This window comes from Salvelinus fontinalis, chromosome 3, assembly GCF_029448725.1.
Source record: "Salvelinus fontinalis isolate EN_2023a chromosome 3, ASM2944872v1, whole genome shotgun sequence".
NCBI classification, from domain to species: domain Eukaryota; kingdom Metazoa; phylum Chordata; class Actinopteri; order Salmoniformes; family Salmonidae; genus Salvelinus; species Salvelinus fontinalis.
In genome coordinates, this window is record NC_074667.1 from 41,516,971 (window position 1) to 41,635,221 (window position 118,251).

At 43.7% G+C, this 118,251-nt stretch overlaps 1 protein-coding gene across 2 annotated transcripts; it reads right to left on the bottom strand.

Moving 5' to 3' along the window:
• Positions 1–17,675: 17,675 nt before the first annotated feature.
• Positions 17,676–89,821, bottom strand: LOC129848777 (S-adenosylhomocysteine hydrolase-like protein 1). Of its 2 annotated transcripts, none has more exons than XM_055915876.1 (17): positions 89,302–89,821; positions 47,394–47,505; positions 47,165–47,308; positions 43,004–43,104; positions 40,445–40,547; positions 35,338–35,432; positions 35,090–35,196; positions 34,869–34,985; positions 32,220–32,283; positions 31,345–31,433; positions 30,908–30,978; positions 30,586–30,680; positions 30,319–30,417; positions 30,171–30,239; positions 19,934–20,012; positions 19,431–19,551; positions 17,676–19,244 (listed from the first exon to the last, which is right to left on the bottom strand). In XM_055915876.1, the coding sequence occupies exons 1-17, from the start codon at positions 89,488–89,490 to the stop codon at positions 19,238–19,240; spliced, it is 1,662 nt and encodes a 553-aa protein (XP_055771851.1). In that variant the 5' UTR covers positions 89,491–89,821; the 3' UTR covers positions 17,676–19,237. The 2 variants fall into 2 exon arrangements, with proteins under 2 accessions (XP_055771851.1, XP_055771859.1); XM_055915884.1 differs by lacking the exon at positions 89,302–89,821 and adding an exon at positions 73,284–73,443.
• Between the last annotated feature and the right edge of the window lie 28,430 nt (positions 89,822–118,251).

The following is a 118,251-nucleotide window of genomic DNA, read 5'->3' on the forward strand; positions in this document are numbered from 1 at the left end:
GTCGTTATTGAGGTTCGCTAGCCAGCTATTTTCGTCCGAACTTAACGCAACGTAGCCAACACTGCTAGCTAGCCAGCTTGCCACCGAATAGCATTGTAGAAACGAGTGCATTACAACGGAACGACTTGATTAGTGTAGTGTTAGCTGGCTACACAGTTGTCTTTGCTATCTTTGATTTGTTTGATCTTAGCTAGCTACTTAGCTGGCTACATAGCCGTCTTTGTATCAAAGATAATTGTGTAGTTATCGAGGTTCGCTGAGGTTCGCTAGCCAGGTATTCTCGTCCTAACGTAACGTAAGGTAGTCAACCCTGCTAGCTAGCCAGCTAGCCACCGATTAGCAGCACTGTAGAAACGATTACATTACAACGGAACGACTTGTTTTGTGTAGTGTTAGCTAGCTACATAGTTTTCTTTGCTAGCTTTGTATCTAAGATAATTGTGTAACTTTGAGTAATTATCGGTTAGCTAGCCAGCTATTTTCGCCTGCCGCGCTGCCGTCCTCCTACCTAGCCAACACTGCTAGCTAACACTGCTAGCTAGCCAACTTCTACCAAATAGCAGCACTGTAGAAACTTACATTACAACGGAACGACTTGATTAGCGTAGTGTTAGCTAGTTGTCTTTGCTGTCCTTGTATCCATGATAATTGTGTAGTTTAGAGAAATTTAGAGAAACTGTCGAGGTCACCTAGCCAGCTTCACTTTCAACAACGCAGCTACTGCTAGCCAGGCTACTTCACCAGCCAGTAGTACTATATCATTTTAGTCAATAAGATTTTTAATTTTATTGATTTTTTGCAACGTAAGCTTAACTTTCTGAACATTCGAGACGTGTAGCCCACTTGTCATTCTAATCTCCTTTGCTTTAGCGTAGCCTCTTCTGTAGCCTGTCAACTATGTGTCTGTCTATCCCTGTTCTCTCCTCTCTGCACAGACCATACAAACGCTTCACACCGCGTGGCCGCGCCCACCCTAACCTGGTGGTCCCAGCCCGCACGACCCACGTGGAGTTCCAGGTCTCCGGTAGCCTCTGGAACTGCCGATCCGCGGCCAACAAGGCAGAGCTCATCTCAGCCTATGCGTCCCTCCAGTCCCTCGACTTCTTGGCACTGACGGAAACATGGCTCACCACAGATAACACTGCTACTCCTACTGCTCTCTCTTCGTCTGCCCACGTGTTCTCGCACACCCCGAGAGCTTCTGGTCAGCGGGGTGGTGGCACCGGGATCCTCATCTCTCCCAAGTGGTCATTCTCTCTTTCTCCCCTTACCCATCTGTCTATCGCCTCCTTTGAATTCCATGCTGTCACAGTTACCAGCCCTTTCAAGCTTAACATCCTTATCATTTATCGCCCTCCAGGTTCCCTTGGAGAGTTCATCAATGAGCTTGATGCCTTGATAAGCTCCTTTCCTGAGGACGGCTCACCTCTCACAGTTCTGGGTGACTTTAACCTCCCCATGTCTACCTTTGACTCATTCCTCTCTGCCTCCTTCTTTCCACTCCTCTCCTCTTTTGACCTCACCCTCTCACCTTCCCCCCCTACTCACAAGGCAGGCAATACGCTTGACCTCATCTTTACTAGATGCTGTTCTTCCACTAACCTCATTGCAACTCCCCTCCAAGTCTCCGACCACTACCTTGTATCCTTTTCCCTCTCGCTCTCATCCAACACTTCCCACACTGCCCCTACTCGGATGGTATCTCGCCGTCCCAACCTTCGCTCTCTCTCCCCCGCTACTCTCTCCTCTTCCATCCTATCATCTCTTCCCTCTGCCCAAACCTTCTCCAACCTATCTCCTGATTCTGCCTCCTCAACCCTCCTCTCCTCCCTTTCTGCATCCTTTGACTCTCTATGTCCCCTATCCTCCAGGCCGGCTCGGTCCTCCCCTCCCGCTCCGTGGCTCGACGACTCATTGCGAGCTCACAGAACAGGGCTCCGGGCAGCCGAGCGGAAATGGAGGAAAACTCGCCTCCCTGCGGACCTGGCATCCTTTCACTCCCTCTTCTCTACATTTTCCTCTTCTGTCTCTGCTGCTAAAGCCACTTTCTACCACTCTAAATTCCAAGCATCTGCCTCTAACCCTAGGAAGCTCTTTGCCACCTTCTCCTCCCTCCTGAATCCTCCTCCCCCTCCCCCCCCCTCCTCCCTCTCTGCAGATGACTTCGTCAACCATTTTGAAAAGAAGGTCGACGACATCCGATCCTCGTTTGCTAAGTCAAACGACACCGCTGGTTCTGCTCACACTGCCCTACCCTGTGCTTTGACCTCTTTCTCTCCTCTCTCTCCAGATGAAATCTCGCGTCTTGTGACGGCCGGCCGCCCAACAACCTGCCCGCTTGACCCTATCCCCTCCTCTCTTCTCCAGACCATTTCCGGAGACCTTCTCCCTTACCTCACCTCGCTCATCAACTCATCCCTGACCGCTGGCTACGTCCCTTCCGTCTTCAAGAGAGCGAGAGTTGCACCCCTTCTGAAAAAACCTACACTCGATCCCTCCGATGTCAACAACTACAGACCAGTATCCCTTCTTTCTTTTCTCTCCAAAACTCTTGAACGTGCCGTCCTTGGCCAGCTCTCCTGCTATCTCTCTCAGAATGACCTTCTTGATCCAAATCAGTCAGGTTTCAAGACTAGTCACTCAACTGAGACTGCTCTTCTCTGTATCACGGAGGCGCTCCGCACTGCTAAAGCTAACTCTCTTTCCTCTGCTCTCATCCTTCTAGACCTATCGGCTGCCTTCGATACTGTGAACCATCAGATCCTCCTCTCCACCCTCTCCGAGTTGGGCATCTCCGGCGCGGCCCACGCTTGGATTGCGTCCTACCTGACAGGTCGCTCCTACCAGGTGGCGTGGCGAGAATCTGTCTCCTCACCACGCGCTCTCACCACTGGTGTCCCCCAGGGCTCTGTTCTAGGCCCTCTCCTATTCTCGCTATACACCAAGTCACTTGGCTCTGTCATAACCTCACATGGTCTCTCCTATCATTGCTATGCAGACGACACACAATTAATCTTCTCCTTTCCCCCTTCTGATGACCAGGTGGCGAATCGCATCTCTGCATGTCTGGCAGACATATCAGTGTGGATGACGGATCACCACCTCAAGCTGAACCTCGGCAAGACGGAGCTGCTCTTCCTCCCGGGGAAGGACTGCCCGTTCCATGATCTCGCCATCACGGTTGACAACTCCATTGTGTCCTCCTCCCAGAGCGCTAAGAACCTTGGCGTGATCCTGGACAACACCCTGTCGTTCTCAACTAACATCAAGGCGGTGGCCCGTTCCTGTAGGTTCATGCTCTACAACATCCGCAGAGTACGACCCTGCCTCACACAGGAAGCGGCGCAGGTCCTAATCCAGGCACTTGTCATCTCCCGTCTGGATTACTGCAACTCGCTGTTGGCTGGGCTCCCTGCCTGTGCCATCAAACCCCTACAACTCATCCAGAACGCCGCAGCCCGTCTGGTGTTCAACCTTCCCAAGTTCTCTCACGTCACCCCGCTCCTCCGCTCTCTCCACTGGCTTCCAGTTGAAGCTCGCATCCGCTACAAGACCATGGTGCTTGCCTACGGAGCTGTGAGGGGAACGGCACCTCAGTACCTTCAGGCTCTGATCAGGCCCTACACCCAAACAAGGGCACTGCGTTCATCCACCTCTGGCCTGCTCGCCTCCCTACCACTGAGGAAGTACAGTTCCCGCTCAGCCCAGTCAAAACTGTTCGCTGCTCTGGCACCCCAATGGTGGAACAAACTCCCTCACGACGCCAGGACAGCGGAGTCAATCACCACCTTCCGGAGACACCTGAAACCCCACCTCTTCAAGGAATACCTAGGATAGGATAAAGCAATCCTTCTGCCCCCCCCCCCCCCTTAAAAGATTTAGATGCACTATTGTAAAGTGGCTGTTCCACTGGATGTCATTAGGTGAATGCACCAATTTGTAAGTCGCTCTGGATAAGAGCGTCTGCTAAATGACTTAAATGTAAATGTAAAATGTAAATAGTCCATGGCCGTGAGCACCCAGCGGTTTCCACTGTCTGTGGTGGGGAACGGCCCAACTACATCCACTCCCACCCTCTCCATGGGAGCCCCCACTGGGAACTGTTGGAGCTGAGCATGAGAGCGGCCCGGGGGGCCCTTTCTCGCTGTGCAGTTGTCACAGCGGCGACAAAAGTCCTCCACATCCCTCTTGTGCTGCCCCCAGTAGAAGCCCTGACGGAGACGGCGCAGTGTTTTGGTGACCCCAAAGTGTCCAGTCCCCACCCCGCCATGAGTACTCTGGAGCACAGCCTCCCGCAATGCTTTTGGGACCACCACCTGCCACCTCTCCTCTCCCGTAGCTGACTCCTTCCATGCCCGCTGTAGCACGCCATCAGCCAGCCGCAGTCTCTCAAACTTTGACCACAACCCTTTGGTCGCGAGTGAGAGCGCTGTCACCTCTTCCCATGGTGGCCTCACCTGCGCCTCTACCCACTGTAGCACTGGCTGTAGGTCTGTGTCCCGTCCCTGCTGCTGCCGCCATTCAGCCACGTCGACAGTCTGCAGCTCACAGCAGACAGGCCCGCTCGCCCGACATACTGTGGCACAGACCCCCTCTGCACACAGCTCTCTCTCCCGTCCCTCTCTCCGTTCGCAGTGGCGGCAGCCGTCTGCAGTACAGGGCCGACGGGACATGGCGTCGGCGTTGGAGTGGCGTGCCCCTGCCCTGTGCACCACTGTGAAGTCATACGGCTGAAGCTCCTCCAACCAGCGTGCCACCTGCCCCTCTGGCTCTCTGAAAGACATGAGCCACTGGAGAGCAGAGTGGTCAGTCCTTACAGTAAAGGGCAGACCACCCAGGTAGTACTTGAAGTGTTTGACGGAAGCCACAACAGCCAAGAGCTCCCGCCGGGTGACACAGTAGCGGCGCTCATGTTTGTCAAATGTTTTGCTGAAGTACGCCACCACTCTCTCCCCCGCTGGCCCCACCTGGGCCAGCACCCCACCCATGCCCACATTGCTCGCGTCTGTGTCCAGGATAAAGGGCAAGGTGAGGTCAGGGGGGGCGAGCACGGGGGCCTCGATCAGTGCACGTTTGAGGGTGTTGAACGCCTCCTCACACTCCACTGTCCAAGTGAAAGCTTTGTCCTTCGGCAGCAGGCGGTTCAGTGGAGCAGCAACGCTTGAGAAGCCCCGTACAAACCTCCTGTAGTACGAGGCCAGGCCAAGGAAGCTCTTCAGCTGACGCTGGTCGGTGGGGGTGGGCCAGTCTCTGACAGCCCCTACCTTGTCCTCCATGGTGCTGATCCCCTCCTTCCCCACTCGGTGGCCCAAGAAGGACACCTCTCTCCTCATGAAGTGGCACTTCTCGGGGTGGAGCTTCAGACCTGCGGCAGCCACCCTCTCCAGCACACGCCGTAGCGCCCCCAGGGCTGACTGGAAGGAGCTGCCATGGGCCAGGATGTCATCGAGGTATACCAGACACTGCTGTCTGGGGATGCCATCCAGCACCCTGTCCATCAAACGCTCAAAAGTAGCTGGAGCGTTGCACAGGCCAAAGCACAGGACCTTGAACTGCCAGTGTCCTCTGTTAGTGGAGAATGCAGTTTTGGCTCTGGCCTCTGGGGAGAGGGGCACCTGCCAGTAGCCACTGCGGAGGTCTAGTGAGGAGAACCAGGAGGACCCCCTAACCAGGTCCAGCGACTCATCGATACGTGGTATGGGGTATGAGTCCTTCCTGGTTACCTCATTCAGCCGCCTGTAGTCCGCACAGAACCTCAGCTTGCCCCCCTTCTTCGGAACCATGACGACTGGCGCCGCCCAGGGGCTGTCTGAGGGCTCAATGAAGTCTGCCCGCTGCATCTCCAACACAGCCTTGTCTGCCGCCTCCTGGCGTGCCAGCGGGATACGGCGGGGACGCATCTTGATGGGTCGAGCATCACCTGTGTCGATCTCATGCTGCACCAGATGAGTCTGACCAACCTCTTCCTCACTCAGCGCAAAGCTGTCTCTGAATTCAAACAGCAACTGCCACAACCGTTCCTGCTGCTCGGGGTCAAGACCAACACAGTTCCTCCCCCATATCTCCCTCACTGCAGACAGTGTCCTCTCCTCTTCCATCTGGGGTAGCTGGGCTGGGGGGGCGCGGCCTGGGCTCACAGAGGGCTGTGTCATGGAGGTAGCTGGGGGAATGTAACACACCGCAGTAGGTGACAGGGGGGCTGGGGAAAAGTCACACACAGCTGTGGGGGAGGGGGGGCAGCCATGAGTCTCTGCTGCTTTAACTGTTGGAGTAAAGGGTTTGTTGGGTTGAGTGAATGTGACATTAGGGGGGGCCATGGTGACTTCCGGCCCTCCCTGGAAGCTCAGTGTGCCCCTATTTAGGTCTAACTGGCAGCCTGTGCTCCTAAGAAAGTCCAACCCCAGGATACAAGGGTCCTGCACAGCCGCCACCCACACAGGATGACGCACAGTCCTGCCCCCTACTGTCAGAGTCATTATTCCCTTCCCTTTCATGGGTGCCAGCTCACCTGTGACTGTGCGGAGCTGCACAGTTGTAGGCTCACACTGAGTCCAACCTGGCACAATATCTGGCCTCACCAGGGTTACTGTGGACCCAGTGTCCACCAGGGCGGAGCAGGGCACACCCTCCACAGTGACAGGGACATGACAAAAGTCCCCAACACAGGTCCGGCCCACCACAACAACAGGCTCCATTCGCTTGCTCTCGTCTGCTCCACGGGGAAGTGGAGCCTTGCTTCCCCGTTTGTGCCGGTGGGCTCCCCCTGAAGATGATGGTGGTTGGGATAGAAAGCCAGGGGTCCGCACTACCCGGTCTATGCGGACCCCGAGCCGTTTCCCTGAGCTCTGGGGGACATGGGGCAATTTCGGCGCAGATGGCCTGGCTGGCCACAACCCCAGCAGACCCTGGGACCAGGGTGTGTGTTTTGTGCCGCCTGTAGCGACACAGCACGAATGAGTTCTGTCATTTCAGCCACCCATGCAGGCTTTTCCGGCTCCGGGCTGCTCTGCCCCCCAGCTCGCACAGGGGTGTGTCTCCCTGCACCCCCACCAAAGCCCCAGCTGAAGTCCCAGCCCACACCAGCTCCCTCTCCAAAGCCATCTCCAAGGCTATCTGCAATGACTCAGGATGAGCCAGCTGGGTCTGTATGCGCAGCTCCGTAGGAGAGAGCGCCTGTATGAACTGGTCCCGTGCTAGCTCGCTCTGCACGGAGGGGGGCATGTAAGCATATGCCCGCCGAGAGAGGCTCTCAATGTCATTAGCTAACACCCGTAGAGGCTCTCCTGGCTGCCTGCGTCTATTACTCAGTTCGGAGCGCAGTAGCCCGGGCTGTACACACTGTCCATAGCGCCTCCTCAGTGCTCCCACTAAAGCGCCATAATCATGTCTGTCCTCGGGGCTAATCAATATCAAACAGGACAGAGCTTCATCCGTGAGGCATAAAGCCAACTGCAGTGCCCTTTCTTCATCCGACCACCCCCTAAAATGAGCTAACAGTTCAAACTGAGCATGAAAAGCTTCCCAATCCGCCTTACCGGAATACTTCGGGGTCTTAACAGATACGGACGCAGCCGGGAACTGGGCGCCGCCATGTTTGTTTACATCCTGAGCCCCAGATTCCTCGTCCCGCCGCGTCGACGTCACCACTTCGGCCCGCCCACCAGAATCCGCGCGAAACACAGTCGACGAGGCGCTCATGCCCGCTTCAGCCGCCATCACTCTAGCGTCCTCCCTCAAGCGGCCTCTGCGCTCCGACGCCCTGGCGATCTCCTCAGCCAGAACCTCCGACGTCCATTCACACGTATCTCCTTGGCCATAATCTTCCCCTACCTCCACCTTCACTTTCGGATTCCCTCGAAGCATTTTCAACCCCCGTTCTCACCTACGGTAGCTAGCCACAGAAGTCAGCTAGCTAGCTGGCTAACTTTTATCAACGTTTTTACTTCTGACACCAATGTAATGACCTGACTAGATCATAAAAGAACAACTGTCCAGACAGAGGATTGAATTTACGAATGGACGGTTTATTAAACCAACTTTACACAGGCTACTGTTTGGCCGTAGCCCACGCCAAATAAGTGAAAGATAACACACAAGCCAATCGTGACCTTCTCTTGTGGAGCCCAGACGTAAGAGAAAGAACAAAGGCAAAACCTGGTCTTAACTTCCAATGCTCCATCCCCCTGCCCAACCCCCCTCCACGCCACTCCGCCAACCACCAGGATGCCCGGCATCAGAACATTCCAGGCATTCCCGTGATTGGCAGATAGCAGGTTGACTGACATGTCGGACCCCGCGAACACAACCACCTACTAGCCTAACACATAACACACAGCTGTCTGTGCGGGTCGCTACAGTACAAACAAAAAAACAAATTTTCTTACCCTACAAAAATAAATTGAACTCTATTTTAAGATAATTAAAAACTCTACAAACAAAAAAGCTGTTAGAATTATAAGTGTATGTAAGTCCCTTAAGGTCCTTGTGGAATGTGATATTGTACCCCCTAGCTCAATTGTCCATTGTATATAATCTATATATATTTGTGTTCCCTAATGTACTTTCTGTAGTGATTTGTTGTTAATAATAAAAAATGATATTAATAATAAGTTTAGCTAGCCAACGTCGCCATGACATCGCCTACAACTTCTACAAGTGTGATTGGCGATTGCTATTGGAAGGGCAGTTTTACTGTATCTTCATACTGTCGTTGACAAAGTTCTTCTTCTTCGTATGGCTTTCCGGCAGACTAGAGGCCTTCTTTAGTGTTTCTGCCTTTCACAGGTCGGAGTGTGAATTGTACATTTGTCACCAATAAAGGGAAAAGGAGAAGAAGAAATCGCACCACCGTCGAACCGAGTGGTTCCCGCATCTTGTGACCGTAGCGTACGTGTAGGTATGTATGGCAGGAACAAATTGGAAAGATAGGTAGGAGCAAGACAATGTAATGCTTTGTAGGTTAGCAGTAAAACCTTGAAATCAGCCCTAGCCTTAACAGGAAGCCAGTATAGAGAGGCTAGAACTGGAGTAATATGATCAAATATTTGGGTTCTAGTCAAGATTCTAGCAGCCGTGTTTAGCACTAACTGAAGATTATTTTGTGCTTTATCCGGGTAGCCGGAAAGTAGAGCATTGCAGTAGTCTAATCTAGAAGTGACAAAAGCATGGATACATTTTTCTGCATTATTTTTGGACAAAACGTTTCTGATTTTTGTAATGTTATGTAGATGGAAAAAAGCTGTCCTTGAAACAGTCTTGATATGTTTGTCAAAAAAGAGATCAGGGTCCAGAGTAACGCCGAGGTCCTTCACAGTTTTTTTTGAGACGACTGTACAACCATCAAAATTAATTGTCAGATTCAACAGAAGATATCTTTGTTTCTTGGGACCTAGAACTGGCATCTCTGTTTTGTCCGAGTTTAAAAGTAGAACATTTGCCGCCATCCACTTCCTTATGTCTGAAACACAGGCTTCCAGGGAGGGCAATTTTGGGGCTTCACCATGTTTCATTGAAATGTACAGCTGTGTGTCGTCCGCATAGCAGTGAAAGTTAACATTAAGTTTCCGAATGACATCACCAAGAGGTAAAATATATCTTAAAAATAATAGTGGTCCTAAAACGGAGCCTTGAGGAACACCGAAATGTACAGTTGATTTGTCAGAGGACAAACCATCTACAGAGACAAACTGATATCTTTCTGACAGATAAGATCTAAACCAGGCCAGAACTTGTCAGTGTAGACCAATTTGTGTTTCCAATCTCTCCAAAAGAATATGGTGATCGATAGTATCAAAAGCAGCATTAAGGTCTCGGAGCACGAGGACAGATGCAGAGCCTCGGTCTGACGCCATTAGAAGGTAATTTACCACCTTCTCAAGTGCAGTCTCAGTGCTATGATGGGGTCTAAAACGAGACCGAAGCGTTTCGTATACATTGTTTGTCTTCAGGAAGGCAGTGAGTTGCTGTGCAACAGCATTTCAATTTTTTTTGAGAGGAATGGGAGATTTGATATAGGCCGATAGTTTTTAAAATATATTCTGGGTCAATGTTTGGCTTTTTCAAGAGAGGCTTTATTACTGCCACTTTTAGTGAGTTTGGTAAACATCCGGTGGATAAGGAGCCGTTTATTATGTTCAACATAGGAGACACAGGACAACTGAGCTTTGGAGAAATACGCAGATTTAAAGAGGAGTCCGTAATTTCTAATGATCATGATCTTTTCGTCAAAGAAGTTCATGAATTTATCACTGCTGAAGTGAAAGCCATCCTCTCTTGGGGAATGCTGCTTTTTAGTTAGCTTTGCAACAGTATTAAAAATATATTTTGGATTGTTCTTATTTTCCTCAAATAAGTTGGAAAAATAGGATGACCGAGCAGCAGTGAGGGCTCTTCGATACTGCATGGTACTGTCTTTCCAAGCTAGTCGGAAGACATCCAGTTTGGTGTAGCACCATTTCCGTTCCAATTTTCTGGAAGCTTGCTTCAGGGCTCGGGTATTTTCTGTATACCAGGGAGCTAGTTTCTTATTTTTACCTTTATTTAACTAGGCAAGTCAGTTAAGAACAAATTCTTATTTTCAATGACGGCCTAGGAACAGTGGGTTAACTGCCTTGTTCAGGGGCAGAATGACAGATTTTTACCTTCCTCAGTTCCTCAGTTAGGTGGTTAAATTATTTTTGTACTCTGACACCATGGGTAGGTGGAGGGAGTCTGGAAGGGCATCTAGGAATCTTTGGATTGTTCGAGAATTTATAGCAGGCTTTTGAGGATCCTTGGTTGTGGTCTAAGCAGACAATTTGTTGCGATTGCAAACGTAATGAAATGGTGGTCCTATAGTCTAGGATTATGAGGAAAAACCTTAAGATTCACAACATTTATTCCATGGGACAAAACTAGGTCCAGAGTATGACTGTCAGTGAGTAGGTCCGGAGACCTGTTGGACAAAACCCACTGAGTCGATGATGGCTCCAAAAGACTTTTGGAGTGGGTCTGTGGACTTTTCCATGTGAATATTAAAGTCACCAAAAATGTGAATATTATCTGCCATGACTACAAGATCCGATAGGAATTCAGGGAACTCAGTGAGGAACGCTGTATATGGCCCAGGAGGCCTGTAAACAGTAGCTATAAAAAGTGATTGAGTAGGCTGCATAGATTTCATAACTAGAAGCTCAAAAGATGAAAACGCAGTCGTTATTTTTTGTGTACATTTAAATTTGCTATCATCCGCCCTTTGCGGGATGCGCAGGGGATATGGTCACTAGTGTAACCAGGAGGAGAGGCCTCATTTAACACAGTAAATTCATCAGGCTTAAGCCATGTTTCAGTCAGGCCAATCACATCAAGATTATGATCAGTGATTAGTTAATTGACTATAACTGCCTTGGAAGTGAGGGTTCTAACATTAAGTAGCCCTATTTTGAGATGTGAAATATCACAATCTCTTTCAATAATGACAGGAATGGAGGAGGTCTTTATTCCAGTGAGATTGCTAAAGTGAACACCGCCATGTTTAGATCAAGGCACAGACACGGTCTCAATGGGAATAGCTGAGCTGACTACACTGACTGTGCTAATGGCAGACTCCACTAAGCTGGCAGGCTGGCTAACAGCCTGCTGCCTGGCCTGCACACTATCTCATTGTGGAGCTAGTTGATAACCTTAGCAGTAAATGCAAGAAATCCTACCTTACTAAAAATCATCCTCTCTCAATCTCTCTTTAGGCCTACTCACTGGGGGGCTCCCAGTCGAATGGCTTTGGAGGTTCACTGTGTTTCTCCCTTTCCAGTCCTAACCTGTGAGAGTCTATCACTCCCCTTGATACAGGTGTTTATTAGCTATCAATTCCATTATTTCCTGTAGTGTTCATGGTCTCTCAACTTGTGGCCTTTATTTTCTGTCTTCCTGTAGCATAAACGCTGCAATTGAAGTGTAGACCGTGGCTCAAAGGGACCCACCCGGTTTGCGTCCAGAAGCTTATGCCGCGTTCAAGTGCTAGTCGGAACAAGGTAACTCTGACATTTCCAACTTGCTAACTGGTTGTTGTTATACACGTGCCGCGTTCAACAAATCAGCAAGTTGTACATTTCAGAGTTTCCTAGTTCCGACTAGCATGTGAACGCGGCATTACTCCAAAAGGTAATTGAGGACATCACATCAGCAGTGACTTGACCTGCCTCCCAGCTTCCTGTCTACAGAGTGCATCTTGGTTGGTGGTGGTAATTGTCACCAGTCTGATTCCCAGCGTTAGAGCCAACCCTACAGACAGATACTCCCCTGAGGGAGAGGGATCTGCCAGCATGGCACTTGTCGACCTGATGATTTGGGTGGTGATATCTTTGCTTTAGGAACTTGCTGGTACTCTGCACTTCACAGATGCTTTCAATCATACGAAGCAGCTACATATCTTCTTCTTCTACTTGATGACATGATGAGTGTGGCTGGTGGCCCCACTGTCCTGAGAAAATCCTGAGTGCTGGAGATAGACTTTACAGGAACTATCATGACAGCTGTCAGTCTAACATGCTGACCACACCGCTCGCTTTACGTGTGCGAACGTTGCAAAATAAATGTATACGTACATATTATTCAATCATTGCATACACACTGCTCGCGCGTGTCTGCATAGCCAGGCGCTAAAATAGAACTTGGTTCTATTTGTGACGCTTGACGTGCTGCAAGTCCCGCCTCTCCCATCTCCTCATTGGTTTTTAGGAGCAGATACCCACATGGGTGATTGAACGATGAACTGAGGTCCATACTCCAGTCCAGTTGGTGGTGGTAATGCACCTTAAAGTTGGTTGCCGACATATAAAGTCCAAAGAAAGAAGACTGAAGGAGGAGAGATTACTAGAAACTAACTCGATTTACCCTTTTATTTGTGGATTAATTGTCAGAGTAGAGGACTGTGCATTTCAGGTAAAATAACAACCCAATGTTTATTTTTTTATTTAACCTTTATTTAACCAGGCAAGTCAGTTAAGAACAAATGCTTCTTTACCATGACAGCCTACCCCGGACGACGCTGGGCCAATTGTGCGCCGCCATATGGGACTCCCAATCACGGCCGGATGTGATGCAGGCTGAATTCGAACCAGGGACTGCAGTGACGCCTCTTGCACTGAGATGCAGTGCCTTAGACCGCTGTGCCACTCGGGAGCCCAGGACAAATTAGCTAGCGACAGCAAGTTCCTAGCTATCTAGCTAAATTGCCATGAATGTTTAATGCTTTTCAACCTGTCCCCAAATTAATGTAGTTGGTTCAGTGTTCACGCTCGCCCGGTCCAGTCAGTCAGCTGTTCACTTGACTGCAAGACTGGACCCTGCTCCTGCATAAACTTCTGCTTTATCTAGAACTCTGAGTCACATCTTGGCAGTAAGTTCCCTCTTGTCCATGGAGAACGTCTTGTGATTGGTTTTCCAACCATGCACACCATTGTGATCAAACTTCTGGACCAAATCTACTGTGGTGCAGCAAAGGAGGATTCCATACACGTTCTGAGGGACTGGCCCTTTCTGGATGACCTTGGTCAACAAGAGGTCAACTTATAACCAGCAGAGGTGAAAGAGATTGTAGCCTCTGTGTATAATCAACTGGCCCAGCACTCAGAATCCAAGATGATCATCCAGTACAATGTCTCCTCTAAGAGCCAAATGGTGTCCAGAGACATCACCTGTCTGATTGTGAAAGCCATGAAGGTCTTTCCCAGTGGCTACTCTGGAAGATACACTGTGAGACCTGGTGACTGGGGAGCACAGAAGAGTGGATGAGCACAAAACGGTGAACTACTGGACCATAATGTAACTTGGAACTGTTCCCAATGTCCACCTTTCTACACATTATTGACACATGTGTTTATGGCATCTTTGCAATTGACCCTACAATGCCAGTGAATGGTGAAGATGTGAAGAAGCATTTCTGCTTGGCACAGCAGCTTTGGGTTGTTCACCAAAGCGCCAAAGAGCAAAGCTCTCCTATGAGCCTTGAAGAAATGACCTGTTTGTGAAGAGAACCTGGACAGGTTGACTCTGACCTGGGAGACATGCCCTACTCTGGATACGGTGCAGCATTCTCTGCAAACCAACTGAATATTGATGCCTTCATGGAGGACAAGGAGCTGTGCTTTAATGTCTCCCAAATGGTCTGCTGAAAAGTTGCTGTATTTCTAGATCCCGTCTGCCATCAACAACAGCCCTGCAGTCGTTGTAGGATCAGAAGACAGAGAAAATAGTAAGCGCTCTATGAATACAGTTTGTTAGTCAGACATGCTATTTAGTGAGTTACAACTGTGGTGCTATTTGTCGGTTTACAGTTGAGGAAACTTTGCAGCCTCGTATGCACTTGGCAGATTGATGCTGGAGGAGAAACCATGTGAGCCAACAGAATATAATGGATTTGGAGGTGAATATTTAAAATACTTATTTCAGGTGATTGTGAAATCGCCCATGAAAGGAAGTTTCCTCCGCTGTTTGGAGGGCGGTGTAGTCTGTGTCACCTATGGCAGCTATAGACGTCCTAGCGCTAGAAAGTTGCTTAAGTGAAAAATCCTCATACAGTTAGTTCCAGAATTGGGCCTTGATCACATTAGGTAAATAATCACTTGTTAAACAATGGTGCACTAGCAGTTTTTAATTCAAACACTGCAAAGTTTATTAAAGGGATCGGTACACATCAACCAACAGAAAGCAGAAGAATAATTAGCAGCATCTGTCACGTTCTGACCTTAGTTCCTTTTTTATGTCTTTGTGTCAGGTTGGTCAGGGCGTGAGTTGGGGTGGGTAGTCTATGTTCTTTTTTCTATGTTATTGTATTTCTGTGTTTGGCCTGGTATGGTTCTCAATCAGAGGCAGCTGTCGATCATTCTGATTGAGAATCATACTTAGGTAGCCTGTTTTCCCCATTTCGGTTGTGGGTGTTTATTTTCTGTTTTAGTGTCTGTTCACCTTGCAGAACTGTTTCGTTTTCTCCTCGTTGTTATTTTTGTGCAGTGTTCAGTTTCAATTAAATTATGACGAACACTTTACCACGCTGCATTTTGGTCCTCTTCTCCTTCACCAGACGAGAATCGTTACAGCATCAGATTAAAGTAAAACAACTTGAGTTGTGACTCAGCCAGACTATACATCAACCACTCAGATAATACACAGAAAAATAATACATAGTACTGTATAATTTAACATTATAATTGAATTTGCAAAGATCAAATAAAAAAGGTAGTTTTGTCACAACCAGAGGTACATGATGCGAGAATCGCTTATGTATACCACAGTGCTCCTTGCTTTACATCAGGGATGTGCACTGGCGCCCCGCGGCCCCCCTTTTGTTAGCATGCGGATCAATTTCACCCAAAAAATAAATAAATACATTTTAGGAACTCAACTTATTTTTGATAGTTGGAATAGTAGAATACACAAGGTGCAATTTTGAAATTTGGTTGTGTGCATCAGCAGTTTCTGTTATGTCAGTCACCGACAGTCACTCAATTAGCCCAAATTGCAAAACACTATTGCATACAACATCCAAATGACCCTGGACTTGTGAGCTGGTCAGATAACACTTAACTGCTAGACAGGGTTTCATAAACTGACTATATTTGTCAGTTATTATGACATCCTGCTAGTCGTTATGGTTCTGACAGTATAAACTAATCTAAAGTATGGGAGATTCAATTAACTAAAACAGAAATTGAATTCAGAGGCCTTGTAATCAACACAGTGCATGTAAAGGCATTCTGGTTTTACTTCATGGCATGCGTTTGGTAGTGCTATACACACAATATCCAAGAGAAGAAATAAAGATTTACTTTAACTTCAAAAACAATGGTAAGTCCAAAACAGGTCAATTCAAACTACTATGTTCTCTTACAATGGAAATAGGGGGCGCTGTTTTCACTTTGGGGAAAAATCGTGCCCAAATTAAACGGCCTCGTACTCTGTTCTAGATCATACAATATGCATATTATTATTACTATTGGATAGAAAACACTCTGAAGTTTCTAAAACTGTTTGAATTATATCTGTGAGTAAAACAGAACTCATTTGGCAGCAAACTTCCAAATAGGAAGTGAAAATTCTGAAAATGGGGCTCTGTGTCAGGGCTTGCCTATTCAATTGCCTTTTATTTATGGATCTGTATGCACTTCATACACCTTCCACTAGATGTCAACAGGCAGTAGAATGTTGAATGGGGTGTCTAGTTTGATGTGAGACCGAATGAGAGCTTTTGGAGTGACAGGTCCGCTCTATTGGCAGTATTCAACTGCGCACCAGGGAACCCCACATTGTCTTCTGAAATGCGTTAGGTGTACACGACAAAATCCTCCGTCTCGGATTTTATTGGATACATATGATAAAAACATCATAAAGTTGGATTTTCAACCGAGTTTGACCAGTTTATTCGACGTTTATTGTGAATTTTGGAATTTTTCGTTCCATGCGCCAAGAGTTCTTGGACATGTGCGCTCCACATGGCTAGCCACAGTTGCTAATTCGACAGAAGAAATGGACATTCTAAAACAAAACAACGATTTACTCTGGAACTAGGACTCCTTGCACTACATTCTGATGGAAGATCATCAAAGGTAAGAGAATATTTATGATGTTATTTCGTATTTTTGTGGTTTATGTTGGCTCCAACAAGGCGGAGAATTGCTGGGCGCTGTCTCACAATATTGCATGCTGAACGTTGTACTAAAGTTATTTTTAAAAAATCTAACACAGCGGTTGCATTAAGAACCAGTGTATCTTTCATTTGCTGTACAACATGTATTTTTTAGTAAAGTTTATGATGAGTTTTTTGGTTAGATTACGTGACTGTCCAAAATTTCTCCCGGACAATTTGGTGCATTATGGCTACGTATTCACAATATAAAACCACGATTTGTAGCTCTAAATATGCACATTTTCGAACAAAACATAAATGTATTGTATAACATGATGTTATAAGACTGTCATCTGATGAAGTTGTTCAAAGGTTAGTGATGAATTTTATATCTATTTGTGGGTTTTGTGAAAGCTATGTTGGCGGTGAATAAATGGCGTTGTGTGTTTGGCTATTATGGTGAGCTAATATAAATATATATTGTGTTTTCGCTGTAAAACATTTTAAAAATCGGAAATGATGGCTGGATTCACAAGATGTTTATCTTTCATTTGCTGTATTGGACTTGTGATTTCATGAAATTATATTATATGATATCCCTGTCGCGCTAGGCTAGGCTATGCTAGTCAGCTTTTTTGATGAGGATGATCCCGGATCCGGGAGGGGGGGTTCGGAAGCAGTTTGGGTACCCCCAATAAGTACAAATCTTTATATGAGACCACTACAGTGATGCACATCTTGGTGCATAGTGATTATATTGCAGAATCAGAACACTGTTGGACAGCTTTCAAAGAAGAATAGAGTGGATAGACATAATCCTACAAGTGATGAATACGTGCAGTAGCAGATGGGTTACAAGGCACTGTCACTTGACCAGTAACCAAAGTTACAACGCCAATACCCCGCCAACAATGTCCTTCTCACGCATATGTCCTTGGTTGTAATGCTCAACAGCTTTAAGTAGTGCAAAGAAGAAAGCGCTTTATCTCACAGTTGCATCAGCTAATATATACACAAATAAAACAGTATCTGTTGTTTCACACAGCTAAAATGGAAGGACAGAAAACACTGAAAATTGTACACACAGATGTGGTCTGTATTCAAACGACTCAGTGTCCCATGTTACCAAACCAGAGTGACAGTGCATGTCATTTTAAATGCACCGGTAATACATACAGATTATTTACCCTCTGTAATATTCATCGGCAGGTGGAACTAGAAAACAACATTACTCAACTGAATAACAACTCTCCTTATGGAGTAGACCTTCAATGTGATGGTGACATGAAACAGGCAAGTATGGATGCAGAGAACAGACAGAAGGACAACATGGTGATCAGGAACGTTAAGTGAAAAACAGATTCACGTCACACAAACAGGGATACTAGTTACTACTAGTAATAACAATACTAAAATCAGCCAACTACTGTATTTAAAAAAAATCACTTCAATAAACTTAATTCCACATTGTTTAGACCAGGAATGGAGAAATAGCAATGCACTATTGTCCTTTTAAATCTGATAAGACTCCTACAATGCAAAACATTCCAGTGTTATTACCATATTACCATGTGAGACTCAATCAAAACCAGTGCCAGATTGGATCGTCACTCTTCTGGTTACACATACCTTTCTGTATCTTACACTTCTAAATGTTGTTAGTGAAGATAATTGCATTTCTGTACTGTACATGCACACATATACAGTATATGATTTTCTTTGTATAGTTCGTCTGCCCTTTAGTCTATTTAAAAAATCTATTTAAGCCAGTTAAGAACAAATTCTTATTTACAATGACGGCCTAGGAACAGTGGGTTAACTGCCTTGTTCAGGGGCAGAACGACAGATTTTTACCTTGTCCGCTCGGGGATTTGATCTATCAACCGTTCGGTTACTGGCCCAACGCTCTAACCACTAGGCTACCTGCTGCCCCAATACAGTACAGTCAGTACAGGTACTCATATTTTCAATCAAACCTCAGTTCTGTTTCAGAGGAAGAGAGATAGAGATCAGTAAAATGACAAGCTGGTAGGTAACATCTATATGGGTATACACATGGTCCAGCAGGAAACGTGACAATGTCTTTAAATGGAACATTGAGGTTGAGTCTTTCTAGTGTGGAGGCCATTTCTCCCTGTTCCCTTGGCTGGAATGTAATTATTTGAGAAGAGCGACATCAATGCAGACAGAAAATATAAATCTCAATTACAACAATCCCCTTCCCTACACAATCAATTGGCACAATAATAAAGATCTATAAAACTACAAATAAAACATCAGAAAAATGTCTATTCTACTGGAGAGTGGGAATGAAATCAGATGTGTATATATATCTCAAGCACACAGCAGAGTTTAGGTGTTGTACTTTCAATTGGTCATTGATGACCAGTGGGGTCCTGTATGTTGGTTTCTTAGAGTGTGTATTTACAGAACTAATGGTGAAACTAAACACACAAAACAGCAAGTGAAACAGGGTAACACCTACTGTAGAAAATGAAGGAATAGGAGCTTAATTTGAAACTTTTTATTTTTTAAGTGAAGTGTCTCTAAAAAAACGAAATATATATTTCATTATCTTCTGGTCATCCAGGCCTTGTCCAAGTCAAGGAGTGCAGAGTTGTGGTCCGTTCATGCAAGCTAATACCTATGAATACCAAAAATGAAATTTAACATATTAGTCAAATGTATGTACTGAAGTTATTAAAACCTTCACTTAACTTGATTGGACCAATAAGAGCATTTGTTGTGGCTGTGGGGATGAAATGCAGAAATGAAGATAAATCTGATATTTTGTTGACATTTAAAGGGATGTTAGCAGGGACATTTGTACCTGTAGTAGTTGGGTTTGAATGGGCCATTCTTGTTGAGGCCCAGGTACTTGGCCTGCTCATCTGAGAGCTCCGTTAGGTGGGCATCAAAGGTGGGCAGGTGCAGGCTTGCAACATACTCATCTGAGACAATCACAACACACATACAATTATAGAAGTAATAAGCAATGTTTTTATAATTGTATTCAACAAATATTTGTGTCTGTATGCTTGAATACCAAATAAAAGTTACAGAATTGATTTGTAATGTCTCATTCACATCACCAGATGGCATAAGTAGGGCCTCAGAGATGGGTGAAAGTGGTTTGCACAGCTTGTCCAAAACAAGCATTTGTGAAACAGTATAATGTCCACAGAGACAGGGATAAAACAGCTAAAGCAGGAATTGTGTTGTGTAGCTAGCTAGACCATAACATAATTATAACTACCACTACAGACATTATTTATCTGTATTTTCTTGTAACGCGCCAAACATGGCAGGGTATAAGGGCTGTCCATTACTCACCCATCTTCTTGGGAAGCAAGTAGACATCCTGTTTGTAGCGGCCCTCTGGAGCATTGTACAGCTCAATAAGAGCCAGAGCCTGTTGGAGAAATGAAGCACAATACACAATCATTAGTATACACACAATCTCAAGAATAGATGGGTCGTTACAACAATTAGGTGCCTTTTGATTAGTGTAACTACTTTTGATCTCACGTTATTTTAACCGTGTCATAAAGAAACAGGTTCAACATCATAAAAAAACACGTTATTTTATTTTATTCGTTTCTCTATAATACTACTAGTCACCTAGCAATTTTATGAAGTTGGCTTTAGCCTGAAATGGCTTCTTGGTAGCTAGTTATCAATCAAGTTAGAGTAACTAGCTTGTCTAACTATCTTAGCTGGCATGCCTGCTGGCAAGGTTGGTAGACTTTAGAAAAGTAAGCAATTACTACATGTACTGAAGACTCACATTCCTTTCAATCTTTTACCCCTCGTTTACCATAGATGCAGAGATGCAGATAAGCATATAAGATTTATTTAAACAAATTACCATCAGACAGGAGGATACAGACAGCTCAAGAGGTATGCTTAGATATACAGAAAATATATATTTTTTTACGTATGATTATGGCTTTAGATTGCAGGAAAAAGCTATAACTTCCAGACGGGGAGCCGAGCCCCTCACCTGACCACACACCCAGACATCCTAACGTACCTTGTGCCCCTTCCGATTTTTGGGGTGCATGTGTAACACAGGTCAACTAATGTTGAACACTTATCGTTACTAGTGAGATTCCAGTAACCAATCATATTATACTATATTGCTATTGATGTTTAAGTTGACAGCTATTACAAATCAGCTGTCAGAAGCTGCGTGACAGGCAGTTTATTTTGAGCCAATCAAAACTCAATATTCTCTTTGTCCCTCTCCTAACCTCACGTTATACACCAGTCAGCGTCAACATACTGAAAAAAAAGAGCTAGAACGGAACATGAAGAGCTACTGCCATTCTATGGAAGAAAAACTAAGTTAAAAATCATTGAGAAGTTGTATGAAACTGAACTAAAAAGAGAGAACTGGATATTAACACTCACTTATCTATACAAACGTGCTGTGAAGGGATTGAGGGAAAGATTGACGACAGGATTTGGTCAGGTTTTTTGAGTATGGATTCAGTTCCACCAAAGATGGCGAGCCGCCGAGCCCAGGACATCGATAAGAAGATTTGCATGCAGAAATTTGCACTGCCATACTACGGTGTGATAGGATTTTTCTTGCAAGACATCATTGTATCATACAGTGCAGTGGGATTGTTATAAGCACATGCTACACTTAAACACCTTACAGTGTTTATTGATAGGCACAGTCACTCGCATTGATTCCATCTTAGTGATTTATAAGTCAGTATTGGGAATTGGTTTGTGTTCTGTGGATTCATGTTTATTGTATTGCTATTGAACATTGACATCAGATATCCTCAGATTAAGATAGAGTTGGGTGTACCCTAGTAAACTATAGGCAGGATATATGTCCGATATCTAAGTCTATTGTACTATTGATGTATTTCATTCATATTGAGCTCTGTCACGACTTCCGCCGAAGTCGGGTCCTCTCCTTGTTCGGGCGGCGCTCGACGTCGCCGGTCTTCTAGCCATCATCGATCCACTTTTCATTTGTTTTGTCTTGTTTTCCTCACACCTGGTTTCAATCCCCTCATTTACTTGTTGTGTATTTAACCCTCTGTTCCCCCCCAAGTCTTTGTGTGGGATTGTTTATTGTAGTGCTTGTGCACGTTCCCCGTGAGCGCACAACGGGTTATTTTGTGCCCATTTATCTTGTTGTTCTGGTTGCCGTTGGTTTTGCTTAATAAATCTCCGGTTATTACCCAGTTCTGCTCTCCTGCGCCTGACTTCTCTGCCGCCAATTACGCACCCCGTTACAGAATCCCACACCACATATGGAGTCAGCAGGAGCAGGTGCCCCTGGAATAGGGGTGGAGGAGAGCGTCCGGGAGCACGCGGCGATGATCCACCATCTCGGCGCCGCCATGGACCGCATTGTCCAAACCATGGACCGCTGGGAGAGACAGGGAGTTCCTCCAGCGCCTCCACCAGCACAACCGGGGCCTCCACTACTCGCCCCCTCTTCAGTGGGATTCGTCTCGCCCTTCCCTGGGAGTACGATGGGATGGCTGCACGCTGCCAGGGTTTCCTGTTGCAGCTCGACCTCTACCTGGCAACCGTCCACCCGGCTCCTTCAGGCCGTGAGAAGGTGTCCGCCCTCGTCTCGTGCCTCTCTGGGAAAGCCTTGGAGTGGGCCAACGCCGTATGGGGAGAAGGAGAAGCGGCGCTGGACCATTTCGAGGATTTCACCCGCCGCTTCCGGGCATTCTTCGACCACCCACCCGAGGGTAGAGCGGCGGGTGAACGTCTCTTCCGTCTGAGGCAAGGGACGAGGAGCGCCCAGGAGTTCGCCATGGCTTTTCAGACCCTGGCCGCCGGAGCGGGATGGAACGATAGGGCCCTGATCGACCACTACCGCAGCAGTTTGCGAGAGGACGTCCGTCGGGAGTTGGCATGCAGGGACACCACCCTCACCTTACGACCAGCTGGTGGACCTGTCCATTCGGCTGGATAACCTGCTGGCTACCCGCGGACGTCCAGATCGGGTTCTGTCGGTTCCATCCCCCAGCACCGCCGCTCCGGTGTCCATGGAGCTGGGAGGTGCGTAGGGAGACTGGAGGAGGTTCCGTCTCGTGCACCATCTGTGGCCGCAGAGGTCACACTGCCAGTCTGTGCCGGGTTGGTGCCTCTGTGGAAAGAGGCAGCAGGCAGGGCACTCTGGCGTCATCCCAGGTGACCCGGCACCATTCTCACCCAGAGCCCTCTGTTGCACACGTTTTTGTATGTTAATTTTCTTGAGTTTTCCCCGCATAAGGCGCTTGTCGATTCAGGCGCAGCTGGGAATTTTATAGACAGATCGTTCGCCCTTAGTTTAGGGATCCCCATTGTTCCCGTGGCTGTGCCCTTCCCCGTTCATGCCTTAGTCGACCATTAGGGTCAGGGTTGATTAGGGAGGCTACCGCTCCTCTGTGTATGGTGACGCAGGGGGGTCACAAGGAGAGAATCAGTCTCTTCCTCAGTGACTGTCCTGCGTTTCCCGTGGTGCTAGGCCTACCCTGGTTAGCGTGTCATGACCCCACTGTTTCTTGGCAAAGGAGCGCACTCACGGGGTGGTCGCGAGAGTGCCCGGGGTGGTGTTTAGGGGTTTCCGTTGGTGCTACTACGGTGGAAAGTCCAGACCAGGTCTTCACCGTGCGCATTCCCCCTTAATATGCCGATTTGGCTCTTGCCATCTCCAAAATTACCACCCCATCGACGGGGCGATTGTGCGAAAAATCCCCTGGTAGACGCTTCACTTCCCAGGAGTCACGTGTATCCCCTGTCACAGGCGGGGACGGCGGCTATAGAAACATATGTCTCCGAATCCCTGCGTCAGGTGTACATTCGGGCCTTCACTTCACCCACCTCCTCAAGTTTCTTTTTTGTGAAGGAGGGAGGTCTGCGCCCGTGTATTGACTATCGAGGTCTACCGCTCATCGCCACAGCGATTGAGTCAATGCACAGGGCGTGCTTCTTCACCAAATTAGATCTCAGGAGCGCTTACAACCTGCTGCGTATCCGGGAGGGAGACGAGTGGAAGATGGCGTTCAGTCCCACCTCAGGGCATTATGAGTACCTCGTCATGCCGTACGGGTTGATGAATGCTCCATCAGTCTTCCAAGCCTTTCTAGATGAGATTTTCAGGGACCTGCACGGGCAGTGTATAGTGGTGTATATTGATGACATTCTGATATACTCCAAATTAGCCGAGCATGTGTCCCTGCAGCGCAGGGTGCTTGGTCGACTGTTGGAGCATGACCTGTACGTCAAGGCTGAGAAATGCCTGTTCTTCTAGGAGTCCGTCTCCTTCCTAGGGTACCGCATTTCCACCTCGGGGGTGGAGATGGAGAGTGACCGCATTTCAGCCGTGCGTAATTGGCCGACTCCCACCACGGTAAAGGAAGTGCAGCGGTTCCTAGGGTTAGCCAATTACTACCGGAGGTTTATCCGGGGTTTTGGTCAGGTAGCGGCTCCCATTACCTCACTGCTGAAGGGGGGCCCGGTACGTTTGCAGTGGTCGGCTGAGGCGGACAGGGCTTTTGGTCATCTGAGGGCTCTGTTTACCTCGGCTCCCGTGCTGGCCCATCCGGATCCCTCTTTGGCTTTCATAGTGGAGGTAGACGCGTCCGAGGCTGGAATAGGAGCCGTGCTCTCTCAGCGCTCGGGTACGCCACCGAAGCTCCGCCTCTGTGCCTTTTTTCTCGAAGAAGCTCAGCCCGGCGGAGCGAAACTATGACGTGGGGGACCGGGAGCTGTTGGCTGTCGTCAAGGCTCTGAATGCGTGGAGACATTGGCTTGAGGGGGCTAAACACCCTTTTCTCATCTGGACTGCTTGGACCAGTTGTGTGGTTTTCATTTCACCCTGGTCCAATAGAGTTTAAGCTTGAACATACAGTAGCCCATAGCGTTAAGCAATTGTTACACATAATGCCCCTGGATGGGGGTAACTTGTTGTTGCACAAGGTGCTTAAGTTCAGAATGGCTGTCAGTCAAAACCCATACAGAGTTTTGAAGCAGAGACCCTGAACTCTGACATCATGTATAGCATGTTACTGTACAGCCACTGCATTCCAATTTAGGTGCTTATCAGTGTCCAAATCTGCCATTTTCAAACTGTATACGGGTATGAGTGTACAGGGCTACATGAAAAAATTACTACAGTAAGTGTCAAATAAAGTAACAGGGTTGATCTTAAATCAGAGCTTAATCTTAAATCAGCCATGAATCCCCTTGTGACAGGGGGAATGGAAGCTTGTTGTGTGCAAAAGGGAGGGGCAATTGAATGTAAGCTTCACAATTTTTGTTTTTATTGCTAAAACATTTCTAGCCTCTATCTGTGGCAAAGGGAAAGGGGGATACCTGGGGTAACAGGGTTGACGTGTTATGCTCTAACAATAAACATCAGAAAATGGCCATAAAGAGTAGAACCAGCTCACTTGCTTTTATACTATGATCTATTATTACATGTTCAATGTTTCTTTTGAAAAAGTTTTTTAAAGGAACAGTTTCACCATATTAAAATGAGAATTCTGTGCATGTAACAGGGTTTAGCTTAAAATTAGGGACAGGGTTGTTTTTTTTAATCTTAAAATGAATCACTAATCACATTTTTTTTTAAAGTTATCTTCAGAAATGACCTTGTCAGAGCAACAAAAATAATTAGGGCTTTACAATGATGGTGAATAATGTTGGGATTAAGTGGGTTAAAAACTTCACGTAGAAATTCACGTAGAAAAGTGAGTTATAGATCTGTCATTCTCATTGAAAGCAAGTCTAAGAAGGGTTTCTATGTGCGTTATTTATATGCTTCCCGTTCTTAATTAAGTATTTTACTTTCGGGTTTGTACACCAGCTTCAAACAGCTGAAAATAAAAAAATATTATTTTAGGTTATGGAAAATATATTTCACAGCGGTTTAGATGGTACAGGCATGGCCATGCACACCTCCAACTCAATCATCAAGTTTGCAGACGATACTACAGTGGTAGGCTTGATTACCAACATGACGAGATGGCCTACAGGGAGGAAGTGAGGGCCCTCGGAGTGTGGTGTCAGGAAAATAACCTCACACTCAACGTCAACAAAACAAAGGAGATGATCGTGGACTTCAGGAAACAGCAGAGGGAGCACCCCCCTATCCACATCGACAGGACAGGAGTGGAGGTGGTGGAAAGTTTTAAGTTCCTCGGCGTACACATCACGTACAAACTGAAATGGTCCACCCACACAGACAGCGTGGTGAAGAAGGCGCAACAGCGCCTCTTCAACCTCAGGAGGCTCAAGAAATGTGTCACCAAAAACACTCACAAACTTTTACAGATGCACAATCGAGAGCATCCTGTCGGGCTGTATCACCGCCTGGTACGGCAACTGCTCCGCCCACAACCGTAAGGCTCTCCAGAGGGTAGTGAGGTCTGCACAACGCATCACCGGGAGCAAACTACCTGCCCTCCAGGACACCTACACCACCCAATGTTACAGGAAGGCCAAAAAGATCATCAAGGACAACAACCACCCGAGCCACTGCCTGTTCACCCCGTTATCATCCAGAAGGCGAGGTCAGTACAGGTGGATCAAAGTGTTAAGTTCATGTTTTAAGTATCCCTATATTTCTGTTATTACGGGGCTATCACTCAGTCAAGAGTGCGCATGCGCAGGAAGTCGGGTGGTGGTTGGACCTAGCCTCGAGTGTGATGGCTACTTGTATTGTGTTCATATAGTATAGTAAACTTTGTTAAACTGGAACTTTGTCGTTGTGTCATTTCGAGTTAACATTGGTAGCAGAAGATGGCTTCTAACTACAACGTGCCACCTCGCTTCGACGAGAAGAGGTCGTACGAAAGTTGGAAAAATGAACTGGGAATCTGGACACGCGTTACTAATCTGGACGCGAAAAAGCAAGCACTTGCGGTGGTATTATCGCTGGAGGGAAGAGCGAGAGATACAGCACTGGAAATATCCCTGGAGGATTTGAACAAGGATGACGGTATGGGAACTTTGATCACAGCACTGGATTCTGTATTTCTCAAAGAAGAGAAAGACCGTGCCTACGAGGCATATTCAAACTTTGACAGTGTTACGAGAGATTTTTCGGTTGCAATGGCGGACTACATCATTGATTTCGAACAGAGGTACAATAGAATGCGCAAGTATGACATGGTTCTCCCAGATGCAGTGTTAGCGTTCAAGTTACTAGATACTGCTTGTCTAGATGGTAGGGAGAAACAGTTGGCTTTGACTCCTTGTACTGTGCTGACTTTTGCATCTATGAAGTCGGCACTAAAAAGAATATTTGGTGAGAAGACGTCTGTCGCGCCAATAACAGATGGAATGCAAGCGAGTGACGCAGCATATTACATCGAGCAGCACAGAAAAGGCGCCAACAAGTCACGTTCTCAAGACAACCAGAAGAGGGCGCCATTTCCAGGCACAAATCCACTGGACAAAAATGGAAGGAGATCAAAATGTGCTATTTGTCAAAGCACTTACCATTGGGTTAAAGACTGTCCTCATAAAAATGAACAAGTTAAACTAACAGAGGAAAATGTAAACACAGAGATAGAGCAGTGTAACATTACACTGTTTTCAAATGAATCTGCTTTTGATACTGAGATTTTTATAGTTGAATCCTTAGGATCTGCTGTGATTGATACTGCATGTACACGGACAGTGTGTGGTGCAAAATGGCTTGATAGCTATGTCAGTGAACTAAATATGAAAGAAGTACAAAATATGATTGACACACCAAGCAACAGAGCTTTCAAATTTGGAGATGGGAGAATTGTCCATTCTACCAAGAGAGTTAAGATACCAGCAAAAATTGGTCAGACTAAGTGTCACATTGAAACAGAGGTGGTCCCTACAGATATCCCCTTACTATTAAGCAAAGCTTCCCTCAAGAAGGCAGGGGCTGTACTAGACATAAAAAATGACCAGGCAGTGATGTTTAAACAACCAGTGACTCTTGAACTTACTACCTCAGGCCACTATTGTGTAAACATTTTAGACAAAGACATCACACAGACTCCATGCAAAAATGAGATTCTGACTGACACAGAGAACATAACCACTAAAGAAAAACACAAAGTATTGTTAAAGCTTTACAAACAGTTTGGACCTGATACAGTTGACAGACTTCAGAAGTTACTCAGCAGTTCAGGGAATAATGATGATGAGAAGTACAAAACTGGAAACAAAGTGTACTACAAACGAGTTGACTGTCAAGAGTGGAAAGGACCGGAAGTAGTCATTGGTCAAGATGGTGTGGTGATATTTGTGAGGCACGGAGGCATGACTGTCAGGGTGCATCACTCAAGATTGCGGAAAGTAAATGATCAACAAGATAGAGGGGCTGTTGCTGAGAATCAGTCTCCTAATGAAAATGACAAAAAGGCCACAGTAACAGACACAAACCTACCAGATGTCGCATCCAATGATATGGACACTGAAACTGACACAGGAAATGGAGCAGAGACCTTCAACCATGCCACAGGTAATACTGTTGAGCGTTCAAATGAGGAAAACATTCAACAGCCACATGTGTTAAGAGAACATGGTTGTTCCAATCTGAAAACTGGACAAACTGTTAAATACACGGACAGAGAAAGTGGTATTCCACATACAGGAACCGTAATTGGACGAGCAGGAAATGCAAGACACAAGAGCTGGTACAACTTGCAGTACTCTGAACCAGCTACACTTTCTGGTACAACAGGGTCAGCTGACCTGCCACTTGTAGATAATATCAGAATTGAACCAATGGGAAATCGAGAAGAACAGCATGACATTCAAAATGATGATGTACTTGAAACAAAGGATGTGTCATTTGACTCAGCTAAGCTAGATGAGCTCAGTAATTGGAGGAAAAATGGAGTGTTTGAGGAAGTCAAAGACATTGGCCAAAAGTGTGTCTCAACAAGGTGGGTGTGTACCCTTAAAGAATCCTTAACTGGAATAGTGCCCAAAGCACGTCTAGTGGCTAGAGGTTTTGAGGAGCTGGCTGCTAAAGAACTCCCAAAAGACTCACCAACATGCACCTCAGAGTCACTCAGATTGCTGATGTCAGTGATCTGCCAGAAAAAATGGAAACTTAATTCCATAGACATCAAATCTGGATGTTTGCAGGGAACAGAGCTGTCAAGGGACATTCACATCCGACCTCCGCCTGAAGCTAAAAGCGAAGGAACACTGTGGAAACTAAAGAAGTGTGTGTATGGACTGGCAGATGGATCACTCTACTGGTACAACAAAGTCAAGGCAACAATGCTGAATACAGGTGGAAAAATGTCACAAGTGGATCCTGCAGTCTTCTATTGGCTTGATCAAGACTGCAATGTGACTGGAGTACTTGCCTGTCATGTTGATGACTTTATCTGGGGTGGCTCACAGACCTTTGCTTCAACTGTGATTCCACACCTCAAAGCTGTTTTCTAGGTTGGCTGTGAGGAGCATGATCATTTTTGTTATGTTGGCATAGAGTTTATTACAGTTGATGGAAAAATACTGATGCAACAGGAAAGCTATATCAAGAATCTTCAACCTATCCACATGGATTCTTCAAGAGCCGTACAAAGGAATTCCCCTCTGTGGAATTGAAGCTGGTCAATTGAGGTCAAAGATAGGACAAATTTTATGGGCTGCGAGACAGAGTAGACCTGGTTTGATGGTTGCAACTTGGCATCTAACACAAAACACGCCACTGTACAAACCATTCATGAGGCAAACAAAGTTGTTCGTAAACTGAAATCACAAAAAGTGACTTTAAAGTTTCAGCATGTTGGAAAAGATGACTCTTTGAAACTAGTTGTCTTCAGTGATGCTTCGCTAGGTTAACACTGGTGGGACAAAACGGCACTTTCTACCTGTAGTTTGTGTCACTGTCAACTACTCATTAGTTGATGCTGTGAAGTCAACCAAGTCTGTCAGAGAAAAGACTTTGAGATTAGCAGCATCAAGGAACTTATTCAAGCACAGAGAATCCAGCGGATTCTGTGGTCAACCACAAAGGAAAAGCTTGCTGACTGTCTGACTAAAAAAGGAGCATCCGGTCTTGTGCTCCTACAGGCTCTCGCTCCTACAGCTCTCAGTAATGGAAAGTGGCAGCTTGAGTAATACAAATAAAAACTGTCACACAACCCATTTGTAATGGGGATCTTGAATAATACTTGGACATTTAATTATGTTGTTGATGTTTTATTTGTCTTTAAAGAAAAGGGGGAGATTGTTAAGTTCATGTTTTAAGTATCCCTATATTTCTGTTATTACGGGGCTATCACTCAGTCAAGAGTGCGCATGCGCAGGAAGTCGGGTGGTGGTTGGACCTAGCCTCGAGTGTGATGGCTACTTGTATTGTGTTCATATAGTATAGTAAACTTTGTTAAACTGGAACTTTGTCGTTGTGTCATTTCGAGTTAACACAAAGCTGGGACCGAGAGACTGAAAAACAGCTTCTAAATTCAGGCTGTAACAACAAAATGTGGATAAAGTCTAGGGGTATGAATACTTTCTGAAGGCAGTGTAAACCCACAGACTGCTATCTGCAGCACTACTCTAGCTGCTTGTTAGCTACTGTGGGGAGTGTCTGTATTACCTGGGTCGTGGCTGTGATTGACAGGACGAAGGTAGGAACTGTGGAGCAGCTGAGGTTCAGAAGACGACCCTGTGGGAGAGAAACTTCTTATTTGCTATGTGGGAGTATATGTGCGTATATGTGTGTGTGTGTGTGTGTAACTTCCCACCTCGGCCAGCAGGATGACTCTCTTGCCATCAGGCCAGATGACATGGTCCACCTGAGAGCGCACTCTCTCCCAGGTCAACTCTGGGGTCCGCAGGCTCGCCTGAGGAGCAGGTCACACAGATCAGCAGACCAACACACTATGCACTCTCAACCACACTACTAAAAGTCTTAATATGCAGTACATTTTAAACAATCATGAACTTCATATTCCCTGGAAAGGCTCCGTTGATTTTTACGTTCTACTGTAGTAACGAATTGTGTTCCTCACCACGTCAATCTCAGTGTTGGAGTGTCCCATGTTGCACACGATGGAGCCGTTCTTCATACGGTCCAGCTGGTCCCTGGTCACCACGTTCTTATTCCCTAGGAGACCACAGGAAAAACACCAGTCTAAAACCTCCATCTACATAGAGCTTAGCAGCACAAACTCTCTCGATTAGATGATGCAAAGGGCCATGTATGCATGTCAATGCATTTATTGATTGTGACAGGCATGTACTGGAAGCCCATAGATGAATGTATTTCCATATAAAAGCAGTCCCCTGTACAGAAAGTTGATTACATAAGTAAGGTAGTTTGATGTTGTTTACCAGTGCATGTGATGATGATGTCCACCTGACGGATGACCTCATTAAGCTTGACCACCCTGAAGCCATCCATGCTGTTCAAACATGGGGAGAGACGGGTTAGTAAGAACAGATGCTTGTAGACAGGTGCTCTGCCTACAGTAGAGTTGGTTAGTACTGGTCTACGAGTGCCATTCAAAAACTCTTTTGTTTTATTTTAAAGGTTTAATACGCTGCCATCTAGTTTCTATCGTGTTATCCTAATGATGAAAGCCAGTTCAGGTTTTCGGGTTTATATTTTGATGGAGAATTTCTGTTTCAAAGGTTTATCTTAGAGCAGGACAGGGAGACTCCTCTGTCCAGAGGGTTTTGTGGTCTAATTCATGGTGTCATTTCTGTGGGTCAGCAGTGCCCTACATTTGGCACTTTCTGCTTCCTACTTCCAGTTTCCTGTTACTCACCAGGCCTGCAGGGAGCAAATGGGATCAATCTCTGTGACGTAGACAATGGATCCCATGGCTTTCAGTGCGGCAGTGCAACCTTTCCCAACCTGCAGGGAGAGCATATCGCATTAGAATAACATAATATGATCACATCACATTGACCTCAATCAACAGAACAGGCCACAATGGACCCTCAAAAGAACATGCATGTCAGTAAACCTTGATGTCCACATTATAACTCTATAGAGGCTGATTACTTAAGACTAAATATACAATAACTTAGAATGACATGTCATTGAACTCTTCAGTGTATAAATGTACAAGTATGTACTGTATAGGTGATTATCATTATACAGAGTGCACATATTTTTTATAGCAGGTTTAGCGTAGCCAGCACAAACGCAGTCTATTCAAACATGACTACATATACAATATGAAAACCCTGTGATGGAAATAAAAAATGTGTGCTTTTCTAATAACCAATTTCTGTGTTCATTCAAGTGACTGAACGAATCCTCACTAACAGTATCTGCAATTTGGCAGTATGCCCAAAACCTTGTTTAGAGAAAGGGATATCTCAGTTTCAAGGTCTCAGCTCAGAGAGAAGAAGCATTATGAGGTATTGGTATGTCACATGCATGACCCAGTATTGGTTGATAACATGAATGAAGCAAACGTTAATGATTAATTAATTCTGAATAAGCTAAATCATGCTAATATAACTTGTCTGTATATAAGAGAACTAACGGAACTGCCCCGGGGGGGAGCAACTGAACGACATGTGTACTTTGCATTGAGTTAGTTGGAACCTCTCCAGCGCACTGATAAAGAATAATGCATTTCAGATTGACTTCCGAATGTCCCTGTGTAGAATTTCCGCGACACCCCCTTACCTCTCCATAACCACAGACAACCACCTGCTTTCCTCCAAACATCACGTCTGTGGTCCTCTTCAGGCTGCAGACAGAAACATGGAGATAGAGACAGGGGAAACATTAAGATACAGGAAGTTGGCCTTCCTATGTTATGTTGAAACTCCAGGAAGAGTGAAGTGGGCAGTAGCAGTCTATAAAAGCAATTTCCCAGGCCACTGGATCACACAGGCCATGTTGTTAGTCTGATGTATTGGCCTATTGTGTGTGTGTGTGTGTGTATTTGTATGTATATACATGTATGTATGTATATATATGTATATATAACTCACACACACACACACACACACACACACGCACATATATAATATATATATATATATATATATATATATATATATATATATATATATACAGTACCAGTCAAAGTTGACACACCTACTCAATCCAGGGTTATTCTTAATTTATACTATTTTCTACATTGCAAAATAATAGTGAAGACATCAAAGCTATTAAATAACACTTATGGAATCATGTAGTAACCAAAAAAAAGTGTTAATTAAATCAAAATATATTTTATATTTGAGATTCTTAAAAGTAGCCACCCTTTGCCTTGATATGGTTTGGGATGAGTTGGACCGCAGAGTGAAGGAAAAGCAGCCAACAAGTGCTCAGAATATGTGGGAACTCCTTCAAGATGGTTAGAAAAGCATTCCAGGTGAAGCTGGTTGAGAGAATGCCAAGAGTGCAAAGTTGTCATCAAGGCAAAGGGTGGCTACTTTGAAGAATCTAAAATAGAAAACTTATTTTGATTTGTTTAACACTTTCTTGGTTACTACATGATTCCATATGTGTTATTTCAGATTTTGGATGTCTTCACTATTATTCTACAATGTAGAAAATAGTAAAATAAAAAGCCTTGAATGAGAGCGTTCAAACTTTTGACAGGTACTATATTTGAGATATATATTTACAGTTTGATCCACAAAAAAAATCAGACACATAGTTAAATATTATATATACAGTTGAAGTCGGAAGTTTACATACACTTAGGTTAGGGTCATTAAAACTCGTTTTTCAACCACTCCACAAATGTCTTGTTAACAAACTATAGTTTTGGTAAGTCGGTTAGGACCTCTACTTTGTGCATGACACAAGTCATTTTTCCAACAATTGTTTACAGACAGATGATTTCACTTATAATTCACTGTATCACAATTCCAGTGGGTCAGAAGTTTACATACAGTAAGTTGACTGTGCCTTTAAACAGCTTTTAAAATTCCAGAAAATGGCTTTAGAATCTTCTGATAGGCTAATTGACATCATTTGAGTCAATTGGAGGTGTACCTGTGGATGTATTTCAAGGCCTACCTTCAAACTCAGTGCCTCTTTGCTTGACATCATGGGAAAATCCAAAGAAATCAGCCAAGACCTCAGAAAATAAATTGTAGACCTCCACAAGTCTGGTTCATCCTTGGGAGCAATTTCCAAACGCCTGAAGGTACCACGTTCATCTGCACAAGTATAGTATAAACACCATGGGACCACGCAGCCGTCATACCGCTCAGGAAGGAGATGCGTGCTGTCTCCTAGAGATGAACGTACTTTGGTGCGAATAGTGCAAATCAATCCCAGAACAACAGCAAAGGACCTTGTGAAGATGTAAAACAAGTCTTATATTGACATAACCTGAAAGGCTGCTCAGCAAGAAAGAAGCCACTGCTCCAAAACCACCATAAAAAAAGCCAGACTACGGTTTGCAACTGCACATGGGGACATAGATCGTACTTTTTGGAGAAATGTCCTCTGGTCTGATAAAACTAAAATATAACTGTTTGGCCATAATGACCATCGTTATGTTTGGAGGAAAAAGGGGGAGGCTTGCAAGCTGAAGAACACCATCCCATCCGTGAAGCACGGGGTTGGCAGCATGTTGTGAGGGTGCTTTGCTGAAGGAGGGACTGGTGCACTTCACAAAAATAGATCGCATCATTAGGCAGGAAAATTATGTAGATATATTGAAGCAACATCTCAAGACATCAGTCAGGAAGTTAAAGCTTGGTCGCAAATGGTTCTTCCAAATGGACAATGACCCTAAGCATACTTCCAAAGTTGTGGCAAAATGGCTTAAGGACAGCAAAGTCAAGGTATTGGAGTGACCATCACTAAGTCCTGACCTCAATCCTATAGAAAATGTGTGGGCAGAACTAAAAAAGTGTGTGCGAGCAAGGAGGCCTACAAACCTGACTCAGTTACACCAGCTCTGTCAGGAATGGGCCAAAATTCAACTTATTGTGGGAAGCTTGTGGAAGGCTACCCGAAACGTTTGACCCAAGTTAAACAATTTAAAGGCAATGCTACCAAATACTAATTGAGTGTATGTAAACGTCTGACCCACTAAGAATGTGATGAAATAAATAAAAGTTGAAATAAATTACTCTCTCTACTATTATTATTTCACATTCTTAAAATAAAGTGGTGATCCCAACTGACCTAAGACAGGGAATTTTTACTAGGATTAAATGTCAGGAATCGTGAAAAATGTAGTTTAAATGTATTTGGCTAAGGTGTATGTAAACTTCCGACTTCAACTGTATGTACAAAGAGCACTGAGGTGTCGTAGCGAGGGAACATTCACTTGTATGCTTGAAAGGAACATTTAACACCTACCCATCCAAGATAGACTCTCTGCAGCAGTAGAGGTTGTCAAACTTCTGCTTTGTCACAGAGTCATTTACATTCATGGCTGGCACACACAGCTTGCCTGCTTTGGACAGCTGGTACAACCTTTAAGGCAAAGAGAAAGTAACTAAGTAACTAAGCTCAGAGTTACCTGTTGGTCTTATGAACATGTATGATTGAGAATGTATTATAATCAGAAATAAAATCACCTGTGGACCCCAGTCACACTCTCCTCCACAATGCCCCTGATCTTCTTGAAGCTGTTGGGGTATTTCTTATACACCCAGTGAGTCAAGTCCCCTCCGTCATCAAGGATCTACCACAGACACAGCAAGAAGAGATAACATTCTCAACAAACAGTGACAACACGCAAACACATATCAGTAACACAAAATGGTCAACAAAGACGTTTGTCTTGCTGTTAAAGGAGGGTAATAGACAAGAGTTCTATGGGTACCATGTTAGGCTGCCACCCCTCCATGTTGATGCACTTGTTGATACACCACCAGAAGTCATCCTCCGATTCCCCCTTCCAGGCGAAAACAGCCACACCTGCAGAAATGACAAGGTAGTTGGGAGAATAAAATGGGTTTCGAAATTACTATATTTCTCCAGATCAGACGTATGTCGCAACAAATATAGAAGCTAAGGCCCTTTTTAAACAGCAGCACAGGGTCCTGAGCCATTAACAAGTTAAGACCCTTCATTCTAGAGAGAACAGAACCAATGACGTTTGAACACACGATGCTTGATGTCCGTATAATCTGTTGTAAAGTCATTAATATAACGACCTGCAGCTTAACTCTAGACATCTGGACCTGCACAACGGTCCAACCACAACACCACAGAGCCTAGAACAGCCCCTGCCTCTGTAGGCTCCACCAGGTAGACTTACATAACCCTGCTCACTAAACACCAGGGCCGGGACGATACTCGTTGGTATCGTGGCAAGGAAACAAAACACAAAGTGGATTCAACTTCTTTAGGAAAACAGCCCTAATGTTGGAAACAAACATTATGTTGTCATCCAGAGTCACATGTATTTATTTTCCAAGCTATAGCACACAATATGTTACATAGCAGGTTTTTAACGATCAAAGAGTTATGTCTGCTTCGTGTTTTCATTTTTGCCATGGAAAGAATATTGCAATACTGGTATTGTCCCGGCCCTACTAAACACTTCAGCTCTCTACCATTAAAGCCCACTTCACACCCTCATAAATCACTCAGGAAACGTGTGTCAATAGCAGCCAGAACTACCAGTATTGACATCAGTATTGAACAGTCATGGAGGATTTAAGCTACACTAGTTTATCAGGGATAGCTTCACTGTAGGCCTATTCACCTATACTGGTATGTGTGTCACTATACTTCTATTTGTGTCATGACCAATTGCTGTGAACTGACCTAACCTTTGAATACTTAACATTGTGTTATAAAGCCTGCATTTTGATGTTATAAGCATGGCAGAAACAGAGGACCTGAGTAAAGCCCTCCATATGTTTATTTATTTATGTGGATTAGCTTCAGCAGAAACAGTAGCTACTTTTCCTGGGGTCCACAAAAAAAATAACAATTAACAAAACACTGATAGATCCGGACAGTCACAAATTTAAAATATAAAGATATACAAACAATACAACAAAATGTGTGTTTGTCTCCCCTTATAGTCCCCGCCGTTCAATAAGATGTTGTTTAATACGTTTTTTTAAAGGTCATTTTGTTGTTTGCTTGAGTAAATGGAGATGGAAGTGCTGATAGCTACTTTATTGAGGAAAAATGTACTTACTATGACAGTAAAATGTGGTTGTCACGCCGTGCCATCTTAAGATGAATGCACTAACTGTCAGTCTCTCTGGATAAGAGCGTCTGCTAAATGACTAAAATGCTGACATCTTTTTATAACAGACATGAATAATGGGGAGATGAAGAGTGTAAATAATTAAGATACCTTGATATTTAATCTAACGGGGACCAACTGTTTTAAAAATATCGGTAACTTTCATACCGTTTGTTGATCACACATTCCCTACGGAAGCTCTAATATGGGCAGCAAGTACGACAGTGCAGAGAATCGAGGGAAATGTTAGAGGTATTTTGACCTGCATAGGCGAGAGACATGCTTTGATAATGCAACCTATGAAATACAGAATAAAGTTAGGAATTTTAATGTGAGACAGGAGTCAGGATTTGGGGTTTCAGTGGAATTGGGACTAGATAGTCTAACTCTAGGACAGGAGAACATAGCATTTTCCCTCAAGCCTCTCTGAATTGTTAACAGACTTAATGTCTGACAGAGATGTCTATGTAGTGAATTGTGCATAAGCCTATCAAATATGTGACTGTCTGAAGAGTCACGATGACAGCTCAAAGAGGCTCACGTTATTTTATAGTCTATACCGTAAGGGTTTGCTGTAGGGTTTATCAAGTACATTTGGGTCAGCAGTGTCAATTATGCGTCTGCTTTGAATCTATGGTGACTTTGTGTGAAGTAAATACGCTGGACTAAAGGCTTCCATGTGAAAACCTGTTTGGATAATGTGCCATTTTATTTTTTGCTAATCTTTTGCTGTGCATGTTGTGTATTTTGTGGCAATGCATTAGTGCCGTCATTGGGGAAAATGTCAGTAATTTCCAGGTCGTCATTACATTTGTCTGGAAATGTGAATTGATCCCGGTTACCCATGTTAATCCCTACTTGGTGGCCAACAGCAGCACCCCAAAATAAGAGGTTTTAGATGAGGCAAGTGACTTTGCAACTAAAACAGTTCAACAACATTTGACATGAGATCCTCTCTAAGCTTTACGGGAATATGGCTCTGAATATATACAACACCCCCATAGGCATTCCTGTCATTTCTGTAGATATACAAGGATATGTCTGTTCTTTAAACCAAGAGGGGATAATAAGCTAGGTCTCTTGTCTCTAAAGCTGTTATCCTGTGATTTTTAGGAGAGGATCAGACATCAGGTGATAACTGCAGCAGGACAGAAGGCCTTCTGGTAATTTCCACCCCAGAGAGAGCAGAGCAGGCAGGCCAAAACAGAAGCTGCCAGAGAACAGGTCCATAAAGACCAACTGTTTATTAGAAATAGATACTGTGACAGATGTCGCTTTACCCAATGATGTGGGAAAGGGAGGGCTTACGTTAAAAAATAAAAATACAAAAAATAAAGTGGTACACAAAAAAAAAACTATCCTAAGCCCTGCTATTGAATTGGATGAGTGGGGAGATTTTGAAAGCTCTATGATTCTTCTGCCATGCTACTCGTCCCATATGACCATACAGCTAGAAACACGCTATACAGTACCTGGGCTTAGGACCTCTATTCTACTGACAGTTTTTTCTTAGTTAACCTCCTATCTAGTCCTCGAATCCCTGCATCTTTCTCTGTGTCTGTAAGTACAGTGCATTTGAAAAGTATTCAGACCCCTTGACTTTTTCCACTTTGTTACATTACAGCCTTATTGTAAAACGTCTACACACAGTACCCCATAATGACAAAGCGAACACAGGTTTAGAATATTTTCAAACAGAAATACCTTATTTACTTAACTATTCAGACCCTTTGCTATGAGACTCGAAATTGAGCTTAGCTGCATCCTGTTTCCATTGATCGTCCTTGATGTTTCTACAACTTGTTTGGAGTCCACCTGTGGTAAATTCAATTGATTGGACATGATTTGGAAAGGCACACACCTGTCTATATAAAGGTCCTACAGTTGACAGTGCATGTCAGAGCAAAACCAAGACATGAGGTCAAAGGAATTGTCCGTAGAGCTTCGAGACAGGATTGATGGGAGAACCTTCCAGAAGGACAACCATCTCTGCAGCATTCCACCAATCAGGCCTTTATGGTAGAGTGGCCAGACGGAAGCCACTCCTCAGTAAAATGCACATGACAGCCCACTTGGAGTTTGCCAAAAGGCACCTAAAGGACTCTCAGACCATGAGAAACAAGATGTTCTGGTCTGATGAAACCAAGATTGAACCCTTTGGCCTGAATGCCAAGTGTCACATCTGGAGGAAACCTGGCACCATCCCTACAGTGAAGCATGGTGGTGGCAGCATCATGCTGTGGGGATGTTTTTCAGCGGCAGGGACTGGGAGACTAGTCAGGATCGAGGGAAAGATGAATAGATCAAAGTAGAGAAGTCATTGGTGAAAACCTGCTCCAGAGCGCTCAGGTCCTCAGACTGGGGCGAAGGTTCACCTTCAAACAGGACAACGACACAGCAAAGACAACGCAGGAGTGGCTTCGGGACAAGTCTCTGAATGTCCTTGAGTGGCCCCGCCAGCGCCCAGACTTGAACCCAATCGAACATCTCTGGAGAGACCTGAAAATAGCTGTGTAGTGATGCTCCCCATCCAACCTGACAGAGCATGACAAGATCTGCAGAGAAGAAATGGGAGAAACTCCCCAAATACAGGTGCTAAGCTTGTAGCGTCATACCCAAGAAGACTCGAGGCTGTAATCACTCCCAAAGGTGCTTCAACAAAGTACTGAGTAAAGGGTCTGAATACCTTTATTTATTTATTTTTTATTTAACTAGGCAAGTCAGTTAAGAACAAATTCTTATTTACAATGACGGCCTACAACGGCCAAACCCAGACAACTGTGCGCCGCCCTGTTGGACTCCCAATTACGGCTTGTTGTGATACAGCCTGGTTGTGATACAACTTATGTAAATGTAATACTTCAGTTTTTTATTTCACTTTGTTATTATGTGGTATTGTGTGTAGATCGATGAGGGGAAAAAACTATTTCATCCATTTTAGAATAAGTCTGTAACGCAACAAAATGTGGGAAAAAGTCAAGGGGTCTGAATACTTTACAAATGCACTGTATATACCTACGTACAACTATCTATCTACTTCCTTCATCTGGTCAAGTCAGTAGGTTTCTGGCAGGCTTGCAGTATGTACGGTATGAAGATTGCTGGCATAACTCACCGTAAAAAATGTCAACACTGCTGAGAGTAGGTTGTAAATGGTCAGCGGATACTGTGTTTGTAGGACAAGTTAATCAGCCCACAGCCTCTGCCCCAGTTCTTCTCCCAACTTGAGCTGTGTGACTGGTGATATTTACTGTAATGCAGTCTGAATCTGTTGTGAACTGCTCAGGCTAACAGGCTACGAAAAGCAAAAAGACCCCGCTACGGAAACACATATACTTAACAAACACCCAGCAACCTAAGAGATATGCGTGTCTTGGTGCTGTAGTTCATTGACTAGAGGGCAAGTCTGATGTTCTGTGTTTTCCAGGACTTTATTGAGAACATCTCCAAAAGGTTTCTTTAGTTTCAAACGGCACAGGGAAGCAAATCACCCCCAACATTTAGCACGCTTACAAGAAACACCCATTTAACACTCATGTAATTAATTACATATTAATATGAGTTAATGTATAGTATGCAGAAATAGTACCAATTAATATGAATGTGATGAACCACAACTTTCAAAAACCTCTTATGAAGTACAGTCAGTCTCTCATTCTGTTCCACATAGAAGCCATTACTGTAACAAAGCTGTAAAGTAGTCATGTTGAAAGCTTCTACTTACCGATCTCTGAGAGGGCAGCTGCCACCTCATTCTGTGTGGAGTAGATGTTACAGGCTGTCCAGCGACACTGGGCCCCCAGTGCCACCAGAGTCTCAATCAACACCTGAGTGCAGAGCGAGGAGGTTGAATGAGAGGAACAAGAACAATACAGAGATGTACATGTAATATTCTGTATCATAAATAGCTGATGGGCTATACAGAACACAAAAGAGAGCAGACCATTCAATATATTCAGCCTACTGTATATACAGTACCAGTCAAAAGTTTGGACACCTACTCATTCAAGGGTATTTATTTTTACTATTTTCTAGATTGTAGAATAATAGTGAAGACATCAAAACTATGAAATAACACATATGGAATTATGTACCTGTACCCCCTGTATATAGCCTTGTTATTGTTATGTAAATATATTGTGTTATTTTTTGATTGATTAGATTTTTTCCCCTTTCGTTTATTGCTTGAACTGCACTGTTCATTAAGGGCTTGTAAATAAATATTTCAAGGTAAGGTCTACACCTGTTTTAGACCTTACCGAGCTGGTCACGGGTGCACCTCAGCCACGCTCAAGGTCCTAAGGTCCTAAACGATATCATAACCAACATCAATAAAAAAACAGTACTGTGTAGCCGTCTTCATCGACCTGGCCAAGGCTTTCGACTCTGTCAATCACCGTATTCTTATCGGCAAACTCAACAGCCTTGGTTTCTCTAATTCTCTGGTTCACTAACTACTTCTCAGATAGAGTTCAGTGTGTCAAATCGGAGGGACTGTTGTCCGGACCTCTGGCAGTCTCTATGGGGGTGCCACAGGGTTCAATTCTCGGGACAACTATTTTCTCTGTATATATATCAATGATGTTGCTCTTGCTGCGGGTAATTCTTTGATCCACCTCTACGCAGACGACACCATTCTGTATACATCTGGCCCTTCTTTGGACACTGTGTTAACAAACCTCCAAACGAGCTTCAATGCCATACAACACTCCTTCCATGGCCTCCAACTGCTCTTAATTGCTAGTAAAACTAAATGCATGCTCTTCAACCGATCACTGCCCGCACCCGCCCGCCCGCCTAGCATCACTACTCTGGACGGTTCTGACTTAGAATATGTGGACAACTATAAATACCTAGGTGTCTGGCTAGACTGTAAACTCTCCTTCCAGACTCATATTAAGCATCTCCAATCCAAAATTAAATCTAGAATCGGCTTCCTATTTCGCAACAAAGCCTCCTTCCCTTACGCTGCCAAACATGCCCTCGTAAAAAACTGACTATCCCGCCGATCCTTGACTCCGGCGATGTCATTTAAAAAATAGCCTCCAACACTCTACTCAGCAAATTGGATGCAGTCTATCACAGTGCCATCCGTTTTGTCACCAAAGCCCCATATACTACCCCACCACTGCGACCTGTATGCTCTCGTTGGCTGGTCCTTGCTACATATTCGTCGCCAAACCCATTGACTCCAGGTCATCTACAAGTCTTTGATCGGTAAAGCCCCGCCTTATCTCAGCTCACTGGTCACCATAGCAACACCCACCCGTAGCATTGGCTCCAGCAGGTATATTTCACTGGTCATCCCCAAAGCCAACACCTCCTTTGGCCGCCTTTCCTTCCAGTTCTCTGCTGCCAATGACTGGAACGAATTGCAAAAATCACTGAAGTTGGAGACATATCTCCCTCACTAACTTAAAGCATCGTCTGTCAGAGCAGCTTACCGATCGCTGCAGCTGTACACAGCCCATCTGTAAATAGCCCATCCAACCAACTTTTTTTCTGCTCTTTTGCACACCAGTATTTCTACTTGCACATCCTCATCTGCACATCTATCACTCCAGTGCTAATGCTAAATTGTCATTACTTCGCCACTGTGGCCTATTTATTGCCTTACCTCCTTACTTCATTTGCACACACCAAATACAGATGTTTTATTGTGTTATTGACTCTGTTTGTTTATTCCATGTGTAACTGTGTTGTTGTTTTTGACGCACTGCTTTGCTTTATCTTTGCCAGGTCGCAGTTGTAAATGAGAACGTTTTCTCAACTGGCCAATCTGGTTAACTAAAGGGGAAATATTTATTTATTTTTTAATTCGGTGCACGTGACATTTGATATGATGTAGTGTTAAACAAATCGAAATAAACTCGGCAAAAAAAGAAACGTCCAAATAAATAAGTCACTTCAAACCGCCAATGTGAACACGGCTTTAGAGACACTGTGCATTATCTATGGACTGTCATGAGATGAGCCAGCTACCATTTTTAGTCACAGAGCAAAATGTAGCAGAGCAGTGGTGGTTAGGTACAGTAGAGATACTGTTGGAAGAAATATCATACTGCAGTCATGGCACTGATATTTGGGTATGTAGCCTAAGTAAGGGAGAGATATTTCACTGCAGCAAAGCTTGGGTAATGGAGACAGTGTAAGTTAGTGTAAACAACAGAGCCAACTTGGTTACTGAAGAAGCCTCTGTGACCTTCAAATCCTACTTCATTAGGAGAAAGATCCCCGTGTAGCCTTGGCACTATGATAGGTAAGACAGGGATAGTTATCTTACTGCAGTCTGGGCGGTGATGTGAGTGCAGCCAACGATTTTAGCCCCAGCAAGTGGCTTCTCTCCCTGGGCTCTCTTCCTGAGCGAGATTAATGCTGACATATCTGTGAGGAGAGAGCGAGCAAGTGACCAAGAGAGAGAGAAGGGAGTGAGAAAGTGGGGTGATAAAGAGAGCAAAGGAGATGGAGCGAGAGAGAGGGAGAGAAAGAGATCCCAAAACTTGAGAGCAACATTCAGAGTAGACACCAGAAAAGTGCTCTAACTATAAAGACCTTCCCACAAATATCTCTCCTAATTGAGGGTCTCTAAGAATTTCCTGCATCAGAACCTTCTTGGCTCCATAAATGCAAATGCCCTAAAATCAGCTATGCCATTTGCAACCTGCCAATTCATTAGAGGATGAACACTCCATATCAAGCTCTGGGGTTGTGCTGACAGTGTTATGGGTGTAGATTAAGCTGCAACGCGACACCAATAAAATACACTTACTCATCCTTACACTGTAACAATTAATCCCAGTGCTCAATTTATTATGTCCTGTTTCCAGCAAAGGATGGCTGTACATTGTGTCTGTATCAACAGCCACGTCAGACCTGCAATGCTGCATATCACAAAACATTTAGGTCAAGGACAACACATCGAATCTACATTATTTGGGGAGTAATGTCTGAAATTAAACACAAGAATGATAGAATGAGAACTTCACCAAAGGTGTCTGAAACTGTAAACAATATTAGATCTTTCTGCATAATACATTGAGCTCCAAATGTGTTGGGACAGTGACACATGTTTTATTGTTTTGGCTCTGTACACAACCACTCTGGATTTTAAATTATACAATGACTATGAGGTTAACCTGTCTAGGACTGGGGTGCCGCCCCCCCCCACATTCCACTGAAAAGGCAGAGCCGCGAAATTCAAAAAAAATATTTTTTTTAAATATTTAACTTTCACACATTAAAGTCCAATACAGCTAATGAAAGACACAGATCGTGTGAATCCAGCCAACATGTCCGATTTTTAAAATGTTTTACAGGGAAGACACAATATGTAAAGATATAAATCTATTAGCTAAACTCATTAGCATAAGACACCATCTTTTATTTGTCCACCAACACCAGTAGCTATCACCAATTCGGCTAAACTAAGATATTGATAGCCACTAACCAAGAAAAAAACTCATCAGATGACAGTCTGATAACATATTTATGGTATAGGATAGGTTTTGTTAGAAAAATGTGCATATTTCAGGTAGATGTCATAGTTTACAATTGCACCCACCGTCACAAATGGACTAGAATAAATATATAGAGCAACGTGTTTACCCAATTACTAATCATCAAACATTTCGTAAAAATACACAGCATACACTAATCGAAAGACACAGATCCTGTGAATACAGACAATATTTCAGATTTTCTAAGTGTCTTACAGCGAAAACACAATAAATCGTTATATTAGCATACCACATATGCAAACGTTACCAGAGCATTGATTCTAGCCAAAGAGAGCGATAACGTAAACATCGCCAAAATATATTAACTTTTTCACTAACCTTCTCAGAATTCTTCAGATGACACTCCTGTAACATCACATTACAACATACATATACAGTTTGTTCGAAAATGTGCATATTTAGCCACCAAAATCATGGTTAGACAATGACAAAAGTTGCCCAGCTGGTCAGACAATGTCGTGCGCCATATTAGACAGTGATCTAGTCGTATACATAAATACTCATAAACGTGACTAAAAAATATAGGGTGGACAGCGATTGATAGACAATTTAATTCTTAATACAATCGCTGATTTACATTTTTTAAATTATCCTTACTTTTCAATACAGTTTGCGCCAAGCGAAGCTACGTCAAACAAGATGGCGTCCTAAGCGATTAACATTTCTCGACAGAAACACGATTTATCATAATAAATTGTTCCTACTTTGAGCTGTTCTTCCATCAGAATCTTGGGCAAAGAATCCTTTCTTGGGTCTAATCGTCTTTTGGTCGAAAGGTGTCCTCTTGCCATGTAGAAATGCCCATTGCGTTCGGCATGAACTGGAACCGTGCCCAGAGATTCACAGTGTCTCAGAAATAAATGTCCCAAAATCGCACTAAACGGAAATAAATTGCTATAAAACGGTTTAAATTAACTACCGTATGATGTTTTTAACTCCTATAACGAGTAGAAACATGACCGGAGAAATATAACTGGCTTCACTAGTGCTTGGAAAAAGTGCAGGTCGGTGTCCTCCGCGCGCCTGACGCAGCTGGAAAAGAGTTCCTACCTACACGTGTTTTTGTTTTATAGTGGCTGTGATTGGGCAATCGATACCATTCAAATCGTCATCACGTAAAGGCATCCAGGGGAAGACGTAAGCAGTGTCTGTATACTCATAGCAATAACAGTGGCCTTTTAACTGACTCCAGATCAGGGGCCAAAATGTGTGAAATCTGACTCCATGTCAGGGAAATTGCTGTAGAATGAGTTCTGTTCCACTCAGAGACAAAATTTCAACGGCTATAGAAACTAGAGACTGTTTTCTATCCAATAATAATAATAATATGCATATTGTACGATCAAGAATTTAGTAGGAAGCCGTTTCAAAAATTACACGATTTACATAAATAGTGACAACAGCACCCCCTAGCCTCAACAGGTTAAAGTGCAGACTGTCAGCTTTCATTTTAGGGTATTTTCATCCATACCGGGTGAACCATTTAGAAATTACAGCACTTTTTGTACATAGTCTCTGGCCCCCCCATTTTACAGGTTCAAAAGTAAATTCACTTATATGTGTATTAAAGTAGTAAATAGGTAGGTATTTGGTCCCATTCTCATGGTCATTGCATGCTACATCAAGTTTGTGGCTTTACTCTGCTATTTGTTTTGGTTGTGTTTCAGATTATTACGTGCCCAATAGAAATGAATGGTAAAGAATAATCATTCTGGAGTCAATTTTATAAACACTTCTAAATTAATGTGGGATGCTACCATGATTACTGATAATCCTGAATGAATTGTGAATAATGATGAGGGAGAAAGTTCGAGGCTTAAATATCCTACTCCCCCCCCCCCCCCCCCCCCCCAAAAAAAATGCTAACCTCTCCTGTTATTGTAATGGTGAGGGGTTAGCCTGTCTTGGGGTTATGATATGTGTGCGTCTAACTTTCTCACTCATCATGCATCCAACAAGTTTCTAGAGTCACAAGCTTGATGTAATCATTACGTGCTGGGAATATGGGACCAAGTACTAAAAATGTTACTGCTTTAATACACATGAATTTGTCCCAATACTTTTGGTTCCCTAAAATGGGGCCAATGACAAAAAATGCTGTAATTTCTAAATAGTTGAAAATACCCAACTTAAACCTGACAGTCTGCACTTTAACCTTATAGTTGTTGTATAATTTCAAATCCAAAGACTGGAGCACAGAACCAAAACAACTAAAAATGTGTCACTGTCCCAATGCTTTTGGAGCTCAATATGTTTCTCTCTCTCTGATGTGATGTAGTTGCACTTTGAATGACTGATCAGCAAAACCAGAGAAAAGCCTAATAATACGACACAGGAGTCATTTCTGAATCCCTTAAGAGCAGAAGCCATATCTACAGACAGATTGACCTCAACCAATCTAAATCTAAATAACAAGCTTAATACAGATAACAAGCTAGACTCTAGCTGCTAGAGTATTTCAGTTATGCACAGAACTGAGCGATGCTGTTCCTTCTTATGACAGACTCTCCCCTCCAATCAGTGTCTCTGTCAACCTGACTTGGCCAATCCTTGCCTTGGAGGGTGAGACTCTAGTACATTTCCACGTAACAGACCCAAAGTCCTGGCAAGAGCAATATTTAGATGTAGATATACTTTACTGTCCCTTGTTCACAGAAATGGCTTTGTTGCTCATTGCAACCTGATTGACGCCAGTAGTGGTTTAATTGACATTTCCCGATAATACCTAGGATCTAAGACCCTTACCCATTGAGTCGCCTAAGAGATTCATGCCATAAGACAGCAAATTTCAAGATGCTTTAAATAACCAACAACCAGTACTTATACCTGGGAGCACCCTTGGGATGTTAGGTGTATCACTGGTCACTGATTGTCTTGTATTGTTCTTTGTGTGAGAGGTGACAGGTCACAGAACCATGTTATCCTACCTTGTTCTGCAATCTCAATCTCGCGGCGACCAAATTCGGCCTGTTTGATGTTCTTCACACAGAAGTCGTTGGTGCCCTTGGAATTGAGCTGTGTTTTGTCCCGTGGTGAAGTTTCATCGTCAGAGCTGTCCGTGTAGGATGCAGCTGGGAAATCAGACCGATGGGAAAAGTCAGCAAGAAAGGGGTCAAGCAATCCATACATAGCTGTGTGTTTGTGTGTGTATAGTACCTGAACTGTAGCTGTCGGTGGATGACTGAGAGATCGATCGAGACAGGGAGCGTCGTCCTGCCTTGGTAGGAAACCTGCTGAACTCTTGCTTGTCTTCCACAAACTGGATTTGCTGAAGGAGCAAAAGAGAGTACAATTTATACATCCCTAACTTCAATTCACTTGAAATCTGGATTAAAAGATTAGAAGATCTGGTCACAAGAAATCACCCTACACCTATAAGAATAACAATACTTTCCATGTAACAGTAGCCTAATGGTATTCCATTGCTAATAGATATGTACACCATGGGTGTAGTATATATGCATGTCAGCCTTGAGATAGAAATAAACCGATTCCTTATTCTGAGAGAGCACATGAATTTTGAATGCTTTCACAGATAAACCACTGTGGTGTGCTTTTCGAGCTGAATTGGGTATGTGCTTGTGGCCTAGTTTGTTTACATGCAGCCTTGTCTTAAAGTGGAGTGGAGAGAGTGAAGTGTGATAGTTACTAGGATTACCTTGATGTGTGTCAGTGTACTATCTTGAAAAGGTGAGCTTCTATATTTATTGCACGGAATCCAAAATAAACGTGTTATGTGACCAAAAATATTGCTGTTAATTGAAAAGTGAAGTCACTTTGAAACTATAAAACTGGCCAACTGGACAAACCATGGAAATTGTACTTGGAATAATAGCCTTGCCAGATCAGAGGAACTTCAAAAGTTCAAAAGCCATCTTTAGTGGTGTGTGACGTCTTGCACCTTAGAAGAGGCTTAGCATAGAAATAAGAAATAAGAGTTCCATTGAACTGGCAAGGCTATTATTCCAAGTACAATTTCCATGGTGTGTCCAGTTGGCCAGTTTTATAGTTTGAGGAACACGAAATAGGCCTATAAAGCAGGACTCTCCAACCTTTTTCCTGGAGAGCTACCATCGCGTAGGTTTTTGCGCCAATCCTAATCTTGGGCACCTGATTAAAATAATCAGATGGTTGATAAACCGAATCAAGTTAGTTACAACTGGTGTTGAAACAAAAACTTACAGGAGGGTAGCTCTCCAGAAACAGGGTTGACGAGCCCTGCTATACACTAGAAATAAAAATGGGTCGTAAAGAGATTCTCTGTTGCTTTTGTATACTTTTTAGCCAGTAGTTATGAAAGTAGCACTCACGAGCCAAAAGTGGTCCCCGATAATGGTGTACTACATCATATGTGCACCACATCATTGCGCTCTCTCGCTCTGCTGTGTGTGCACCTTACTAGCAGTCACTCAAATGGCAAGGGGTTGAAGCTCATTAGCAAGAACTCGAATTGCTAGGGGGCTGGCCCATGTGGTGGAAAATGTCGTGGCACAGCTTCCAGTAAAGTTCTTCAAAACTAGGAATTTCGTGGCTCACTGAGGTAAGACAGTAATTCTTCAAGGTTATTGTAGTTAACAAAAACTGAAAAAAAAAAAAAACTAAAATTGGAAAAATGTTAGTAAACTGAAATAGAAATAAAAAACAAACTATGCCGAAACGATTATCATACAACCATCAAATTGTTTCGTGTTTTCCCTTTTAAACGTAAAAAAAAATCTAAAAATGGGGTTTAAGCTTTATTTCGAATGTGGTTTTCGAGCTTCTGAATCTGACGGGTAAATACTGCCAGTAGATGCCGAGGTTTCAAATAGGTCTAGCTTGTGCATCACTATCACTAGATAAAAGGGAAGAAATCTGAGGGCAAGCACGGAGCGTGTCTGAGCCAAGCTAGAGCAGCTTCTGAAGTTGTTGGAGCCGATCGAAATCCACAACGACCAACTTCAAACTGACAGTCAGTTGCTGTCTTATGTGGTGCTGTGCATTTTTAAACTTGAGGAACACTTGCAGTGAACTAGTGTTGCAAAACAGCTGGCACAGGTCTTCCTGAAGTCACTGCGTAAGCGCTGCGCATGCATACTGACAGTGGTGGAAAAAGTACCCAACTATCATACTTGAGGAAAAGTAAAGATACCTTAATAGAAAATGACTCATGTAAAAGTCACCCAGCAAAAATCTACTTGAGTAAAAGTCGAAACACTCGAATATTCAGACATATTTACACACGAAGCATGTGTGTTTAGTGAGTCCGCCAGATCAGAGGCAGTAGGGATGACCAGGGATGTTCTGTTGATAAGTGCGTGAATTTGACTATTTTACTGTCCTGCTAAGCATTCAAAATGTAAAGAGTACTTTTGGTATTCAAGGAAAATGTATGGAGTAAAAATTACAATATTTTCTTAAGGAATGTACAGTCGTGGCCAAAAGTTGAGAATTACACAAATATTAATTTTCACAAAGTCTACTGCCTCAGTTTGCATATACTCCAGAATTGTATGAAGAGTGATCAGATGAATTGCAATTAATTGCAAAGTCCCTATTTGCCATGCAAATTAACTGAATCTCCCCAAAACATTTCCACTGCATTTCAGCCCTGCCACAAAAGGACCAGCTGACATCATGTCAGTGATTCTCTCGTTAACACAGGTGTGAGTGTTATTGTTCTTCCTCTGTCAATCATGGTTACCTACAAGGAAACACATGCCGTCATCATTGCTTTGCACAAAAAGGGCATCACAGCAAGGATATTGCTGCCAGTAAGATTGCACCTAAATCAACCATTTATCGGATCATCAAGAACTTCAAGGATAGCGGTTCAATTGTTGTAAAGAAGGATTCAGGGCACCCAAGAAAGTCCAGCAAGCGCCAGGACCGCCTCCTAAAGTTGATTCAGCTGCGGGATCGGGGCACCACCAGTACAGAGCTTGCTCAGGAATGGCAGCAGGCAGGTGTGAGTGCATCTGCACGCACAGTGAGGTGAAGACTTTTGGAGGATGGCCTGGTGTCAAGAAGGGCAGCAAAGAAGCCACTTCTCTCCAGGAAAAACATCAGGGACAGACTGATATTCTGAAAAGGGTACAGGGACTGGACTGCTGAGGACTGGGGTAAAGTAATTTTTCTGATGAATCCCGCTTCTCAGCCAAGGGAGTGGGCTCACTCACAATTTTGCCTAATAACACAGCCATGAATAAAGAATGGTACCAACACATCCTCTGAGAGCAACTTCTCCCAACCATCCAGGGACAGTTTGGTGACGAACAGTGGCTTTTCCAGCATGATGGAGCACCTTGCCATAAGGCAAAAGTGATAACTAAGTGGCTCGGGGAACAAAACATCAATATTTTGGGTCCATGGCCAGAAAACTCCCCAGATCTTAATCCCATTGAGGACTTTTGGTCAATTCTGAAGAGGCGGGTGGACAAACAAAAACCCACAAATTCTGACAAACTCCAAGCATTGATTATGCAAGAATGGGCTGCCAACAGTCAGGATGTGGCCCAGAAGTTAACTGACAGCATGCCAGGGCGGATTGCAGAAGTCTTGAAAAAGAAAGGTCAACACTGCAAATATTGACTATTTGCATCAACTTCATGTAATTGTCAATAAAAGCCTTTGACACATATGAAATGCTTGTAATGCTTTAAATGCTTGTAATACTTTAAAGTACTACTTAAGTACTTTACACCACTGCATACTGAATCCTCTTGCAGCCATCTTCGAACCAACCCTGCAGCAGCTTTCCTAATGAACCCAAGTGTTTCTCTGGCACTTCGCTCAACAGAAATGGAGCCACTGATGAGGGAAGCGGAGTCTTTTGTACTTCAGCAAATTCAGAGAGTACAGCCGTGGAGCAGCAGGACCCCAGGAAGCCAGCACGATAAATTCAGCAAGCATCTTGACAACGTTGATTCAGAAAAATAGCTTCCTCGCATCAAAGATTGTGTCTGGTCACTGTCCAGCCGGAGGGTCAACCTGGCAGGACATTAAGTGTCCCGTGTGATCTGTGGAAATACCTGGAAGAGGTAAATGGGGGCATGTTCACGGCGTCACCTCTCCAGTTCTGGCAGGCAAGGATGGCGGTTTATCCGCACTGTGGGACTGGTTTCTGCCCCTGCATCCCAAGCGTTCCCAAACTGTCATCAGGCTTGAGAAACCGAACGACCACCTCTCTGAACTGATAGATATGTGAAGAAACTTTGTATTGCCTATGTTTTTATTAACCCTATTTGAAAGGGATAGTGAGATATACATGTTTAATATTACATAAACATAACATGTTAAATGTGCCATGACATAATTTGTTGTTTTTTCCTCTCTTTGTCAAATAAAAAGTACTTGATTCATCTTACATCTACTAACAAAAAAACTATGGATTGGTGTAAACATGAGAAAGAGAGTGTCTTTCCACCATATCTATTGCACCAGCTTATCCTCCTAGTCACATTAGGGTTGATTTAGAATTGAAACAACCAAATGTACAGTACCAGTCAAAAGTTGACACACTTACTCATGCAAGCGTTTTTCTTTATTTTCTACATTGTAGAATAATAATTTAGATATCAAAACTATGAAATAACACATATGGAATCATGTAGTAACCAGAAAAGTGTTAGATTCTTCAAAGTAGCCACCCTTTGCCTTGGTGACAGATTTGCACATTCCTGGCATTCTCTCAACCAGCTTCAACTGGAATGCTTTTCCAACCGTCTTAAAGGAGTTCCCACATATGCTGAGCATTTATTGGCTGCTTTTCCTTCACCTCTGTGGTCCAACTCATTCCAAACCATCTCAATTGGGTTACACAGCCTGGAGGTCATTGTCCTGTTGAAAAACAAATGATCGTCCGAGTAAGCACAAACCAGATGGGACGGCGTATCGCTGCAGAATGCTGTGGTAGCCATGCTGGTTAAGTGTGCCTTGAATTCTAAATACATCACAGACAGTGTCACCAGCAAAGCACTATCACACCTTCTCCTCCATGCTTCACACTGGGCACCACACATGCAGTGATCATCCGAACACCTACTCTGCGTCTCACAAAGACATGGCGATTGGAACCAAAAATCTCAATTTTGGACTCATCCGACCAAAGCACAGATTTCCACCGGTCTAATGTCCATTACTTGTGTTTCTTGGACCAAGCAAATCTCTTCTGCTTATTGGTCCTTTAGTAGTGGTTTCTTTGCAGCAATTCAGCCATGAAGGCCTGATTGACGCAGTCTCCTCTGAACATTTGATTTTGAGATGTTTCGGTTACTTGAACTCTGAAGAATTTATTTTGGCTGCAATTTCTGAGGCTGGTAATTCTAATGAACTTATCCTCTACAGCAGAGGTAACTCTGGGTCTTCCTTTCCTGTGACGGTCCTCATGAGAGCCAGTCAACATAGTGCTTGATGGTTTTTGCAACTGCACTTGAAGAAACTTTCAAAGTTCTTGAAATGTTCCCTATTGACTGACCTTCATGTCTTAAAGTAATGATGGAATGTTTCTCTTTGCTTGTTTGAGCTGTTTTTGCCATAATATGGACTTGGTCTTCTATCAAATAGGGCCCTCTTCTGTATACCACCCCTAACTTGTCACAACACATGTGATTGGCTCAAATGCATTATAAAGAAATTCTACAAATTAACAAGGCACACCTGTTAATTGAAATGCATTCAAGGTGACTACCTCATGAAGCTGGTTGAGAGAATGCCAAGAGTGTGCAAAGCTGTCATTAAGGCAAAAGGGTGGCTACTTTAAAGAATCTAAAATATCTTTTGATTTATTAAACACTTATTTGGTAACTACATGATTCCATGTGCGTTATTTCATAGTTTGATGCCTTCACTATTATTCTACAATGTAGAAAATAGTAAAAATAAAGAAAAACCCTTGAATGAGTAGGTGTGTCCAAACTTTTGACTGGTGCTGTATGTCCTGGCCATGAAGATATATGGAGTCCTCTAGCAGGGTTTCAACAACCCTCTCCTCAGGCCCCCCGCGACATTCCACATTATTGTTTTCACCCTAAACTTGCACACCTTATTCAATTAGTCAAAGGCTTGAGGACTAATTGAGTCAGGTGTGCCAGTTTAAGGTAAAAAAAAAAAGTGAAACGTCTGGGGGGTGCCTAGGAGAGGGTTAGGAAACCTTTAGTGTCCAAAAGCCTGTGCTAGCATGGTCAGCACCATTGAGAACTGTTACCATTTTGATTTAGTCAACTGGGCGGGACTTCCAACTTCATTGGCTAATCCCTCCTGACCCGGTTGGCATGAACTGATGACCCGGTTTAATTTATGACAGCAGGGTCATCAGGATGGATCAGCCAATGAGTTTTACTTGTGAAGAAGGAAATTGACTATTTCAAGATGGAAATGGCCTCAATGGAGCAGCCCATGCTCTGACAGACGCTATCAAAACACAGATACAGATGTTATGTCTATCCAAGTCTATGGTCCATCACCTTATGTATTACTGCCCCCCAGTGGCACGAAGTGACCCCCCCCCCCAAAACAAAACATAGGCCTACAAATGGCTCTTAGCCTCCCACGCATTGGCTACTTTCTGTCCCCAACACTAAAACTAAATATAAAAATTTTATTAAATGTTTTTAAATCAAAGTATACTAAACAAAAATATATAAGCAACATGTAAAGTGTTGGTCCCCTGTTTCATGAGCTGAAATAAAATATCCCAGAAATGTTCCATATGCACAAAAAGCTTATTTCGCTCACATTTTGTGCACAAATGTGTTTACATCCCTGTTAGTGAGCATTTTGCCAATATAATCCTTCCACCTGACAGCTGCAGCATAACAAGAAGCTGATTAAACAGCATGATCATTACACAGGTGCACCTTGTGCTGGGGACAGTAGAAGGCCACTCTAAAATGTGCAGTTTTGTCACACAACAGAATTCCACAGATGTCTCAAGCTGAGGAAGAGTGCAATTGACATGCCGACTGCAGGAATGTCCACCAGAGCTGTTGCCAGGTAATTGAATGTTAATTTCTCTACCATAAGCCGCCTACAATGTCATTTTAGAGAATTTGGCAGCCCAGGACCTCCACATCCGGCTTCTTTACTTAAGGGATCGTCTGAGACCGGCCACCCGGACAGCTGATGAAACTGAGGAGTATTTCCATCTGTAATAAAGCCCTTGTGGGGAAAAACTTGTTCTGATTGGCCGGGCCCTTGAGCCCCAGTGGGTGGGCCTGGATCCCAAGTGGGTGGGCCTATGCCTTCCCATACACACCCATTGCTGTGCCCCTGCCCAGTCATGTTAAATACATAGATTAGGGCCTAATGTATTTATTTAAATTGACCAATTTCCTTATATGAATGGTAACTCAGTAAAATCATTTAAATTGTTGCATGTTGCATTTATATTGTTGTTCAGTATAAATAAAAACTAGTAAATCAAGTCTGAAAACTAATTGAAACTAAAGTTAAAAAAACAAATGGGAAAAAAACAAATAGAAATAAAAAAACAAATATTTAAATAACAAAACCCAGATTCACATGAGAAACACCTGGTTCGTCACAGGGATTGTGCATGTGTGCTGGTTGTGTCACATTTCCAGGTAATGTGTTATGAATCATGACAAAATAAGACGTCACCCAAGTCACACAACACAACAATGCTAAGATACAAACCTCTTTCTGCTCAGGATGTACACAAGTAGCCTATGCTTAGCAAAAAGGTCCTATGGCTTATTGGGTCTTTGATAGCTCCCAGTGTTATGAAAACTACAACCTTAATATTGTAATATGTTAATTATTTAACCTTTATTTAACTAGGAAAGTCACAACCTTAATATTGTAATATGTTAATTATTTAACCTTTATTTAACTAGGAAAGTCAGTTAAGAACAAGTTCTAATTTACAATGACGGCCTACCTACCAAAAGGCCTCAATATGAAAAGATGAGTGACCCAGGGATGTGTGTGCTTTGGGGACCTTTAACAGAATGTGACTGGCAGAACAGGTGTTGTTTGTAGAGGATGAGGGCTGCAGTAGATATCTCAGATAGTGGGAAAGTGAGGCCTAAGAGGGTTTTATGAATAATCATCAACCAGTGGGTCTTGTGACGGGTATACAGAGATTACCAGTTTACAGAAGAATATAGAGCGCAGTGATGTGACCTATAAGATCTCTCATTGGCAGTGACCCCTCTCATAGCCAAGACATGCTTGGCTGACCCACTCTTCATTCTACATGCAGTTACTGAGGAGGTCTAAACAGAGCCAGAGGTTAATATGGGATAATCTCCCCAGTATTTGAAGAATCCAGTGAGAACATTAGCATGTTAAACTGCGGCTGGAGGCCAGAGAGGGACGCTGGATATGTACTGAATGTTAGCATGCCTGAGGGTCTTTACGTGGTTTGAGGGCAGTGGGACCATTAATGAACTTCAGACCAAGGTCTTGTTTGATTTTCACTCATCGATGGCAAATTGCTATAACCATTTTGCACAAGAACATTCCCCAAACAATTGTGTCGGTATAGAGGATAAAGTACCAATAGGTAGGGCCTATAAAATAAAATTCCCCAAATTCCATTTTCTTCATTTAGTTTCCATTTTCAGTTTTTAGGATTTCACTCTCAAAAAATCTAACTTTTTAAATAGAAAAACAACCAAATTGGACATTCTAAGTCCACAACAATGCCTTAACCACACCAGGAGACCACTTGAGGTCTGGGGAAAAATGACCCTTTAATGCAAGTGTGCACCAGCCAGAGTCTGTTGTTTGGTTAGCGGTGTCTCTGTAGCACTCATGTGATTGCAGAGTTTGCTAACCAAATGGCCAATTGCTTGACGCAAATAATCATGCTATAATTCTGCCAGGTAGGAATAGGCTACTTTGTAGTTAACATTTATTTGAGAAGGTTTTTGGGAAAGCCTTACTTACCATCTACAGCGCATTTGGAATGTATTCAGACCCATTCACTTTTTCCACATTTAGTTTTCGTTACAGCCTTATTCTAAACTAGATTAAATAGTTTCCCGCATCAATCTACACACAATACCCCATAATGACAAAGCAAGAACAGGTTTAGACATTTTTGCAAATGTAATAAAAATATCACATTTACATAAGTATTCAGACCCTTTACTCACTACTTTGTTGAAGCACTTTTGGCAGCGATTACAGCCTTAAGTCTTCTTGGGTATGACGCCACAAGCGTGGCACACCTGTATTTGGGGAGTTTCTCACATTCTTCTCTGCAGATCCTCTCAAGCCATGTCAGGTTGGATGGGGAGCGTCGCTGCACAGCTATTTTCAGGTCTCTCCAGAGATGTTACATCGGGTTCAAGTCCGGGGTCTGGCTGGGCCACTCATGGACATTCAGAGACTTGTCCCTAAGTCACTCCTGTGTTGTCTTGACTGTGTGCTTAGGGTCGTTATCCTGTTGGAAGGTGAACCTTCGCACCCAGTCTGAGATCCTGTGCGCTCTGGAGCAGGTTTATCAAGGATCTCTGTACTTTGCTCCTTTCATGTTTCCCCTTGATCCTGACTAGTCTCCCAGGCTCTGAAAAGCATCCCCACAGCATGATGCTGCCACCACCATGCTTCACCGTAGGGATGGTATTGACTGGGTGATGAGCGGTGCCTGGTTTCTTCCAGACATGACAATTGTTATTATTCCTGAAGGTTGAGTCTGGGTCACACAGTTCTGGTAGAATGCGCATACCTCCACATGTCATGCAGGTGAGGACCTGGGTGGATAGTGACAGGTTACAGAGAATCACCAATGGAAATGTTTGCTTTGATTGTATCTACCACTGTCACCTGTGCCTGCAGGACACTGATTCCAAAACCAGAAGCTTCTCTTTTTTTTAACCAAGAACCCGGGAGCTTGCATGCTCAGTAACTGAGATTTGAGATTAATTCCTTTAAAACAGCAGAAGCTATAACTCTATGCTCCTCCAATGTGTCCTTAGGCAGGGAGGGATGGATTGGGAGGTTTCTGCATTTACTTTGGAATGCTGTGCACAAGCTCAAACCTTTCTTAAATTAAGCCACAACTGAAACAGAACACAGTCTCAGCATTGAAAAGAACCAGGGCTCAAAGTCCAGAGGCACTCTGCCAGAGCACTGTGTACAAAGAGATTGATTGTTTTCTTGGTCCGTGCGTTGTTGTAAAGGTCTACAGTGTGTGTAAGCGTGTGATGCTGAGGTGACTGTGTCCGTTTTACTACTTGGCATACACAAGACATGCTACCTCCGTCCCCTAGATTTGCTTTAATTTCAAGTCAAGTTAACAAATTTTTTAGTACAGTAAAATGCCTTTCTTGCAATCTCAAAACCCAACAATGGAGTAATCAATATCGTACAAAAACCAAAAACACACAAATAAAAATAAGAAAAACAAGAGAAAGTAAGAAGCTATAATATTTACAATGTGCAGGGATACTGGAGTGATAGAGGTAGATATGTATAGGAGTACGGTGACTAGGCATCGGGATATCTGATAGAGTAGTAGTAGCATAATGTATATGATGATTGTATTTCAGAGTGTGTGTGGAGTCACCAGTACCCCTTCCCCAAACAGTTTATGGCTTTAGTATAACAATTTTCCAGGGCTTTCTTTCACACTGCCTGAAAGAGGTCATGGATGTCAGGGAGCTCGGGCCCCAGTGATGTTCCTGGCTGTCCACACCACCCTCTGTATCACCATGTGATCGAGGGCAGTGCTGTTACCAAACACCGAGCAGTGATGCAGCAAGTCAAGATTCTCTCAATGGTGCAGCTGTAGAACCCGCGCCTTCGTCACTACTTTGCGCATGTATGTGAACATGCGGATGTGGATGGGGGTGTTCCTGTAGTCCACGATCAGCTCCTTTGCCTTAGTGATGTTGATGGAGAGGTTGTTGTTGGAGTCGTGCGTGGTCACGCAGTCGTGGGTGAACAGGGAGTATAGGAGGGAACTAAGCACACATCCCTGTTGGGCCCCCGTGTTGAGGGTCAACGTGGCAGAGGTGATGTTGCTTACCCTCACCATTTGGGGACGGTCCAACAGTTCATGATCCAGTTGCAGAGGGAGGTGTTCAGTCCCAGGTCCTAAGCTTGGTGACAACCTTGGAGGGGATAATGGTATTGAACGCTGAGCTGTAGTCAACGAACAGCATACTCACATAGCTATTCCTCTTATCTAGTTGGGTGAGGGCAATGTGGAGTGCAATTGAGATTGTCTATCGATCTGTTGGGTGGGTATGCAAATTGTGGGTCTAGGGTGTCTGGGATGATGGAGTTGATGTGTGCCTGATTACAGATGTGAGCCCTACAGGGCGGTAGTCATTGTGGCATGAAGCCTTACAAGTTCTTTGGAACAGGAATTATGGTGGTCAGTTTAAAACATGTGGGGATTACAGACTGGGACAAGGAGAGGATGAAAATGACCAGTAATATGCCTGCCAGCTGTTCTGTGCATGCTGAGAACATGCTCCGGAATACAGTCTGGCCCTGTGGCCTTGCGACTGTTGACCTGATTAAAGCCCTTACTTAAGTCAGCCTTGGACAGCGAGATCACCCGGTCCTCTGGGTCGGTGAGGCCTTCACACACAACACAGTGTTTATTGTCGATGCATGTATAAAATGCATTGAGTTCGTCTGGTAGAAGGCATCATTGGGCAGATCATGCCTGGTTCTTCCTTTGTAATCCGTAATGGACTGGAGCCCCTGCCACATGCGGCGGAGCCTGTGTAATATCATTCCACCTTATTCCTATACCAGTGGCGGTAAGTGCCGTTTAAGATGAGGGAGGGCAATCATTTTTTCTTCATGAGCATGGCCAGTTTATTGGATGGCTCATTCATTTTCAATTCAATCAGTTCAATGTAACAGCAATAGGTTTAGGCTACTACATGATACTCAAATTTTCCCTATACCCATCATGAGGTTGCTACAACCTAGCCTATGAATGAAAGTTAAAAACGTTGGTGCAAACAGGTCGAGAGAAAAATATGAGGTGACAGTGACACATGGACAAACAGTGAAACATTCAATACCGGATTGCACACTCTTGCCTGCATCTAGCTGATACAGGGTGCAATCATTAGTCCAACAGTTGCAAAATAGTTTTTATTGGACAAATTCAGGTATGTTCATCCCTGTTTTGTTCAGTTTGCTTCCTTTTAAGAATGTTTTTTTCAACAGAATCGGCGGAATGAATACACCCCTGATCACGAATAAACACAGTTCAATTTCATAGCAGCCACGTTGTATTCCTTCTCACATCTAACGTTATGTGCTCTCCTCCACTCACCTTGTCCCGTCGCTTGTGGACTTCAATGCACAACACATTAGCTGTAAGTGACCAGACAAAAAAAACTTTCCAAGCCAAACCATGTCATATCATAACTGCTGTACATTGTTTATTCCAAGATGGCATAGCAGTCAGACGTCCTTTGTCCTCGTCTTGTCGTGTCCCATGTATATATATATTTACATATTTTCTTTGCATATCTTTTTATATATTTTTTTCTAAAAACTCAACTTCAAAACACTCTCCTGCAACCCGGTTCACCAATTAAAAAAAAAAAATAAGTATTTTTCACCTCAAATCTGAAATCCACAACAGAAGCTAGGCAGAAGTTAGCCAGTTCACTGGCTAACGTTAGTATTCAGCTAACCACGGTAGGCGGTCATCAGCTATCCTTTAGCTCGAAAAGCTATCGGCCGTTTTGTACAACGCGACTCAGACCAGAGCATACCGGACCTATTTTCTCTCCATATCCCCGAATTTCTACCGCAAGCTCTGGACATTTACACCTGGATCTTGCAGCTAGCTAGCTGCTATCCGAGTGACTATTGGCTAACGTCGGTCCCGGAGCAAACATCAATTATTCCGGAGCTAGCCAGCTGAAGAGTTCCATCAGCCACTCCTGGGCTACAATCACCTATCCGGACCCGTTTTACTGCCAATTTTATTTTTTATTTTATTTTATTTCACCTTTATTTAACCAGGTAGGCTAGTTGAGAACAAGTTCTCATTTGCAACTGCGACCTGGCCAAGATAAAGCATAACAGTGTGAACAGACAACAACACAGAGTTACACATGGAGTAAACAATAAACAAGTCAGTAACATGGTAGAAAAAAGAGAATCTATATACAATGTGTGCAAAAGGCATGAGGTAGGCAATAAATCGAATAATTACAATGCGGAGCACCATCGGGTCTTCACGACTGGACTACCGACGTTATCTGCCCGAGGGAGTTATCCAACTGGCCTCTCCGTCGAGACATAAGCTGTCGCCCATCTGCGGCCCGCTAATCGTTAGCTGTCTTATCGGCTGCTATCTGAATAGGTCTATCAGACAATTTTCTTGGGCCACTATAACTATACCTATTTTGCCAATTGGATTGGTCCCCTCTACCACACGGAACCCCACTAATCTACCGACGGAAACGCACGAGGTGGCTAAAAACAGACCTCCATCTTCTGCCAGCTTGCTACCCATGGCCCGGCTAGCTGTCTGAATCGCCGGGACCCCAACCAACCTCACTACTCACTGGACCCTTATGATCACTCGGCTAAGCATGCCTCTCCTTAATGTCAATATGCCTTGTCCATTGCTGTTCTGGTTAGTGTTTATTGGCTTATTTCACTGTAGAGCCTCTAGCCCTGCTCATTATACCTTATCCAAGCTTTCAGTTCCACCACCCACACATGCGATGACATCACCTGGTTTCAATGATGTTTCCAGAGACAATATCTCTCTAATCATCACTCAATGCCTAGGTTTACCTCCACTGTATTCACATCCTACCATACCTTTGTCTGTACATTATACCTTCACTATTTTATCGCCCCCAGAAACCTGCTCCTTTTACTCTCTGTTCCGGAAGTCCTAGATGACCAATTCTCATAGCTTTTAGCCATACCCTTATCCTACTCCTCCTCTGTTCCTCTGGTGATGTAGAGGTGAATCCAGGCCCTGCAGTGCCTAGCTCCACTCCTATTCCCCAGGCGTTCTCTTTTGATGAATTTGGTAACCGTAATAGCCTTGGTTTCATGCATGTTAAAATTAGAAGCCTCCTCCCTAAGTTTGTTTTATTCACTGCTTTAGCACACTCTGCCAACCCGGATGTCCTAGCCGTGTCTGAATCCTGGCTTAGGAAGACCACCAAAAACTCTGAAATCTCCATTCCTAACTACAACATTTCCAGACAAGATAGAACGGCCAAAGGGGGCGGTGTTGCAATCTACTGCAGAGATAGCCTGCAGAGTTCTGCCTACTATCCAGGTCTGTACCCAAACAATTTGAACTTCTACTTTTAAAAATCCACCTCTCTAATAACAAGTCTCTCACCGTTGCTGTGCTCTGGACACCATATGTGAACTGATTGCCCCCATCTATCTTCAGAGCTCGTGCTACTAGGTGACCTAAACTGGGACATGTTTAACTCCCCAGCCATCCTACAATCTAAGCTTGATGCCCTCAATCTCACACAAATTATCATTGAACCTACCAGGTACCACCCCAAAGCCGTAAACACGGGCACCCTCATAGATATCATCCTAACCAACTTGCCCTCTAAATACACCTTGATCACTGCCTCATTGCCTGCATCCGTAATGGGTCAGCGATCAAACGACCTCCACTCATCACTGTCAAACGCTCCCTGAAACACTTCAGCGAGCAGGCCTTTCTAATCGACCTGGCCCGGGTATCCTGGAAGGATATTGACCTCATCCCGTCAGTAGAGGATGCCTGTTTTTTTTTTTTTTTTTTTTTAAATGCCTTCCTCACCATCTTAAACAAGCATGCCCCATTCAAGAAATTTAGAACCAGGAACATATATAGCCCTTGGATCTCTCCAGACCTGACTGCCCTTAACCAACACGAAAACATCCTGTGACTTTCTGAATTAGCAACGAACAGCCCCCGTAATATGCAACTTTTCAGGGAAGTTGGAAACCAATATACACAGGCAGTTAGAAAAGCCAAGGCTAGCTTTTTCAAGCAGAAATTAGCTTCCTGCAACACAAACTCCAAAAAGTTCTGGGACACTAAAGTCCATGGAGAATAAGAGCACCGCCTCCCAGCTGCCCACTGCACCGAGGATAGGAAACTGTCACCACCGATAAATCCACTATAATTGAGAATTTCAATAAGCATTTTTCTACGGCTGGCCATGCTTTCCACCTGGCTACCCCTACCCCGGTCAACAGCACTGCACCCCCCACAGCAACTCGATCCAAGCCTTACCCATTTCTCCTTCTCCCAAATCCAGTCAGCTGATGTTCTGAAAGAGCTGCAAAATCTTGACCCCTACAAATCAGCCGGGCTAGACAATCTGGACCCTTTCTTTCTAAAATGATCTGCCGAAATTGTTGCAACCCCTATTACTAGCCTGTTCAACCTCTCTTTCGTGTCGTCTGAGATTCCCAAAGATTGGAAAGCAGCTGCGGTCATCCCCCTCTTCAAAGGAGGGGACACTCTTGACCCAAACTGCTACAGACCTATATCTATCCTACCCTGCTTTTATAAGGTCTTCGAAAGCCAAGTCAACAAACAGATTACCGACCATTTAGAATCCCACCGCACCTTCTCCGCTATGCAATCTGGTTTCAGAGCTGGTCATGGGTGCACCTCAGCCACGCTCAAGGTCCTAAACGATATCTTAACCGCCATCAATAAGAAACAATATTGTGCAGCCGTATTCATTGACCTGGCCAAGGCTTTCGACTCTGTCAATCACCACATCCTCATCGGCAGACTCAATAGCCTTGGTTTCTCAAATGATTGCCTCGTCTGGTTCACCAACTACTTCTCTGATAGAGTTCAGTGTGTCAAATCGGAGGGCCTCAATTCTTGGGCCGACAGGGTTCAATTCTTGGGCCGACTCTCTTCTCTGTATACATCAATGATGTCGCTCTTGCTGCTGGTGAGTCTCTGATCCACCTCTACGCAGACGACATCCTTCTGTATACTTCTGGCCCTTCTTTGGACACTGTGTTAACAACCCTCCAGACGAGCTTCAATGCCATACAACTCTCCTTCCGTGGCCTCCAACTGCTCTTAAATACAAGTAAAATTAAATGCATGCTCTTCAACCGATTGCTGCCTGCACCTGCCCGCCCATCCAACATCACTACTCTGGACGGTTCTGACTTATGAATATGTGGACAACTACAAATACCTAGGTGTCTGGTTAGACTGTAAACTCTCCTTCCAGACTCACATCAAACATCTCCAATCCAAAGTTAAATCTAGAATTGGCTTCCTATTTCGCAAACAAAGCATCCTTCACTCATGCTGCCAAACATACCCTCGTAAAACTGACCATCCTACCGATCCTCGACTTCGGCGATGTCATTTACAAAATAGCCTCCAATACCCTACTCAGCAAATTGGATGCAGTCTATCACAGTGCCATCCATTTTGTCACCAAATCCCCATATACTACCCACCACTGCGACCTGTACGCTCTCGTTGGCTGGCCCTCGCTTCATACTCGTCGCCAAACCCACTGGCTCCAGGTCATCTACAAGACCCTGCTAGGTAAAGTCCCCCCTTATCTCAGCTCGCTGGTCACCATAGCAGCACCCACCTGTAGCACGCGCTCCAGCAGGTATATCTCTCTGGTCACCCCCAAAGCCAATTCCTCGTTTGGCCGCCTCTCCTTCCAGTTCTCTGCTGCCAATGACTGGAACGAACTACAAAACTCTCTGAAACTGGAAACACTTATCTCACTAGCTTTAAGCACCAGCTGTCAGAGCAGCTCACAGATTACTGCACCTGTACATAGCCCATCTATAATTTAGCCCAAACAACTATCGCTTCCCCTACTGTATTTATTTATTTAGCTCCTTTGCACCCCATTATTTATATTTCTACTTTGCACATTCCTCCACTGCAAATCTACCATTCCAGTGTTTTACTTGCTATATTGTATTTACCTCGCCATCATGGCCTTTTTTTGCCTTTACCTCCCTTATCTCACCTCATTTGCTCATTGTATATAGACTTATTTTTCTACTGTATTATTGACTGTATGTTTGTTTTACTCCATGTGTAACTCTGTGTTGTTGTATGTGTCGAACTGCTTTGCTTTATCTTGGCCAGGTTGCAATTGTAAATGAGAACTTGTTCTCAACTTGCCTACCTGGTTAAATAAAAGGTGAAATTAAATAAAAATAAAACATAGCTAATATAGTGACAAAGATCTAGGCTAAAGTAACATCATAGTCAACATAGCTAATATAACTAATGCTTTAGTCAACCCGCTACAATCATGCAGTAAAGTTAGTGTACAGTCGAGTAAGCAGTTACACTGGCGGGCCGTGGTGGCAATAAATGAGTAAAACCAAAAGCTTACATTGACTTGGAAGAGTTCCAGTGTTGTGTTGGATAGTCATAGCCAGCTAGCTAACATAGCATCCCTCTGTTTGAGCAGGGTGTTTGAGTAGGCTAAACTAGCTAGCTGCATTTGCTAACTAAGCAAGTGAAACTGAAATAAAATTACAAGATGTCTTGCTTCTTCATTTTGGAAGAAATTAATTTGTTCAAAAACTGTTCAAATATTGTCTTCTCTCTCTTTCAGTCAACCATTCACAAAAAATGTTGCGCTGCAGTGCTAGCTAGCTGCATCTTAGGCTTTCAGTACTAGATTCATTCTCTGATCCTTTGATTGGGTGGGCAACACTTCCTGTTGAATCTGCAGACGTGTTGCTGTGCGTTTTGTTGCTGTGCGATTTGCTGCGAACTTTACTTTACTTTGCTAGCTGACAACTTTACGTTTTTTGTTTTGTTTCTGTTTTTAATTACCGTTTATATTTTTAGTTTTTCCATCGCAACTTTTTTCCCTCATTCAACCTTTTCACTCCGGACGCTTTATCTGGACATGGTTCGTCAACACCTTCAACAACCGAAGCTAAGTAGTAACATTAACATGATGTCTTCTAATTGCAGTCGCTGTACTCATAATATACAGGAGAACGATCGCCTTACGGCGAAAATAGCTGTGCTGCAAGCCCAGCTTCAGACGCAATCGTTAGGCAAGGGTATTTTCAGTGTAGGAAAGGAAGAAACAGCGTCTGTGCCACCAGTAAGTACAGATAGTAACGTTAGTATAAATCCCCCCGCACAGTCCCCGCAGCCGGACAACTTTCTCATGGCTTCTGGAGGGAAATGCTGTTGGAATGCTCAACCGGTGTCGCTCATTCAGCCGACAGAAACTTTCAACCGGTTTTCCCCATTATGTAGCGAGTCGGAGTCTGAGTCTGAGTCTTCTCTTGTCTCTACTCCTCCCGTTACGGGGTCTGAGACGCCGAAGGCTCCCACCGTTAGCTCTGACAAATTGAAAACCCTAGTCATTGGCGACTCCATTACCCGCAGTATTAGACTTAAAACGAATCACCCAGCGATCATACACTGTTTACCAGGGGGCAGGGCTACCGACGTTAAGGCTAATCTTAAGATGGTGCTGACTAAAGCTAAATCTGGCGAGTGTAGAGAGTATAGAGATATTGTTATCCACGTCGGCACCAACGATGTTAGGATGAAACAGTCAGAGGTCATCAAGTGCAACATAGCTTCAGCGTGTAAATCAGCTAGAAAGATGTGTCGGCATCGAGTAATTGTCTCTGGCCCCCTCCCAGTTAGGGGGAGTGACGAGCTCTACAGCAGAGTCTCAGCACTCAATCGCTGGTTGAAAACTGTTTTCTGCCCCTCCCAAAAGATAGAATTTGTAGATAATTGGCCCTCTTTCTGGGACTCACCCACAAACAGGACCAAGCCTGACCTGCTAAGGAGTGACGGACTCCATCCTACCTGGAGGGGTGCTCTCATCTTATCTACCAACATAGATAGGGCTCTAACTCCTTTAGCCCCACAATGAAATAGGGTGCAGGCCAGGCAGCTCTCATCTTATCTACCAACATAGATAGGGCTCTAACTCCTTTAGCCCCACAATGAAATAGGGTGCAGGCCAGGCAGCAGGCTGTTAGCCAACCTGCCAGCTTAGTGGAGTCTGCCAATAGCACAGTCAGTGTAGTCAGCTCAGCCATACCCATTGAGACTGTGTCTGTGCCTCGACCTAGGTTGGGCAAAACTAAACATGGCGGTGTTCGCCTTAGCAATCTTATTAGGATAAAGACCTCCTCCATTCCTGCCATTATTGAAAGAGATCGTGATACCTCACATCTCAAAATAGGGTTACTTAATGTTAGATCCCTCACTTCAAAGGCAGTCATAGTCAATGAACTAATCACTGATCATAATCTTGATGTGATTGGCCTGACTGAAACATGGCTTAAGCCTGATGAATTTACTGTGTTAAATGAGGCCTCACCTCCTGGTTACACTAGTGACCATATCCCCCGTGCATCCCGCAAAGGCGGAGGTGTTGCTAACATCTACAATAGCAAATTTCAATTTACAAAAAAAAAAATGGCGTTTTCGTCTTTTGAGCTTCTAGTCATGAAATCTATGCAGCCTACTCAATCACTTTTTATAGCTACTGTTTACAGGCCTCCTGGGCCATATACAGCGTTCCTCTCTGAGTTTCCTGAATTCCTATCAGACCTTGTAGTCATAGCAGATCATATTCTAATTTTTGGTGATTTTAATATTCACATGGAGAAGTCCACAGACCCACTCCAAAAGGCTTTCGGAGCCATCATCGACTCAGTGGGTTTTGTCCAACATGTCTCTGGACCTACTCACTGACACAGTCATACTCTGGACCTAGTTTTGTCCCATGGAATAAATGTTGTAGATCTTAATGTTTTTCCACATAATCCTGGACTATCGGACCACCATTTTATTACGTTTGCAATCGCAACAAATAATCTGCTCAGACCCCAACCAAGGAGCATCAAAAGTCGTGCTATAAATTCTCAGACAACACAAAAATTCCTTGATGCCCTTCCAGACTCCTTCTGCCTACCCAAGGACGTCAGAGGACAAAAATCAGTTAACCACTTAACTGAGGAACTCAATTTAACCTTGCGCAATACCCTAGATGCAGTTGCACCCCTAAAAACGAAAAACATTTGTCATAAGAAACTAGCTCCCTGGTATACAGAAAATACCCGAGCTTTGAAGCAAGCTTCCAGGGAATTGGAACGGAAATGGCGCCACACAAAACTGGAAGTCTTCCGACTAGCTTGGAAAGACAGTACCGTGCAGTACCGAAGAGCCCTCACTGCTGCTCGATCATCCTACTTTTCCAACTTAATCGAGGAAAATAAGAACAATCCAAAATTTCTTTTTGATACTGTTGCAAAGCTAACTAAAAAGCAGCATTCCCCAAGAGAGGATGGCTTTCACTTCAGCAGTAATAAATTCATGAACTTCTTTGAGGAAAAGATCATGACCATTAGAAAGCAGATTACGGACTCCTCTTTGAATCTGCGTATTCCTCCAGGGCTTAGCTGTCCTGGATCTGCACAGCTCTGCGAGGGCCTGGGATCGGGAGAGACACTTAAGTGTTTTAGTACTATATCTCTTGACACAATGATGAAAATAATCATGGCCTCTAAACCTTCAAGCTGCATACTGGATCCTATTCCCACTAAACTGCTGAAGGAGCTGCTTCCTGTGCTTGGCCCTCCTATGTTGAACATAATAAACAGCTCTCTATCCACCGGATGTGTACCAAACTCACTAAAAGTGGCAGTGATAAAGCCTCTCTTGAAAAAGCCAAACCTTGACCCGGAAAATATAAAAAACTATCGGCCTATATCGAATCTTCCATTCCTCTCAAAAATTTTAGAAAAAGCTGTTGCGCAGCAACTCACTGCCTTTCTGAAGACAAACAATGTATACGAAATGCTTCAGTCTGGTTTTAGACTCCATCATAGCACTGAGACTGCACTTGTGAAGGTGGTAAATGACCTTTTAATGGCGTCAGACCGAGGCTCTGCATCTGTCCTCGTGCTACTAGACCTTAGTGCTGCCTTTGACACCATCGATCACCACATTCTTTTGGAGAGACTGGAAACCCAAATTGGTCTACACGGACAAGTTCTGGCCTGGTTTAGATCTTACCTGTCGGAAAGATATCAGTTTGTCTCTGTGAATGGTCTGTCCTCTGACAAATCAACTGTACATTTCGGTGTTCCTCAAGGTTCCGTTTTAGGACCACTATTGTTTTCACTATATATTTTACCTCTTGGGGATGTTATTCGAAAACATAATGTTAACTTTCACTGCTATGCGGATGACACACAGCTGTACATTTCAATGAAACATGGTGAAGCCCCAAAATTGCCCTCGCTAGAAGCCTGTGTTTCAGACATAAGGAAGTGGATGGCTGAAAACTTTCTACTTTTAAACTCGGACAAAACAGAGATGCTTGTTCTAGGTCCCAAGAAACAAAGAGATCTTCTGTTAAATCTGACAATTCATCTTGATGGTTGTAAAGTCGTCTCAAATAAAACTGTGAAGAACCTCGGCGTTACTCTTGACCCTGATCTCTCTTTTGACGAACATATCAAGACTGTTTCAAGGACAGCTTTTTTCCATCTACGTAACATTGCAAAAATCAGAAATTTTCTGTCCAAAAATGATGCAGAAAAATTAATCCATGCATTTGTTACTTCTAGGTTAGACTACTGCAATGCTCTACTTTCCGGCTACCCGGATAAAGCACTAAATAAACTTCAGTTAGTGCTAAATACGGCTGCTAGAATCCTGACTAGAACCAAGAAATTTGATCATATTACTCCAGTGCTAGCTTCCCTACACTGGCTTCCCGTTAAGGCAAGGGCTGATTTCAAGGTTTTACTGTTAACCTTTAAAGCGTTACATGGGCTTGCTCCTACCTATCTTTCCGAGTTGGTCCTGCCGTACATACTTACACGTACGCTACGGTCACAAGACGCAGGCCTCCTAATTGTCCCTAAAATTTCTAAGCAAACAGCTGGAGGCAGGGCTTTCTCCTATAGATCTCCATTTTTATGGAACAGTCTGCCTACCCATGTGAGAGACGCAGACTCAGTCTCAACCTTTAAGTCTTTACTGAAGACTTATCTCTTCAGTAGGTCATATGATTGAGTGTAGTCTGGCCCAGGGGTGTGAAGGTGAACGGAAAGGCTCTGGAGCAACGAACCGCCCTTGCTGTCTCTCCAGGGCCGGTTCCCCTCTCTCCACTGGGATTCTCTGCCTCTAACCCTGTTACTGGGGCTGAGTCACTGGCTTGCTGGTGCTCTTTCATGCCGTCCCTAGGAGGGGTGCGTCACTTGAGTGGGTTGAGTTACTGACGTGAACTTCCTGTCTGGGTTGGCGCCCCCCCTTGGTTGTGCTGTGATGGAGACCTTTGTGGGCTATACTCGGCCTTGTCTCAGGATTGTAAGTTGGTGGTTGAGGATATCCCTCTAGTGGTGTGGGGGCTGTGCTTTGGCAGAGTGGGTGGGGTTATATCCTTCCTGTTTGGCCCTGTCCGGGGGTTTCTTCGGATGGGGCCACAGTGTCTCCTGACCGCTCCTGTCTCAGCCTCCAGTATTTATGCTGCAGTAGTTTATGTGTCGGGGGGCTAGGGTCAGTTGGTTATACCTGGAATACTTCTCCTGTCTTATCCAGTGTCCTGTGTGAATTTAAGTATGCTCTCTCTAATTCTCTCGTTCTCTCTTTCTCTCTGAGAACCTGAGCCCTAGGACCATACGTCAGGACTACCGGGCATGCTGACACCTTGCTGTCCCCAGTCCGCCCGGCCTTGCTGTTATTCCAGTTTCAACTGTTTCTGCCTGCGGTTACGAAACCCCTACCTGTCCCAGACCTGCTGTTTTCAACTCTTAATGATCGGCTATGAAAAGCCAACTGAGATTTATTCCTGATTATTATTTGACCATGCTTGTCATTTATGAACATTTTGAAAATCTTGGCTCTCTCTAATTTTCTCCTTCTCTCTTTCTCTCGGAGGACCTGAGCCCTAGGACCATACGTCGGGACTACCGGCCGTGGTGACTCCTTGCTGCCCCCAGTCCGCCTGGCCTTGCTGCTATTCCAGTTTCAACTCTTCTGCCTGCGGTTATGGAACCCCTACCTGTCCCAGACCTGCTGTTTTCAACTCTTAATGATCGGCTATGAAAAGCCAACTGAGATTTATTCCTGATTATTATTTGACCATGCTTGTCATTTATGAACATTTTGAAAATCTTGGCTCTCTCTAATTTTCTCCTTCTCTCTTTCTTTCTCTCGGAGGACCTGGGCCCTAGGACCATGCATCGGGACTGCCGCCCGTGGTGACTCCTTGCTGTCCCCAGTCCGCCTGGCCTTGCTGCTATTCCAGTTTCAGCTGTTCTGCCTGCGGTTATGGAACCGCCACCTGTCCCAGACCTGTTGTTTTTCAACTCTTAATGATCAGCTATGAAAAGCCAACTGAAAATTATTCATGATTATTATTTGACCATGCTTGTCACTTATGAACATTTTTGAACATCTTGGCATAGTTCTGTTATAATCTCCACCCGGCACAGCCAGAAGAGGACTGGCCACCCCTCATAGCCTGGTTCCTCTCTAGGTTTCTTCCTAGGTTTTGGCCTTTCTAGGGAGTTTTTCCTAGCCACCGTGCTTCTACACCTGCATTCTAGCTGTTTGGGGTTTTAGGTTGGGTTTCTGTACAGCACTTCGAGATATTATCTGATGTACGAAGGGCTATATAAAATAAAATTGATTGAAATTGATTGAACATGCCAGTTCATGCTGCAAGAGCTCCGATAAGCTGGAGGACATCATAATTACTGTGTAAGTCTATGGAAGGGGGTGAGAACCATGAGCCTCCTAGGTTCTGTATTGTCCCTTTGCTCGTTTGAGGACTCTGCGGAGGTCGTAGCAGGACTTCTTGTACTTGTTCCTGTCCTCAGCAGTAGCCTCAGGGTTGTCTGCGATAGCCTAATTGTGCATTAGCCCTGTCCTTTAGTTTAGCGACAACCTCTGTGTTAAAGCTGCATTTTGTAACTTTTTGGGCGAGCAGACCAAAATCACAGAAATGTGAGTTATAGATCTGTCATTCTTATTGAAAGCAAGTTTAAGAAGCGGTAAATCTGTTCTATAAGCATTATTTCTATACTTCCTGTTCTTAAGTTTTGTTTTTGCATCTTTTACTTTCGGTTTGGACATCAGATTCAAACAGCTGAAAATACAATATTGTTGGTTATGGAAAATATATATTTCACAGTAGTTTAGAAGGAACAACGATTCTCTACACTATGCTTGCCTTTGTCACAAACTGAAATTAGGCGAACTATTAGAATTTTAGCAACCTTAGCAACCAGGAAATGGTGGAGAGATTTCTGCAGTGCATCTTTAATCCAGGACTTTGATTGAGGAAGCAGTAAACCATCACAGTGGGGACAACCTCAATGATGCATTTCCTAATGTCGCCAGTGACGGAGGTTGTTAGATCGTCGATGCTATCGGCGGCACCTCAGAACATATTTCAGTCAGAGCTAGCAAAAGCAGTCCTGTAGCATAATCTCTGATTCTGATGACCATTTCTCAAAGGTGAGAGTTATGGGTACTTCCTGTTTGAGCTTCTGCTTGTAAACAGGAAGCAGGAGTACAGAGTCATGATCCGATTTGCCGAATGGGGGACGAGGGAGGGCCTTGTATGCTTGCTTGTGGGTAGAGTAACAGTAGTCTCGGACTTTATCACCACTAGTGGCAAAGAAAGCATGTTGATGGAAGTTGGGCATCACGTGTCTTAATGACGCATAATTAAAATTGCTGGCAACAAGGAAAGCAGCCTCCGGGTGCAAGTTTTCCTGCTTGTTTATAGCCTTGTACAGTTCGTTAAATGTAATGGAATGTGGAATGTATACAACAGTCAATAACAGCTTAAAATTCCCTCGGGAGGTAGAAGGGTCGGCATTTGACCATCAGGTATTCGAAGATGAGTGAACAATGGGTCCACTGCGCTCGAGTCAGCACACCATATTGTTGTTGATGAAGAGGCAAACCCCTTTTCCTCTCTCGATTTCCCTGACTTCACTGTCATGTCCGCTCGGAGAATGGAGAATCCATCGAGTTGGATTGCCATGGCGGATATCTTGTTCAAAAGCCATGTTTCAGAAAAGCAGAGAATATTTGCAGTTACGCAAGTTCCGTTGGTAGCAAATGCGCAATCGGAGGTCATTCATATTATGATCAAGTGACTGTACATTGGCCAATAGACTAGAGGGAAGAGGTGGCCAGTTTTACCTTTGCTTTAATCTCACCAGAACTCCCCCTCTCTTGCCTCTAACACAGGCGTTTCCTCTTGCTACCCTGAAAATTGGATTGTAATTTCAGAAAAAGCCCAGGGCAGATGAGTCTAAATTGAAGCCGGAATTGAGGTAACTGCCAATCTGGCGTTCGAAAGTTCTTGTCGGCTATAAGAACTGTTTCCACCATGACACTCTCTATTGCAGGGGGGGGTCGGAATACCGGCCCTTATTAAGTGATTTTTGGGAGGCCCCAAACAAATACATAAAGAAATATTTTGCTGAATTTTTGTCTAATTTAGGAAATCTGTTGCCAAGTATTCCCACAAATAAAAATAGATGTGATTGTGTCAATGTAATCAAGTTATGAAATTATTATTAATATAATCTCTTTTTGGGCTTACTTGTGTTCAATTTGCAGTGTGCAAATGATTATAATTATGTTCCAGCCCGCAGTTTAAATCTAGTTGCCTACCCCTGCCCTATTGCATTCAGTCAATTATCCACTTCATTTTTGTAGAGAACCGGGACTGCACAACAGCAAAATTAAGTACAAATCCATAATCCTCTTTCAGAAAGCTGACCTCTATCAACTGCAAAGAAAAACATTTGACAGCATATGCTTAGAGGGGGGATTCTCGATCTACCTTACCAATATAACTGAGCAAGTTAGCATTAAAATGGTTGCATTGTAACTTTGCTACATTGTGACTCATATCACCTTAAGGGTGTTGAAAGTTCACAACCTTTTGAAAAAAAAATTAGCTGAGCTGGAATTAAAAGGCAAATTAAAAAAATGACTGATTATTTTATCTTCCTAAGTGAGACACGGTCAGGCTGCATGGCTCAGTCATAGATGTTTTTTATGGAGCAGTGCTCAGAACTACTCCTCACCCTCTCACTCACCCTGTGTCTGTGTGCCTGAGCCATGGCTCCCGCTTGTAGCTCCATACCCCACACTTGCAGTACAGGCTCCACGTCCATCCCTCACCAGTGCTCAAGCTCTTCTCCTGGCTGTTACATTCAGCATCTGTTATCATAGCAATATCCACTCCAGGAGGGCAAAAGAGGGCCGTACCATAGCCCCCACCATCAACCACCTGACTAATCCGCTTCCCTCCTCTCTCCTTCTGTCCTTTACTTGAGTCGTTTCCCTGTTTGCAATATTGTCTCAGTCTGGATCTGTTCCCTCTCACAGTCTCTCTGCTAATGTTCCATTCCCTTTGATTTTGTAAGTTTTGTGCCCCTTTCCATCCAGTGAAATCCTGGCAGTGGCTGCTTGCTAATTGAGCCTGAGGTCATTGGCTAATAAAAAGGATTGAAAGGGAATTAAAGCCTGTTTCCATAAGCCTAAAAGCACTGCAGCAGATCTGACCAGGCCCACCGATATGGTCCAGCCTAAAAATACCCTATTCTGACCCATCCTGCTTACACCACCACCACCAGTGTGGTTTTAGAATGAGCAGTCAGTCATTAGCCATTTAATTCCATTAGTCAATAGTACCCGCACCTGGCCGCCAAGCAAACACCCCCATAAGTCACCATGCTCCTCTACGATGATGATCAGCAGTGACCCCAGTGACCTCATTACAATATAAACCATAATAAAACGTACTACCACACCAAAGGGAACTTTTATTTAAGCACACTTCATGCTTCACTGGGTAATATCCAACTGCCATGTATGTGTCTGTTACGTAACTGAATTTATGAACATTTTCTAACAGACGCTTATAACAGGTTCTTTAGATCAGTAGGGCTGGAAAATGTGGTAATATCATATGAAATACTACGGTATCCTAAAATGTTGGGACCATAAGTATCATGACATCTTAGTAACATGATATTACCAGTATACCGTGCAACACTAGTTCTTAGAAGTTTTCCTTCAGAATAATTATATCAGTGATATTTCTCACAGCCTAGCACTATTGGTGTTTTGATTAGAGGTAAACCGATTATGATATTTCTCACAGCCTAGCACTATTGGTGTTTTGATTAGAGGTAAACCGATTATGATATTTCTCACAGCCTAGCACTATTGGTGTTTTGATTAGAGCTCCACCGATTATGATATTTCAACACCGATACCGATTATTGGAGGGCCAAAAAAAGCCGATACCGATTAATCGGCCGATTTTATATATATATATATATATAAATATATATATATATATATATATATATATATATATATATATTTGTAATAATGACAATTACATCAATACTGAAGGAACTATGAACTCTTATTTTAATATAACATAATACATAAATAAAATCTATTTAGTCTCAAATAAATAATGAAACATGTTCAATTTGGTTTAAATAACGCAAAAACAGTGTTGGAGAAGAAAGTAAAAGTGCAATATGTGTCATGTAAAAAAGCTAACGTTTAAGTTCCTTGCTCAGAACATGAGAACATATGAAAGCTGGTGGTTCAATATTCCCAGTCAAGAAGTTTTAGGTTGTAGTTATTATAGGATTTATGACGCGTCGACTATTTCTCTCTATACCATTTGTATTTCATATACTTTTGACTATTGGATGTTCTTATAGGCACTTTAGTTTTGCCAGCCTAATCTCGGGAGTTGATAGGCTTGAAGTCATAAACAGCGTTGTGCTTCAAGCATTGCGAAGAGCTGCTCGCAAACGCAGTAAAGTGCTGTTTGAATGAATGCTTACAAGCCTGCTGCTGCCTACCACCGCTCAGACTGCTCTATCAAACATCAAATCATAGACTTATAATAAACACACAGAAATACGAGCCTTTGGTCATTAATATGGTCAAATCCGGAAACTATAATTTAGAAAACAAAAAATGTATATGGTCAAATCCGGAAACTATAATTTAGAAAACAAAACGTTTATTTTTTCAGTGAAATACGGAACCATTCCGTATTTTATCAAACGGGTGGAAACCCTAAGTCTAAATATTGCTGTTACATTGCACAATCTTCAATGTTATGTCATAATTCTGTACATTTCTGGCAAATTTATTACGGTCTTTGTTAGGAAGAAACAGTTCGCAACGAGCCAGGCGGCCCAAACTGTTGCATATATCCTGACTCTGCTTGCACTGAACACAAGAGAAGTGACACAATTACCCTAGTTAATATTGACTGCTAACATGCATTTATTTTAACTAAATATGCAGGTTTAAAGAATATATACTTTTGTGCAATTATTTTAAGAAAGGCATTGATGTTTATGGTTAGGTACATTTGTGCAACGAATGTGCTTTTTTTCGCAAATGCGCTTTTGTTAAATCATCACCAATTTGGCGAAGTTGAATTAGGCTGTGATTGGATGACAAATTAACAGGCACCGCATTGATTATATGCAACGTAGGACAAGCTAGTTAACCTAGTAATATCATCAACCATGTGTAGTTAACTAGTAATTATGTGAAGATCGATTGTTTTTTTATAAGATATGTTTAATGCTAGCGAGCAACTTACCTTGGCTCCTTGCTGCCACAAGGTCCTTTTGACGCTGCACTCACGTAACAGGTGGTCAGCCTGCCACGCAGTTTCCTCATGGATTGCAATGTAATCGGCCATAATCAGCGTCCAAAATGCCGATTACTGATTGTTATGAAAACTTGAAAATCGCCACTAATTAATCGGCCATGCCGATTAAATAAACTAAAGTAAATAAACTAAAGTAAAAAATGACAATAAAATAACAATAGCAAGGCTATATACAGGGGGTACCGGTACCGAGTCAATGTGCGGGGGTACAGATTAGTTGAGGTAATTTGTACATGTAGGTAGGGGTAAAGTGACTATACATACAGAATAAACAGCGAGTAGCAGCAGTGTAAAAACAAATGGAGAGGGGAGGTCAATATAAATAGTCCGGGTGGCCATTTGATGTTGTTAAGCAGTTAAGGAGCCATTTAGTCCTAGACTTGGCGCTCCGGTACTGCTTGCCGTGCGGTAGCAGAGAGAACAGGTTATGACTTGGGTGACTGGAGTCTTTGACAATGTTTTGAGCTTTCCTCTGATGGTAGGAAGCTTGGCCCCAGTGATGTACTGGGCCGTACGCACTACCCTCGGTAGTGCCTTATGGTCAGATGTCAAGCAGTTGCCATACCATGCGGTGATGCAACCGGTTAGAATGCTCTCGATGGTGCAAATGAAGAACTTTTTGAGGATCTGGGGACCCATGCCAAATCTTTTCAGTGTCCTGAGAGGGAAAAGGTGTTGTTGTTCCCTCTTCACGACTCCCTTGGTGTGTTTGGACAATGATAGTTAATTGGTGATGTGGACACCAAGGAATTTGAAGCTCTCGACCCGCTCCACTACAGCCCCGTTCGATGTTAATGGGGGCCTCTTCGGGACACTTTTTCCTGTAGTCCACGATCAGCTCATTTGTCTTGCTCACATTGAGGGAAAGGTTGTTGTGAACCGTGGGTGAACAAGGAGTACAGGAGGAGACTAAGCACACACCCCTGAGGGGCCCCAGTGTGACGGATGTGTTACCTACCCTTACCACCTGGGGGCGGCCCGTCAGGAAGTCCAGGATCCAGTTGCAGAGGGAGGTGTTTAGTCCCAGGGTCCTTAGCTTAGTGATGAGTTTTTGGACACTATGGTGTTGAATGCTGAGCTGTAGTCAATGAACAGCATTCTCACATAGGTGTTCCTGTTGTCCAGGTGGGAAAGGACAGTGTGGAGTGCGATTGAGATTATCATCTGTGGATCTGTTGGGGCGGTACGCGATTTGGAGTGGGTCTAGGGTTTCTGGGATAATGGTGTTGATGTGAGCCATGACCAGCCTTTCAAAGCACTCATGGCTAAAGATGTGAGAGCTATGGGTCGGTAGTCATTTAGGCAGGTTATCTTAGTGTTCTTGGGCACAGGGACTATGGTGGTCTGCTTGAAACATGTTGGCATTACAGAGTCAGACAGGGAAAGGTTGAAAATGTCAGTGAAGACAGTTGCCAGTTAGTCAGCGCATGCTCTGAGTACACAACAACCTGATTGTCTGATCTGTAGATTAATCCAGGCAGGCGTCATGGAGATGGCAGGGGGACCTCAGTGGAAGGGGACACTTGTCCATCGAACGTGATAGGCCGTAGTGTGAGCTACATGACCTTGGCTCATCCACAGTGAAGTCCCCTGACTGACCAGTGCTAAATACAGCTCATCATTGCCTGATGCTATTAATTCCTCTTATCCAGCCTACTTAGAAGCTTGTTTTAGTGGTGTTGCCATGATACCAACATTTTACTAACGATAGAACACCAGGCCAAGTATCACAAAATTATCTTAATGTCATTGTGGCAGTAACGGAAAACTGCCCGAAGGTTTTTTTTCAACAGGGGGTAGATCAGCTTTAATATTGCAGATAGGTTGTGGTTGCATCATTTCCAATCCCCTACATATATTGTTTTTAAATATATATATATAATATATACAGTACCAGTCAAAGGTTTGGACACCTACTCATTAAAGGGTTTTTCTTTATTTAACCTGTTGAGGCTGGGGGCGCTGTTGTCACTATTTATGCTAATCGTGTAATTTTTGAAACGGCTTCCCACAAAATTCTTGATCGTACAATATGCATATTATTATTATTATTGGATAGAAAACAGTCTATAGTTTCTATAGGAGTTGAAATTTTGTCTCTAAGTGGAACAGAACCCATTCTACAGCAATTTCCCTGACATGGAGTCAGATTTCAGAAATGTTGGCCCCTGATCTGGAGTCAGTTAAAAGGCCACTGTTAATGCTATGAGTATACGGACACTGCTTACGTCTTCCCCTGGATGCCTTTACGTGATGACGATTTGAATGGGGTCGATTGCGCGTTCACAGGCACTATAAATTAAAAAACCCTGTAGCTAGCAACTCTTTTCTTGGTGCGTCATGCGCGTGGAGGACACCGACCCGCACCTGTTCCAAGCATTAGTGTTGGGAGTAATCTTTCTCCGGTCATGTTAAGACTCGTTATAGGAGTTAAAAACATCATAAGGTAGTTAATTTAAACCGTTTTATAGCAATTTATATCCGTTTAGTGCGATTTTGGGACATTTATTTCTGAAACGCTGTGAATCGCTGGGCACGCTTCCAGTTCATCCCGAACGCAGTTGGCATTTCCACATGGCAAGAGGACAGCTTTCCACCAAAAGACGATTAGACCCAAGAAAGGATTCTTTGCCCAAGATTCTGATGGAAGAACAGCTCAAAGTAGGACATTTTTATTATGATAAATCGTGTTTCTGTCGAAAAATGTTAGTGGCTTAGGACGCCATGTTTTTTGACGTAGCTTCGCTTGGCGCAAACTGTATTGAAAAGTAAGGATAATTTAAAAAATGTAAATCCGCGATTGTATTAAGAATTAAATTGTCTATCAATCGCTGTCCACCCTATATTTTTTAGTCACGTTTATGAGTATTTATGTATAAGAGTAGATCACTGTCTAATATGGCGCACCAACATTTTCTCACCAGCTGGGCTACTTTTGTCATTGTGTAACCATGATTTTGGTGGCTAAATATGCACATTTTCGAACAAACTGTATATGTATGTTGTAATGTGATGTTACAGGGGTGTCATCTGAAGAATTCTGAGAAGGTTAGTGAAAAAAATAATATATTTTGGCGATGTTTACGTTATCGCTCTCTTTGGCTAGAATCAATGCTGGGCTGCTATGTGCTATGTGCTATGCTAATATAACGATTTATTGTGTTTTTGCTGTAAGACACTTAGAAAATCTGAAATATTGTCTGTATTCACAGGATCTGTGTCTTTCGATTAGTGTATGCTGTGTATTTTTACGAAATGTTTGATGATTAGTAGTTAGGTAAACACGTTGCTCATTGTAATTATTCTAGTCCATTTGTGACGGTGGGTGCAATTGTAAACTATGCCAGCTACCTGAAATATGCACATGTTTCTAACAAAACCTATCCCATACCATAAATATGTTATCAGACTGTCATCTGATGAGTTTTTTTCTTGGTTAGGGGCTATAAATATCTTAGTTTAGCCGAATTGGTGATAGCTACTGGTGTTGGTGGACAAATAAAAGATGGTGGATTATGCTAATGTATTTTTAGCTAATAGATTTACATCTTTACATATTGTGTCTTCCCTGTAAAACATTTTAAAAATCGGACATGTTGGCTGGATTCACAAGATCTGTGTCTTTCATTAGCTGTATTGGACTTTAATGTGTGAAAGTTAAATATTTTAAAAAAATATTTTTTTTGAATTTCGCGGCACTGGTTTTTCAGTGGGGGTGGGGGGGGAGTGCCGCTAGCGGCACCCTCATCCTAGACAGGTTAAATGTTTTTTCTACATTTTAAAATAATTGTGAAGACATCAAAACTATGAAATAACACATATGGAATCATTTAGTAACCTTAAGTGTTAAACAAATCAAATATATTTTTGATTATTTAACTTCTTGCGACTATAGGGGGTGCTGTTTTCTCATTAGCATCATTTGCATTACAGATTAAATGGCTTCCTACTCAATTCTTGCTCGTACAATATGCATATTATTACTATTATTGGATAGAAAACACTCTCTAGTTTCTGTAGCCGTTGGAATTTTGTCTCTGAGTGAAACAGAACTCAATCTACAGCACTTTTCATGATAGGGAGTCAGATTTCAAACATTTTGGCCACTGATCTGGAGTCAGTTTAAAGCTCACTGTAAATGCTATGGAGAAACAGACACTGCTTACGTCTTCCCCTGGATGTCAGTGCGTGATGACGCTTTGAATGGTGTCGATTGCGCAATCAGTTTCTCTATAAGACACCAAATAGCGGAAGTAGCTTCCCTTTGCTGCCTGCGCCTTGCGCGCGAAGGACATCGGACTCGCCTCCTTCCAAGCGTTAGTTTAGCCAGTAATATTTCTCCGGTCATGTTTTTACCCGTTATAGGTGTTAACAGCATCATAAGGTAGTTAATTTTAACCGTTGTATAGCAATTTATATCCTTTTAGTGCGATTTTGAGGCATTGCTTTGTTGTGCACTTTGACGCGCTGGGCACATTTCGGGGTCCCGGTCGTACGTTAGTGGGCATTTCGACGGACAAGTGGACATTTTTCGACCAAAAGAAGATTAGACCCAAGAAAGGATTCTTTGCCCAAGATTCTGATGGAAGAACAGCTCACAGTAAGAACAATTTATGATGATAAATCGTGTTTCTGTCGAAAAATGTTAAACGCTTACGCCGACATTTTGTTTTGTATAGCTTCGCTTGGCGCAACCTGTATTGAAAAGTAAGGATAATTTAAAAAATGTAAATCAGCGATTGCATTAAGAACTAATTTGTCTTTCGACTCCTGTCAACCCTGTATTTTTTTAGTCAAGTATATGATTAGCTATTGATTAAACTAGATCACTCAAAGATGGCGACCGACATTTCCAGGCTTGTTTTGCTACTATTTTCATTGTATAACCACGTTTTTTTATGGCTAAATATGCACATTTTCGAACAAACTGTATATGTATGTTGTAATATGATGTTACAGGAGTGTCATCTGAAGAATTCTGAGAAGGTTAGTGAAAAAATGTATATATTTTGGCGATGATACGATATCGCTCTCTTTGGCTAGAATCAGTGCTCGGGTAACGTTTGCGTATGTGGTATGCTAATATAACGATTTATTGTGTTTTCGCCGTAAAACACTTAGAAAATCTGAAATGTTGTCTGAATTCACAAGATCTGTGTCTGTCCATTGCTATGTGCTGTGTATTTTTAAGAAATGTTTTATGATGAGTAAATTGGTAATACACGTTGCTGTCTGTAGTAATTCTAGGAGCTTTGGTGAGATTTGTGATGCTGGCTGCAATGGCAAACTATGATTTATACCTGAAATATGCACATTTTTCTAACAAAACCTATCCTATACCATAAATATGTTATCAAACTGTCATCTGATGAGGTTTTTTCTTGGTTAGTGGCTATCAATATCTTAGTTTAGCCGAATTGGTGGTAGCTACTGGTGTTGAGAGAAAATGGTGGACAAAGAAAAATTGTGATTTTTGCTAACGTGTTTAGCTAATAGATTTACATATTGTGTCTTCTCTGTAAAACATTTTAAAAATCTGAAATGGTGGCTTTATTTACAAGATCTGTATCTTTCATTAGGTGTCTTGGACTTGTGATTTAATGATATTTAGATGCTACTATTTAATTGTGACGCTATGCTAGCGATGCTAATCAGTGTGGGGGGGGGGGGGGGGGTGCTCCCGGATCCGGGGTAGAGGCTCGTTAGAGGTTAAATTAGCCACCCTTTTCCTTATGACAGCTTTGCACACTCTTTTCTCAACCAGCTTCACCTGGAATGCTTTTCCAACAGTCTTGAAGGAGTTCCCACATATGCTGAGCACTTGTTGGCTGCTTTTCCTTCACTCTGTGGTCAAATTCATCCAAACCATCAATTGGGTTGAGGTCGGGTGATTGTGGAGGCTAGATCATCTGATGCAGCACTCCATTACCCTCCTTCTTGGTCAAATAGCCCTTACACAGCCTGGAGGTGTGTTGGGTCATTGTCCTGTTGAAAAACAAATGACAGTCCCACTAAGCAGAAACCAAATGGAATGGCGTATCGCTGCAGAATTCTGTGGTAGCCTTGCTGGTTAAGTGTGCCTTGAATTCTAAATAAATCACTGACAGTGTCACCAGCAAAGTACCGTCACACCTCCATGCTTCACGATGGGAACCGCACATGCGGAGATCATCTGTTCGCCTACTCTGCGTATCACAAAGACACGGCGGTTGGAACCAAAAATCTCAAATTTAGTCAACAGATAAATTCAGATTTCCTTAGGTCTAATGACCATTGCTCATGTTTCTTGGCCCAAGCATGTCTCTTCTTATTATTGGTGTCCTTTAGTAGTGGTTTCTTTGCAGCAATTCGACCACGAAAGCCTAATTTACGCAGAATTTGAAGAATTTATTTGGGCTGCAATTTCTGAAGATGGTAAATCTAATTATCCTCTGCAGCAGAGGCAACTCTGGGTCTTCCTTTCCTATGGCGGTCCTCATGAGAGCTTGATGGTTTTTGTGACTCCACTTCAAGAAACTTTGAAAGTTCTTGTAATGTTCCGGATTGACTGACATTCATGTCTTAAAGTAATGATGGACTGTCATTTCTCTTTGCTTATTTGAGCTGTTCTTGCCATATGGACTTTTACCAAATAGGACTATCTTCTGTATACCAACCCTACCTTGTCACAACACAACTGATTGGCTTAATTCCTGCTTACATGCAAAAACTAAAGTAGAAAGTACCAGTGACCCGCTCAATACGTACAAGTGGTCAGATGACGCACATGCTACGCTACAGGACTGTTTTGGCTAGCACAGACTGAAATATGTTCCGGGATTCATCCAATGGCATTGAGGAGTATACCACCTCAGTCATCGGCTTCATCAATAAGTGCATCGACGACATCGTCCACACAGTGACATTACGTTCACATCCCAAACAGAACCCATGGATTAGTTAACATCCTCATCGAGTTAAAGGCTAGAGCTGCCGTTTTCAAGGAGCGGGACGCTTATGAGAAATCCCGCTACACCCTCAGACGAACCATCAAACAGACAAAGCGTCAATACAGGATTAAGATTGAATCCTACTACACCAGCTCTGATGCTCATCGGCTGTGGCAGGGCTTGAAAACTATTACGAACTACAAAGGAAAACCCAGCCGTGTTCTGCCCAGTGCCTACCAGACGAGCCTACCAGACGAGCTAAATGCCTTTTATGCTCGCTTTGAGACAAGTAACACTGGAGCATGCATGAGAGCACCAGGTGTTCCGGATGACTGTGTGATAACGCTCTTGGTAGCCGATGTGAGCAAGACCTTTAAACAGGTCAACATTCACAACATTCACAAAGCCACTGGGCCTGACGGATTACCAGGACGTGTACTCAAAGCATGCACGGACCAACTGGCAAGTGTATTCACTGGCTTTATCAACCTCTTCCTGACCGAGTCTGTAATACCTACATGTTTCAAGCAGACCACCATAGTCCCTGTGCCCAAGGAAGCGAAGGTAACCTGCCTAAATCATTAGGCAGGTTGCACTCACATAGGTAGAGCTGTACAGTGATGTTGCAGCAGGTGTTACTGATGTTGCAGGTAGGACCCGTTACGAAATGGGCATGAGGCTTTCCCACCCAGACCAGATATGCATAAATGTATTAGTTAATGATAAAAAAATAATGTTGTTATTAAAGTAATGACTATATGCCGTGGCAGAGCCAGGGTGAAATTCCCCTATAATTGTGTTTTTTTATAGGTGTGTTTGTATGTGTGTGAAGTTTCTCCACTTTGCCTTTTCCTGGGTGCTAAAATTTGAATAGTTCGCCTAATTTCAGTTTAGTGACAAAACAAGCAGTGTAAAGAATCACTGTATTATCTAAACATCTGAAATATATTTTAATTAACCAAAAATATTGTATTTTCAGCAGTTTGAAGCTGGTGTATAAACCGAAAGGAAAAAGAAGGGTGCAATTGCGGCCAGCAATTTGGGGCGTTCCTGCAGGTGGCCCACCCTCTCATCCCACTGGTTCCTTTGTGAAACCAGTTAGCTAGCTAGGATACGGTTTCCCCCAGCCTCCTGCATGTCCTTCACCCCCGCTTGACGGGAGGCGGAGCGACACTGTGTGCTAGCTAGCTAACTGATTTTATGCAGGAACCAATGGGGTGCTCGGGGGAGGGGTTTCATGAAGGAACCAATGGGGTAATGGGGGGGTACCTGCAGGAACGCCCCAAATTGCAGACTGCAGTTGCACACTATTGAGTAAAATACGCAAAAACTTAACAGGAAGCATAGAAATTGTGCACATAGAACAGATCTACCACTTATTACAATTGCTTGTAATGCAAAGGACAAATCTATAACTTACATTTCTATGTGAATTTGTTCGGGTCGCCCAAAAAGTTACATATTACAACTTTAAATGCATACTAGGCCTTACTGTAGCTGACAGCTTGTGGCCAATAAATCAAATTCCGTTAACACTGTGCCTACGTCTGGTTATGGACAGTGGCGTCGCATTATTCAGGACAGGTGTCACATATCAGTTTGCAAACAATGTAAAAAAAAAAAGAAAGTTTTTATAAATAAACATTGAGTTAGTAAAGCCGCATACAAACATGGTCTCTTTTTTGCTTTCTTGAGTAAGGCAGCTCCAAAATGCAGGTGTTTCAGCCTACCTCAATGCTTTCTGTGATGGTGGGGCAGCCAGTGGAAAATACGAGCGTAGGCGTTGGTAATGTTCTCTAGTTGCGCCATGATTGGTTCAGTGTTCTGTCAGTCATGGGGACACTACGTCACTGCAAAATCTACAGGGATAGCTTGTAAATTCAAGCCCCTTGGGTCCTGCCATAGAGTTACATTAGAAGTGCCCATCCAAGGCTCAAGGTCATTGGCCATAGATACATTGATGCTGAATCACGTTATATCTACCGTAGCTTTGATTGGACTGATCATGTCATCATACTTTCAAAATCTTAGCTAGCAAGCTAGACAAGCAGTCATCGTCCCGAATCAAGTCGTCAATCTACTGTTCGATCCTTGTCATATGAAGAGAAATTAGAGATCAAATGTATAAGTGCTCATCGACCAAATATTACACAACAAGTTGGAAATCGCAAATTCAACAGTGAGTGGTTTGGAAGGAATCAGTGGCTAACTGCAAGCGTTGCAAAGCAATCACTAGCCTGCTATTCAGTGGAGTGGGTGTGTAGTCCATGTCTGGGTTTAAGGGTCTCTTTTTCAGAGCTTAAAAGGATAAACACTTAACACCATGGTCCAGAAAAGGTTGTATATATATTTAAGCCAGGATGACTTCTGCTGCGTTCAAAACAACTGGAATCTCAGAACTGGGAAATCCCAGACATCACTGAGTTCAAGACAACTGGGAACTCTGGGGGGAAAAAAATAGAAAAAAAAGAGCTCCGACTGGGAAAATACGCTTTGAACGGTCATCCAACTCGGAATTCCAAGTCGGGAACTCAAGCTCTTTCTAGAGCTCTAACCTGAAGATCACTGACGTCATGATTCGACCTTGTCGTCGTCCCTCCCCCCCCCCAGAGTTCTCAGTTGTCTTGAAAGCACTATAAATCCAGAAAATGGACCGCCGCGCCACCTTCCTGTTCAAGTGAGCACAGCACAACAAGGAGTCCAAAAATGTATTGAATGCTGATGCATAAATTATGTAACATGCCAGGGAGATATATATACTGTAGCTATATAAGTAATTCTAAGTGTATCTTGTAGAGGTCAACCGATTAATCGGGATAGCCGATTAAAACGTCTCTTGGATAGGGGACAGTATTTTGAAGTTTAGATGACAAACGTGCCCAAAGTAAACTGCCTGTTACTCAGGCCCAGAAGCTAGGATATGCATGGTAGTATTGGATAGAAAACACTCTAAAGTTTCCAAAATTGTTAAAATAATGTCTGTGAGTATAACAGAACTGATATGGCAGGTGAAAACCTGAGGAAAATCCATCCAGGAAGTGGGATATTTTTGATGTGGGTACTTTTCTATTGAATGCCTGTACAGTATGTATTTGGATAGGACCCAAATTGCAGTTCCTATGGCTTCCACTAGATGTCAACAGTCTTTAGACATTGTTTCAGGCTTGTATTCTGAAATTGTTTCAGTGGACTCTAAATAAACCAGAGCTGTTTTGAGCCCGTGACCGATTGCGCACCGTTCGTTGTTTTTCTTTTCTATTGAAGACGCTATTGGTTTGAAATGTTATAAATTATTTAGACAATAGACAACCTGAGGATTAATTATAAACATCGTTTGACATGTTTCGACAAACTTTACAGGTACTATTAGGATGTTTTCGTCTGCATGTTGTGACCGCCTTTGAGCCAGTGGATTACTGAACAAAACGCGCCAACAAAACTGAGTTTTTGGGGACATAAAGAGGGACTTTATTGAACAAAATTAACATTTATTGTGTAACATGGACTCTTTTGACTGCAAACATATGAAGATCATCAAAGGTAAGTGATTAATTTTGTCACCATATCAGACTTTTGTAATTCCTTTACTTGGTTGTAAAATGTTTGTATGCTTTTGTAAGCGGGGCGCTGTCCTCAGATAATCGCATGGTATGCTTTCGCTGTAAAGCCTTTTTGAAATCTGACACAGCGGCTGGATTAACAAGAAGTTAATCTTTAAGCCGATGTATAAGCCGATGTATAACACTTGTATATTTTATGAATGTTTATTATGAGTATTTCTGTATTTTGAATTTGGCGCTCTGCAATTTCACCGGATGTTGGCCAGGTGGGACGCTACCGTCCCACCTGCCCATAAGAAGTTAATTAGGGCCGATTTCAAGTTTTCATAACAATCGTAATTGCCATTTTTGGACACCGATTGTGGCCGATTACATTGCACTCCACGAGGAGACTGCGTGGCAGGCTGACCACCTGTTACGCGAGTGCAGCAAGAAGCCAAGATAAATTGCTAGCTAGCATTAAACATATCTTATAAAAAACAATCAATCTTAACATAATCACTAGTTAACTACACATGATTTATGATATTACTAGTTTATCTAGCTTGTCCTGCGTTGCATATAATCGATGCGGTGCCTGTTAATTTCTCATCGAATCACAGCCTACTTCTCCAAATGGGTGATGATTTAACAAGCACATTCCCAAAAAAAGCACTGTCGTTGCACCAATGTGTATCTAACCATAAACATCAATGCCTATCTTTAAAATCAATCCACAAGTATATATTTTTAAACCTGCATATTTAGTTAATATTGCCTGCTAACATGAATTTATTTTAACTAGGGAAATTGTGTCATTTCGCTTGCTTTCCGTGCAAGCAGAGTCAGGGTAAATGCAGCATTTTGGGCCGCCTGACTCGTTGCCAACCATGTGAAGACCATTTCTTCCTTACAAAGACCGTAATTAATTTGCCAGAATTGTACATAATTATGACATAACATTGAAGGTTGTGTAATGTAACAGCAATATTTAGACTTAGGGATGCCACCCGTTAGATAAAATATGGAACGGTTCCGTATTTCACTGAAAGAATAAACGTTTTGTTTTCTAAATGATAGTTTCCGGATTTTACCATATTAATGACCTACGGCTCATATTTCTGTGTGTTATTATGTTATAATTATGTATATGATTTGATATTTGATAGAGCAGTCCGAGCGGTGGTAGGCAGCAGCAGGCTCGTAAGCATTCATTCAAACAGCACTTTCCTGCATTTGCCAGCAGCTCTTCGCTGGGCTTCAAGCATTGAGCTGTTTATGACTTCAAGCCTATCAACTCCCGAGATTAGGCTGGTGTAACCAATGTGAAATGGCTAGCTAGTTAGCGGGGTGCGCGCTAATAGCGTTTAAATCGGTGACGTCACTCGCTCTGAGACCTTGAAGTAGTTGTTCCCCTTGCTCTGCAAGGGCCGCGGCTTTTGTGGAGCGATGGGTAACGATGCTTCGACGGTGGTTGTTGTCGATGTGTCCCTGGTTCGAGCCCAGGTAGGGGCGAGGAGAGGGACGGAAGCTGTACTGTTACACTGGCAATACTATAGTGCCTATAAGAACATCCAACAGTCAGCGGTATATGAAATACAAATGTTATAGTTAAATAGTCCTATAATTCCTATAATAACTACAACCTAAAACTTCTTACCTGGGAATATTGAAGACTCATGTTAAAAGGAACCACCAGCTTTCAGATGTTCTCATGTTCTGAGCAAGGAACTTAAACGTTAGCTTTTTACATGGCACATATTGCACTTTTACTTTCTTCTCCAACACTCTGTTTTTGCATTATTTAAACCAAATTGAACATGTTTCATTATTTATTTGAGGCTAAATTGATTTATTATATTAAGTTAAAATAAAAGTGTTCATTCAGTATTGTTGTAATTGTCATTATTACAAATAAATAAAAATATAAAATCGTCCGATTAATCGGTATCGACTTTTTTTGGTCCTCCAATAATCGGTATCGGCATTGAAAAATCATAATCGGTCGACATCTAGTATGTTGTGTAGTAAGTTGTTGGAAGCCCATGTGCCTCACCTTAATAATTTGGTCCCTTTCCCCCTCATAACTTAGCCTACTGTTGGTGGTGCATAGCCTATATCCTGTTTTAGAGAAATGTAAGCATTGAATATTGTAAGAGCTTTCATTGTCTGTTTATATGTCCCCTTTATTTATCCTATGGTTCTGACTTGGTGTACAGGGAGAATACCGTAAGAACGGCCCATGTTCTGAATTCTGTAGCTGTACATTTCAAACGTGCTGAACAAAAAGTTATACTGACTACATCCGTCCTTGCTCAATCATTAATGTCTTAATCGAAATTACGGAATCCCTCTAATCTGCTCATTATTCCCGTATACCATTGTTTGTACAGCTCAATTGTCAGTAGAAACAACATTTGTTTAAGCAAAAAGGAAGTAAATGAGGCTTAATACACTCAGACAAGGCTCCGCTGATAGCCAGATGTAGCAGTGGTAAGGATTCACTCCATGGTGTTGAAAAGAAAGCTCTGCTGTAGGGGCAGATTTATGTAGGCCCCAACAGTTTGTGGGCACAGTTTGTCACCGTTATAGTGCAATTAATGTATTGTTTAGTGTTGTGTGTAGTGGCTTTGCTGGCATGCATCTAAAAAACGTGTTTGCCCCACCAAGATTTACATGCCAAAATCACCACTGGTTATGGGGGTTGGTGACAGACATAGACCGTAAATTACTGCACCAAGTGTACACCTGCAATAGTACTATAAAATGCATTGAGAATAAATGGTTGGATTACAGAAGCTACTAACGAGGTCAGTAATATAATTGAATTACGTTATGTTTAGATGGGACATCCTGAATGGGACATGATGTGAAGATAAGAAAAGTAGCAAAAGAAACACATACGTACATAGCTAATGTGTCTTACCTTTTTGACAGGTTTGTGAGCAGGGACCGCACTAAACGCAGCGGACGACACTGACAGTTCACCCATGACAATTTCGCTGTTCTTGCTCACTGTCATGGCTGTGTATTTTTCCGCCACGTTCTCGCTCTCCTTTACTTCTTTGCTGGCTTGTTTCAGCTCCAACTTTCCGTCCCCTAAAGTGTCCGACATTCCGATAAATAATGAAAACGTGCAACAAATTAGTTAGAACGTGGTAGTAGCTAGTTAGCTACAGAATTAGTGTTGCTGCCAACTATTCGGTATTTTGAGGAAGAGGGAATTATTTGTGCAGCTGAAGAAACCATTTGGTATATCAGTTGGTCATTTTATCTTTACAAACTAGTGTAGCAATTGCTGTCATAAAACGGCTGGTTGCCTGCGCAGTTCCTTCGCGTGCACCAAGCTGTAGACTTTTTGCATAGCCGTCACCTGAAAATGTGCGCTATGAGGGGTGATATGAGCCAAAATGAAGCCTAGGCAACCGTACCACGTGTGACTGTAGCCTACCATTGAACGTCTAACTGGCATGACATGAGACCAACGCCTTACTAACGTCTGCGTGACGCCTGCGTGTTAATAAACCTAGGCAACAGTACCACCCTGTGGCTAACCTCTGCGTGACGCCTGCATGTTAATGAAAGTCATAAGGTGCATAGTTTATATTTATGTTGATTATATCTCAACCATAAATCTTAGTTATGTACTGATTTTCCTGTGCAAGCCGACATTCCGATGTAGCCACCTTGAACTATAGTGTAGCCTACGGCTTGTGTATTTCCTGTTATCGCTAATGGCCTAGAAAATATTATGTCCAATCTATAGGTAATCTGTCTTTCCCTCAACTCCTCATGGGATGGTATCTTATCTTATCTCGCTGTATGCATATCTAAATGTTGTTAGCCAATCACAGACGGTGTTGTTACCAGTTCCCAGTATCAGACAACCAATAAGAGTTGTGTCAGTGGCTTTCAGTCGAATAGAGAAGTTCATAGGCTTTCCCAGAGGGTCCGTGCTATTCGGGTACCTTGGGAAGAGACTTCCGCAATCAACAAAAAATGTAAAATGGTTAATTTTAGTGTTAGTTACGGGTTATAGTTTAAGGTTCAGGGTAAGGACCTCCCAAGGAATCTGGATAGCCGTGGCCGTTCATAAAGTGAGAGACTGGCACGGTATTTGAGAGCTCGGCGGGCGACATTCATTTGTTCGTTTTTTTACAAGCGGCAGACGCAATTTTCGAGAGTGTCTTCCCCAGATAGTTTCCTTAGAGACGATGGGAAGAATTACCAAGATGTCTTTGATCCGATTGAGGAGTAAGTAGGCTATATTTAAGTTGTGATATCATTAGGAAATATTTAGGCCTACTGTGTTGATATAGCAAATTTGGTTTATTTGAAAATAATACATTTTTGTTGTTAACGAGTTGAAGGCACATAGGCAATATGATTTACTGTGTCAAGTAGGCTGTGTACAATAATAACATAATTTTATGTGTTAGTATTATTTATTTCATGGATGAATTCAATTGTACATGAAAATATACACATGTATTGCTTTAGGATATACATATTTTACATTGTAATACATTACCTCGACATGCCATTGTGTGCAATTTTTCCACTGTCACTAGGCCTACACATTCACACTCGAGCTGAATTGAATGGGGGATGCATAAGTACTTTTCAATGAAGAAGGGAAACGAGGTACAACATACAACTTCGATCGAAGACCTTAAATCATGCCTGACAAGACCAACGAAATCATAACGGTATCCTAATATAGTCTGGAAACAGGGGTAGCCTATTCTACAATAATGTAACTGTATGTGCTAGTATTATTTATCTAATTGATCAATTAAATTGTAAATGCAGATGGGTACGCTACTTCATTCAATGATTACGGTATTGTACATGGTAGATACCGGAGTAGCCTATAGTCTACAATAATAATGTAATTGAATGTTTGAATGTGCTATAGTATAATTTATTTAATTGATTCATGAAATTGTAAATGGAGATGGGTAGGCTACTTCATTCAGTGAAAACTGAATGTCTCAAGAAGTGATGAGCCAGAGAAAGAGAAATCAATCAGTGTCACTGCAGCTGTTCTACCCACCACCCACACTGCTCTCCCTCCACAAGCAACCAAATCCTATTCTCCTGTTCAACTCATTTGGTGCCACACGAAAAGGACTGTACATACATGCCCCTGTGCCCATGTCATTGCAACATGATCCTTCCAAGGCTTCAGCTGGATGGCTAAAACGTGAGAAATGTAAACAAGATGTGTGTGTGTGTGTGTGTGTGTGTGTGTGTGTGTGTGTGTGTGTGTGTGTGTGTGTGTGTGTGTGTGTGTGTGTGTGTGTGTGTGTGTGTGTGTGTGTGTGTGTGTGTGTGTGTGTGTGTGTGTGTGTGTGTGTGGAGATCCAAGAAAAGACGTGAGAAGATGGCAAGGGAGATAGTGATGAGAGTGGGAGCATACAGTATGAAAATAAAGACCCATTGGGATCTAAAATCATTGTGTCTCATTTTTGTCCGTTTGAGGATACTACAGTCACCCATAGTGGAGGTTCTTGGAACACTGCTATTTAAGTCTGAGCAGAGGTTGACGAAAACCTTTTAAAGGTGGTGGTACTATGTTGCGCGTTATCTTGAATACCGGGCAGATGATTGAGTACAGACTGAAATGGTGTAAACTTACAGGCTAAACTTGAGAAAGGGGTTCCAACAGAGTTATTTTGCTGTGACCAAAGGAGAACCATTTTTGGTTCCAAGTAGAAGTTGTTTTGGTTCCATGTAGAACCCTCTGTGGAATGGAGCCTAAAAGGGTTCTACCTAGGCACAGAAGGGTTTCTACCTGGAACCAAAAAGGGTTATCCTATTAGGACAGTGGAAGAATCCTTTTAGGTTGTAGATAGCACCTTTTTTTCTGAGTGTAGGCCTATATTCAATTGGTGGTTGCATGGTTTTCTGTCAAAATAAATGTAACAGGCCCTGTGTGTCTCAAGAGGATCTAGCAAGATTGCGAATCATTGTATCACTGACTCAGTATGACTATAATGAACATGTTTAACTTGCACCGTTATGCAATTATTAAGAGACTAGATACAAATAGCTAATCCTGGCGACCAATATTCCAGCATTAATTCATTGAGGCAAGCAGATCAGAGATGTCAAGGTGGCATCCAAGAATATGCTACAGTATGAGGATAGTGTAAATAACAACTACCAATAGACCTTCTAAATTATAAGCATTTAGGTAGTCAAATAATTACTCTGTAAAACGAGGAATGCAGCTACTCTATTTAACTAATATTTTAACTAATAATGAAAGAATTGACACAAACAATTACAGTGTACATTGTACATTACAGAATAACACAGAGTATTTGACTATCACCAATAGGATAAAACAACGTGGTAAAACATTTCTTCAGTTCAGAATAGTTTCTAAGAGAAAACACGATGTGTGTCTGATACACATACAGTTGAAGTCGGAAGTTTACATACACCTCAGCCAAATGCATTTTCACAATTCCGGACATTTAATCCTAGTAAAAATTCCCAGTCTTAGGTCAGTTAGGATCACCACTTTATTTTAAGAATGTGAAATGTCAGAATAATAGTAGAGAGAATGATTTATTTCAGCTGGGTCAGAAGTTTACATACACTCAATTATTATTTGGTAGCATTGCCATTAAATTGTTTAATTTGGGTCAAACATTTCGGGTAGCCTTCCACAAGCTTCCCACGATAAGTTGGGTGAATTTTGGCCCATTCCTCCTGACAGAGCTGGTGTAACTGAGTCAGGTTTGTAGGCTTTCTTCCTCACATATGCTTTTTCATGTCTGCCCACAAATTTTCTATAGGATTGAGGTCAGGGCTTTGTGATGGCCACTCCAATACCTTGACTTTGTTGTCCTTAAGCCATTTTGCCACAACTTTGGAAGTATGCTTAGGGTCATTGTCCATTTGGAAGACCCATTTGCAATCAGGCTTTAACTTCCTGACTGATGTTGCTTCAATATATCCACATAATTTTCCTTCCTCATGGTGCCGTCTATTTTGTGAAGTGCACCATTCCCTCTTGCAGCAAAGCACCCCTACAACATGATGATGCCACCCCCGTGCTTCACGGTTGGGATGGTGTTCTTAGGCTTGCAAGCCTCCCCCTTTTTCCTCCAAACATAATGATGGTCATTATGGCCAAACAGTTCTATTTTTGTTTCATCAGACCAGAGGACATTTCTCAAAAAAGTACAATCTTTGTCACCATGTGCAGTTGCAATCCGTAGTCTGGATTTTTTATGGCTGTTTTGGAGCAGTGGGTTCTTCCTTGCTGAGCGACCTTTCAGGTTATGTCGATATAGAACTTGTTTTACTGTGGATATAGATGCTTTTGTGCATGTTTCCTCCAGCACCTTCACAAGGTCCTTTGCTGTTGTTCTGGGATTGATTTGCACTTTTCGCACCAAAGTACGTTCATCTCTAGGAGACAGAACGCGTCTCCTTCCTGAGCGGTATGACGACTGTGTGGTCCCATGGTGTTTATACGTTCATACTATTGTTTGTACAGATGAACGTGGTACCTTCAAGCATTTGGAAATTGCTCCCAAGGATGAACCAGACTTGTGGAGGTCTACAATTTATTTTCTGAGGGCTGATTTCTTTAATTTCCCATGATGTCAAGCAAAGAGGCACTGAGTTTGAAGATAGGCCTTAAAATACATCCACAGGTACACCTCCAATTGACTCAAATGATGTCAATTAGCCTATCAGAAGATTCTAAAGCCATGACATCATTTTCTGGAATTTTCAAACTGTTTAAATGCACAGTCAACTTAATGTATGTAAACTTCTAACCCACTGGAATTGTGATACAGTCAATTAAAAGTGAAATAATCTGTCTGTGAACAATTGTTGGAAAAATTACTTGTGTCATGCACAAAGTAGATGTCCTAACCGACTTGCCAAAACTATAGTTTGTTAACAAGAAATTTGTGGAGTGGTTGAATAACGAGTTTTAATAACTCCAACCTAAGTGTATGTAAACTTCCGACTTCAACTGTAGGAGCTTGGTAACAAGTTCTCAAAGTAGAAACAAAGTCCTTTTAACCAAATGCAAGCAGAAACTCACGTCCAACCTGAATTAACATTTCTTTGCACTTTGCTAGTTAAAATAAAAGACAGGAAAACAGCCAGATTCAAATCTAATTAACTCAATGTTAATGATAGGAGCGCATCCTTGTGTCGCTCTCTCTTTGAACTATCCGATGCCCGACGAACAAAATAACACTCCCTGTAACAATAAATCCATAGCACTTACAGTACAATAAAATACACTGCTCAAAAAAATAAAGGGAACACTTAAACAACACAATGTAACTCCAAGTCAATCACACTTCTGTGAAATCAAACTGTCCACTTAGGAAGCAACACTGATTGACAATAAATTTCACATGCTGTTGTGCAAATGGAATAGACAACAGGTGGAAATTATAGGCAATTAGCAAGACACCCCCAATAAAGGAGTGGTTCTGCAGGTGGTGACCACAGACCACTTCTCAGTTCCTATGCTTCCTAGCTGATGTTTTGGTCACTTTTGAATGCTGGTGGTGCTTTCACTCTAGTGGTAGCATGAGACGGAGTCTACAACCCACACAAGTGGCTCAGGTAGTGCAGCTCATCCAGGATGGCACATCAATGTGAGCTGTGGCAAGAAGGTTTGCTGTGTCTGTCAGCGTAGTGTCCAGAGCATGGAGGGAGGCGCTACCAGGAGACAGGCCAGTACATCAGGAGACGTGGAGGAGGGCGTAGGAGGGCAACAACCCAGCAGCAGGACCGCTACCTCCGCCTTTGTGCAAAGAGGAGCAGGAGGAGCACTGCCAGAGCCCTGCAAAATGACCTCCAGCAGGCCACAAATGTGCATGTGTCTGCTCAAACGGTCAGAAACAGACTCCATGAGGGTGGTATGAGGGCCCGACGTCCACAGGTGGGGGTTGTGCTTACAGCACAACACCGTGCAGGACATTTGGCATTTGCCAGAGAACACCAAGATTGGCAAATTTGCCACTGGCGCCCTGTGCTCTTCACAGATGAAAGCAGGTTCACACTGAGCACATGTGACAGACGTGACAGAATCTGGAGATGCCGTGGAGAACGTTCTGCTGCCTGCAACATCCTCCAGCATGACCGGTTTGGCGGTGGGTCAGTCATGGTGTGGGGTGGCATTTCTTTGGGGGGCCGCACAGCCCTCCATGTGCTCGCCAGAGGTAGCCTGACTGCCATTATGTACCGAGATGAGATCCTCAGACCCCTTGTGAGACCATATGCTGGTGCGGTTGGCCCTGGGTTCCTCCTAATGCAAGACAATGCTAGACCTCATGTGGTTGGAATGTGTCAGCAGTTCCTGCAAGAGGAAGGCATTGATGCTATGGACTGGCCCGCCCGTTCCCCAGACCTGAATCCAATTGAGCACATCTGGGACATCATGTCTCGCTCCATCCACCAACGCCACGTTGCACCACAGACTGTCTAGGAGTTGGCGGATGTTTTAGTCCAGGTCTGGGCGGAGATCCCTCAGGAGACCATCCGCCACCTCATCAGGAGCATGCCCAGGCGTTGTAGAGAGGTCATACAGGCACGTGGAGGCCACACACACTACTGAGCCTCATTTTGACTTGTTTTAAGGACATTTAAGGACATCAAAGTTGGATCCGCCTGTAGTGTGGTTTTCCACTTTAATTTTGAGTGTGACTCCAAATCCAGACCTCCATGGGTTGATAAATTTGATTTCCATTGATAATTTTTGTGTGATTTTGTTGTCAGCACATTCAACTATGTAAAGAAAAAAGTATTTAATCAGAATATTTCATTCATTCAGATCTAGGATGTGTTATTTTAGTGTTCCCTTTATTTCTTTGAGGAGTGTATATAAAAATGAATAGATCTTTGTGAACTCTTTAAAAATTCAAAGATGACAATTAAATTCACACAGTAACATTAATTTAGTTGATTCACGTTTTCATCTGTCTTCACACCTCTCCTGGCGTCAGTGACCCCAGGAATTCCATGGAATGCCAGCCAGTCAGGAGTATAGTATCAAAGAAGAAGACCCCGTATGTAGTCTAACATAAACATTATGTCACGTTCCTGACCGTTTTTCTGTTATTTTGTATGTGTTTGACGGTCAGGGCGTGAGTTTGGGTGGGTAGTCTATGTTATGTGTTTCTATGTTTGTTAAAGGGTGACCTGATATGGTTCTCAATTAGAGGCAGGTGGTTTTCGTTTCCTCTGATTGAGAGCCATATTAAGGTAGGTGGTTTCACATTGATTGTTGTGGGTGGTTGTCTCCTGTGTCTGTGTTTGTCGCGCCACACGGGACTGTCTCGGTTTGTTTGTACGTTCGTTCTTTTGTGTAGTCATTTTCCTGTTCGTGAGTTCTTCGTTGTATGTAAGTTCGCATGTCCAGGTCTGTCTACGTCGTTTGTTATTTTGTTAGTTATTCAAGTATAGTTCGTTTTTGTCTTGTTCAATAAATTCATTATGTCATCATACCTCGCTGCACATTGGTCTTCCGATCCCTCTCTCCTCTCCTCGTCTGAGGAGGAGGAGGACGAAGTAGAAATCCGTTACACATTAGAAGAAGACGAAGACGACAAGTATTTATTTTTCTTTACCACATATTTGTCTTTGTATTACAAAAATTGTTAAATAGGAATAAATAATTTAAGCTGTTTTTGCTAGCTACTGTAACATTACTTATTTACTTACATCAGCCTGCCTAGTCAGCTAGCTAGCTAGCCAGACAGTTTTGTTTAGCTAACGTTAGCAAACTAGCTAACTGTTTTTGTAGTTTTTTTCCCATCTAGGTAGTTGGTCATCTAGAATTAGCTGGTTATACATTTAGTTATATGTCAGTCATATTGAGGTATCTAGCTATTTATTAGCCCTGATCAATCAAATGGATAGGTGTAAGCAATTATGGTCATTCCAACTGCCCTCAACTAAGTCCTTTGCTAGATAGACACACAGACAGAGAGGATGTACTACAGCTTTCCACACGGATGTGGACAGCTGGGCATGTGAAATAACCTTTTGTTTCTCGATCACATTCTATTATATCTCAAATTATTATGATTTCAATGAATGTCATATCAGAGAGAACACAATGTTTCAATTTGTCACCTTAAAGGTCAGTACCTGTCTAGCCTGACAGAAGTTTAAGAGGGTGAAGACTGTGGCGTAGGAGTTGAAGTCCATCAGTTGTTTCACCATGGCACATGATTGGTAAGTGTCACAGTTCACATTTTGCCCTGATAAATTGTTTTGTAATGGTTGCTTTATTTGACCACAGCAGAGTTCAATATTATAGATTGTGTGTAAATTATCCTTACAAATATAAAAATCTGCATACTGAATGACACAGATACGGGTAAGAATGAAGTAATCTTGTCTCTAACACTTTATATATTAGGGGTGGACCTCATCGGACCCTTCACGAAATCCAGGAATGGCAACAGCTGGTGTCTGAAGGCGACCGATAACTTTACCAAGTGGGTGGAGGCAATACCCATTAAGGTCTGTAAAGGACAAGAACGTGCTTAACTCTAAATTCCCTTCTGTAAACCATTTAAAAAGGGTGCTTGGACAAGACTGGCAAGGACACCTCTAAGGCGATGATGGATGATGATGGATCTTCAACACCCACAGTTCTCCTGAGGTCATCTTTAGTGACCGAGGTCGTGAACTCTGGAACAAGTTACGGATGTTATCGGTTATGTTCTGTCACCAATGGTTTGTTTTGTTTTTTGTTTTTTTTTGTTTTTGTTTTTCCATGGTTCATAATCAGAAATTTCTCAATATCGTCCATTGTCAATAGATATCCCTTTCCTACTCCCTCCTCCAGGTTTGGAAGAACGGACCAACCACACCCTCAAGACTGCCACGGGAAAGTCCCTTGACGGGTTCCAGGAATGGTGGGAGGACAACCTGAAGGTCATTCTCTTTGCACACAACAGCAGCGTCTAGGCCTCCAGAGTACTCACCCTGTCGCCTGCTGTATGGACGGGAGCTGCAGCTGTATGGACTGGAGCTGCAGCTGTATGGACTGGAGCTGCAGCTGTATGGACTGGAGCTGCAGCTGTATGGACTGGAGCTGCAGCTGTCGCCTGCTGTATGGACGGGAGCTGCAGCTGTCGCCTGCTGTACGGACGGGAGCTGCAGCTGTATGGACGGGAGCTGCAGCTGTATGGACGGGAGCTGCAGCTGTATGGACGGGAGCTGCAGCTGTTGACTGAGGTAAACAATGCAATTGTATATACAATCATTGGATCAAATTTGTGATTGATTTAGTGTTGTTTGTCTATTGCTATTTACACCGTTCTTTTCAATTTCTGCCTAAAATGACATACCCAAATCAGGATCCGAAGCAATGATATGCATATTCTTGATACTATTTGAAAGGAAACACTTTGAAGTTTGTGGAAATGTGAAATTAATGTAGGAGAACATAACACAATAGATCTGGTAAAAGATAAAACAAAACAAAAAAACACAAGTTTTCTATTTTTATTTTTGTTGCATCATCTTTGACATGAAAAATAAGCCATACATTCAGATAGGAATGGATGTCATTTAGATGTTGTCCACAAGAGGTCAACAGTGTATGTGCAAAGTTTCAGACTGATATCTTCAAGAATGAGCGAGCTACATATCATTTAGTATGAAGTCACCCAGGTGTACCTCACGAGTTTCCCCAAATGTACCCAAGTGGCCTCCAAGTGGCCGAATTGGTAGATTTATACATTTTCAAGTACATAACTATAGAGAACATACACAAATGCTATGGTAATAAAAATACAAGTTGACACACTCCCAGGAATGTCATACATGATGGATCATTAGCTTCCCTACATAAGACACTAACCTTCACGCATCTAGATGGCCGGACGGGGTGAGTGTGGAGCCAGAGACAGCAGCAGTGGTCTGACTTAATGAACCAGTTTCTACTGGAGGACTTGAATTTGGTCTCTTTGCTGTTGGCTCCCAGAGGTCATCTGAGTCAGTCTCTAGCACTACAGAAGATTTAAAAAATTCAGTTAGATATCAAGTTTACTATGACTTATATTATTGAACCTTTATTTTAGCAGGGGGTGAACCCTGCACCAATACATCAAATAAACAACACATATCTATAAACATATATATTATATAGAGTTTGTGGAACACATTGACTCTAATGAAATGTGTTAACTAATAGTAAATAGGGCACATACCTACAATGTATATATACAGACCGACAAAATTAGCAGAATACCCAGGCTATTATTCCTCCTACACCAAACTTTACAGTTGGCACTATGCATTCAGGCAGCTAGCGTTCTCCTTTCATCCGCCAAACCCAGATTCGTCTGTCGGACTGCCAGATGGTGAAGTGAAACCCAGATTCATCACTCCAAAGAACACGTTTCCACTGCTCCAGAGTCCAATGGCGGCGAGTTTTACACCACTCCAGATGATGCTTGGCATGGCGCATGGTGATCTTAGGCTTTTGTGTGGCTGCTTGGCCACTGACACCCATTTCAGGAAGCTCCCGACAAGCAGTTCTTGTGCTAATGTTGCTTCCAGAGGCAGTTTGAAACTCAGTAGTGAGTGTTGCAACCGAGGACAGGCGATCCCGTTCTGTGAGCTTGTGTGGCTTACTACTTCGCGGCTTAGCTGTTGTTGTTCCTAGATGTTTCAACTTCACAATAACAGCACTTACAGTTGACCGTTGACCCACTTACAGTTGACCCAGCACTAGCTGGGCAGAATTTGGAAAGGTGGCATCCTATGACGGTGTCACGTTGAAAGTCACTGAGCTCTTCGGTAAGGCCATTCTACTGCCAATGTTTGTCTATGGAGATTGCATTGCTGTGTGCTCGATTTTATACACCTGTCATCAACGGGTGTGGCTGAAATAGCCAAATCCACTAATTGGAAGTGGTGTCCACATACTTTGTATATATAGTGTAGGTGTTACAGTCTCAATGCTACACACACACACACACATACACACACATATACATACGTAGCTACTATGGCCAAAGACCTGGCACTTTAACCAAACCATGAATAAAAATACAACCTAGCCCAAACACATGGAATTAACATTCTTACGTAGGTACATTTGTCTTAACCCCCTTCCAATATGCAAACACACCGCACACGTACGCATTAGGAACACCTTCCTAATATTGACCAGCACCCCCTTTTGCCCTCAGAACAGACGCAATTCGTCAGGGCATGGACTCTACAAGGTGCTGGCCCATGTTTTTTTAACATTTTTTTATTTCACCTTTATGTAACCAGCTAGGCCAGTTGTGTCACGGCCGTGAAAAGAAAAGGACCAAGGTGCAGCGTTGAGAGCGTACATTTTCTTTTATTGAATAAAAATGACGCTGAACAAAACAATAAACACTACAAAAACAAACCGTGAAGCTAAAGGCTAAGTGCCCTAAACAAAAGTCAACTTCCCACAAAGACAGGTGGAAAAAAGGGATACCTAAGTATGGTTCTCAATCAGAGACAACGATAGACAGCTGTACCTGATTGAGAACCCTACCCGGCCAAAACATAGAAATACAAATCATAGAACATAGAATACCCACCCCAACTCACGCCCTGACCAAACCAAAATAGAGACATAAAAAGGATCTTTAAGGTCAGGGCGTGACTGTACCTAACCTAAACCTATAGGGGAGGGTCTGGGTGGGCATCTATCCGCGGTGGCGGCTCAGGTGCGGGACGCAGACCCCGCTCCACCACTGGCTCACCCCCACTTTGGTGGCACCTCTGGTGCGGGGACCCTCATTGCCGACCCCGGACTGGGAACCCTCGTTCAGAGTTACACATGGAATAAACAAACATACAGTCAATAACACAATAGAAAAGTCTATATACAGTGTGTGCAAATGTAGTAAGATTATGGAGGTAAGGCAATAAATGAGCCATAGTGGCGAAATAATTACAATTTAGTGTAACGGCATTCCTCCTCCTCTTCATCTTCGGAAGAGGAGGAGTATTGAGGGAACCAAGGCGCAGAGAAGTGAAAAGACATATTTTATTAACGATACACGAACTTGATTAAACTAACAAAAAACAAAAAAAACAGTGTAGACAGACCTAGACGACTTACTTACATAAAACAAGGAAAAACGCACGAATAGGAACATAGGCTACACAAACCGAACAAACCGTAAACAGTCCTGCATGGTGTACAAACACAGACACTGAAGACAATCACCCACAACGAACACTGTGACAACGCCTACCTAAATATGACTCTTAATTAGAGGAACGCAAAACACCTGCCTCTAATTAAGAGCCATACCAGGCAACCCAAAACCAACACAGAAACAGAAAACATAGAATGCCCACCCAACCTCACGTCCTGACCAACTAACACACATAACAAACTAACAGAAATAGGTCAGGAACGTGACATTTAGCAATTAAACAGTGGAGTGATAGATCCCAGACCTGCTGTTTTCAACTCTCTAGAGACAGCAGGAGCGGTAGAGATACTCTTAATGATCGGCTATGAAATGCCAACTGACATTTACTCCTGAGGTGCTGACTTGCTGCACCCTCGACAACTACTGTGATTATTATTATTTGACCATGCTGGTCATTTATGAATATTTGAACATCTTGGCCATGTTCTGTTATAATCTCCACCCGGCACAGCCAGAAGAGGACTGGTCACCCCTCATAGCCTGGTTCCTCTCTAGGTTTCTTCCTAGGTTTTGGCCTTTCTAGGGAGTTTTTCCTAGCCACCGTGCTTCTACACCTGCATTGCTTACTGTTTGGGGTTTTAGGCTGGGTGTCTGTATAGCACTTTGAGATATCAGCTGATGTAAGAAGGGCTATATAAATACATTTGATTTGATTTGATAGATGTGCAGAAGATGAATGTGCAAGTAGAGATACTGGGGTGCCAAGGATCAAAATATAAATAACAATATGGGAATGAGGTAGTTGGGTGGGCTATTTAAAGATGGGCTATGTACAGGTGCAATGATCGGTAAGCTGCTCTGACAGCTGATGCTTAAAATTTGTGAGGGAGATATAAGACTCCAGCTTCAGTGATTTTTGCAATTCGTTCCAGTCATTGGCAGCAGAGAACTGGAAGGAAAGGCAGCCAAAAGAGGAGTTGGCTTTGGGGATGATCAGTGAAATATACCTATTGGATCGCGTGCTACGGGTGGGTGCTGCTATGGTGACCAGTGAGCTGAGATAAGGCGGGGCTTTACCTAGCAAAGACTTATAGATGACCTGGAGCCAGTGGGTTTGGCGACGGATATGAAGCGAGGGCCAGGCAACGAGATGTTGACTCCAATCTTTTCCACAATTGTGTCAAGTTGCTGGATGTCCTTCGGTGGTGGACAATTCTTGATACACACTGGAAACGCAGCAGCATTGCAGTTCTTGACACACTCAAACCGGTGCTCCTGGCACCTACTACCATTTCCCTTTTGCCCATTCACCCACTGAATGGCACACAAACACAATCCATGTCTCAATTGTCTCAAGGCTTACCAATTCGGTAACACTTTACTTGACACCCAGTGTCCAAACCGGTCATAACCATGTCATAATATGGTTATAACACTGTCATGACCCCTATATGTACACCTGTTGTGACATATATTGCTATATTTTATGGCTGGTTATGACACCTACATAAGAGTGTCAAAACCCACATTTATTCAAATTTATTTTTTCCCTGACAAGAAATTTTCCTAAGTCTTTTGTTGTTGTTGTAATGAATGCTTTGCAGTGATGTTTTTTCCATCATATTTAAAATACCTTGCAGAAAACACATGTAATGACATTGTCATGAAGCATTATGACCATCCTGTGGCACTTTGCTTGAACTAAGAAAATGCACTTTATGACACTGTCAAGAAGCATGACCATCCTTTGGCACTCTACTTGGACTAAGATAATACACTTTATGACACTGTCAAGAAGCATGACCATCCTTTGGCACTCTACTTGGACTAAGATAATACACTTTATGACACTATCAAGTAGCATTATGACCATCATAATCATATGAGCCAGGCATATCATGTACATACTCTAATGTCAGTCATCAGTCAAAAAGAGGGTGTAATGATGGTTTTCATCCATAACCGTCGGTACATATGTAACCGATGTGAAATGGCTAGCTAGTTAGCGGTGGTGCGCGCTAGCAGCCTTTCAGTCGGTGACGTCACTTGCTTTGAGACCTTGAAGTAGTGGTTCCCCTTGCTCTGCAAGAGCCGTGGCCTTTGTGGAGCGATGGGTAACGATGCTTCGTGGGTGACTGTTGTTGGTGTGTGCAGAAGGTCCCTGGTTCGTGCCCGGGGCGAGGGGACGGACTAAAGTTAAACTCTTACACATAGTTATACAGCCCTACTTACATTTAATTAAATAATTCATCAAAAGGTCTAATTTATTGGGCTAGGTGGTGGGACAAATATAGGTGGTCAATTCTCATCTTATTTTTATAAAATTATCTGACTTGAAAGGGCATATATGTTACAGCCCGTTGGCTCATAATAATCGTGCCAATCCAGATTTAAATTGCATTTCAGTATCATGATGACAAAGGCCATGACTTTTTCCCAAATGACGCAGTCAGGGAAAACTTTTTCCTCTTTTTCAATTGTCCTCACCTTGTCTTCCCTTGATAGGTAGCCTAGCAGTTAAGAGCATTGGGCCACTAACCGAAAGGTTGCTGGTTTGAATCCCGAGCCGGCAAGGTGGAAGAATTTGCTGTTCTGCCCTTGAGCAAGGCCGTTAACCCCCAAAATCAACTGCTCCCTGGACGCCGATGACGTGGAACTTGATTAAGCCAGCCCCCGCATCTCTCTGATTCAGAAAGGTTGGGTTAAATGCAGAAGACACATTTTGGTTGAATGCATTCAGTTGTGTAACTGACTAGGTATCCCCTTTCCCTTGATTATCCTTTCTCTTGATCTACACTGATTGTAAAAAACTTGCTGACAGGTAAAAAATAAAATGGCTCGACATTAGGCAGGCTTTCACCTGGCTGAGTAAACTCAACTCCATATAAATTACATCTTGATGGAGTTGAATTGCGGTGTGTGTCGGCGGAGTGTACCTCCGACTACATTGAGTCGGTATTAGTGATGGGGTAAAATATTGATACGGTTACACATTGCAGTATTATTTTGGGCTCCAAGTAGGGCTATTATGGTGACATATTACTTCCATATGACCGTTTAGTCACGACGGGAGGCTTCTCCAAGCTCTGATACTGCTGATGGTCATTAGTAGCCTACCAAACTTGTTAACTGCCTGGAACTCAGCACTCTATTGTCCCTCTAATCACTCTGACATCAATGCAAATGTTTTGGAAAATCTAATCAAACACTTCATGACAGTCCATGTGCTCATGTTGCACATCATTTCTATAGGCTATGCAATTATATGAAAAAAACTGTTTTCATGGCCTCTTAAAAAGAGGAGGATCCCATCAGCTTTCTATAGGCTAGGCCTACTCGTTTTATTTATCAACTTTCCTAATATAAAGCACATTGCTTTGCTTTAAAACAGGAGTATAGCCTACGTGGCTGGAATGAAAATTAACCACTGGAAAAACGTCCATGCCCCTGTTGTGAGACAGGTGCATGATAACGGTCCATTCTAAATCAAAACTACTTTCTCACATATATGATTTAATATATCTAAAGACAACATTAAATTAAGAATAGTCTGATGGGTGACAATATTAGCCTATCACTTTTGAATTGATATCTTATAGAATTATTATAATGGCGCCGGAGCAGAAGACAGACGTTTTGCTTGCCCCCAACCGATTGTGTTTTTTTGTTCGTTTATCTGCGTTGTTTCTAACAATTTTTTAAACTCTTTTTGTACATAATGTTGCCGCTACCATCTCTTATGACCAAAAATAACTTCTAGACAACAGGACCGTGACTACTCACCACGGACTAGCAGAATCTTTTTTCTTCTTTCACGACTCTGACGAGCCCGCGGCGGAGGATATACGGCTCTCTCAGGAACAGGCCCCAACCCCAGTGATCTGCGTGAAGAGGAGGCGGAGAAAGAGAGGCCGGAAGGCGGGCTGCCTTCTGAGAAGTCGGAGGAGATCGAATAAACTCCCACTCCCCCCAAATTCTGCTAGCAAACATACAATCTTTGGACAATAAAATGGACAGGTTATTGGGAAGATTAAACTACCAACGGGACATTGAAAACTGTAAACTGTAACATCTTATACTTCACGGAGTTGTGGCTGAATGACGACAATATCAACATACAGCTGGCTGGTTATACGATGTACCGGCAGGATAGAACAGCGGCGTCTGGTAAGACAAGGGGCGGCGGTCTATATATTTTTGTAAACAACAGCTGGTGCACGATATCTAAGCTAGTCTCGAGTTATTGCTCGCATGAGGTAGAGTTTCTCATAATAAGCTGCAGACCACATTACCTACCGAGAGAGTTTTCATCTATATTCTTTATAGCTGTTTACATAACACCACAGTCAGAGGCTAGCACTAAGCCAGGGGTGTCAAACTCATTCCACGGAGGGCCTAGTGTCTGCAGGTTTTTGTTTTTTCCTTTCAATAAAGCCCTAGACAACCAGGTGTGGGGAGTTCCTAACTAATTAGTGATGTTAATTCATCAATCAAGTACAAGGGAGGAGCGAAAACCTGCAGACACTCGGCCCTCCGTGGAATGAGTTTGACACCTGTGCACTAAGCTAGCATTGAATGAGCTGTATTCCGCCATAAGCAAACAAGATACGCTCACCCAGAGGCGGCGCTCCGAGTAGCCGGGGACTTTAATGCAGGGAATCTTAAATCAGTTTTACAAAATTTTTATCAGCATGTTAAATCTACCACCAGATTGAATAGAACTCTGACCCACCTAAACTCCACACATAGAGATGCATACAAAGCTCTCCCTCGCCCTCCATTTGGCAAATTTGACCATAATTCCATCATCCTGATTCCTGCTTACAATCAAAAATTAAAGCAGGAAGCACCCGTCACTAGATCAATAAAAAAGTGGTCAGATGAAGCAGATGCTAAGCTACAGGACTGTTTTGCTAGCACAGACTGGAATATGTTCCGGGATTCCTCCAAATGCGTTGAGGAGTACACCACATCTGTCATTGGCTTCATCATTAAGGTCATCGATGACAACGTCCCCACAGTGACCGTACGTACATACCCCAACCAGAAGCCATGGATTACAGGCAGCATCCGCACTGAGCTAAAGGCTAGAGCTGCCGCTTTCAAGGAGCGGGACTTAACCCGGACGCTTATAAGAAATCCCGCTATGCCCTCTGACGAACCATCAAACAGGCAAAGTGTCAATACAGGACTAAGATCGAGTCATACTACACTGGCTCTGACGCTCGTCGGATGTGGCAGGGCCTGCAAACCATTACCACCTACAAAGAGAACCACAGCCGAGAGCTGCCCAGTGACACGAGTCTACCGGACGAGCTAAACTACTTCTATGCTCGCTTCAAGGCAAATAACATTGAAACATGCCTGAGAGCATTAGCTGTACCGGAAGACTGTGTGATCACGCTCTCCGCAGCCAATGTGAGTAAGACCTTTAGACGGGTCAACATTCACAAGGCCGCAGGGCCAGACGGATTACCAGGACGTGTACTGCAAGCATGCGCTGACCAACTAGCAAGTGTCTTCACTGACATTTTCAACCTTTCCCTGTCTGAGTCTGTAATACCAACATGTTTTAAGCAGACCATCATAATCCCTGTGCCCAAGAACACTAAGGTAACCTGCCTAAATGACTACCGAACCGTAGCACTCACGTCTGTAGCCATGAAGTGCTTTGAAAGGCTGGTCATGGCTCACATCAACACCATCATCCAAGAAACCCTAGAACCACTCCAATTTGCATACCGCACCAACAGATCCACAGATGATGCAGTCTCTATTGCACTCCACACTGCCCTTTCCCACCTGGACAAAAAGGAACACCTGTGTGAGAATGCTATTCATTGTCTACAGCTCAGTGTTTAACACCATAGTGACCTCAAAGCTCATCAATAAGCTAAGGACCCTGGGACTAAACACTTCCCTCTGCAACTGGGTCCTGGACTTCCTGATGGGCCGCCCCCAGGTGGTAAGGGTATGTAACAACACAGCCACGCTGATCCTCAACACAGGGGCCCCTCAGGGGTGCGTGCTCAGGCCTCTCCTGTACTCCCTGTTCACTCATGACTGCACTGTTAGGCGGAGCAGCACAGGGGAACCCAATAGCAGACTCAGACAAAGAAACAGGGATGAATGAACCAAGGTATTTATTGTAACACAGGGAGAGATGGAGTGCAGATCCGGGGAAGCTTGGATGAGTTGTAGGAAACCAGATGTGGAAGCTGAGGTTGGAGTGAGCTGGGTTGGGACAGGGTAAACGGGTCCGGAGGGGAATCGAAGGGAGTGGTGGTGAGCTGAATCCAGAACAGGGTAGCGGGGTGGTGAGAAGAGGAACACTAGACAGGAACCAGAGTCAGAGCGGTAAAACTGCAGTGAGAGGATAAACAGCAGCAGGCAGGGAAACAGGCACAGCAGGATACAGGATCTTAAATAACAACAAAGTAGCGAGACGCATGGCTGACTGAACAGAGATTACGATCTGCCAGAGTGGAAGTGGCAGGACTGAGTATTTGTAGAGGTCTTGATTATGGAACGGGTTGCAGCTGGTGGGGATCTGCTCTGACTCCAGCACACCTGTCTCCAACCACACAATCATACACATAAAGAAGGTTAGGGAGAGAGAGAGTGTACTGGGGGAGTGGCTGCGGGTCATGGAGACAACGAATGAACACAAGATAGTGTAGCAGGAGCAGATGTGACATGCATGGCCAGGCACGACTCCAACACCATTATTGAATTTGCCGATGACACAACAGTGGTAGACCTGATCACCGACAACAACGAGACAGACTATAGGGAGGAGTTCAGAGACCTGGCCGTGTGGTGCCAGGACAACAACCTCTCCCTCAACGTGATCAAGACAAAGGAGATGATTGTGGACTACAGGAAAAAGATGACCGAGCACACCCCCATTCTCATCGTTGGGGCTGCAGTGGAGCAGGTTGAGAGCTTCAAGTTCCTTGGTGTCCACATCACCAACAAACATGGTCCAAGCACACCATGACAGTCGTGAAGCGGACACGACAAAACCTATTCCCCCTCAGGAGACTAAAAATATTTGTCATGGGTCCTCAGATCCTCAAAAGGATTTACAGCTGCACCATCGAGAGCATCCTGACTGGTTGCATCACTGCCTGGTATGGCAACTGCTCAGCCTCCGACCGCAAGGCACTACAGAGGGTAGTGCGAACGGCCCAGTACATCACTGGGGCCAAGCGTCCTGCCATGCAGGACCTCTATATCAGGTGGTGTCAGAGGAAGGCCCTAAAAATTGTCAAAGACTCCAGCCACCCTAGTCATAGACTGTTCTCTCTGCTACCACACGGCAAGCGGTACCGCAGCGCCAAGTCTAGATCCAAGAGACTTCTAAACAGCTTCTACCCCAAGCCACGAGACTCCTGAACATCTAGTCAAATGGCTACCCAGACTATTCGCATTAACCCCCCCCCCCCCCCCCCTCTCGACACCACTGACACTCTCTGTTGTCATCTATGCATTGTCACTTTAATTAACTCTACCTACATGTACATACTACCTCAACTAACTGGTGCCCCCGCACATTGACTCTGTACTGGAACCTCCCTGTATATATTGTTATTTTATTTTTTACTGCTGTTCTTTAATTACTTGTTACTTTTATCTCTTATTCTATTCCGTATTTTTTGAAACTGCACTTTTGGTTAGGGACTCGTAAGTAAGCATTTCACTGTAAGGTCTACACCTGTTGTATTTGGCGCATGTGACTAATAAGATTTGATTTGATCACTTGTGAATGTCGAGGCATGGAACAGCACATGCCTTTTTTTGGTGACTTTTCCCAAACATACAGTACCGTTCAAAAGTTTGGGGTCACTTAGAAATGTCCTTCTTTTTGAAAGAAAAGCACATATTTTGTCCATTAAAACAACATCAAATTGATCAGAAATACAGTGCAGACATTGTTAATGTTGTAAATGACTATTGTAGCTGGAAACTGCAGATTTTTTATGGAATATCTACATAGGCGTACAGAGGCCCATTATCAGCAACCATCACTCCAATTCCAATAGCTAATCCAAGTTTATAATTTTAGAAGGCTAATTGATCATTAGAAACCCCTTTTGCAATTATGTTAGCACAGCTTAAAACTGTTGTCCTGATTAAAGAAGCAATAAAACTGGCCTTCTTTAGACTAGTTGAGTATCTGGAGCATCAGCATTTGTGGGTTCGATTACAGGCTCAAAATGGCCCGAAACAAAGAACTTTCTTCTGAAAGTCAGTCTAACTCGTCAGTCTATTCTTGTTCTGAGAAATTAAGGCTATTCCATGCGAGAAATTGACAAGAAACTGAAGATCTCGTACAATGCTGTGTACTACTCCCTTCACAGAACAGCGCAAACTGGCCCTAACCAGAATAGAAAGAGTAGTGGGAGGCCCCGGTGCACAATTGAGCAAGAGGACAAGTACATTAGAGTATCTAGTTTGAGAAACAGACACCTCACAAGTCCTCAACTGGCAGCTTCATTAAATAGTACCCAGCATCCCGGTGTTGCCTCTTCACTGTTGAAGTCCTCAACTGGCAGCTTCATTAAATAGTACCCAGCATCCCGGTGTTGCCTCTTCACTGTTGACGTTGAGACTGGTGTTTTGCGGGTACTATTTAATGAAGCTGCCAGTTGAGGACTTGCTCATGCCTTTCATGCGACTTTTTTCAAATCATCATTAGATTTGCATCATGCTGCCTTAGAATGTATTAAAAATCTAAACATATAGCCCAACATTTGTATCACAACTAAAGTTGCATAAATAACTCTAAATTAAGCATGTAGGAGGACCTGTGTCTTTCAATTGTATTCTTCATACTATAAAATAATAAATATAATTCCACAGAATTCTAAGCAAATCTTGCCTGCTAAATGAACTAGTGTAGCCCACAGCCATATGGCAGAGCCATATCAGGGCCTAACATAAGGACAGCTCAGTGTAAGCTATTCTGTTCTTCTGAAATAGACTACATTTTCTTCATGTCATGTTTCTTTAGACCTGTCTAAAATAAAATAAAAAGTATTTATTGTGATGGTGTAGGCTATATTAAATTGATTTATTAGACTTTTTATAATGTAGATGTTCTAAAGGTCTACAACTGTCACAACTTCCGCCAAAGTCGGTCCCTCTCCTTGTTCGGGCGGTGTTCAGCGGTCGACGTCACCGACCTTCTAGCCATCTTTGATCCACTTTTCATTTTCCATTGGTTTTGTCTTGTCTTCCTTCACACCTGGTTCCAATCCCATCAATTACACGTTGTGTATTTAACCCTCTGTTTCCCCTCATGTTTTGTTGGAGATTGTTTTATTGTATGTTTGTGCAAGTCATGTGTCGGTGTGCGATGGGTTTTGTACCCACTTATGTTATTTGGGTTTTTGGAGTTGTATGAGCACTTATTAAACAACTCTGTTTTTACCAAGTTCGTTTCCCTGTGCCTGACTTCCCTGCCACCGACACACACCCATTATAGCAACAGTGGCTTGTAGGCTATGCTCAACGAGTTTATGTTAATTAACAGTCAATTACGTGAGATAGGCAGTTATTTGCTTGACAATAACCAGCCGACAAAATTTCATGACCACCACAGCCCTAACTCCAAGTATCCATTTGCAAAGTAGCTTTTGCTAGCGCTAGTCGGCTGTACCTGCGCCAAAGCTCTGGTATTTTTTATCCTATAGCTTGTTCTTTTTAAAGTCTCCCAACATTTTTTTTCATCCTAAAGCTTGTTCTCCATCTTCTTTTTAAATAGTGAGTCAACATGTTTTTAGCACTTTTATTTCCATGAGTGATCAAAACACATTTTCTAATGCTCTCTCCTGTCTCTCTGCAGCTGACATAGTGAGCAATATGTTTGGAACGCAATGCATATCATATCAGCACCTAAGTATTGTGGTAATATCGTGTCGTGAGGTCCCTGGCAATTCCCAGCCTTAGTCGGTATCAGTCGATACTTGTAAAAATGTATATTCTTTAATGCATACATTGTACCTTTGTCCTGTGTAACTACGTTCCTTTCTACTGCAATCTGTAGTTTTTGATAGAAATATCAATTTACGCTACCCCTGCCAAGGGAGCAGTTGTTTGTTAACAGAGCAGCCCCGTCATTGCACGGCATATTTGTTATTTTTTTGGCAGTGATGCATAGAATGCAATTTATTTGTTCTTTTTTTTTACAATCGATTCCAACTATATTCCAGCTCAGTCTTCATCTGTACTACCACAGTGGATATTACAGTGGATGTAAATCAAGGGAAATAGATGTTCTGGTGGCAGCTGCAGAGAAGTATTTGGGTATACGAGATTTGTCTTAAGAAGTGTTACAGGGTGTGTTGAGTGGTGGTGTCCCCTAAGGGCCAGCCCTGGCCGTTATGCCACCCTAGGCAACAAAAACTAAAAAATGCCACACCTAGAGGAATAGTCCCAGTAAGCAAAATGACGTTGAAAAGACGTCCACAATACGTATTTTTTCCAGACATTGAAGTTAGGTTGAATTTAGGTTCTGAATGAAAGGTGAAAATGTGTATTTTCCAGACTTTGAAATCAGGTCCATTTTCAGTTCAGAATGAAAGTTGAAAATATGTAATTTATAGACATCTATGTTTGGGCCAAATCAAGGCTGGTCCATACCGGACAAATCTGAACCAAATATCGATGTCTATGATAGGTGCAGATTTGGTCCGGACCAGACCAAAAACCAACATCCGTGCAGTCTGGACTGCACCAAAAAAAGACGTCAGAAATGTGTCAGCGTCGGTTCGTGCTTACGGAGTTATAGCTTACAGCAGGGTTGAGCAACTTCAGTCCTCGGGGTTTGCAGTGGTGTCACACTTTTTCCCCATCCCTAGTCAAACACAGCTGCTGAAACTAATTGCATTCTAAAAAGAAGATTATGATTAGTTGATTATTGGAGTCAGATGTGTTAGCTTGGGCTGGGGCAAAAGTTTGACACCAACCTGGTCCCAGAGGACTGGAGCTCCCTATCTCTGGCCTATAGTGTTGAAATTTAATTTTATGTGGTACGCCTACCGTTTGTAAAACACACAAAGAAAGACGGCCGGTGTAGCCTGCCATATCGGCCTGCAATGGAATTTCATGAATGCCCATCCATGTTGTAGGCCCACCATTTGCAAACAGGCCATTGCATTGGCTTTATTAGTCCTGCTTCCTGTGACTCTGAGCTCTGAATATCAGCTACCCAACTTTATCAGAAAGAGTTATCCTGAGCCTATTTGCAATGTGTTTACAAAGCGGGTAATGAAGAAGAAGTATTTTGGTTTTTGCAATGATCAGCTCAGAAAAAATTGACAGATACAGACTTGAAACCATGATCATGTCAATTTCGCCCACCGGATGAAACTCCTGGACAGCAGTTGTGTCACGACTTCCGCCGAGGTCGGCCCTTCTCCTTGTTCGGGTGGTGTTCGGCGGTCGACGTCACCGGCTTTCTAGTCACCATCGATCTATTTTTCAGTTTCGTTTTGTTTTGTCTGTATTGTACACACCTGGTATCAATTCCCCCCATCATGTTCCCTATTTAACCACTCTGTCTTTCATTGATGTTTGTCCGTGATTGTTTGTACGTTAGGTGTTGATGTCGATACGTGTTCGTATTTGTTTCTTTCCATTTTATGGAATTGTGCACATATTTTGAGTAAAGACTCTGTGGTTTTCGCTCAGACCTGCTTCCTGCGTTTGACTCCAAACATTCTCCTCATACAACCCTGACAGAATCACGGACCTATTTCAAATGGAGTCAGCAGGCGCAGCCAGCTCTTCTCTCCCAGTAGAGGAGCAGGTGCAACAGCACGCAACTATGTTGCATAGGTTAGGGACAGCCATGGATCGCGTGCTGCAGACTATGGATAGATGGGAGAGAGGAGGTCTCCCGGTAAATCAGAACCCAGCACCAACCCCAGCACCAACACCAGCACCTCTACCTACACCACCATCCATCCCTCCACTGGTCGGAACCAGTGGAATTCGGCTCTCGCTTCCGGGAGCGTATGACGGAACAGCGGCCGGGTGTCAGGGTTTCCTTCTACAGCTAGAGTTATACCTGGCATCTGTTCATCCGTCCCCGTCGGGACACGAGAGGGTGGGCGCTCTCATCTCCTGTCTGACTGGTAAAGCCCTGGAGTGGGCCAACGCCATATGGGGAAGAGAGGGTTCTACTCTGGATGATTATGATGACTTCTCTCGCCGCTTCCGGGCAGTGTTTGACCATCCACCTGAAGGGAGAGCGGCGGGAGAGCGATTGTTCCATCTCAGGCAGGGGATGAGGAGCGCCCAAGATTTCGCTTTGGACTTCCGTACTCTGGCCGCTGGTGCGGGATGGAATGAGCGGGCCCTGATCGATCATTATAGGTGTAGTCTACGAGAGGACGTTCGTAGGGAGCTAGCCTGCAGGGACACCACTCTCAACCTGGACCAGCTGGTAGATTTATCTATCCGGCTGGATAACCTGTTAGCTTCCCGCGGGCGTCTAGATCGGGGTCCGCCCATTCCAGAACACAGCTCTTTGGATCCAACCCCTATGGAGTTGGGAGGGGTTTCTAGGAGGGAGACCGGAGGGGGAACCACTCCATGTACCAACTGTGGACGTAGAGGGCACACTGCTGTCCGGTGCTGGGGTGTTTCTCCTGGGAGTCGAGGTAGCAGGCGGAGCACTGGTGGGTCGTCTCAGGTGAGTAGGCACATAACTCACCCAGAGCCTTCTGTTGACCTCATGTGGTTATCTATAGAATTTCCTGGGTTTTCCCCACATTCCCAGCATAAGGCGCTAGTAGATTCAGGCGCAGCTGGGAATTTTATTGACCGCTCTTTGGCTCATAGCTTAGGGATCCCTATTATTCCAGTTGATGTTCCCTTCCCTGTACATGCCTTAGATAGTCGTCCTTTGGGGTCGGGGCTGGTTGGGGAGGTCACAGTGCCCATCGTTATGAGAACGCGGGGGGATCACGAGGAAAGAATTTGTCTCTTTCTGATTGACTCTCCTGCGTTTCCTGTTGTGTTGGGTCTTCCCTGGTTGGCCTCTCATGATCCGATTATTTCATGGCAACAGAGGGCTCTCAAGGGATGGTCCTGTCAGTGTTCAGGGAGGTGTGTAGGTGTTTCCTTAGGTGCTACTACGGTGGAAAGTCCAAACCAGGTTTCCACTATGCACATTCCTCCCGAATATGCCGATTTGGCACTCGCCTTCTGTAAAAAGAAGGCGACTCAATTACCACCCCATCGACCGGGGGATTGTGTGATAGATCTCTTGGTAGACGCTAAACTTCCCAGGAGTCACGTGTATCCACTGTCACAGGAGGAGACAGTGGCTATGGAGACATATGTCACCGAATCTCTGGGACAGGGATACATTCGGCCTTCCATCTCACCTGTCTCCTCGAGTTTCTTTTTTGTGAAGAAGAAGGATGGAGGTTTGCGCCCGTGTATTGATTATCGCGGATTAAATAAGATCACAGTAAAATACAGTTACCCGCTACCACTTATAGCGAGTATGACCGAGTCATTACACGGGGCGCGCTTCTTCACAAAATTGGACCTCAGGAGCGCTTACAACCTGGTGCGTATCAAGAAGGGAGATGAGTGGAAGACAGCTTTTAGCACCACTTCTGGGCATTATGAGTACCGAGTCATGCCGTACGGGTTAATGAATGCTCCATCAGTCTTCCAATCCTTTGTGGATGAGATTTTCAGGGACCTGCACGGGCAGGGTGTAGTGGTGTATATCGATGACATTCTGATATACTCAGCTACACGCGCCGAGCATGTGTCCCTAGTGCGCAGGGTGCTTGGTCGACTGTTGGAGCATGACCTGTATGTCAAGGCTGAGAAATGTCTGTTCTTCCAACAGTCCATCTCCTTCCTAGGGTACCGCTTTTCTGCGTCAGGGGTAGAGATGGAGAATGACCGCATTTCAGCCGTGCGTAATTGGCCGACTCCAACCACGGTAAAGGAAGTGCAGCGGTTTTTAGGGTTTGCCAACTACTACCGGAGATTTATCCGGGGTTTTGGTCAGGTAGCGGCTCCCATTACCTCACTGCTGAAGGGAGGACCGGTGCGACTGCAGTGGACGGCTGGAGCGGACAGGGCGTTTGGTCACCTGAAGGCTCTGTTTACCTCAGCTCCCGTGCTGGCGCATCCTGATCCTTCCTTAGCATTCATAGTTGAGGTGGACGCGTCCGAGGCGGGGATAGGGGCTGTGCTGTCTCAGCGCTCGGGTACGCCACTAAAACTCCGCCCCTGTGCATTCTTTTCGAAGAAGCTCAGCCCGGCGGAGCGAAACTATGATGTGGGGGACCGGGAGTTGCTGGCTGTTGTCATGGCTCTGAAAGCGTGGAGACATTGGCTTGAGGGGGCAAGACACCCTTTTCTCATTTGGACTGACCACCGCAATCTGGAATACATCCGGGCGGCGAGGAGAATGAACCCTCGCCAGGCAAGGTGGGCCATGTTTTTCACCCGTTTTGATTTCACCCTTTCCTACAAACCAGGTTCCCAGAACGTTAAGGCAGACGCACTGTCCCGGCTGTATGATACAGAGGAGAGGTCCTCAGATCCCACTCCCCTCATTCCAGCCTCTCGCCTGGTGGCACCGGTGGTATGGGAGGTGGACGCGGACATCGAACGGGCGTCACGTTCAGAGTCCATTCCACCTGACTGTCCAGTTGGGCGTATGTACGTTCCGTTTGATGTCCGCGATCGTTTGATCTGTTGGGCTCATACGTCACCCTCCTCTGGTCATCCTGGTATCGGTCGGACGGTGCGCTGCCTTTCTGGGAAGTACTGGTGGCCCACTTTAGCTAAGGACGTGCGGGTTTATGTTTCCTCCTGTTCGGTATGTGCACAGTGCAAGGCACCTAGACATCTGCCCAGAGGGAAATTATTACCCCTTCCCGTTCCACAGCGACCATGGTCACACCTATCGGTGGATTTCGTGACGGATCTTCCCCCATCGCGGGGTAACACCACGATCCTGGTCGTTGTGGATCGGTTTTCTAAGTCCTGCCGTCTTCTTCCTTTGCCCGGTCTCCCTACGGCTCTACAAACTGCGGAGGCTCTGTTCACCCATGTATTCCGGCACTATGGGGTGCCTGAGGATATAGTTTCTGATCGGGGTCCCCAATTTACATCTAGAGTTTGGAGGGCGTTTATGGAACGCCTGGGGATCTCGGTCAGCCTTACCTCAGGTTTCCACCCCGAGAGTAACGGGCAGGTGGAAAGAGTAAACCAGGATGTGGGTAGGTTTCTGAGGTCCTATTGCCAGGACCGGCCGGGGGAGTGGGCAGCTTACATCCCCTGGGCGGAGATGGCCCAAAACTCCCTCCGCCACTCTTCTACCAACCTATCACCGTTTCAGTGTGTGCTAGGTTACCAGCCGGTCCTGGCACCATGGCATCAGAGCCAGATTGAGGCTCCTGCGGTGGATGAATGGTTTCGGCACTCAGAAGAGACTTGGAACGCTGCCCATGTGCGGTTACAACGGGCTATCAGGAGACAAAAGGCGAGTGCCGACCGCCACCGCAGTGAGGCCCCGGTGTATGCACCGGGGGACCGGGTCTGGCTCTCGACCCGAAACCTGCCCCTTCACCTGCCCTGCCGGAAGCTGGGTCCGCGGTTTGTGGGGCCATTTAAAGTCCTGAGGAGACTGAACGAGGTTTGTTATAGGTTACAACTCCCCCCTGATTATCGTATTAATTCCTCGTTCCATGTGTCTCTCCTCAGGCCGGTGGTGGCTGGTCCGCTCCAGCAGTCTGAGGTGCGGGAGGTCCCTCCGCCCCCTCTTGACATCGAGGGGGTCCCGGCGTATACCGTAAGGGCCATCATGGATTCTAGACGTCGGGCGAGGGGCCTTCAGTACCTCGTGGAGTGGGAGGGGTACGGTCCGGAGGAGAGAAGCTGGGTACCGGTGGAGGACATTCTAGATCCATCCATGCTACAAGAGTTTCACCGTCTCCACCCGGATCGCCCTGCGCCTCGCCCTCCGGGTCGTCCCCGAGGCCGGTGTCGTCGCGCTGCTGGAGCCGCGCGTCAGGGGAGGGGTACTGTCACGACTTCCGCCGAGGTCGGCCCTTCTCCTTGTTCGGGTGGTGTTCGGCGGTCGACGTCACCGGCTTTCTAGTCACCATCGATCTATTTTTCAGTTTCGTTTTGTTTTGTCTGTATTGTACACACCTGGTATCAATTCCCCCCATCATGTTCCCTATTTAACCACTCTGTCTTTCATTGATGTTTGTCCGTGATTGTTTGTACGTTAGGTGTTGATGTCGATACGTGTTCGTATTTGTTTCTTTCCATTTTATGGAATTGTGCACATATTTTGAGTAAAGACTCTGTGGTTTTCGCTCAGACCTGCTTCCTGCGTTTGACTCCAAACATTCTCCTCATACAACCCTGACAAGTTGTGAGTAGCCTGATTGTCCATTCCATATTGTCCATTTTACTTTGATCTGTCCTGTTTTTAGGATATGTTGTTTGTTAACATTTTTTATTTGATTGGGCGCCATTTAGGTTAGGCTATTTGATCGGAGAAAACTGCATGATGTAAAAAGTTTCCGTTTTGTCATACATTTTATCTCCAACCTTTAGGTTACAGAAAAGGCCACATACTCTTTCTATCATATGCTATGTTTGTTACATGATTTATGTTAATTTTTTGGACAGAATTTTGGTGGAGCGCCACAGCGATGTGT

Bases quoted from the DNA above. Each gene is read 5' to 3' on its own strand.
- LOC129848777 (XM_055915876.1), bottom strand. From the start codon at position 89,490: ATGTCGGACACTTTAGGGGACGGAAAGTTGGAGCTGAAACAAGCCAGC. The intron at 35,197-35,337 runs GTACCCATAGAA...TGTCTGTGGTAG, and splicing joins AGGGGTGGCAGCCTAACATG to ATCCTTGATGACGGAGGGGA. The intron at 34,986-35,089 runs GTGATTTTATTT...TTTGCCTTAAAG, and splicing joins AGTGTGACTGGGGTCCACAG to GTTGTACCAGCTGTCCAAAG.